Source organism: Girardinichthys multiradiatus, chromosome 24 (genome assembly GCF_021462225.1).
Source record: "Girardinichthys multiradiatus isolate DD_20200921_A chromosome 24, DD_fGirMul_XY1, whole genome shotgun sequence".
In the NCBI taxonomy this organism is placed as follows: Eukaryota; Metazoa; Chordata; class Actinopteri; order Cyprinodontiformes; family Goodeidae; genus Girardinichthys; species Girardinichthys multiradiatus.
The window spans coordinates 25,718,678-25,862,856 of NC_061816.1; the positions used below are offsets into that span (position 1 = coordinate 25,718,678).

The 144,179-nt window shown below is 41.9% G+C and overlaps 1 protein-coding gene across 1 annotated transcript; it reads right to left on the reverse strand.

Moving 5' to 3' along the window:
- Positions 1-38,101: 38,101 nt before the first annotated feature.
- On the reverse strand, positions 38,102-110,340 carry LOC124861270 (pseudouridine 5'-phosphatase). Its single transcript, XM_047354844.1, has 4 exons — positions 110,183-110,340; positions 106,817-107,035; positions 100,895-101,124; positions 38,102-39,030 (listed from the first exon to the last, which is right to left on the reverse strand). The coding sequence occupies exons 1-4, from the start codon at positions 110,277-110,279 to the stop codon at positions 38,854-38,856; spliced, it is 723 nt and encodes a 240-aa protein (XP_047210800.1). The 5' UTR covers positions 110,280-110,340; the 3' UTR covers positions 38,102-38,853.
- Between the last annotated feature and the right edge of the window lie 33,839 nt (positions 110,341-144,179).

The following is a 144,179-nucleotide window of genomic DNA, read 5'->3' on the forward strand; positions in this document are numbered from 1 at the left end:
CCCCTTGTTCAGAGACAACCTGTAATAAAGAGGACTGTGAGAAAATGGTCACAGGAAGCTGAAGAAGCTCTGCATGGTTGCTTTGAGGCTACAGACTGGAACGCACTGTGCCAGCCACATGGAGAGGACATCAATGCCATGATTGAGTGTGTAACCGACTATATAAACTTCTGTGTGGATAACATCATCCCCACCAGAACCGTGAGATGCTTCCCCAATAACAAACCTTAGATCACCAGTGACCTGAAGGACCTGCTTAGCAAGAAAAAAAGAGTCTTCAGAGAGGGAGACAGATAATTATTGAGGAGTATACAGAAGCAACTTAAAGTCAAGATAAGAGACAAATGTCTAAAATACAAGAAGTGTATGCAAAGTCATTGCACCAACAATGTGCTACGTTTACTAATGCATGAGAACAGCACTAAAACTAATATTGTAGCTGTAAGCTATCAAATCCAACAAGCAACAGCAACGACAGATTGCAAAACTGTTTGTTTAATATTGTTATTCAAAACACACAATAAGGTGATGTCCTTAAGGAGCTAGAGGCAAGCAAACAGCGCTAACATTAGCATGAGGCACGAGGGTGTGCTACCAAAACAACAGCCAGTAAGTTATATCAACACCTCAACAATCAAGCTTGCTGTCATTTTACCGTTATCTGCAACTTATCTCTTTGTACTGTCTGTCGCTTCCATAGACAGAAGGAACTGACCCCTCAGACAGATGGAGTCTTTCAGCTAAACCTCCTTCATACTGGCTGAGGTTGTTGAAAAACTCCTCCCTATAGTGCTTCGCACCAACGAAGATGACTTTCCCTACTGATGTCTGCATGTTTCCATGAAAAATAAAATTTAACCAAATTTTCAATTGTATTTTATGGACTTCTTGATAGTAAATAATTACAATAGTCCAGGCTTGAAGTAAAAATGCATGAAACACATTTTGAGCATCACTTCTGGACAGGATATTTCTAATTTTGGCAATGCGTTGAAAGAAGGAAATCCTAGAAACCCGTTAATTGGATTTTAATGAAATGTTGTGGTAAAAAACTAAAGAAGGTAACTTTTGTTGAATTTAAATCAACAACATTTCCCCCCTTCCTTTCCGTTACCCCCATTCTTCAGGTGTTTCTGTTCAGAAAAAATATATTTAAAACTAATTAACTGATTGATTAAGGAAATGGATTAATTATAAACAAAGTAACAATTTAAGAAAAGTGCAGTGCATTTTAAGTATAAACAGAATTATCAGTGTTTATAACCTTCTTTCTCTGTCCCTCCCCCTTAAGCTCTGAATTTCCACCCTCTCTCTGGATCTTGCTGCATTGGCTGTTCCCCTGTCCTTCCAGGCCGGTTTTTCCCATCAGCTGTCCAGCACCCTTTTGTCAATGTTTTTTGACAGGTTACCAGAAGTCAGGACCAGGTGTGCAATATGCTGACGGAATATTAGGACAGGATGTCAGGATGTGGGGAGACACCATAGCTGTTAGAACAACAGAAGCAAGGAACAGTCGGTCATGTGATATGACGGCATGCGACCGAATGTTAGGACAGTGTGTTATGAAATGTCAGGATTCCGGTCAGCGGCATTTGTTAAAAACCAGTGGCACCGGATTCATTTTAGAGGTGGGGGGCCATAGGGGTGTAGCATTGCCTTGGACTTGAACCCATGTTTACATACTTTAAAGGCGAAGTCTATGCCTCACTCGGTCCGTCCGGACCACAAACATAAAGCATCTTCTCACAGAACAGCTTCAAACTTGGCCTTCAGCATACGCATTTATGGTCTGACAGGTGCCCGGCGCAAATAAACTGAAAAGAGAAATGGGCGGAGTCTGAGATTACAGACGTGCTGCTGTGAATAGTGACGACAAATATAAGTGAATTATAACAGTTTTATAACCGCTTTGCATCCTCTGTCGCAAAATTGAGGCTGCCTTTGGGATGCGCAAAACAATTACATTTCTTTCCTGTAGGATGTGCTTGCTTTTATGTGTATCCTATCCCCCAAAATGTGCAACTTAAACTTTAAAGAAGGTTTTGTAGATAAGGGAACTTTTTCAAAATAAATTTTCATATTTTTAATTTTTTAATAACCTTTGAGTTTAATTTAACTGAGTCCTCCACACCTGAAAGGACATTTCATTATAGTAGATCATTATCAGACAATGCTGTAACAACCTTTAAAGAATCTGTTCCACTTTTAATTTCCTCATTATCACAGAAAAACACAGTGGAGGGCAATAATTTTGTTTCTTCCCCTTCACAAATTGATTATCTTGTTCATAGTGTTCATCATTGCGTGGTGCATCAGACAATGCAGTCCCCCTTGAAAAAAAAGGTAATTATTTATAGGAGGCTGGCTCCTTGGTTTAATTCAGAGCTGCATACTTCAAAGCACAATGTTAGAAAATTGGAGAGAAAATGGCGCTCTACACACCTAGAGGATTCCTACTTAATCTGGAAAAATAGCCTATTGTATAAAAAGACACTTCGCCAAGCTAGAACAGCTTATTTCTCATCATTAATAGAAGAGAACAAGAATAATCCTAGGTTTCTCTTTAGTACAGTTGCTAAACTTACACAGAGTCATAGCTCTGTTGAGCCATCCATTCCCTTAGCTCTTAGCAGTCATGACTTTATGGGATTCTTCTTAAATAAAATTGATTCTATTAAAAAGAAAATCTTCGACATACTCCTGAAGATGATTACTTCATCCTCAGCAAGTGAGACAACTTTGGAAATAACTGTAGAACCTGATCTGTGTTTGGACTGTTTTGATCCTGTGGAGCTTCCTGATTAATCAGAAATATTAGCTTTATCTAAACCTTCAACTTGTACGTTAGATCCAATCCCAACCAAATTATTTAAGGAAGTGTTCCCTCTGATTACCAGCCCCATTTTAGGTATGATTAATCTATCCTTAGTAAATGGATATGTACCACAAGCTTTTAAGGTAGTTGTAATTAAACCTTTACTTAAGAAACCTTCACTTGATCGAGATGACATGAAAAAGTACAGACTTATATCCAATCTTCCATTCTTAGCTAAAATTCTTGAGAAAATAGTTGCTAATCAAATGTGTGAGCATTTACACAGCAAATACCTGTTTGAAGAGTTTCAGTCAGGCTTCAGAGCTCATCATAGCACTGAAACAGCTCTGCTGAAAGTCACTAATGATATTCTTATGGCCTCAGATAATGGACTTGTGTCTGTTCTGGTTCTGTTAGATCTCAGTGCTGCATTTGATACAGTCGATCATAATATTCTCTTAGAAAGGCTGGAATATGCTGTAGGGATCAGGGGAACAGCGCTAGGCTGGTTTGAATCTTATTTGTCTGTGAGATTCCAGTTTGTTCAAGTAAATGATAAATCATCTTCAAACTCCAAGGTTAATTGTGGAGTACCACAGGGTTCAGTACTTGGGCCAATTCTCTTCACTATATATATGCTTCAATAGGTACAATTATCAGGCAGCATAGGATAAATTTTCACTTTTACGCTGATGATACTCAGCTTTACTTATCCATGAATCCTGATGAGCCCAATCAGTTAGATAGACTACAAGCATGTCTTGAAGGCATAAAAACTTGGATGACTATCATTTTTCTGCTTCTAAATTCAGACAAGACAGAAGTTGTTGTCTTTGGACCGGAGTCTTTGAAACAGAAACTGCTTAGTCAGTCACTTAACCTGGATGGCATTAAATTGACCTCCGGTAATAAAGTAAAAAACCTGGGTGTCATTTTTGACCAGGACATTTAAATCTCATATTAAACAGGTTTCTAGGATTTCCTTTTTTCATCTCCAGAACATTGCCAAAATTAGAAATATCCTATCCAGGAGTGATGCTGAAAAACTACTCCATGCATTTGTTACTTCAAGGAATGGGCTATTGTAATTCTTTACTATCAGGATGTCCACAAAATGCAGTTAAAAGCCTTCAGCTGATTCAAAATGATGCAGCAAGAGTTCTGATGAAAATTAAAAAGAGAGATCATATTTCTCCTACTTTAGCTTCCCTTCATTGGATCCCTGTTAAATCCAGAATAGAATTTAAAATTCTCCTCCTCACATATAAAGCCTTTAATGATCTAGCTCCATCATACATCTGAGATCTGATTGTTCCATACGTTCCTAACAGGGCACTTTGTTCTCAGACTGCAGGTTTACTGGTGGTTCCTAGAGTCTCTAGAAGTAGAATGGTAGGCAGATCGTTTAGTTATCAGGTTCCTCTCCTGTGGAACCAGCTCCCAGTAGACACCCAGTCTACTTTTAAGGCTAGGCTTAAAACTTTCCTTTTTGATAAAGCTTATAATTAGAGGGGCCTAGGTTATCCTGAGCTATCTCTGTAGTTATGCTGCTATAGGCTTTGGCTGCTGGAGGACATAATGACCACTTTCACTCTCTTTGCTGTTATTTCAGCTATTAACTTTATGTTCTCTCTCTTTACTCTTCCTAGAAGCTACACCTGGCCTGACTCTGTGTCTACCTGTGACACCTTCCTTGAGGGGGGCATCGTCCAAGCTTCTGCTGGCAACAAGTTAATGCTCACCTTCTACCGATGATACACGTTGCCCTGTCTTTCAGTGTGTAACCCTATTTTTCTCCTTGACATAGCTACTGACTGAGCTTTTACTTTGACTAACTGTATGTGCTCTCTTTCAGACTCTAACCTTGAAAACTGACTCAGAGTTTATCTGTTCTTTCTAAATAGATGAAACAACTAAATGAGCTACATCCATTAACATTTACTTTTACATCCGAAGGAAAGTACTCCTGGATCAGTGCTTCTATTTTCTGTTTCTGTGTTCTTTTTCCTTCTCTGCTCTGTTCCCTCAAACCCCCAGTCGGTTGTGGCAGATGGCTGCTCACACTGAGCCTGGTTCTGCTGGAGGTTTCTTCCTGTTAAAAGGGAGTTTTTCCTTTCCACTGTTGCTACATGCATGCTCAGTATGAGGGATTGCTGCAAAGTCAACGCCAGCGACCTTCCACTGTCTCTACATGCTCATCCAGAAGGAGTGAATGCTGCAAGTCACTGACTCGATGCTGCTGGGTTTCCTTAGATAGAAAAACTTTTAATCTAATTTGAATTAGCAACTGAATCTGACTGCACTGTTCAATGGTTAGGATTAATTGGAATGTATGTACCTGACTTGAAATCTATATGATTCTATTGAATTGACTTAACCCATTTTAAAGTTACCCACCTTCACCCAATGCAACAGGACACAACACTCTCCAATTATTTTTACCTCTGCCTTCCTCCCTCCCTGTTGGATGGAGTATGGGAGAGTCAGGTTTAGCCTAAACCGGCTCAGTCATGGTTGAGGTGCAAACACATCCTCCATTTCTGCTACCTGTGCGACCCCTTCTCTTTTCCAATGGTTATAATCAGTCTGACAGAGAGAGGTACCCACAATCCTTGTGGTTTTTGGTATAACAATTGCCACCAGTGGGCTCTACATGGACAAACTTGATCAGTTTACTATTTTACTTAGTACCCCTACACATAGACAATTCTAAAATGGCCAAACTCTAACACTCAGTAGTTTAATCTAACCACCCCAACAACCCCACACCATTCCAAACCCTTTGTGAAGTGCCTTGAGACAACGTGTTATGAATTGGCGCTAAATAAATAAAACTGAATTACGCGCTTAGATTTAATGCTTCTTGTTTTCTTCTCCCAATTGCCTCTTTCTGCTTGCGTGCAAACTTGCTCTTTGCACAGATCAAAAATGCGCTCTCAAACCCCTCTTCCATACTTGTGGATTTCTTTTGACCTCTCTTGGATTGGAGCGAGTCCATCACCTAGCAACTGTTCCAGCCAATAGAATGACAGTGTGCAACTGTGAAGTCAAAGCCTTAGTTGGTGTTGGGACCCCAGCCATGGGTACAACATGATGGGCCAGTAAGAACGTTTCTGGAACTTTCAAAATAAATCGCATTAACCTACTTCCAGCACAGCCAGGAACAGGGAATAACAGCGGACTTCCCGTGACGTCACTGTCCGAATACAATCCCCGCTTTTGCAACAAACTGACCTCCTCCATGCAAGTCCCCAGCAGAACTGGACGGAGGGACACAGAGCGCTAATGAACCTACTTCCAGCACAGCCAAGAACAGGGAATAACAGCAGACTTCCCATGACGTCACTGTCCGAATAAAATCCCCGCTTTTGCAACAAACTGACCTCTTCCATGCAAGTCCCCAGCGGAACTGGACGGAGGGACACAGCGCGCTAATGTCTCTTTGCTGGCAAACAGACATAACTCTTCAAACTGGATCCAAAAGTGTCATATGATCACGCGATCATATGCACTAAGTTAAGTTGGAATGAATTGCTGTTGTTGTATCCGGTATTCATTCATGAACGGGGTAATTAAGGTACAAGCATGTCTTGACTTTGCTCTCTGAGGTCTACAGAAGCAAACTGTGTTCCAGAGAGTTCTCAGCAGAGACCCTGTCTCTACAACACCGAGTGGAGCAGTTTTCATGGTCTGAAGGAACGACAACGGGACTGCATCATGGTGGCTACAGCAGTAACGTGCAGTTTGGCCAGCCCAGCAGAGCGAGCTATCTAAGTGCTAGCAGATTATCTGCTCAGCACGTGCTCAGTTTGTGTGTTCTGTGTTTTTTTTTTTTTTTTAAAGTTAAGACAAACTTTATTTAAAGGGTGATTTTAAACACAGAAGATCGACCATAATGTGCCGTCCACGCTTATGCATTTTAACCCTTTTATTAATGGTATTTTAAAGGTATGTGTTTGATTCTGATGATAAGCTATAAGCCTCTTTTGTTAGCTCCAACCGCTAACAGCTAAGAACACGTGCTTGCCTGCTAAGATCATTTACCCAAAAAAGTTGGTAGTTTTCAATCTAGAAAATAATATTTCCCTAAATATTATTTTACTAAACTTGAAAACTAAGTAAACACCATTAAGCCCCATTTCTCCAGAAAGATTTGGTTCTTATAATATTTCCTTAAACATTATTTTACTATTTCCTTAATTGTTCTGCCCTTTGATTTGTTGTAAGATAGGTGTTAGATAGGTGTTTTATTTTAAAGGTGAGCTTGGGCATGAAACAGGAAGTGAGAAACCTTCTTTGGTTAACAGTCAGCCACATATGAGGAAGTTCATCCACTGCAATCTGCTTTCTGTTTAGGCCATCGACACCACCGTCTGTAAGTTTTGACTTAATATCCAGGAGTAGAATTTATTTAAGTCTTTTTTGTTGAGAATGTTTACAGTACATGTGAGGTTTGATTACTATATGATGCCTCTGGGTTCATGTTAGTTTATTTTAAAGCAAACATAGTATTCTGATTTTCTGTTTAACTTTTTCTAATGATGCTAAACTAAAAGTTAGTGATGTCAAAATGAGGCTTTTTGAAGCATAGAATCATTTTGAACCATTGTGTCATAAAGTGGTTCACTACTCGAAGGTTCATTCAATTCCCTTGGGTGACATCTACTGGCAGTAGTAATTGTTGCACCAAATGAAGCCCTGCGAATGTGATGCCCCTCTTGTGTAAATAATGGCACTTATGTATGTATAGACGTGTGTTGTACATATGTGTATTAGTAACTTTTTAAAGATTCTGAGTAATTAACTCATGAAAAAATAATAATTTAAAAACAATATGAACTGTAGGGTATTACAGATGAAAAATAGCCATTAGGTTAATTCTGGCTTCTTTAACTTGAATTGTCATTTGTTTTATGAAATTCCACTGTCCCATTTCAAATAAATAACAATAAATAAATAAATAAATGAAGTGAACATTTTTGATTTGTCACTCATATTTTCTTTGGGAGTGTGCTTGGTTTACTGAGTGTTTTTGGACATTGTGCTTGGTGTAATAAAGAGGGAGCTTGTGTTACTTCAGGTGTTTTTATTCAAGAAAAGTAATTTCTGCACAGTAGAAGGGCTCAGACAGTTTCTTTTCTTGAGACAATTCTCCAGCTTTGGAAAATACTCTTTCACAGGGAACAGAGGAGGCTGGTGTGACAAGGAACTGTTTGGCTGGGTGGTTTAGGTATGGATACAGAGAAAGGCTGGGAGTCCTTCACTATGATGTCCACAAGAGCCTGTAAAACCAAGATAACAACCCGTTACTGCACCTCTTGCATAACATGATACCATGACTATAACACTACTGCATAGTATAGGCTATAGGCTTTATAATAAACACTTTGAATGTACATTACCTTATTAGATGGCACCAAATAGAAATATTCCACACTAGGGAACGCTTCCTAGATGGTTGCTCCATGACAGAACAATCCACCAAAACTCTGAAAATCCAAAAACAAGACCTGTTCGTAACGTATAATACGTGTAGAACGGGGATGTGAACCGGGGTTTGAGCCATCTTAAATACACTGAATCGCGCCAGATGTTTGAAACTCCGCCAGTCAACTCGAAGCAGTCACTTGACTCAGTCTGAATGAAGCAGTGAAGTGGTTCACATGTCATCGGGGACGTCACATGAAGCAAGCTCCGGCCCACTGCTTCACCATAACTACCCTGTCGAGTTTGAAGCGTGCTTTGAAGCCTCGGTGTTAGAGGTAACATCACTACTAAAAGTAGCTATTTTATTTCTGTCTTACAGTTTTACTCCATGTTAAAACGTGTACGTGGTTCATCAGAATAAAGTGGAGTTAAGGAATCCTGACACGTATTCATTCGACTGGAGTTAGGCTTACTGCTAGATGAAACAAAAGCAAAGGCAGACGATAACAATCAGTCTCCAGAATTTTCTGTAGGAGGAGATTTAGGTTTTCTTTCTCCCAAGACATCCTCCTTCATGGAAGATTATAGTGACAATGACAGTGTGCAGTGTTTTCACCCAAAAAAAATGGAAGGGCAACACTAAGGAGGACTCATTTGGGAATCTGGAAAGCACAAAAATCCAGTATAAGGGAAGAAATTCTGAACTCAATCAATCTAAATTGTGTTAGACACACAAGGAGAGCAGAATAGTAAAAAGGTGGTTTGCAGCTGGCTGAACAGCATTAAAGCAGCTAAGAGAATTTAAGTACACCCTTTCATCAAACATTTTGACAGGTGGGCGGGACTTTCGGTGAGGGCGGGACTTCCGGTGGGGGCCATGTGTGCGCCATGTGGTTGCCATGTGGGCAGGAGGTCACATGGTCAAGCAGGGGGGTGTGTCCAAGGGGCGTAACAGTGGATGCTGATTGGTTGTCGTCATTAGGGCGATACCTTAAATGAGTCAATTAAAACACAGGGGTGTGTTTAAGGGTGTTACGGGGAAGGCCTTAAATGAGCCAATTAAAACACACAGGGGTGTGTTTAAGGGTGTTATTAATAATCTGTATGTTTTTTCAGGCGTTAATACATCTAAAAAACAAAAAAAAGACATGCATCCTTTTATATTTTAAAGGTATAATCAACTTAATGTTGACCTATCACATGAAATCCTAATAAATGAACTATGTAACCTGACAGAATTGTAAGTTCCTTTTGCTTTACAGCAGGACCTATTTGTTGAATATATGAGCCAGTCTAAATCAGTTCAAAATAGAAAAGACCTAAAAATTAAATTAAAAGATTGTGCTTCACTACATCGATGGAATGAGAAAAACCTTCAGCTTCTGCGTCAACATACTGGAAAAGCAGCTGAAAGAGGTAAGACGAATATGAGATTAACAGAAAAAAAAAGAACTTCAGTATACTGTTTCCAAATTACAAATTGACTCTAGCAATGATGTGTTTGTTTTTGAATCATGAGAGACTCCATTTTAGGAAAAAGGAATGATAATTTTAGTTACCTGTAGCTTTTCTAAAACATTTACTTTTTCATCTTAGAGTAAAAGGTTATTCAGGGGAGTTACAGTTATTCTATATCCAACTGTTAGGGGCGATGTCAGGAAGGGCAGTTAGGTCTGTTCCTTAGATAACCATATCACCTTTGAACTCAAGAAGGGTTTTGGTCTTAAAAACATAGTCTTTGCAGTTGAGATAACACTGTCATGTTCTGGTATAAATACTGTGAGTAAAATGTTGTTCGGGGGCTGTTTCATTGGTTAACCTCAGTGTCAGGGTCTTCAAATGCTGAATGTCTTTGAACCATAACACTTGTTACATTAAAAATACCAGTACTGACAAGAAAAAATGTCGGTAAATATTTCAGGAAACCCGGAAATTGTGGCTTCTACTTCTGATAATTCACAAAAGTACAATGACATCTTTAAACGTAAGTAAGTAAGTATTCATTTTTAAGAAATCATTAAATGCATGTGAATGTTCTCTAATTTTGTTTATATATATTGTTTATATATATATATATATATTTGTTTCTTTGTCATAGAACCCACCGCTGATGACCTTGATGATTTCATCTTGACACAATCAGATTATGGTAAGTAAATGTTAAATGCAATAAAATATATATATATATATATATATATTATAGTTAACCCTTGACAATGTTTCAATTTATAGATTTGATGAGAGAGGTAAACCCGAATGATCAAGTTGGAGGGTTCAGTGGCTGGAATCGACAGTCAAAATTGAGAAGGCGAATTATTTCCAAACAAGAGAAACCCGCAACAACAACTGAACTTTCCTTTAACACAGAAATTAAAACTGATTCTTTGAATACTCCCCCGTCAATTATCATCATTTCCCCTGAAGACACACCGGATAAGTTACCAGCACCACCAGAAAGTAAGTAAGTCCTAAGAACTATCTATTTTTCTTTGAGAGTGAATGTATTTTAAACCTCAGATAAAAACTGTTTACAGATTCGACTGAGAGCTCTGTGGAAGACACAGCTGTCGAGCAGCAAGGTAAGGAAATAAAAATTAAATAAAAACAATATATATATATATATATGTATTTTAAGCATAGTTCAATAAAATGTCATATAAACCTGTTTATAGATACATCCAAAGATGCCACATTGAATCCGCCCACCAGAAGGTCGCTTTTCAAAGATCAAGACAGCTTTCAGCAGAGAGGCACCGTTTCAGTCCAACAAGAAGCGAAATCTGGAGGTTTTACCGCAAAGAATCGGAGTAAGATTTAAAAAAAAACTTGTGTATTTTAAAAACTATTTTTCGTTTTATTTATTAACGCTGTGCTGGGCAGCGTAAGATAACTTTTATTGTCTTCTGTTTTTACAGAATATTTAACCCCGGCCAAAAGACAGTGACTCTCTGCGCTACAAAGCAGAGCAACGCTAGTGAGTGGATTAATGAACGGTACGTTTTAATTCATACATACTGAATTAATTTGAATTCCCTTTTTTTTTCAGCTTTAATGTGATTATTTCAATATATATATATATATATATATATATATATATATATATATATATATATATATACATATTTTTATTTATTTATTTTTTTGTTCATTCTCCTTACAGAGGTAACGTTGATGGTAGGACAGATTGGATACAGAAACGGACAGCGCAGGAAGACAGTCTCTACAGCCTCACGGAATCTTCGTAATAAGGCCTCATCGTTAACGCTTCTGGCAGCATGTCAGATTCTGTTAAAGAAGCATTTTGGTGACATCAAGGTGATTTTAAACTCAACTGATCACTGTGTTTTGTTTTTGTTTTTTGTTTTTTTCTGTAGGTTAGTTTTATTTGATTTTGTTTCTTATGTTCATAGAAATGGATAACCGAATCAGACTTGCCCTGGATGAAATAAGAAATTTAGTTAATGAACTTAACGAAATTCCCGTTAATGCAGAAGTAGCAGATAACATCGTTTTAAATGCATCTCCTGCTAACAGTGAAAATGTAATAAATGAACATCAGCACGGTGACGTTTTAAACGTAATCAATCAGGCTCTTTACGATTTAAATAGCGCATTTTGTCCACTCAGTATTGAGCAAAATGATCCACCTGACACTCATCAGAATCCTTCTACGTCACCTGCCGCAGATCATCACGGGGGTCATTTCAATACGGACGTAGCAGTTAGTTCTGATCAAATAGAGCGAGATCCTCCAGCGGTGATTGAACGTGAACATTTTAATAACCATGAAATAAGGAGACCTTTTACCATACCGCCGCCCTGTCCAAGTAACGTTCCAGATTTAGCCGCATTCTATACAGACATCATGCGTATTATCATTGAATTAGCCGACGCTGCGAGATCGTTAACCAGACGTAACGACGTTGTGCAGCTGGAATTAGTGGGTGAAAATCTCAATCGTCACATCACATTTACTGTTACAGATGATGGAAATATGATCCTGCCTGCTTTCGAAAACTTCCTCGACGATTTAGTACAATCGAATGCAAATATACCTGTAGATAATAACATGGAATTTGTTCTTCAGGTTGTTAATGACCCAGCAGGAGGTTCTAAGCGTAAAGCTGCAGGAACGTTAGACTGTGAACTGTTTAATAAGAAAATGCATCATTTGTATATTATAAACAATACCGGTAATCAGTTATGTTTTGCAATCAGCCTCGCACAGGTCTCTGATCCTGAGCTCACAGATCACCGTGCTGTAGAACTGGGGAGGAGATGGCAGCATCAGGCAGGTCTCGACGAGCAAACAGCAGTTACTTTTAGTGATATTGGTAAATTTGAAACCATTCTGAAGAGAAAAATTGTAGTGTTTCACAGAACCACGGGCTCTACTGCTCTGTGTAAATTTGAGACCAGTTTCCCTGATCGTTCAAACCCTCTGTTTTTGCTGTTATTTCAAGGTCATTACTATGGGATAAAAAATCTCAAAGGTTTTATGGGGTGCAGATATATTTGTAATTACTGTTACACCAGCTATGATAATGCAAACACACACCATTGTGAAGGTTATTGTCCAGTGTGTCGAACATATAAATGTATGCAAGAGATTAGCAATCCTGTAAGCTGTGCAGGCTGTCAAAGAATCTGTCGTAATTCCTCATGTTTCAGTAGACACAGGGAACCGCGCATCAGAAATAGTGCTGAAAGGCCTATGAGTGACTGTGAGTTGGTAAAACTGTGTAAAGTATGCAAACGGATATACGTTATTCCAATCAGTAAACCGAATAAACCACACGTGTGTAATGTAAAATGCAGTATTTGCGGTGAAAATGTACCTCCCGGCCTAGACATTACATGCGATGATCATAAGTGTTACATTCAGCCTTGCAGTGCAATTAATCAGCTTGATGATAAACTGATTTTTTATGATTTCGAATGCCTCGTCAATGAGAGCGGCATGCATACCCCCTTTCTGGTCTGTGCTAAAATGTTGAAACGTGATGAATGGTACGCTTATGGACTGAATTGCACCCAAAAATTTCTCTTGCATTTCAGGAGGCCAAAGTACAGAGGCTACACCTTAATAGCGCACAATGCGCGGGGGTATGATGGTTACCTGATTCTCACAGCAATGCTGCAGTTAGGGATTAAACCTCATATCGTCATGGTAGGGAGTAAACCTCTCTGTTTAACCGACCCTGATTACAGGTTAAAATACATTGATAGCCTGTCCTTCATGTGTATGAAGCTTAGTGCCATGCCGAAAGCGTTAGGCTTTACCGATCAAAGCAAGGTTTTTTTTCCCCACCTATTTTCCTCTGAACAACATCTCCAGTATGTGGGGGCTTTTCCTCCTCCATCCTGCTACGCTGTAGAACGCATGAGTGTTCAAGAACAACAGGTGTTTAGCAGCTGGTACAGAGAAGCGAGCAAAGAGGTCTTTGACTTTAAGAAAGAAGCTATTCGTTATTGTAAAAATGACGTTGAAATTCTTTTTCAAGGATGCTTAAAATTCAGAGACGAGTTCTTTAAGGAGACAAGTGTGGATCCGTTTAAAAGTATCACAATAGCATCAGCCTGCATGAAGGTTTTTGTAACCAATTTCCTTCCTCCTCAAACCTTAGCCATTCCATCCCCTCTGGACTACAGACGTAGCAGTAAAACGTTCTCCAGCGCGTCCATTCAATGGCTCGGCTGGATTGCAGACAGCAGAGCCATATTTATCGAGCATGCATTAAATAGGGGTGAAAAGAAAATTATTCAGTGGATGGGTATGCAGAGATTAACGGTGTCAAAGTTGCGTTTGAATTTTACGGCTGTTTTTTCCACGGTTGTAAAAAGTGTTACATGCCTCATGACAAGTGTCCGTTGAGAGGGGTCGCTTTTGAACAGTTTTACGCAGCCATTGTTGAGAGAAGCAAGGTGTTACAAACTGTGTACGGCCTTCGTCTCGAAGTCATATGAGAGCATGAGTGGATTGAAATGAAAAAATCAGACCCAGGGGTGATCAGCTTTCTTGAGAAAGTTAATGCACCCGAACCGCTAACCCCCCGGGATGCGCTGTATGGTGGACGCACCTGTCCTATGAAGTTGAGGTACACAGCGGAACCGGATGAAACTGTACACTATGTGGATTACACATCTCTGTACCCTTATGTAAACGCCAACTGCGTTTTTCCCCTCGGACACCCCACCATCATTTACAAAGATTTATACCCCAGCAGCTACTATAGCTGCTGGGGTATAATCAAAGCTGTGGTCTACCCACCACGTAACCTGTTGTTCCCTGTTTTACCTTACAGAACATCCCAAGGTAAACTTGTGTTCACTCTCTGCCGCACATGCGCTGAATTAAATTACCAGTCAGGTCCCTGCATGCATAATGATCAGGACAGAGCTCTGACGGGAGTTTGGGCGAGTGTAGAACTCTGTAAAGCGTTGGAGTGTAGTTATCGTCTTGCTAAAATCACAGAGGTGTGGCATTTTGAAAAGAGAAGTGATACAATTTTTAAAGGTTACATTCATTGCTTTTTAAAGGGTAAGCAGGAGGCTTCAGGCTATCCGTCTGAAGCAGTGGATCAGGAGAGTAAGTCAAAGTATATAAGCGACTACAAACAGCATCAGGGCATCCAATTAGACCCTGAGAAAATCGAGATGAATCCTGCCAAAAGGCAGGTTGCAAAATTGTGTTTAAACAGTTTTTGGGGGAAATTTGCGCAAATAAGTGATCTGTCTCAGACCACAGTCATCACTAACCCTGAAGACTTTTTCGGCTTCATGTTCTCGAGTAAATACAGGGTTAACTATTTTCATTTTTTCAACCCTGAAATGTGTGTAGTGCAGTGGAACTACAGCAAACGTGTCATATATCCACCAAGTAAGACAAATAATGTGTTTATAGCAGCATTCACCACCGCTTATGCACGTTTAAAACTTCTCAGCAGCATGGAGAAGTTACAGGACAGATTGATTTATATTGACACGGACAGTTTGATTTATGTGACAAAAAGTGGTGAAACTCCTCTGGACTTGGGGAATTATCTGGGTGATCTTACTGACGAGTTAGATGGTGACAGCATTTCGGAGTTTGCATCGACAGGACCCAAGAGTTATGCATACCAAACTAAAAACCGTAAAAAAGTAGTGATACGTGCTAAATGCATCACTCAGACGCATGAATGCAGCGAGAGGGTCAATTTTGACAGCATCAAAGGGCTGGTCGAGGGCTACTTACAGAGGTCAAGTGAGGGTGTCATTGAAATCCCTCAACACACGATCAGGAGGGATAAAAAGAGATTCCGTTTGACAAACGCGACATTTCTTAAAACGTTTCGACTGGTGTATGATAAGAGACGTCTTTTTTCTGACGGGACAACTCTGCCTTTCGGTTATTAGAGTTGAAGAAGAAATAAAATAAAAAGTCACATGGATTTACAGGAGATTGATTTTGATCCTAGATTTAGAGCACCTTTCTCATGTATGATAGTTGGACCCAGCGGCTGCGGGAAAACTTTCTTTGTAAAAAGTATTTTACAAAACTGTAATCATGTCATGGATATTGTTCCAGAAAATATTGTATGGATTTACACATCTTTTCAACCCATGTATGCTGAATTGCAGAAGATGAATAAAAATATTACCTTTGTGGAAGGATTGCCTCCTTCTTTTGAAGATGAAAACCTGTTTCCTCCTGATCAGAATCATCTGATTATTCTAGACGATGTTATTGCTCAAGCCTCAGATGATGAAAACGTGATGAAGGTCTTTACCCAGTTTCGTCACCATCGTAATATGAGTGTTATGATGTTGACTCAGAATGTATTTCATCAGGGAAAGTTCAGTCGCACTATTAGTTTGAACTGTAATTATATGGTGTTGTTTAAGAACCCGAGAGATAAACTCCAGCTGAATATACTGGCCCGCCAAATGTTTCCATCTCAAAAGGGTCTCTTCTTGGAGAGTTTTGAAGACGCAACGAGAGAAGCTCATGGATATTTAATCATCGATTTTACGCCTACCTGCCCAGAACATTTCAGACTGAGAACGGGGATACTTCCTCAGCAGTGGCCTGCTGTGTACGTACCCAGAACAAAGTAAGTCATCATGTCTGCGCGTATAAAAAGGAATTTACCATTATTCAGAGCTTTGTACCAGGCCTGTCCACAGAAATGTAAAGATATTCTCGCACACTGCTCTCCTGACTTTATTCAGGCTCTGTGCGAGATTGCACTGAATATCCTAAAAGGTAACATTAAACTATCACCCTCTCAACACCGACAATTGAAGAAACAAAGAAATATCATCAGATTGTTGGGTGATAAAAGAACCGGGATAAAAACTAAACAGTTGGCTCTCAAAAAGCAACGAGGTGGTTTTATTCTCCCCATCTTAACGGCTCTTGCACCCTTGATCGGTGATCTAGTGGGTGGAATCATCAGGAGATAATGTCTCTCAGAACATCGCAGAAGATGTTTCTCATTTCACCTCATCAATTCAAGCGTCTGACTGGGTCAGACACGTCCATCAGACAGACGGCGGAGGAGAATTTGGATGCTGAAATGAGAGCGATATTAAACGAGCCGGGTTTGACTTCTTATGAAAAAATCAAGAGATACGATGCTCTTCTCCAGAGGTATCTGACTTTACTTAAGCAAGGTGTCAAAGAAGAAAAACAGCGGGTCTGTTTAACGCTGCAGCGTGACACAGAGGTTCCTGAACATGAGCGGTCCCAAGAAAAACAAGGCCCAGGGCAGGACGAGGCCCCTAAGGATCAGGTTCTTACGGAAGTACTGAAAAGCCTTCCTAAACACAATCGTAAAAATGCCGAGTACATTTTGAAGAAATTATCCGAAAGAAGTGAGAGTTGGACTTCGCGAGGTGAATTTGTATTTAACGGAAATGTTATAAAAGGGTCCCACATGATTGATTTGTTGAAAAATCTCATGCTTCCGTTTAAAAAATCTGGAGCATCACAAACCCGAGGATGGTCTGATTTTCTACACTCCATGTCAGAAGTAAACATCCCTATATCTTCAGTCATTAACCCTTATGCTCGTGAAGATTATAGACGTTTCAAAACAGAGGGTACATCGATTGAAAATGGGGGTACACCCCCCAGCGTTAAGCAGAGAAGAAAAAGAAGAAGAAGGCAGATAACTCATTCTCCCTACTGGTCGAGATCTGAGCTGGAAGATCCAAAAAATGCTGATGGGAGATCAAAAAGGTCTCTTCGTAAGACGACACTACCACCCCGATGGATTACATTTTCACCATAAACCGTTATAAGAAAATGAAACATGTAGTCTATTTCTTTTATTCAATAAAATATTTATCGATTATATTTTTCAAGTCTAACTTCGTTCTCTACTTCACACACTAACATATGATATCATTACACAAATATTAAATCATAAGAAGAAAAAAAAAAAAACAAACAATGAAAAAAAAAATAAGACATTTTAAATTCCATAATAATCCAGAAACATCTCCAAAGAGCATGTTCCGTGAGTATAAAATGTACAACTTTGATTAATGACACATTTCTGATATTTTTTCACAAAGTTAGATACCATTAAATCATTCTTAATCACATCTCCGGTGTATTTTGACACTTGCTGCATTGATAATCCACACGCTCTATGACATAGATAAAAAATGCAATGGTGACCGCACACAGTGGACAGAGTGTTTTGAAGCTGATTATTATGATACAATATTTTTGAGGATCTGTCTTCTAAAAATGTTACGATGCTTGACGGGTAGAACTCGAAATCCGGAGAGAATCCATAAGAGTCAAAAAAGCTGGATTGACCATTCTCATCCAATGTCAGAGCTAGCCAGTGTTCTCCCGGCATGTGTGAAGGATGTGTGTTCACAATAAAGTAGGCTGGCCCTGGGAATTTGTCAGCTAGCAGCGGCAGCTGGTCGCACGGCCATACACCACAAAACAAATCTCCCAGCAGATGACGCATCAGGCTCTCAATTTCATGATTATTCATGCCTGATTAGATTAATAATAATCCACCAGCACACGCCTCTTTGAATCAATCTCTAAAATAGAATCATAACAAGCGTAGATGATCAGCGTGGTGGTATGAGGCAACGGGTTTCTGAAGCGCATTTCCAATCTTAAATTCCCACTGGAAACTGGAGATAGAGCATCTGTGTCCTCGCCCGGGTTAAGATTAAATGTGAATAGAGAGTATCCTTGATTAAATTCCTGACGTGTTATACTCAGTGGAAGATCTTTTAGATGTCGTCCTGTAGCCGTAAACAAGTTGTAATACTCTCTCACTGAATGACCTTGGTTAAAATTGGGCTGGAAGGCTTTAGCAGGAATTTGTCTGCCATCCTTACACAAAGCTAAATATTCCATATCAAAATGATTAAAGTCAAACGGATTGAGATTGCGTGTTCCTGTAAAAGCGTCATGATCCAGTAACGCAATCACCACATACTTGGGAAAGACGCCTAAGAAAAGATTATCTTGGTTGCATACCCTTGAATTTTCAGGGATGGAATATGTTTTTACATTCACACGTGAAAGTGGATACAGAGCATTTGCTTTCATTAAAGCTGAAGCGTGCCCCAGTCGTACAGCTGGAGAGACAGTAACTTTTTTGATAAAAAGAGATGCTCCTAATATCCTGAGTTTGTAAGTGGAGTCTCTTGCTGTCATGAGACAAAAGGCATCGTTGGCTCTTGTAAGTTTAATTTTAAGGTCAACAGAGTTTAAAAGAAGTCTCTCGCAGAAAAATATGTCTGCATGCAGGGGGCCTAGGAGATGTACCTCCCTGGAATTTGCCGTAAAGCCTGCTCTGCTGTTAAGACCTTGGTTAGGGCCGTTAGTTGTAACAATAGAGTTCAGAGCACCTGCAGTGTCTTTATAAAAAAGACCAGAGCTAAACTGGGTTTTTAAAGAATCCTCAGAAAAGTTTAACAATGTCTCAATCATGGCTCTATATGGATGTGTGGCGCTGGATTGTGAAATCATTCGATCTCCGAGAGTGACGTCACACTGACTGAAGATGGTGTTTAACGGGTAGTTGATGAGCCCTACAGGTGCATCATCTGGCAGGTTTGTTCCATTCTCGTTAGTAATTTTCACTCTGAGATGCAACAGCGTATCGTTGAGATCCAGATACTTTTCTCCGTCTCCCGGAATGAAAAACTCGATCGGCCCTCCATCAGTGATTGCTGATAAAGGCTGGATCTCGGTGTAAATTTTATCTTCAATCGATAGCTGTGTCATCGGGGCAGAAAATAAGTCCAACTCTGCCAGCGTGCCCTCTGATGATTTGTTATGTAAAAGAGCCATTATTTAAATATATCAAAACTTGCGGATGACTTCCTTCCTCTTCATTTGTCAGCTGCGACTGATCTCCTTTTTCGCGTTTGTCGTTGTTTTTTAACCGTCCTTAAACGATCACCAGGGGGTCTTGTTCTGGGTCTTTTGGATAAAACCATAATTCCTGAACCTTCTTGACCGTCGGTGTGTGTAGAACCACTCATTTTACTCACGGCTCTACCGATGACATCCGAAGCGATATTTGATGCAGCCGTTTTAAGATGGGGTTTTGCAATTGCAAATCCTTTTTTAACCAGAGGGGATACGAAGCGGAATAATTTTGAAAATAATGATCCAATTCCGCGTCCGTACATGACCGGGGCCCCATAAAACCCTGGCAGATTACCGCCTGATTGACTTACATAGTAATTTACAAAGCGATTTGGATCACATCTCAGACTTAGCTGTGCCATGTTCTCTCTTGCCTGCTTGATGCAGTGTTGAATGACCAGCGTAATATGAATGATAACCAATCAATCTTAGAGGTTATATACATATCTCTGGAATAGTTTATACAAATAAAATGTATCTCAGGCTACGTTGTGATATCACCGGTCTGAAGTGTAGTCTTATGACGGTCTTTCCATAGACAAAATTTACAGGAACGTTTTGGTCCGATTTAATTTCTATATTGATAATTTCAATATGTCTTCTGGAGACTGGAAGGTAGTGGGCGGGGTTAAACGTCTGAGTAATCATATCACTGAATGTGCCTTGTACTTTGACGGTTCGCAGTAAAGGTGCAAAAGTGTCGCCTACTATTTGAGGGCTGACCACGTCGCTGTAACAGTATAGGTGATAGAAACCAGCCTTTATATCCGCCGGAAAAGGAGCCAGGTTTGGTTCAGAAACATGAATCCATTCCCCTGGTTTCACGCCCATCATATAAGCTAGAGTGTTGAAGAAGCGTATTTCATACGGACTGTTTGCTTGAAATACAAATCTCTTTTGAACTTTGCTGAATTTAATGCGTAAACCCGATTTCAATTTTTTGAAAAACATTTCCATCTCTGTCTCGAGTTGAATAACGCTGTTATAGTAGCCACTTCTGATCCTTTGCGTATTGATCTCCACATCACCAACCTTCCTCCATTCAAAGTAGGCATCATAATCCGGTAAATCATGCCATGTATGAGGATATGAAATCTCGGCTAATGCAACCATCCATTGGGCTTCTAAATCAATATGTTGAGCTAAATTTACACGGAAACTTGAACTGGTATTATTTTTAAACACTTCCATGCTAGCATTAGATGGAAGAGTAACGTAAAAGCCATCATCCTCTACCTGACGGTTCATGATGCTGTGTCAACTGTGAGGTTTAGTGCAAACCTTTTTTATACGTTTCGAAGTTCATCAAACTTGATCCAACTGTTGAATTTCTCAGGCCAGTTTTTCCAGCTTACAAAAACCTGTTTGACTCCCTTGACCGTACGTCGTTTTAATATTTTTTCCACTTGATACATCTTGTCGTTAAATATTTTTACTTTTTGAAGTTCCTCAGCGTAAAAGGAACCCTCGATAGGTTCTCCATCCAAATCTTTGAGTGTGTATACAGGATGAGAACGGGGTATCCGGTCATACACTGTAAACACTTCATCCATAAAACTCTGTTCGTATTTTTTGTCAAACACTCCACGGACCTTGGATGTTCTGACAAGATCCCGTTGTTTAAACGTTGTCACTGAGTCCTTGCAATATCTGTTGGACTTGACATCATACAGATTCTGAAACACTTGAAAGGCATTTTCTGGGGTCACTTCCATAGGGCTCATTTTAATGCTGGAGTGGTAGGAATGGTTGTAGCTTCTAGCTAGGTTTTGCAGTACATCGACGTACCGCCGGGTATTGTTAGCTGTAAAATATCTCCACATCCTTGTTTTTAATGTGCGGTTAAATCTCTCGACCACTGAAGCTTTTGCTTCACTCGCTGTGGCAAAATGTTCAATACCGTGTTTCTCCATTAAAACCTTAAATTTCTTGTTAAAAAATTATTTACCGGCATCAGTCTGAAGTTTTTTGGGGGTCTGACTTTCTGTAAAAACTGATTCAAATGCCTTTACCACCTCAGCGGCTGTTTTCCTCTTCAAAACTCGTACATACGCCCTTTTTGAAAAGATGTCAATGACTGTTAATAAATAATTATAACCATCATTTTCCATGGCCAGAGCTTGCATGTCACAGAGATCAGCCTGGAACTGCCTCAATGGTCTGGTGACAAAAACTCTGTTTCTCGGGAACTTTATTCTTGCAGGTTTATGTAGAGTATAGGTATCTTCTCCTGATAAAAAATCTTTAACTTTTTCAACCGCAACCTTCTTTCCCGTTTCATCTTGCATAACCCTCCTCAGCCTATCTACACCCCCAAAACGTCCCGGATTTGAAGTGCTATAATATACTTTCTTCATCAGCCGTCTTCCTGCCATCTCTGCCTTATGCTCACTCTGCCGATTACTTGTTAAATAATGAGAAAAAACACACAGGAGGGTAGATTTATCCTTATTTGTTTGTTTTTTTTGTATTTAATATAAACAAAAAACAACCAGAAAACAAAATCAGATAAAAATGCAGATGAATTCAAACACTACTAGCTTTTAAACAACACTTTTGGGAAAGGTTACTATGTTCCTACTTTAATTGTATTTAATAGTAAAAAGAAAAAAGAAGAAAAATCATATAATGCAGATTAACTAAAGTACTGGAATACTAAAAAAAAAAAAATGATACAACAAGTCATCAAACATGTGAGATCAGTTTGTCAGTCCATAGCACTCTGAAACAGAGTTAAGTTGTTTGAGATGTTTCTCATCGACCATGCGATCATAAACGTGCGCTATTGCACTGTGGATGCCTTGTACCAATTTCAGTTCATATAAAACCGTCTTGGCAATCGTCTTCACTCTGAAGTCATCCGCTTGTATGCGTCGAAGTACCAGAAGATTCTGAATAGCAGGAACGAGTTTGGGGGTTACGAGTCGTCGTACGATGCGTTGAAAGTTGACTTGGTAATAATCCTCCCCCAGTACCTCCAGGCAATGGTGTTGACGCTGGCTCGGGTGGTTCGTTATACATCCATAGCAGGTTTCTCTGAGATAGTTCAAAGAGGTTATGTTGAATAAATGAAGTATCGCTGTTTTCACCGTATTGATGAGGGTGGTTAGGAACCAACCGTCAATTTCGTCCTCCTGGTTACTCTCATCCTCTGCTGAAGGCTGAGGGTCCTCCATCGGTCCCAGGGTTTGTGTAGGGGCTTCGGTAGAGGGTGAGTAGCCGGTGGCTACCTCCTCCTCCACGACCACCTTCATGTCTTCAGGCAGGACATTTGCGTCTACAGACTCAGCCATGAATAGCGGTGATGGTGAGCAGAGGTCTGGAGAAAGCGGTAGATATTTCATGTTATATCTTGTAGGTGATGCAGGACTGAAGTGGTTCTCTGAGAATGAGGATGTTGAGGTGGATGGTGAGAAGAGGTCAGGGGAAGGCGGATGATATGGTCCAATGTTGAAGCTTTCATCGTGCTCAGGAGAGAAGTGGATCTCTGCTCGGTGGTTGTAGAGATCCCTGTATGGTGTCGGTCCACTCATTCTCATGATACGATTCTCAGTGTCTGTGAGCTTGTAGTTATCCCCCCCGTATATATATCATAGGAAGGGGCGTGTCCTCAGAAGAGGGTTCGTTCTAAACGTAAAACAGGAAACGTCAGCGTTTTTTTCACTGACATGACATCGATCCAACTTCGTGACTTTTGGAAAAGGTCGGAAAGACGATGTCCAATTTCACTCATCTTCTCTGCCCAAGCTTCAAACGGCAGAGCCAGCATTGTCTTGAATACGCCGCAGTCTTGATTGAAAGCCTCCAACACAAACAGATCAGAGGGACTTGTCCGGTTGTTCCTGCGTCTGCTTGCCCGAAAAGACCAGCGGCCATTTGCTGTGGTTTTTGACCCCCACACTGCGCTAAAGAGAGGTTCTCTCTCAGCTATTTCAACATCGGATGGTATATGAAACATTCTCACCCGTTTTACAGGTCGAGGAGACAGTTCATTTTCTTCTTCTTCTTCCTCCCTCTCCTGCCTTGAGACTGTTTCAGTTGTTTCAGGGCTATCATTAAGGTGCGGGATTGCAAGCTTTAACACAGCCCAGTCGCTGTGGGTGAGTGTACACAGAGCCAGTGATCCATTAAATACCTCATCTTGATCCAATTGATACAGGCAAAGCTCTCCTATTTCATACATGAAAATATAACCCCAGCTGCCAACCAGGCCATATGGCTCCAAAGACCATTCTTCCTGCAGAGTGTCGAACGGGGGTCTTTGTACCCTGCAGATGTAGTATGTTGATTTCTTAGGAGCATTCAATTCACGGGATGAATACTGGTAGACGGTCACTGGGGTTTCGCACAGAACTGACAATACCTCTTGGCCGAACCGAGGTCTGATTTTCAACCATGGTTGTTGAAGTTGATGTTGGATCCTCATCATCGGTAGAGTATGTCATGACGGGAATTCCGATAGGTATCTCCGTTGAGGAAGTATATGATGCAGTTGCTTGTTCATCATCGATAGGTATCTCCGTTGAGGAAGTATATGATGCAGTTGCTTGTTCATCATCATCATCTTGGCACGCGTTGCGTTTCTCCTCCGCTTGACGATAAACTCTCTTAACTCTAGCCATTGTTGAACGGGTGTTCTTTTTTTCCAACGAATGCTGCATGTAAAGTGCAGAGTTTTATCTCTGTATTTAAAGTAAACACTAAAGCACGTCCTATTGTTTTCATTGGGTTATTCAAGGTTTAACGATGCTTACAAACACACCCCTCTATTTTTAATTGGTGCTGATGCCAAACAGTTTCCGATAATACCATATTTGTCTTGTTCTATTTATAACAAACACACCCCTGTGTTTTAATTGACTCATTTAAGGTATTGCCCCTAATGACGACAACCAATCAGCAACCACGGTTACGCCCCCTTGGACACACCACCTGCTTGACCACGTGACCCCCTGCCCACATGGCAACCACATGGCGCCCACATGGCGCCAACCGGAAATCCCACCCTCACCGGAAGTCCCGCCCACCTGTCAAAAAGTTTGATGAAAGGGTGTACTTAAATTCTCTCAGCTACATCAACAGATATGGATGAAGCACAGGCCAAAGGTACAAGACTGAAACACCTGAAGCCTCCTCAAGATGGAGTGTCAGTCATAAGCAGTAAAAGTGCTGGTTCAAGTTCAAAACGCTCAGGTGCATCATCAGTCAGTGCTGCTGCAGCACGTGCTAGGGCCAAAGCAGAAGCGGCTCGTGCACGTGTTTCATTCGCCCAGAGAGACAATAGTATTAAAGTTGACAAAGCAAGACTAGAAGCCAACTTTGAAGCACTGAATTTTGAAAAAGATGCTGCAGCTGCTATCGCCCAAGCTGAGGTTTTGGAAGCAGCAGCAGAATTAGAGACCGAAGAACACTATAGTTGGAAAAGCTTCCCGAATGTGGTGCAGAACACACATGAGCATGTAAGTGACTACATCAAAAACCAAACTATGCAGCTTAATCAATGCACTGAATCCGTCAATATATCCCTGATATCAGAGTATCCCATTGAGAATACTTCGCAACCACCAACCGAGTACATTAATAAAGATGAGTATATTGTGAAAGACTGCTGGCCCTCACCATTCCAGCCACAACCAATTTCAGAAGCACCTAACCCATATTGGACCAGTCATATCTCAACTACACAAGCCCAGCTAGCTAGAGAAGACCACTTCCAAGATCAAAATGAGGTACAGTTACAAGAACCAAAGTGTAATATACTTCGGCCAAATACCAAGTTAACTTTTCCACACTATTCTGACACCTCTCACACAAACCCACCTGAGTCTTCAGTAATGATGAACATGGCAAAGTACTTGGCACGCAAAGAGCCTGTGAGCACTGGTTTATCACACTTTGATGATCACCCAGAGTCCTATAGAGCACGGAAATCTGCCTTTTCAAACACCATCAAGGATTTGGATCTCACTGCCAGTGAACAGTTGGATTTAATCTCAAAGTGGCTTGGTAAGGAGTCTTCTGGATATGTCAAATGCCTAAGAGCAGTTCATATTGACAAGCCAACCATTGCACTTAAAATGACCTGGGACAGGTTGGATGAATATTACAGTGCTCCAGAAGTCATAGAAAGTGCTCTCTTCAAGAAGTTGGACAACTTTCCTAAAATCACAAATAAAGATAATCGCAAGTTAAGAGACCTTGGGGATCTACTTATGGAGCTACTCTCAGCAAAGGAGGATGGCTACTTACCTGGCTTGGCATACTTGGACACTGCTCGTGGCATCGAACCGATTGTGGAAAAGTTGCCAAACAACCTGCAAGAAAAATAAATCACTCAAGGGTCAAAGTATAAAGAGGACTATAAGGTTAGTTACCCCCCTTTTCCTTTTTCACCTCCTTCAACTGCTACCAAGCCAAAACAAGAAACGATCCCAGTTTTGTCTTTTTTGGATGCAGCTCTGTGATAGAAATTCAAACTCACATTACACAAATTTCAGAACCCCAGTCTCAGTGCACAAGACCAGAGTCTCCTCTGGAGTTATACAAAACGAAGCACTGCTTAAAGATGATGTGGCCAAGCATTGCCCCATCCATAACAACCCTCACCCCTTAAATAAGTGCCGTGGCTTCAGGCTAAAAACCATTGAAGAACGCAAGGCTTACTTGAAGGATCAAGGAATCTGTTTTAAATGCTGCTCATCCACTACTCATCTTGGCCGTGACTGCAAAGTTACACTGAAATGTGATGAATGCGACAGTGAGAAGCACATCACAGCTCTTCACCCTGGTCCACCGCAATGGTCCGTCAAGACTTCAAGTCCTGTGACAGATGACGGCGGGGGAGTCTGAAAAGGAGGACACTATGCCAGGACCAGTTGTGCACTGCAGTTTGTGGCGACCGCTTCAAGTCAAAATCCTGTTCAAAGATATGTCTAACCGCCACCTTAACGTGGTGGAGGGGTTTGAGTGCTCAAATGATCCTAGAGGCTATGTTGTCTGGGGCCTAAATGCCCCTGGTAGGGTCTCCCATGGCAAACAGGCTCTAGGTGATGGGTCAGACAAAGAGTGGTTCAAGAATCCCTCATGAAGAAAAAATATTGAGGCACGTGATGTCGCCCGGTACGGCGGAGCCGGGGTCCCACCCTGGAGCCAGGCCTGGGGTCGGGACTCGTCGGAGAGCGCCTGGTGGCCGGGTCGCTCCTCGCGGGACCCGGACGGGCCAAGCCCGAACGAGAGACGCGAGGCCATCCCCCAGTGGGCCCACCACCTGCAGGGGGAACTGTGAGGGACCGGTGCAAAGAGGATTGGGTGGCGGACGAAGATGGAGACCTCAGCGGCCCGATCCCCGGATGCTTAGGCTGGCTCTAGGGACGTGGAATGTCACCTCGCTGGGGGGGAAGGAGCCTGAGGTAGAGAGATATCGACTAGAAATAGTCGGGCTCGCCTCTACGCACAGCGTGGGCTCTGGAACCCATCTCCTTGAGAGGGGTTGGACTCTCTTCTACTCTGGAGTGGCCCACGGGGAAAGGCGGCGGGCTGGTGTGGGTTTGCTTGTTGCCCCCCAGCTCAGCCGTCTCGTGTTGGGGTTTACCCCAGTGGATGAGAGGGTCGTATCCCCACGCCTTCAGGTTGGGGAGAGGTCTCTGACTATCATTTCAGCCTACGGGCCGAGTGGTAGTGCAGAGTACCCGGCCTTCTTGGCATCCCTGTCGGGGGTGCTGGATAGTGCCCCTCCCGGGGACTCCATTATTCTGCTGGGGGACTTCAACACCCACGTGGGGAACGACAGTGACACCAGGAGAGGCGTGATCGGGAGGAATGGCCTCCCCAATCTGAATCCGAGTGGTGTTTTGTTATTGGACTTCTGTGCTAGTCACGGATTGTCCATAACGAACACCATGTTCAAACATAAGGGTGTCCATCAGTGCACTTGGCACCAGGACACCCTAGGCAGGAGGTCGATGATCGACTTTGTTGTCGTATCATCAGACCTTCGGCCGCATGTTTTGGACACTCGGGTGAAGAGAGGGGCTGAGCTGTCCACTGATCACTACCTGGTGGGGAGTTGGATCCGCTGGAGGAGGAGAAAGCCGGACAGACCTGGCAGGCCAAAGCGCATAGTGAGGGTCTGCTGGGAACGCCTGGCGGAGCCCTCGGCCAGGGATGTATTCAACTCCCACCTCCAGGAGAGCTTCGACCAGATCCCGGGGGATGTTGGAGACATAGAGTCCGAGTGGACCATGTTCTCCGCATCTATTGTCGATGCTGCTGCCCGTAGCTGCGGCCATAAGGTCTGCGGTGCCTGTCACGGCGGCAATCCCAGAACCCGGTGGTGGACACCGGCAGTAACGGATGCTGTCAAGCTGAAGAAGGAGTCCTATCGGCTGTGGTTGGCTTGTGGGACTCCTGAGGCGGCTGACGGGTACCAAGCGTGCTGCGGCCCGGGTTGTGGAAGAGGCAAAAACACGGGCCTGGGAGAAGTTCGGTGAGCCCATGGAGAAGGACTACCGGTTGGCCTCAAAGCGATTCTGGCAAACCGTCCGGCGCCTCATGAGGGGGAAGCAGTGCTTCACCAACATTGTTTATAGTGGGGGCGGGAGACTGCTGACCTCGACAGAGGACATTATCGGGCGGTGGAAGGAGTACTTTGAGGATCTCCTCAATCCTGCCATCACGCATTCCGTGGTGGAAACAGAGGCTGGGGACTCGGGGTTGGACTCTTTCATCACCCAGGCTGAAGTCACCGAGGTGGTTAAAAAGCTCCGCGGTGGCAAGGCTTCGGGGGTGGATGAGATCCACCCTGAGTACCTCAAGTCTCTGGATGTTGTAGGGCTGTCATGGTTGACACGCCTCTTCAACATTGCGTGGCAGTCGGGGACAGTGCCTCTGGACTGGCAGACTGGGGTGGTGGTCCCCCTTCATAAGAAGGGTGACCGGAGGGTGTGTTTCAACTACAGGGGGATCACACTCCTCAGCCTCCCTGGTAAGGCCTACGCCAGGGTATTGGAGAGGAGAGTCCGACCGATAGTCGAACCTCGGCTTCAGGAGGAGCAGTGTGGAAGACGACGAGTACGAGGTTTACCCAAAAGAGCACCCACAATGAGCTATCAAAATGTATGCTATGATTGATGACCAGAGCAACAAATCTCTGGCCAGGTCAGAGTTTTTCAACTTATTTAAAATCAAAGCAGGCTCATATCCCAACACCCTGAAGACTTGTGCTGGCTTAGCATCAACCTCTGGCAGGAGAGCAAATGGCTACCAAATTGAGGCAGTGAATGATGGAATCTGTTTTCCACTCCCAACGCTGATCAAATGTGATGATTTACCAGATAATCGTGATGAAATATCAACACCAGAGGCTGCTTTTCATCATCCGCACCTGAAGAGCCTTGTTAGTGAAATTCTGCCACTGGACAATGACGCACAAGTGAGACAGCAGATCAATAGTCCTAGTGACACCCCTTTTGCACAAAAGCTTGACCTTGGATGGGTGTCAGTGGGTGATGTGTGTTTGAGAAAGGTCCATAAGCCCATTGCCCACAACTATTAGACAGACATCCTAGAAGATGGAAGACCCTCGCTGTTCAGACCTTGTGAAAACCACGTCCATCTCAAGCAAACAGTTGACTTTAGCCCAGTCAATAGGCTATCTCACAGTTACCATACTGCTGTGGTGGATAACGACTCACTTGGCCTTACAGTCTTTAAGAGAACAGCAGATGATGATAAGCGTGATTTCTCCATGGAAGACAAACCGTTTCTGCAAATAATGGACAATGAGGTTTTCCAGGACAAGTCCAATAGTTGGGTGGGTCTACTTCCATTCAAGTCCCCCAGGCCGCCTTTGCCCAACAATCATGAATAACCAATGAACCGCCTCTCTTCACTACACTGCATATTAGAGCGTAAGCCAAAAAGGAAAGACCAGTTTATTGCCTTTATGCAAAAGATATTTGACAACAATCACACGGAGCCAAAAGGAAAAGAGTGCTGGTACTTACCGATGTTTGGGGTCTACCATCTGAGGAAACCTGACCAAATTAGGGTTGTCTTCGACTCAAGTGCTCAATACAATGGCATCTCCCTGAACAACGTACTACTCAGCGGACCAGACTTGAATAATAGTCTTTTGGGAGTTTTCATTCATTTCAGAAAAGAGCGAGTAGCAGTCACGGCCAAAATCGAACAGATGTTTTATTGTTTTGTTGTAAGAGGGGATCACCGAGACTACTTACGCTTCCTCTGGCACTGAGATAATGACCTTAGTAAGAACATCATCGAGTACAGGATGAGGGTTCATGTATTTGGCAACAGACCTTCTCCAGCTGTAGCAATGTACTGTCTCAGGAGAGCAGCAATAAAGGGAGAACAGCAGTACGGGTCAGACACCAGGCACTTCGTAGAGCAAGAGTTCTATGTAGACGATGGTCTTGTTTCCACACCAACAGAAGAGGAGGCAATTTCCCTGGTACAGAAAACCCAAGCATCTCTTTTGGAGTCAAACTTGAGACTTCACATGATTACATCCAAAAGTATTGAAGTCTTAAGAGCTTTTCCAGCTGGAGATCATGCTGAGGACATTAAAGATCTCTACTTGGACGGAGAAGCAGTACCCACACAGAGAAGCCTCGGATTGAGTTGGGATGTCAAAAGGGATATATTTACCTTTCAAGTCTCCATCAATGACAAGCCATTTACAAGATGTGGTGTCATTTCCACTATAAACAGTCTTTTCTATCCTATCGGCTTTGTTGCTCCTGTGACCATTCAAGGCAAGTTGTTGCTGTGGGAGCTCACTCTGGCTGGAACTGACCGGGACAGCCCACTCCCTCAAGACAAATCTGAGGTTTGGCAGACCTGGAGAGATTCACTACAGGAATTGCAACATCTTCACATCCCTCGAGCTTATACTATTACTTCTTGCTCCAATGCCAGTCGGAAGGAGTCATGTGTTTTCTCAGACGGCTCAACTAAAGCCATTGGTGCCATAGTATACCTGAACACTACAGATGGCCAGATACATGTGGGGTTTGTCCTTGGAAAAGCTAGACTTGCACCTCCAACTGAACCAACCATACCCAGATTAGAACTCTGTGCGGAAGTGCTAGCTGTAGAAATGGCCGAACTCATTGTTCAAGAGATCAACGTTCGAGTTGATGCTGTTACCTTCTACTGCGACAGTAAAGTGGTGCTGGGATATATACACAACCAGTCCAAACGTTTCTATGTGTATGTCCACAACAGGGTTCAGAGGATCCGGCAGTCTACAGAACCAAACCAATGGAAGTATGTGCCTACGCAGCATAACCCAGCTGACCATGCTTCTAGGTCAGTCCAAGCTTCAAAGCTCACTGGAACCGTCTGGCTCACAGGTCCAGCATTCTTATGCAAATCACAGACAACCATTGAGCAGCAAGAGACCTTTGAGCTCATCAATCCAGATTCTGATGTAGAAATCTGACCACAAGTAACAAGCCGTGTCACAAGTCAAAAGGTCAACCAACTAGATCCTGAGAGGTTTACAAAATTTTCTTCCTGGAAGTCTTTACAAAGAGCAGTCACAACACTCATTCATGTAGTTCATTCCTTCAAGAAAGACAGAAGGACCACAGCATGTGATGGTTGGCACTGGTGTCCACAACCTTTTACCACTGATGAGCTGTTGAAAGCTACAACAACAATTATTCTTGCTGTACAGAGAGCTTCCTTCTCTGAAGAATTAGGTGTTCTCTCGAAAGGAGATGAAATTTCCAAAAGAAGCCCACTGAGTAAGCTAAATCCGACCGTAGATTCCAAAGGCCTACTAAGGATTGGAGGCAGACTTAAACTCGCTGATTTAAGCAACAGAGAAAAGCATCCAATCATTCTTTTAGGAAAACATCATGTGTCCCCGTTGCTTATCAGACACAGGTTGAGCATCAAGGTCAGACATTCACTGAAGGCGCATTCAAGCTGTCGGTATATGGCTAGTTGGTGGCAAGCGCCGCATAAGTGCTGTTCTTCATGCATGTCTCATCTGCTGAAAGCTCCGTAAAAAAAGAGAGAAACAAAAGATATCAGATCTCCCACAAGAAAGACTGAGCACTTCACCACCTTTTACCTACACTGGTCTGGATGCTTTCGGTCCTTGGATTGTGACAGCTAGGCGCACAAGAGGAGGCATGGCTCAGAGTAAGCGCTGGGCTGTACTCTTCACTTGCATGAGCACACGTGCGGTCCACATAGAAGTAAATGATTCCTTAGACACTTCTTCATTCATCAATGCCTTAAGAAGATTCTTTGCAATCCGTGGTCCTTCCAAACACCTACACTCAGAATGTGGGACCAATTTCATTGGTGCTTGCAGAGAGCTGGAGTTCCATAAAGTGGTGACAGAATCTGAAGTTCAGAGGTACACAAACTATCAAGGATGTATGTGGCGTTTCAACCCACCTCACTCTTCGCACATGGGTGGTGTGTGGGAACGCATGGTTGGAATTGCACACACTACAACTTCGCCACAAATGGCAAGAGTCAAGTCCCAACATTAAATAGGATGACGTTGTTTTGCTGAAGGATGATCGTACATGCCGCAATGATTGGACCATGGCACTCATAACAGACACCTTCCCAGGCAGAGATGGAAAGGCTGCCCCCCCCCCCCCCCAAGTCGATTTTCACATTGTGAATGGGATACACTAGACAATGTTGGGACCCACAGCCATGGATTTCAACCTATCTGGAACTTTCAAAATAAAGTGCATTACCTTCTTCCGGCACAGCCAGGAAACGGGATAACTGCGGACTTCCTGTGACGCCACTACCCAAATAAAAGCACAGCTATTGCTACGTCCGCTCTCTTTTCACACGGCCTTCGAGAAGGACTGGTCAGGGGAGGCCCAGCGCGCTGATGTCTTTTGCTGGCAAAAAGACATAAACTCTTCATCGGATCCAAGGAAGCCATACAATCATCGATCATATGCAAAGTTAAGTACGGATGAAATACTGTCTGTGTATCTGGTATTTTCATTCATGAACGGGGGTAATTAAGGTACAAGCATTGCTTGACTGTCTCTCCGAGCCCCCGCAGACGCAAACGGTGTTTGAGAGAAGCCCCTGAAAAGACGCGGTCTCCCAGCCTGGAAGGAAGACAGCAGAGACTGCAGCGGACAGGACGAGCCGCCCAGCTACAGCTCCGGAGCTAACCATTTGTTCACAGAACGAACGCACCTTCTGATCGTGAGAAGCTGAGGAGGTTAGCGGGAAGCTAACCCTTTGTTCACCGTGGATACCTTCTTCAAACTTCATCGCCCCTTGGACAACATTTCCTCACCATGGTCACAAGTTAGGTTTGGGCAGATTAACAGTTAGGATGAAATAATCTGAATGTTTTCATTTCTGAAGTTTAGTTTTGTTTTTGTGAAACTCGGCTACCTTAGTGCTAGCAGGCTATCTGTTTTTTTTTTTTTGTTCATTTCTTTCTTTCTTATTGCGTTGCCTTTTGTGGGGTGATTTGGGGACTTTTCCATGCCCCTAGATGCACACGAGTTTACCCAAAATTGTTCCCCGCGTGAAATCTTTGTTCTTTAATGTCATCATCGTGAGATAGGCCGTACAGTAAGTTGTAGAGTTCTGAAATCTGGCACACTGTTAGAGGTCCTCAAACCTCTGTTTGAGACCTGTACGTCGTGGGGGTATGCCCTAAAACATACAGGAAGTCAGCCATTTTGGATTAAAGGCAAATTTTTGGCCGTCTTTCACTTTTACTCAGCTCGTACTTTAACAAACTCCTCATAGGGATTTTGAGCTATCGGCTTCATATTTGGTCAATATGCATTAAGGCATGGGGGATTAAAAGTGATCAAAATCCTGAATTTTTGGCCATGTTTAGGGGGCATGGCCAGGGCACAAACTTGGCGTTCGCACCGAAAGTGAAAAAATGCAATAACTTTCCCAAAGAAACGCCAAAACACCAAAGTTGGCATTAAGGAGAACCTTTGGGTTACCGATGATCATATGCTGGATCATCAAAGCCACGCCCCATGGGAACAGGGAGTCACTTTCTTTACTGGGAAAGGTCGCTGTCTGTCTACACTAAATCTGCTTCAAAGTATGTCAGATGACTGATATCTAGTGGGTCTAACTTCGTTTGAAGCACTGTGACTTTTCATAAAAGGGCGTGGCCGTGGTGGCGCGGTGAAGTTTGACGTCACGCCATGGCCATACGTTTGGCTCTAATTTCCACATAGATCATCTGATATGCACCGAATTCAATACGATTGATCCTAGTCCAGTCCCCAAAAGAGATCTGATGAGATATTTGGTGGGCTTGGCCTAATTCTTCTACAGCGACCCCTAGAATATTTTAATAAATCAGCCCTAAGCCAAGTTTTGACTGAGGATTGTGAAATTCGGTACACATATGTAACTTCTCAGGACCTACAAAAAAGTATCTTGGAGAGTTGGTCCAAACCCAACAGGAAGTCAGCCATTTTGGATTGAAGTTGCCATTTTGACCCCGGTTTTGCCCTTTGTAGCCCGCATATCTGAGCGAACACCTCCTACAGCTTTTGACTTAGAGACTTGAAAATCACTCAGTATAATCTTAAGGCACTGGGGATCAAAAGTTATCAAAAGGTTTTTGATACATGAAAGCGTGTGGGCAGGGCCAAGCCTCAAATTATGACTTCTCGCCATGAAAGACGAAATTGATATAGCTCCTACAAGGAAAGTCACAGAGACCTGAAACCTTCTGAGATTGATCTGCCTCTGACCCTGAACAATATTCACTTATCAGATGCTGACATAATTAAAGCCCCGCCCCCTAAGAACAGGAAGTGTCATGTTTTCCTTTTGATCCTCCATATTTGGTGTCCTTCATCTAATCAATGTAAAACTGTCCCAAATGAAACATGATGGTCAAAGACAGTTTCCAGTACTGACTGGTTTGGCTGGAGGGTGTGGCTTTGGCGGCGTGGCGGACACTGATGTCACGCCACGGCCATACGTTTGGCTCTAAATTACACATGCATGGTCCGATTCACTCCAAAATGAATATGTTTGATCTTTATCAGCCCTCAAACAGCTCTATTGGATTACTTTGAAATTTGGATCAACAGTGCCCCCTAGGACATTTCAAGTGCTCTATCTCCCTCATACATCATCGGATCCATTTCAAATGCAGTATACACCATCAGGGATCAATGCTGAACATGTTGCCACAGTCAGTTAATGACATAATTTTAGCCCCGCCCAATAATAAACAAGTGAGTGCGGCTTCCATCTGGAAGGTCCGATTTGCTACAAACTGAATATGGTTGATCTTTGTCAACCCCCAAACTGCTCTATTGGATTACATTGAAATTTGGATCAACAGCGCTGCCTAGGAGATTTCAAGTGCTCTATCACCTTCATACATCATCGGATCCATTTCAAAGGTGGTATACATTATCATGGATCAATGCTGAACATGTTGCCACAGTCAACTCATGACATCATTTCAGCCCTGCCCACTAATAAACAAGTGAGTGCAGCTTCCATCTGAAAAGTCAGATGGAATTCTGCATGACCGAAAATCATATGACATGTCGCTCACAGTGCCACCTAGTGGCGACGTGTGGAATCGAATGGTGGCCTCGTCGGTGGCGTGTACGCAGTGATGCCAGGCTCCCACGGTCGCTGCACAGGCCGAGCGGCGCTGAGCTGCGAGGGCCTACAATGCTGTTTGCAGCTTTGATTCTTTTTATTATTTTAGGACTCACTTTGTCATGTGAGTCTCATCTGTGATTCCTCAAAGTAAGATGCAGATATTTTTTTGGTTTTGTTTTGTCTTCATCTTGTCATGATCTGCCAGTGTTAGGTTTTTGAGTTTATGTTTTGTTTATTTCCTTCTCAGCCAGTGTCAGTGTAACTGAAAGAAAGCTGCACACTCATTATTTTCTGATTTAAATGCATTTTTTAAATTTTATATGAATTTTAATATAACAAATTCATAAAAAAATAGACATTTCATTTAAATCTAAAAAAGAGGAGTGTGCCTCCTTCTTCCAGCCCAGTAGGATGATTTGCATATAGTTTTGTGTCAATTGATCACATGACTTTAAAGCTATTGAAGAAAAATTACGAATTTTAATATTAAAAATTCAAAACAAATCTATATCAGAAAATATTGAGTGTGGCTCCTTCTCCCAGTCTTGTAGTATGATTTAAGATTGATTATGTGTCACTTGGTCACAAGACATGAAAGTTATTAATTTTGTTTCTCCTGAGTGTTTGGTTCAAACCACTGTGTGTAGGAGGTGCGAGACATTAGAGGCCAGTTGCCCTAAATCAGCCTGCCCGTATCGGCCCAAATAGGAGGCTGACGCCGCTGAATCCGCAGAGCGCGAATATCCTACCTCCAACCTAAAACTAACTTCACCGTGGTTTCAAGAAGAATTAAATCTGAGCGTGGAAACAAAGAAATTATGGAGAGCAGAATATATTTGATAGAGAGCAGAAATTTTGAGTGCAAGCACTACTAAGTTTGAGTACAAGCAGAATGAAATCCTTCTCTTAAACTGAAAATATGTTCTTGAGTTTTGGCAGTAAATTTCTCTCATAAACGTTCATTCCATCACCTGCCAGCCATGATAGAAAATCAGTATGAGAAAACAACAACACTGAGTACACAACATCGACTACTGTGGGTGATTCGGATATCCAGGGCGGATCTGGACGACTTGAACCTCACTCACGCCCGAGTGTGCAGTGCACATTTTGTGACAGTTAAATACATGTTTGTCTACATTTATTGTAATAATCTTCTGGAAAGTAGTCTGTCAAGACCGCGAGCTGATCAGTTGATTCTGAGCTGGCTAGCGGCGCTGAGTGCTGCCACCCAGGACTCAGCACTGTGACCTACTTCAGTAAGCTGCGCTCTCATCCCTTTTGCAATTTACCTTGACTGTTATACTGTAAATGTATCTAGTAATATAACTATTATGTAATTGTCCTATAAAAGGCAATATTGAACTTACCATGGATTTTTGCTTATTTTGTGGCTATGAAAAAATAGTTCCATACTTGTCTAAAAATTATGTGTGACCAATCATTGCTAAACAAACCAAAATATGGATCAACCTTGTTGGTGACCACAATTTGCGGTACATGGCCTTATCAGGAGACTGTAACAACTCTAGATACTTATTCATAGTGTAAAAAGTATGCAGTGTTGCAATATTGGGAAAAGTGTGAAGTGATACGGAGACACCCAAGATGGCGGAATCGAAGTGAGGCTGCGACTTCAGTGACGTCAGTGAAAACCCCCCATTGAGGAACACAAGGGTGGAAGTGCGAGTATTGGGAAAGGGCCTCTGTCCCTAGTCTGGTTTAATGGCCTTTAACACCACCTTTTTCTCTTTTTGTTTTTACAAAGCTACACAGCGAATTACTTCTGCCTGCCCATCCAATGTGATCATGGCAAAAAGTGTGGAAAATGTAGAAATTTGTCACCAGAAATTGGTATGCTCGACTATGAAGCCGAGGACAGTGCACACAGAGTCCGCTGCTCACAATACGCCCAACTACGTTCTGCCCTTAAGCCAACCTTTCACCTCTTACACATTATTAATTGCATATGTTGAATATAGCCAGTGAATGTTGTGTAATTCAGTTAGTAAAGATTAAACAGAACAATAGCTTATAACTGGACCTTACCTGAATTAACTGTGTTTTTATATATCATATTGATTTGCTGCCTGGCTTTCACCTAGACACACATTTATAGCACACACACATACTTAATGTTTTTTTTAACATCAAATAAGCGTAGTGTCGAGGATGCAACTTTTAACTCTCCGTCATTTTCTAATTCCATCGGCGAGAAACACACACTTCGAGCTTCTTATTTCCTCCCGTTGCCATGGTGAATCATGTTATCTGCCTCCTATTAATGAGCTTCTTTTGCTTCTTATTTACTCGTGCTTAGCTCTGAGCGACTCTACCTCAGGATTTAGTAACCCAAGTGTTAGGCTGTGTTCTGAACCTAAAAACCCTGAGTATGTTAGTGTGGAGTAGCTCTACTCAGGATATGTACTTTCTACTTTGAGCTTGTTAAACCTGCTTCCTGAAACGGGGCTCGGGACACAATTAAACTTTAGGAACATCTTACAGATATAACAAAACATAAAGAATCATAAGAAACTAAGCCTAAGGAAAGACCTAAAGCACCACCTGGAAAACATAATGATCAGAAGTGAGATTCAAAAACACATCTTGGAGAACATAATCAAAATCCGAGAAAAACCAAAAACAAAGACCCAAACAGCCTCAAATCATGCCATATGTAGGATTTTTTACAGTTTATGTAAAAATAAATATCATGTTTCAGTTGCATAATCTAAATGTTTATTTGATAAACAAATCAACATTACTTCCACAGAAACTCGGTTCTTGTTAGCCCTAAACAGTAAATAAGAATAAAAGTAGTAGACAAATATTGTTAAAATTAGAGGTTTAATAAAGAATGAAACTGTGGTGTAGAGTAAAAACAATCGCAACTTGTTGAAATCAACCTTAAACAAGTAGTACTGGTTTACATAAGCTGTTAAAGAACAGCTGCCTTCCAGTGAAACAAGTTAGATTTACTGCTCTGAAGAGTCAAATCATCACTCTGGTGACCTCCCTGTCATTGGGCCACACATTAATAAACTGGCTAAAGGTCATCAACTTCAGAGCTCTCAAAAACGCCAGAACATTTTAGTATTACCTGTATTTTTAGAAATTCTTTTACTGTATTTTTATTTGAATTTGCATGGAACAGTACATAACAATTCCTGATATCAAAGTACAGTGCAACAAACAAGAATGAAAGATATGCTTGACAATGCATAGTTAAATGGGCATTTAGGACATTGTAGAATCCTTCATTTAAAGAAATATCTTGTTATAGGTTGTGGTTTAACCAACCTAACATAGGTAACCATTTCTGCTTGAACTAATCAGATCTTAGTTGTAGTTGAGCCGTTACGGCCTCCATTCCATACACCTCCCTTAGCTTCTGTTTCCATTCTAGGATAACCTGTATTTTAATGGCAAAATAAAACATATAATCCTTTATCGCCCAAAGATTTAGGCTGGCAGAGAAAACTATCGCTAGGACTTTCCATCAACAAATTATCATAATTGTTTTTTCAAGAATGAGAATGAACTGAAACACAAAGGCTGGAACAGTGCTGCCTTGGCTTGTTCAGCTGTACCCAGGCAGGCCAAAGAGCTGCGGGTCAAACTTCTCCATGCTCCTCAGGCGCAGTGTGGCCCCCTGGGTAAGGCTCGGGGCCAGGTTGTCGTCAGGAATCATCACCACCTGCATCCCAGCAGCTAGTGCAGCCTTTACACCGTTGGGGGCATCTTCAAATACCAGGCACTGAGTAATGGCAGGAGAAAGAAAAACAAATGACAAAGCTCATTAAGTCTTTCCATCCTGCAAATGAAATAATGATAGAGTACTATCTCCATCTCAGTTGGTTTAACTTGAAATTCCTCTGAGATCTAATGTTTACCTCAGCTGGGTAAAACATCCATTTATTGACATTTTAAGGAATGCACCCTGTAGACTCACTACATTGTCTTTAGATTACAGAAAATAAATATTTTCATTCTCTAACTGAAATAAGGCAAGTTAAGAAACTGGACACAAATTTGAGAGACTTTTAAAGTGACAAACATGGTTTATATATTATGAAAAACTATACATAGTGGTATTCCGATTTAGATGTATTGGAAATGATAAACTGACAACGATGAATTAGATTAGTCTGTCCTGTTTCCAACACCTTCACTTTAAATCAACTTTTTCATTCATTCATTCATCTTCTATAGCGCTTATTCCATAGCGGGTCATGGGGGAGCCGGTGTCTATCTCCAGCAGTCTATGGGCAAGAGGCAGGGTACACCCTGGACAGGTCACCAATCCATCGCAGGGCAACACAGACACATACAGGACAAACAACCATGCACACACTCATTCACACCAAAGAGCAATTTAGAGAAACCAATTAATCTATTTATGATGTAATAAGTATTTGTTAATGTAGACAAAATCATGATGAGCCAGAAGTTTCTTTTCACCAGTAGAAATCACAACAAAATCAGGGAAAGGAGACATGGGATACAGAAATATATAATTATGCATTAAAGATTTCACAAGGTAAACAAAACATAAATCTCAGCCAATTACAGTGATTTGACATATAACAAGTATGTGACTAGATAAAACATTATGTAGTCAACTGTACAACATAGACAACACAAGCATCTGAAATTCTGCATGCAATGCATTACAAACATGGCTCATAAAACAGTCAACCTACAGCAGGTCAATTAAGTCCTACAAATTGTGCAAAAACTGTTTGTGTCACAAATAACATGAAATCCTTCAAATAATACAAGCAATTGCAAGTCTCAAGTTATGCACTTAAAATAAAACAAAAATGTTAATAAACCAAAGAAAAGTGAGTATCCGGCTAAATAATTATAAACATAAATCTCTCAGTTGACACTGAACACCTGCTATAGTCTACAATATCATGCGCCATTACTTTAATTTGAAAGGAAACAGGTTTCCAGAAGCCTTATAGTTTTCAACCAGTAGTTCTGTCTCTGGATCCTCTTTAATAGCAAATGCACACTGAGCTACAAATACAGAGAGCTTAACCTGACTGTTGTACTTTTTTAAGACTTCCTTTTGTTTGCTAGGTGCAACGATAGATAGCTCTGCAATTGGAGCAGTGATGACAATTGTGTTGTCATCACAAAGATGTTGCATTGATGATGGTAAAGTCTGGCCGCTGCGCAAATCTTTCTCCAGCACATCCCAAAGATTCTCAATGGGGTTAATTCAATTCAATTCAATTCAAAAATACTTTATTAATCCCAAAGGGAAATTAAATGTTTTTGTAGCTCATATTATGAAGGTTTCCTCAAAGAGCCGTTGTAGATGCTGATGGCTGTAGGCAGGAAGGATCTCCTGTAGCGCTTCGTCTTACAGCAGATCTGAATAAGCCTCTGACTGAAGACACTCTGTTGTTGTAGGACCGTCTCATGAAGAGGATGCTCAGGGTTCTCCATAATGTTCTTCATTTTATGAAGAATCCGTCTTTCCACAGGTTCTTTCCACAGGTTCCAGAGGTTCCAGAGGAGTCCCCAGAACAGAGCCAGCCTTTTTTATCAGCTTGTTGAGGTTTTTTAAGTCCCTGGCTCTGATGCTGCTTCCCCAGCAGATGATGGCAGAAGAGATCAGACTCTCCACAACAGACTTATAGAAGATATGCAGCATCTTGCTGCAAACACCAAAGGACCTAAGCTTCCTCAAGAAGTACAGTCTGCTCTGTCCCTTCTTGTAGATGGCTTCACAGTTGCATCTCCACTCTAGTCTGTTGTCCAGGTGAACACCGAGGTATTTATACTCCTCCACCACCTCCACTTCTTCTCCCATGATAGAAATTGTTTTTGACTTATTCCTGTTTCTCTTAAAATCTACAATCATCTCCTTTGTTTTAGTCACGTTCAAAATGAGATGATTGTTTCCACACCATGCCACAAAGCGGTCCACCACCTTCCTGTACTCAGCTTCTTGTCCATCTCTGATCCACCCCACGACTGCAGAATCATCCGAGTATTTCTGCAGATGACAAGAGTCTGTCTTGTACTGGAGGTCTGAGTGGTACAGAGTGAAAAGGAATGGTGAGAGTACCGTCCCATGTGGTGCTCCTGTGCTGCTGACTACCTGATTAGACTCACAACCCTTCAGTCTCACAAACTGTGGTCTGTTTGTCAGGTAGTCTTTGATCCAGGAGATTGTTGAGGCCTCCACCTGAGTCTTCTGGAGTTTCTGACAAAGCAAATCAGGTTGGATTGTATTAAATGCACTGGAGAAATCAAAGAACATGATCCTCACAGTGCTACTGGCTTTGTCCAGATGACAGTGGGTTTGTTGAAGCAGGTGTATGATGGCATCTTCTACTCCAACTCCACAGCGATAAGCAAACTGAAGGGGGTCCTGATGGTTTACTGTTTGCTTATTCAGGTGGGCCAACAGGAGTCTCTCTAGGACCTTCATGATGTGAGATGTCAGGGCAACAGGTCTATAGTCATTGAGGACTGATGTTGAAGTTGTTTCTGTATAATCCTCAATAATTCTCTGTCTCCCTCTCTGAAGGCTCTTTTTTTCTTGTTAAGCAGGTCCTTCAGGTCATTGGTGATCCAAGGTTTTTTATTGGGGAAGCATCTCACGGTTCTGGTGGGGATGATGTTATCCACACAGAAGTTTATATAGTCGGTTACACATTCAGTCATGGCATTAAGGTCTGGACTCTGTAGTGGCCAATCCATGTGTGAGAATGATGTCTCTCAGTGTATATTGCTGAAGAGCAATATGCACTGCCTGGCCAAAAAAAATGTTGCCACCTGGAACTAAGCAACTAAGTACGAGACTCCCATTGGATAATTACTGCAGAATGATGTCTCATGCTCCCTGAACCACTCTTTCACAATTCAAGCCCGATGAATCCTGGCATTGTCATCTTGGAATAAGCCCGTGCCATCAGGGAAGAAAAAATCCATTGATAGAATAACCTGGTCATTCAGTATATTCAGGTAGTCAGCTGACCTCATTCTTTGAACACATAGTTTTGCTGAACTCATACCTGACCAACTGCAGCAACCCCAGATCATAGCACTGCCCCCACAGGCTTGTACAGTATTCACTAGGCATGATGGGTGCATCACTTCAACTGCCTCTCTTCTCACCCTGATGCGCCCATCACTCTGGATCAAGGTAAGTCTGGACTCATCGGACCATATGACCTTCTTCCATTGCTCCAGAGTCCAATCTTTCTGCTCCCTAGCAAACTGAAGCCTTTGTTTCCAGTTAGCCTCACTGATTAGTGGTTTTCTTAAGGCTACACAACTGTTCAGTCCCAATCCCTTGAATTCCCTTCGCATTATGCATGTGGAAATGCTCTTACTTTCACTATTAAACAGAGCCAGGAGTTCTACTGTTGTTTTTCTTCCATTCGATTTCACCAAACGTTTAAGGGATCGCCGATCACAATTATTCAGTATTTTCTTCCAGCCACATTTCTTCCTCGAAGACCATGGGTCCCCACTATCCTTCCAGTTTTTAATAATGCGTTGGACAGATCTTAACCCAATTTTGGTAGTTTCTGCAATCCCCTTAGATGTTTTCTCTGCTTGATGCATGCCAATGATTTGACCCGTCTAAAACAGACTGACGTCTTTTCCATCACCATGGGATATGTCTTTCAACATGGTTGTTTAAGAAATAAGAAGCAACTCATTGCACCATCCATCCATCCACTGTCTTCCGCTTCTCTGGGGTCGGGTCGTGGGGGCAGCAGCCTCTTCCCAGCCACTCCGGTCAGCTTGTCCGGGGGAATCCCAAGGCGTTCCCAGGCCAGCCGAGAAACATGGTCCCTCCAGCATGTCCTGGGTCTTCCTCTGGGCCTCCTACAAGCGGGAAGTGCCTGGAACACCTCACCAGGGAGGCATCCAGAAGGCATCCTAACCAGATGCCCGAGCCACTTCAACTGGCTGCCTGCGGCTTCTAGCCGATTGGATCCGAACTATCTGTTTACAAATATATCTGGGTGAGAAGTTGCTTTGTATGATATAATGTATATTATTTTTTATTACACATTAACCATCATCTCCTAACGAACTAATTAGGTTCCAGAGTTGCGAGAGGGAAGACATCAGCTGAGGGCCAGGTCACCCTGTAAAGGTATACATGGAGGTTCTTATTGGTAACAATAAGATAAAGCAAAACAAAGGGTTTTGCGGGTGGTTTTTTTGCAATTTTCTACACCTCATAAAGGAGAAAAGCCAGACGGCAGACGTGCCGCTGAACGGGTAAAAAAAAAAAAAAAAAAAAAAAAGTTTCCGGAACCTTACAGGCGTCAGGGGTGTCTCCTTCTCCAGACTCTGTGATTTATAAAATAATGAAAGGAAAAGGTGGGGATGATTGTGTTAAATGTGCTTTAATTTGGAAGATAAGTTTGGTTTTTCACAGCGTGGAAGTTTGAGTGTAAATAAGTTAAATAGTAAACAAAACAAAAAAACAGTTTAAATAGTTTAAAGTAAAACAGTTGATGGATGGAGATGAGAAAAATAAAAAACATAAGAAAAAGATTAAAAAGCACAGAGTGCATCAATTAAGGTGCTAAAGAGTTAAAACTTTCCTGCAGGAAGTTTCGTTTGTCTTAAATATCACTGGACACCATGTCTTGATGCGGGTAATGGGGCTAATGGTGCTACCAGTTCCACTGCATAAACTGATATTGAACTGTGGGTTGGTTCAGGAAGAGATTATCATGGGGGTGTGCCCTGCACTTCCTCTTGAGGGGGTGGATAGTATTCTTGCCAATGATCTTGCTGGAAGCCGGGTGTGGGCTGATTGTCCACCACCTTCACCCATAGTAACATTTTCACCTGTTACAGGGAAGCCGGATGAGAGCGCTCAGTGCTTTCCTGGGGTTACAGCCTGTGCGGTGACACAAGCTATGTGCCGTGCTGAGTCGAAGTCTGATCCTGACCTTGAAGGTGGGGGAGCAGGAGAAACTGAGTTTTTCTCTGTAGATATCTCTGATTCTCTTTTGTCTGATTCCCGAAGAGACCTGATAGTGGAGCAGAGAGCGGATCCGTCTCTTCGTCATTTGTTTGACCAGATTCTCACAAGTGGGTATATGCTGAAGGATGTAATGTTGGTGCGGAAATGGTTGGCACATGGAGAAAATGTTATTGGTGATCCACTCTGGCAGATGGTTGTTCCCGCTAAATTTCGCAGTGAAGTGCTACGGGCTTCCCATGATCAGTCAGGGCATCTGGGGGTCCACAAGAGTTATAACTACATTTTGCGTTACTTTTTCTGGCCCCGGTTAAAAAGGGATGTGTCAGAGTATATCAGAACCTGCCATACATTCCAGATGGCAGGCAAGCCAAACCAGAGTATTAAGCCGGTTCCTTTGTATCCAATCCCTGCAATAATGCAACCATTTGAACACCTCATTATTGATTGTGTTGGTCCTTTGCCCCGTTTTAAGGCTGGGAGTAACTATTTGCTGACAATAATGTGTCAGACTGCAAGATATCCAGTTGCGTATCCACTTCGTACTATTACTGCTAGGTCTATGGTGAAGGCTCTGACCCAGTTTATTTCTATCTTTGGTATTCCAAAAGTAATTCAATCTGATCAAGGTTAAAATTTTTCTTCTAACTTGTTTGCTGAGGTTTTGAAAGAGTTACATGTAAAACATAATCAGACTTCTGCATACCATGCTCAGAGTCAAGGTTTTCTGGGGAGATTTCACCAGACCCTAAAATCCTTGATGCATAGCTATTGTGTGGAGCTAAACCAGGACTGGGAGGATGGCTTGCCGTGGCTTCTGTTGGCTGCTCGTGAGGTGGTGCAGGAGAGCACTGGATTCAGTCCAAATGAGCTTGTTTTTGGACACACGGTGCATGGACTGCTCAAATTTGTTGCATGATGGAGTGGGGGAATTGCGTCTCCAAGTAATTTAATTGACTATGTCAATAGTTTTATGTGGGGGGGGGGGGGGGGGTCAAGTGTTTTTGACCGACTGACTGAAACACACTTGACCATAAATTTGGCCAAGTATGAGTTTGCTAAGGCCACTGTTACCTACCTGGGTAAGGAGGTGGGGCAAGGGAACGTGCGGCCGGTGGAAGCCAAAGTGACTGCAGTTGTGCAGTATCCTATACCGGCAATGAAAAAAGAACTCCAGCGGTTCCTTGGTCTTGTGGGGTACTACCGCAGTTTTTGTAAAAGTTTTTCTACTGTGGTTGCTCCTTTGACAGATTTGGTGAAGGAGAGGGTGAAATACATCTGGTCACCTTCCTGTCAAAAAAGCTTTTGATGATGTCAAATCTGTTTTCTGTTCTCCTCCTGTTCTTTCAGCCCCGCGCATGGATCATCCTTTTGCCCTGCATGTGGATGCTACTGATGTAGGTGCAGGTGCCGTGTTTTTTCAGAGTGATGGTGGTGGGGTTGACCGACTTGTGAGTTTTTAATCCAAAAATGGTATCACTTTCAGTTGAATTACTCTGTTATTGAAAAAGAAACACTTGCACTCATCTGGGCTTTACAGCATTTTGAGGTATATTTGGAATCTGGCAGTATTCTCCTGGTGGTCTTTACAGATCATAATCCACTAACATTCTTGCATTCATTGCAGTGCCCAAATCGCAGACTGATGCGATGGATGTAGTTTTTGCAGTCCAATTTTCTGGATATCCACCACATTAAAGGCTCAAATAATATTGTGGCTGATGCTTTATCCAGAGCACCATGTTTCTAGCTTTGTAATGTACTATGTATTGCTTAACTCTTGTTCTTTTTCACCTATGCAGTACGTTAAAGGTTATTTTTTAGGGGTTCGAGTTGTTGAGCTGTAGATTTGGAGAGTGATCGGGGTAAGGCAACAATGCTGTTTAGTATAAATTATCGTACTTGACACTCAAGTTGTTCAGATGAATCGCAGTGTGTGCTTTTGGAGTTTTAGTGAGAACTCCATTTTTAAGGGGGAGAAGGTGTGATGGCCTCTAGGTGTCTCTGTCTTATTTTCTTTCAGGAAGCAGTTGGATGGTTTGGCCGCCTAATTGAATACACCGGGCTAGCATTAAAAGGCTGCCTTCCAGCAAGTTATGCACTGCTTGGTTTGGCTTCAGATTAGACCTGGTTGGAGCACAATGCTGGTGCACTTATTTCTCAGACTGGATGTTGTGATCCTCACACAGTTTTTTTCTCTTAATAAACTATTTTTCTCATAAATCTGCTCGTCTGTCTCCCATTTTTGTCATAACCTTTGAGCCGGGCGTGACAGGACATATCTCCGCTTCGGATAGTACCGTATCTTAATGCTTTCCGTGCAGTGTATCCTAGAAACAAACCAGCTGATTGAAGCTGCATGTGAACATTTTATTTAAAAACAAATGTTTTATAGAATAATTAAAGTTTTACACTGCCTAGCCAAAAAAAAAAAGTCACCAACAAAAAAAAAAAAAAAAGGTCACACACACTGGACTCTGTGGTGGCCAATCCATGTGTGAGAATGAGCATGTGTCTCATGCTCCCTGAACCACTCTTTCACAATTCTAGCCCGATGAATCCTGGCATTGTCATCTTGGAATAAGCCCGTACCATCAGGGAAGAAAAAATCCATTGATAGAATAACCTGGTCATTCAGTGTATTCAGGTAGTAGGCTGACCTCATTCTTTGAACACATACTGTTGCTGAACCCAGACCTGACCACCTGCAGCAACCCCAGATCATAGCACTGCCCCCACAGGCTTGTACAGTATTCACTAGGCATGATGGGTGCATCACTTCACCTGCCTCTCTTCTCACCCTGATGCGCCCATCACTCTGGAACAGGGTAAATCTGGACTCATCAGACCATATGACCTTCCATTGCTCCAGAGTCCAATCTTTAGGCTCCCTAGCAAATTTAAACCTTTTTTTCCGGTTAGCCTCACTGAGTAGTGGTTTTCTTAAGGCTACACAACTGTTCAGTCCCAATCCCTTGAGTTCCCCTCGCATTGTGAGTGTGGAAATGCTCTTACTTTCACTATTAAACAGAGCCCGGAGTTCTACTGTTGTTTTTCATCCATTTGATTTGACCCAAACGTTTAAGTGATCGCTCATCACGATCATTCAGGATTTTTTTTCAGCCACATTTCTTCCTCAAAGAAGATGGGTTCCCACTATCCTTACAGTTTTTAATAATGCAATGGACAGTTTTTAACCCAATTTTGGTAGTTCCTGCAATCTCCTTAGATGTTTCCTCTGCTTGATGCATGCCAATGATTTGACCCATTTGAAACAGACTGACATCTTTTCCACAACCACTGGATGTGTAAATGGTAAATGGACTGAACTTATATAGCGCTTTTCCAGTCATACAGACCGCTCAAAGCGCTTTACACTAGAGCCACATTCACCCACTCACTAACGCTCACACATTCATACACCGATACGCAGGCAACTTGAGGTTAAGTGCCTTGCCCAGGGGCACATCAACATATGGCAGGAGGAAGCTGGAATCGAACCCACAACCTTCTGATTGCAAGACGACTACTCTTCCTACAGTCGCCCTGTGTCTTTCTACAGGGTTGTTTAAGAAATAAGAAGCAACTCATTGCAGCAGTTGGGGATATATAACTTTTTGCCAGCTGAAACATAATCGCCGTGCAGTAATTATCCAATGGGAGTCTCGTACTTATTTGCTTAGTTAAATCCAGGTGGCGACCTTTTTTTTGGCCAAGCAGTGTATGTTGCTCTTCAGCAATATACAGGTCCTTCTCAAAATATTAGCATATTATGATAAAGTTCATTATTTTCCATAATGTAATGATGAAAATTTAACATTCATATATTTTAGATTCATTGCACACTAACTGAAATATTTCAGGTCTTTTATTGTCTTAATACGGATGATTGTGGCATACAGCTCATGAAAACCCAAAATTCCTATCTCACAAAATTAGCATATCATTAAAAGGGTCTCTAAACGAGCGATGAACCTAATCATCTGAATCAACGAGTTAACTCTAAACACCTGCAAAAGATTCCTGAGGCCTTTAAAACTCCCAGCCTGGTTCATCACTCAAAACCCCAATCATGGGTAAGACTGCCGACCTGACTGCTGTCCAGAAGGCCACTATTGACACCCTCAAGCAAGAGGGTAAGACACAGAAAGAAATTTCTGAACGAATAGGCTGTTCCCAGAGTGCTGTATCAAGGCACCTCAGTGGGAAGTCTGTGGGAAGGAAAAAGTGTGGCAGAAAACGCTGTACAACGAGAAGAGGTGACCGGACCCTGAGGAAGATTGTGGAGAAGGGCCGATTCCAGACCTTGGGGGACCTGCGGAAGCAGAGGACTGAGTCTGGAGTACAAACATCCAGAGCCACCGTGCATAGGCGTGTGCAGAAAATGGGCTACAGGTGCCGCATTCCCCTGGTCAAGCCACTTTTGAACCAGAAACAGCGGCAGAAGCGCCTGACCTGGGCTACAGAGAAGCAGCACTGGACTGTTGCTCAGTGGTCCAAAGTACTTTTTTCGGATGAAAGCAAATTCTGCATGTCATTCGGAAATCAAGGTGCCAGAGTCTGGAGGAAGACTGGGGAGAAGGAAATGCCAAAGTGCCAGAAGTCCAGTGTCAAGTACCCACAGTCAGTGATGGTCTGGGGTGCCGTGTCAGCTGCTGGTGTTGGTCCACTGTGTTTTATCAAGGGCAGGGTCAATGCAGCTAGCTATCAGGAGATTTTGGAGTACTTCATGCTTCCATCTGCTGAAAAGCTTTATGCAGATGAAGATTTCCTTTTTCAGCATGACCTGGCACCTGCTCACAGTGCCAAAACCACTGGTAAATGGTTTACTGACAATGGTATCACTGTGCTCAATTGGCCTGCCAACTCTCCTGACCTGAACCCCATAGAGAATCTGTGGGATATTGTGAAGAGAACGTTGAGAGACTCAAGACCCAACACTCTGGATGAGCTAAAGGCCGCTATCGAAGCATCCTGGGCCTCCATAAGACCTCAGCAGTGCCACAGGCTGATTGCCTCCATGCCACGCCGCATTGAAGCAGTCATTTCTGCAAAAGGATTCCCGACCAAGTATTGAGTGCATAACTGTACATGATTATTTGAAGGTTGACGTTTTTTGTATTAAAAACACTTTTCTTTTATTGGTCGGATGAAATATGCTAATTTTGTGAGATAGGAATTTTGGGTTTTCATGAGCTGTATGCCAAAATCATCCGTATTAAGACAATAAAAGACCTGAAATATTTCAGTTAGTGTGCAATGAATCCAAAATATATGAATGTTAAATTTTCATCATGACATTATGGAAAATAATGAACTTTATCACAATATGCTAATATTTTGAGAAGGACCTGTACACTGTGAGACATCATTCTCACACATGGATTGGCCACCACAGAGTCCAGACCTTAACACCATTGAGAATCTTTGGGATGTGCTGGAGAAGGCTTTGCGCAGCGGTCAGACTCTACCATCATCAATGCAAGAACTTGGTGAAAAATTAATTCAACACTGGGTGGAAATAAATCTTGTGACATTGCAGAAACTTATCAATCAGTAAATTCCCCACACATGGTCATAAATTAATGTCTAGAGTCCACAGACATACTCCTGAAAACCATAAGGTCTTCTTCATTGCTGATTACAGTACTGATTCTTTATTATGAGAAACCTTTTAGACCCCTGATGGTTTAAGGAAGATAAAAGCCAATAAAAGTATGGAGTAAGACAGGCCATGAATCATAGTTGCTGAATTGTTGCAACATCATAATCTGCACATCTTAAGCTCTTATGGCCAGAAGGGAATTCTCAGTCTCATTCCACTCTGTGTGAGAACCTTCTCTTGCTTTAGTATCTCTGAGTGTAAGCAATTCATAAATCACTTCTCCTTTCATTAGGCCATGCCAGAGGAAATGGGCTTAAAATGAAAGTTGTATGACAGTACTTTCATACAGACTTGTAAAATGAAGAATAATTTAAAAATCGTTATGTTGTGAAAAGATAATTATGAATTTTTTCTGTCATTTAAATTCAGAGGTGAACTGTGTTTCCTAGGGAATAAATCTGAAAATGAATAACAATCAGAAGACTCAGAACTCTTCTGATTATTCTTCTGATAACTCTGCAACCTTTAGAACTCTGTATGTTTACTGCAGAAGAAAATGCTAATTGCCGAACACATTCAAGGTTTGCTGCTAAAGCATCTGCACTAGTCAGTGGGATATTGGGAGACTATGGTCGGATCAGATGAGAGCAAGATGTAACGTTTTGAATTTCACTGTACGCTAGGGATGGGCAATCACCACTATGGCGGAAAAATCGTGTTCAGAATTCTAATTTTTTATGACAACAATAAATTCTAATTGATAAAGTCTGCAAATACCCAAAACTCTTTTTCCTAATACTGGTTGTATTTGAGGGTCATTTACATCAATACATTTTAAAATATCATTTGATGCAATTATTTTGCAAATTATTTGCTTTGCAATTGACAATGGTGGTAGTAACAGAATTTTTAAAATCTTTTATCATCATCTCTTTCACAGTAAATACCACAAATTAACCTGATAAAAATTTCAAGTCCATATCACTTGTACTGTACACACCACCAAATATATGCCATAAATTCCACTCAGTCTTTGTGTGCTGAACATCCACAAAAGATAGGATAAAGCATCAAGACAAGTTTGTTGCACTTACGTTCTTCAGCATCATCATCATGTTAATTGTGTTCTAAGCAACAACCTAAGCAACGACATCCTTTCTGTTTTTACATGACTTCCTGCATTGTCCTTGGAATTAGCAGAGATTATCTAGTGCTCAAGGTGTTTCTGAAGTGTTGTAAAGATAAAAATAGTTAAACCAAAAACTGGAAAATCAAAACATTGAACATAACCAACCTGTGGATTAGAGGGTCTGGACTCACAAATTTATTGACTTTAGACTTGACTTGAACTTTTACAACAATAAATTGTGACTTTACTTGGACTTAAATGGTTCAACTTGAAAATACTTGATATCTTACAACAAACAGTGTTTTACAATGGATCTATTCATGGTCGACAAAGATGGAACAGTGTCTGGTGCACAATCCATCCCGCTGCACGCTTCGGGCCATTTGCCAATATTTCCTCTTTCTGTTGCTGCAACATGAAGGAATCTACTGTGATGTTTCACTACTTTCTTTTGCATTCTATTATGGCAGGAAAGAAATCCACGGTGGTGGAGACATGCTGTCATCTAGCACTGTCAAAGAGGTCAGTGCAAAGTTGAATAAAGAAAAATATCACCCAAAAGAAGCGTAGGCTACCATGCAGCATAACTCTGCACAATAGTGTTTAGGCATTTTAGTAACATTTTAAATGCAATCAGAAACAAGTATCTCAGGATTGATCCTTAACTGCAAGAATGGAGACAGTGATGTGAGTGCTGCCACCGGATGTAGCTAGCCAGCCTTTAGTTACTTCTTATAATCCCCAGATCCACACCTTAAATAAATCATTCAATATGTTTGCAGAGAATCCAAGGTGATCAAAAAATGACTTTGAGTCTGTAAAACATCTAACTTTTATTAGATATTTAAGCTGACACTAGCAATGATGTCTCCAAACTATTAAAGCAACTAAACTATAGTTAATGTTAGCTCAACAACTAAGTTGATCTTATTTCGCTCGCTAAAAATTTTAATCATGAAGTCTGGAAAGTCTAATCTTATACTGTAAGAATGAACGGTGAGTATTGTGGGCATTGTGAAAATGATCTTATTCACTACAATGCATTTAACAATCTGACAATTTAAAACAAAGCAATTCATTGAATATCTGTAGCCTGTTGGAGAATAAATACTTGGGAGTTCTCTTAAAATAATAATAGGTGAATTCAGTGCTGAAACACAAAAGCTAATTTCCTAATTGGACCTGATTTGAATATCTGGATCATAAAGACTTCCCCGTGTGTAATGCTTTGTATAATTAATGACAGAAAACAAACTGGTTCCTGTTAACTCTCTTCATCAGTTTGAGCACAAACCAACTCACTTTCATTCTTCATTAATCTTATTCAGGCTTCTGAGCACAGATTTAGAAAGATTTGTGGTCTCACCACAAAATGTGAAAGACAAAAGGAAGAGGTGCTTTTTTTCTTTAACTTCAATCAACCTAGATGGCAGTAGTGACCTAGGTACCTGGATTTCCATCAATAATGCAGACTGTATTACTACATTATAATCTATAACTAGAAAAAATATTCATCACCTTCCCATTCAATTTAAGCTCATAACATACAGGGGTTGGACAATGAAACTGAAACACCTAGTTTTAGACCACAATAATTTATTACTATGGTGTAGGGCCTCCTTTTGCGGCCAATACAGCGTCAATTCGTCTTGGGAATGACATATACAAGTCCTGCACAGTGGTCAGAGGGATTTTAAGCCATTCTTCTTGCAGGATAGTGGCCAGGTCACTACGTGATACTGGTGGAGGGAGGAAAACGTTTCCTGACTTGCTCCTCCAAAACACCCCAAAGTGGCTCAATAATATTTAGATCTGGTGACTGTGCAGGCCATGGGAGATGTTCAACTTCACTTTCATGTTCATCAAACCAATCTTTCACCAGTCTTGCTGTGTGTATTGGTGCCTTGTCATCCTGATACACGGCACCGCCTTCAGGATACAATGTTTGAACCATTGGATGCACATGGTCCTCAAGAATGGTTCGGTAGTCCTTGGCAGTGACGCGCCACTCTAGCACAAGTATTGGGCCAAGGGAATGCCATGATATGGCAGCCCAAACCATCACTGATCCACCCCCATGCTTCACTCTGGGCATGCACCAGTCTGGGTGGTACGCTTCTTTGGGGCTTCTCCACACCGTAACTCTCCCAGATGTGGGGAAAACAGTAAAGGTGGACTCATCAGAGAACAATACAGGTCCTTCTCAAAAAATTAGCATATTGTGATAAAGTTCATTATTTTCCATAATGTCATGATGAAAATTTAACATTCATATATTTTAGATTCATTGCACACTAACTGAAATATTTCAGGTCTTTTATTGTCTTAATACGGATGATTTTGGCATACAGCCCATGAAAACCCAAAATTCCTATCTCACAAAATTAGCATATCATTAAAAGGGTCTCTAAACGAGCTATGAACCTAATCATCTGAATCAACGAGTTAACTCTAAACACCTGCAAAAGATTCCTGAGGCCTTTAAAACTCTCAGCCTGGTTCATCACTCCAAACCCCAATCATGGGTAAGACTACCGACCTGACTGCTGTCCAGAAGGCCACTATTGACACCCTCAAGCAAGAGGGTAAGACACAGAAAGAAATTTCTGAACAAATAGGTTGTTCCCAGAGTGCTGTATCAAGGCACCTCAGTGGGAAGTCTGTGGGAAGGAAAATGTGTGGCAGAAAACGCTGCACAACGAGAAGAGGTGACCGGACCCTGAGGAAGATTGTGGAGAAGGGCCGATTCCAGACCTTGGGGGACCTGCGGAAGCAGTGGACTGAGTCTGGAGTAGAAACACCCAGAGCCACCGTGCACAGGCGTGTGCAGGAAATGGGCTACAGGTGCCGCATTCCCCAGACCTGGGCTACAGAGAAGCAGCACTGGACTGTTGCTCAGTGATCCAAAGTACTTTTTTCAGATGAAAGCAAATTCTGCATGTCATTCGGAAATCAAGGTGCCAGAGTCTGGAGGAAGACTGGAGAGAAGGAAATGCCAAAATGCCAGAAGTCCAGTATCAAGTACCCACAGTCAGTGATGGTCTGGGGTGCCGTGTCAGCTGCTGGTGTTGGTCCACTGTGTTTTATCAAGGGCAGGGTCAATGCAGCTAGCTATCAGGAGATTTTGGAGCACTTCATGCTTCCATCTGCTGAAAAGCTTTATGGAGATGAAGATTTCATTTTTCAGCACGACCTGGCACCTGCTCACAGTGCCAAAACCACTGGTAAATGGTTTACAGACCATGGTATCACTGTGCTCAATTAGCCTGCCAACTCTCCTGACCTGAACCCCATAGAGAATCTGTGCGATATTGTGAAGAGAACGTTGAGAGACTCAAGATCCAACACTCTGGATGAGCTAAAGGCCGCTATCGAAGCATCCTGGGCCTCCATAAGACCTCAGCAGTGCCACAGGCTGATTGCCTCCATGCCACGCCGCATTGAAGCAGTCATTTCTGCAAAAGGATTCCCGACCAAGTATTGAGTGCATAACTGTACATGATTATTTGAAGGTTGACGTTTTTTGTATTAAAAACACTTTTCTTTTATTGGTCGGATGAAATATGCTAATTTTGTGAGATAGGAATTTTGGGTTTTCATGAGCTGTATGCCAAAATCATCCGTATTAAGACAATAAAAGACCTAAAATATTTCAGTTAGTGTGCAATGAATCTAAAATATATGAATGTTAAATTTTCATCATTACATTATAGAAAATAATGAACTTTATCACAATATGCAACTTTTTTGAGAAGGACCTGTACATGTTTCACATTGTCCACACCCCAAGATTTGCGCTCCTTGCACCATTGAAACCGACGTTTGGCATTGGCATGACTGACCAAAGGTTTGGCTATAGCAGCCCGGCCGTGTATATTGACCCTGTGGAGCTCCCGACGGACATTTCTGGTGGAAACAGGAGAGTTGAGGTGCACATTTAATTCTGCCGTGATTTGGGCAGCCGTGGTTTTATGTTTTTTGGATACAATCCGGGTTAGCACCCGAACATCCCTTTCAGACAGCTTCCTCTTGCGTCCACAGTTAATCCTGTTGGATGTGGTTCGTCCTTCTTGGTGGTATGCTGACATTACCCTGGATACCGTGGCTCTTGATACATCACAAAGACTTGCTGTCTTGGTCACAGATGCGCCAGCAAGACGTGCACCAACAATTTGTCCTCTTTTGAACTCTGGTATGTCACCCATAATGTTGTGTGCATTTCAATATTTTGAGCAAAACTGTGCTCTTACCCTGCTAATTGAACCTTCACACTCTGCTCTTACTGGTGCAATGTGCAATCAATGAAGACTGGCTACCAGGCTGGACCAATTTAGCCATGAAACCTCCCACACTAAAATGACAGGTGTTTCAGTTTCATTTTCCAACCCCTGTAAATATACAGAATAGAAAAGCAAATCTCAAATCTTGACTGGGATTGGGAATTGGATTTAGGTCTGTACTTTGAATAGGCCATTCTAACACATGAATGTGCTTTGATCTAAATCAGTCCATTGTCTTTTTTCGTTAAGGTTGTCTTTGACAATTGCCCTGTGTTTACCTCCATCCATCTGCCATGAAGAAGAGAAGCATCCCCACAGCATGATGCTATCACCACTAATTTTCACAGTAAAGATGGTGTTTTCACTGCAATAGGCTGTATTCATTTTCAGCCACTAAACATTTTAGATGAAGAACAAAAAGTTGAATTATTGACAGAAACAACTTTCCCTAATATTTATTTTGTTCCTGACATGACTTGTGGCAAAGTACAAATATATTAAACCCCAATTGACCTTTCTAATAAAGGTGGCACTGGAGGCAAGTGATTTGCACTGGAGTGTTATCCAAGTAAAGTGGACAGCAAACACAGGCATGCTACATTTTTGAAAACAATTTATTATTTTCCTTACACCTTACAATTACACACTGCTTTGAGTAGGTCTTTTACACCACGAGTTTCAAGTCTTATTGACTAAAGTGTTTCCCACATTATATGGATGCAATATTTCAACAGCAACTACACTGTTGTCTTTAGGCTACAGAAGCTTTTAAATTTGACTTTAATGTATATTTATGAAATCCTGTGTTTTTCAAACATATTATGACCTATGAATGTTCATTTAAAAAATACTGTGAAGTTCAAGAAATATAACTTTACAATCACATAAGCCCCTTTTCCATTGCTTGTAAGCCCGGGTCTTTTAGATTTCCCGGGGATTGTTGTGTGCAGCAAACCACTGCACCAACAGCCGCAGTACTGGCGGAGGTTCGTTCGTTCGTCGTCTTCCGCTTATCCAGGACCGGGTCGCGGGGGCAGCAGACTCAGCAGAGACGCCCAGACGTCCCTCTCTCCAGACACCTCCTCCAGCTCCTCCAGGGGAGCCCAAGGCGTTCCCAGGCCAGCCGAGAGACATAGTCCCTCCAGCGTGTCCTGGGCCGTCCCCTGGGCCTCCTCCCGGTGGGACGTGCCTGGAACACCTCCCGAGGAAGGCGTCCAGGAGGCATCCGGTATAGATGCCCGAGCCACCTCAACTGGCTCCTCTCAATGTGGAGGAGCAGCGGCTCTACTCCGAGCTCCTCCCGGATGGCCGAGCTCCTCACCCTATCTCTAAGGGAGTGCCCGGCCACCCTACGGAGGAAGCTCATTTCAGCCGCTTGTATCCGTGATCTCGTTCTTTCGGTCATGACCCAAAGTTCATGGCCATAGGTGAGGGTAGGAACGTAGACCGACCAGTAAATTGAGAGCTTTGCTTTTCGGCTAAGCTTACGGCTAAGCTTACGGCCACAGCTATGGGCAGCAGCATCGACAATAGATGCAGAGAACATGGTCCACTCGGACTCTATGTCTCCAACATCCCCCGGGATCTGGTCGAAGCTCTCCCGGAGGTGGGAGTTGAATACATCCCTGGCCGAGGGCTCCGCCAGGCGTTCCCAGCAGACCCTCACTATGCGCTTGGGCCTGCCGAGTCTGTCCGGCTTTCTCCTCCTCCAGCGGATCCAACTCACCACCAGGTGATGATCAGTGGACAGCTCAGCCCCTCTCTTCACCCGAGTGTCCAAAACATGCGGCCGAAGGTCTGATGATACGACAACAAAGTCAATCATCGACCTCCTGCCTAGGGTGTCCTGGTGCCAAGTGCACTGATGGACACCCTTATGTTTGAACATGGTGTTCGTTATGGACAATCCGTGACTAGCACAGAAGTCCAATAACAAAACACCACTCGGATTCAGATCGGGGAGGCCATTCCTCCCGATCACGCCTCTCCAGGTGTCACTGTCGTTCCCCACGTGGGCGTTGAAGTCCCCCAGCAGAATAATGGAGTCCCCGGGAGGGGCACTATCCAGCACCCCCGACAGGGACGCCAAGAAGGCAGGGTACTCTGCACTACCACTCGGACCGTAGGCTGAAATGATAGTCAGAGACCTCTCCCCAACCCGAAGGCGCAGGGATATAACCCTCTCATCCACTGGGGTAAACCCCAACACGAGACGGCTGAGCTGGGGGGCAACAAGCAAACCCACACCAGCCCGCCGCCTCTCCCCGTGGGCCACTCCAGAGTAGAAGAGAGTCCAACCCCTCTCAAGGAGATGGGTTCCAGAGCCCACGCTGTGCGTGGAGGCGAGCCCGATTATTTCTAGTCGATATCTCTCGACCTCCCGCACAAGCTCAGGCTCCTTCCCCCCCAGCGAGGTGACATTCCACGTCCCTAGAGCCAGCCTAAGCATCCGGGGATCGGGCCGTTGAGGTCACTGGCGGAGGTGAGTATACAAATTTATAATTTTTATGCCAGTAATTGGTCACAAAAAGCAATTTTAAGATGTTTTTATTCGAGAAAGTAGACCACAAAACTTCATCTGTGCAGTCAGTTCATCAAGAATAAGCCTGCTTTGAAATGTTCTCTGGAGTTTTCAAAGCAGCAGAGCTCAACTTACAGGCTTGACCGGCTGCTAAACTAAGATAAGCTAAGCTAACTGGGCTTTTGGACTGGGACTTGGCAGCCTGATCTTGGCCCAGCAATCTGGGATTTCACGCTACCTGTTATCTGTTTGCGGTGGATTAAAGTGAATATAAACCATTTAGTAGGTATGTGGTGAATAACTGCAAGTACCAGAATATAAATTTCAGTCAGTCATTTTCTACTGCTTATTCCATAGTGGGTCACAGGGAAGCTGGTGCCTATCTCCAGCAGTCTATGGGCGAGAGGCGGGGTACACCCTGGACAGTTCGCCAGTCCATCGCAGGGCAACACACAAACAACCATGCACACACTCATTCATACACCTAAGGGCAATTCAGAGTGACTGTGGGAGGAAGCCGGAGTACCCGGTGAAAACCCGTGCATGCACGGGGAGAACATGCAAACTCCATGCACAAAGACCGCTGGCCAGGAATCGAACCCAGGACCTTCTTGCTGCAAGGCAACAGTACTACCAACTGTGCAGCCCGAACATAAATGTAACTTTATAAAATGTTTTTTATATGTAGAAATTTATGAAAAACTGTTTCGCCACAGTTCTGCTAAATTTTTTCATTTTGATTTTTTCATTTTTCATGGTTTTATGCAGACAACTCTGCAGAACGAGAGACCACAGTTCCACGTTTGGATACAGTCAAGGGCGAAAATCCCATTTCATTTTTGGGGGAGATAATAAACAGGAAAATTTCAGAGAGTAATACCTGGGGGGACATGGAAAAAAACTTTATTTTCCTCTCTTTTTTCTGCTCCGTTGCGACTTTCCTTGTAGGTTTGAGCCCTCAGCATATTAAATTTATTTTTTATTTTTATTAATTATTTTTTATTTCATTCATTTACAGTATAAAATGAATATGGCACAAGTTGACATAAACAAAAGTTTTGAATGAAAAGGAGTAGTTTGAAGAAACAAAATCTTATATTGTCTACCCCTTCTCTCAAAAGTCAGTGTACTAAACCATAAGCAACTAAGCATCAATTAACCATACATATAGATACATCTTTGTACACAAAGCTAACTATATATATATATATATATATATATATATATATATATATATATATATATATATATATATATATATATATATATATATGTATATATATATATACAGTACAGACCAAAAGTTTGGACACACCTTCTCATTCAAAGAGTTGTCTTTATTTTCATGACTATGAATATTGTAGCTTCACACTGAAGGCATCAAAACTATGAATTAACACATGTTGAATTATATACTGAACAAAAAAGTGTGAAACAACTGAAAATATGTCTTATATTCTAGGTTCTTCAAAGTAGCCAACTTTTGCTTTGATTACTGCTACGCACACTCTTGGCATTCTGTTGATGAGCTTCAAGAGGTAGTCACCTTAAATGGTTTTCACTTCACAGGTGTGCCCTGTCAGGTTTAATAAGTGGGATTTCAAGCCTTATAAATGGGGTTGGGACCATCAGTTGTGTTGTGCAGGAGGTGAATACAGTACACAGCTGATAGTCCTACTGAATAGACTGGTAGAATTTGTATTGTGGCAAGAAAAAAGCAGCTAAGTAAAGAAAAACGAGTGGCCATCATTACTTTAAGAAATGAAGGTCAGTCAGTCCGAACAATTGGGAAAACTTTGAAAGTGTCCCCAAGTGCAGTCGCAAAAACCATCAAGCGCTAGAAAGAAACTGGCTCACATGAGGACCGCCCCAGGAAAGGAAGACCAAGAATCACCTCTGCTGCGGACGGTAAGTTCATCCGAGTCACCAGCCTCAGAAATCGCAGGTTAACAGCAGCTCAGATTAGAGAACAGGTCAATGCCACACAGAGTTCTAGCAGCAGACACATCTCTAGAGCAAATGTTAAGAGGAGACTGTGTGAATCAGGCCTTCATGGTAAAATAGCTGCTAGGAACCCACTGCGGAGGGCAGGCAACAAGCAGAAGAGACTTGTTTGGGCTAAAGAAGACAAGGAATGGACATTAGACCAGTGGAAATCTGTGCTTTGGTCTGATGCGTCCAAGTTTGAGATCTTTGGTTCCAACCACCGTGTCTTTGTGTGGCGCAGAAGAGGTGACGGATGGACTCTACATGCCTGGTTCCTACCGTGAAGCATGGAGGAGGTGTGATGGTGTGGGGGTGTTTTGCTGGTGACACTGTTGGGGATTTATTCAAAATTGAAGGCATACTGAACCACAGCATCTTGCAGCAGAATGCTATTCCATCCGGTTTGCGTTTAGTTGGACCATAATTTATTTTTCAAGAGGACAATGACCCCAACCACACCTCCAGGCTGTGTAAGGGCTATTTGACCAAGAAGGAGAGTGATGGGGTGCTGCGTCAGATGACCTGGCCTCCACAGTCACCGGACCTGAACCCAATCAAGATGGTTGGGGTGAGCTGGACCGCAGAGTGAAGGCAAAAGGGCCAACAAGTGCTAAGTATCTCTGGAAACTCCTTCAACACTGTTGGAAAACCATTTCAGGTGACTACCTCTTGAAGCTCATCAACAGAATGCCAAGAGTGTGCAGAGCAGTAATCAAAGCAAAAGGTGGCTACTTTGAAAAACCTAGAATATAAGACATATTTTTAGTTGTTTCACACTTTTTTGTTCAGTATATAATTCCACATGTGTTAATTCATAGTTTTGATGCCTTCAGTGTGAAGTTACAATATTCATAGTCATGAAAATAAAGAAAACTCTTTGAATAAGGTGTGTCCAAACTTTTGGTCTGTACTATATATGTATGTATATATATATATATATATATATATATATATATATATATATATATATATATATATATAAAAATAAAGGGAACACTCAAATAACATCCTAGATCTGAATGAAGGAAATATTCTCATTGAATACTTTGTTCTGTACAAAACTGAATGTGCTGACAACAAAATCACACAAAAATCATCAATGGAAATCAAATGTATTAACCAATAGAGGCCTGGATTTCGAGTCACACACAAAATAAAAGTGGAAAAACACACTACAGGCTGATCCAACTTTGATGTAATATCCTTAAAACAAGTCAAAATGAGGCTCAGTATTGTGTGTGACCTCCACGTGCCTGTATGACCTCCCTACAACGCCTGGGCATGCTCCTGATGAGACGGCGGATGGTCTCTTGAGGGATCTCCTCCCAGACCTGGACTAAAGCATCCGTCAACTCCTGGACAGTCTGTAGTGCAACATGACGTTGGTGGATGGAGCGAGACATGATGTCCCAGATGTGCTCAATCGGATTCAGGTCTGCAGTAACTGCTGACACACTCCAGCCACATGAAGTCTAGCAATGTCCTGCATAGGAGGAGCCCAGGGCCAACCGCACCAGCATATGGTCTCACAAGAGGTCTGAGGATCTCATATTGGTACCCAATGGTAGTCATGCTACCTCTGGCGAGTACATGGCCCTCCAAAGAAATGCCAACCCACACCATTACTGACCCACTGCCAAACCGGTCATGCTGAAGGATGTTGCTGGCAGCAGATCGCTCTACACGGTGTCTCCAGACTCTGTCACGTCTGTCACATGTGCTCAGTGTGAACCTGCTTTCATCTGTGAAGAGCACAGGGCGCTAGTGGCGAATTTGCTAATCCTGGTGTTCTCTGGCAAATGCCAAGCGTCCAGCACAGTGTTGGGCTGTGAGCACAACCCCCATTTGTGGACGTCGGGCCCTCATACCATTCTCATAGAGTCGGTTTCTAACCGTTTGTGCAGACACATGCACATTTGTGGCCTGCTGGAGGTCATTTTGCAGGGCTCTGGCAGTGCTCCTCCTGTTCCTCCTTGCACAAAGGCGGAGGTAGAGGTCCTGCTGCTGGGTTGTTGACCTCCTACGGCCTCCTCCACGTCTCCTGGTGTACTGGCCTCTCTCCTGGTAGTGCCTCCACGCTCTGGACACTACGCTGACAGACACAGCAAACCTTCTTGCCACAGCTCGCATTGATGTGCCATCCTGGATGAGCTGCACTACCTGAGCCACTAGTGTGGGTTGTAGAGTCCGTCTCATGCTACCACGAGTGTGAAAGCACCACCAACATTCAAAAGTGACCAAAACATCAGCCAGAAAGCATAGGTACTGAGAAGTGGTCTGTGGTCCCCACCTGCAGAACCACTCCTTTATTGAGTGTCTTGCTAATCACCAAAGATTTCCTCCTGTTGTCTTTTCCATTTGAACAACAACATGTGAAATTAATTGTCAATCAGTGTTGCTTCCTAAGTGGACAGTTTGATTTTACAGAAGTTTGATTCACTATATTGTGTTGTTTAAGTGTTCCCTTTATTTTTTTGAGCAGTGCATGTAAATGAACATATTATCTTTATATTGATACAGCTCTCTATGAATCAATATACTTTGTTACCTTGATAGAATACTACATTATATTATTTTCTTAAAAATAAAAATGGATCTACTTTCTTTGGTCTCTTTAGACAGATTGTTCCACAGATTTATTTCATAAACAGAAATATAATGTTCCATTTGTTCAGTTCTGACTTTAGTTTTTTTTTTAAATCTGATCCTCTCAAATTATAAATGCTATCTCTCTAAATAAATCTTTTTTGCAAACGTGCTGGTAATATATTGCTATGTATTTCAAACATGACTAGCAGAATGTAAAGGTCCACCAAGTTGTGAAATTTCATTAAATTTAAGTTGAAGAACAATGGATTTGTTGGATCTCTGCAGTGTTTTCTGTATTTAGTTCTAACAGCTCTTTTTTGCAAATGAAAAATAGAATTTGTTTTACAAGTTTTACAGGCATTCCCTTAAAACTTCTACACAATAGGTCAGATAAGGAACGATCAGTGAATTGAATATCAACAATGCTTCATCATTTAATGAGTCTTTCACTTTATATAATAATGTAATTTTCTTTGATATGTTTATTTTTAAATTGTTGATGTGTGGTTTCCATTTTACGTTTTCATCAATAGTAACACCCAGGAATTCGATCTCTCTCACATGCTACATCACAAACCCATCAACATCAATCAACACATCTGTAGGAATCACTCTAATGCTAAATATTATGTAATTGGTTTTTTCAACATTCATTGATAATTTATTTATGTTCAACTGTGTTTTTATGCTACTCAAGTCCTTGTTAACTACATCAAACTCATTTCCTAAATGTTCACCAGAATAGAAAAAAGTGGTGTCATCTGCAAAGAGAATACTTTGAAGATGTCTAGGTACGTGAACTAGATAATTGATAGCAAGACCTCTAATACCATATTTACTTAACTTTTCAAGCAGTACATTGTGATCAATGGTATCAAAAGCTTTTTTTAAGTCTACAAATATATTTACATAATAATGTTTCTTGTCTATTCCAGCAGATATTTCTGCAAGCATATCCATCAAAGCCATTGAAGTGGAATGATTAAATACTGTTATTAAAAGTAATAGTTATAGCATTGTTCTTTACTGACCTGGCTGACTGACAATTGGTCACAGGCAAACACATAGACAGGAGATATTGCCATTAGCAAAAACCCACTACAAAAATACTAATATGCATAATTAATAATGAAAATGAACAAAAACAAAAAATGTATTGTTTCTCAAAGAAGCAGAGAAATGTTTTGTCTCAGTTTGTTTAACAATCAAAACAGAACAATCTTTGACTTTAAATTAAATTATATATCCTTCAAACTGAATATCTAAGTCATGAGACATGTAAACTACTAGCCTACAAAAAATAATGAAAACTCTGACCTTAAACTTAAATAAAAATACTTTTCAAAATCTGAATATCTCTCCAGGAACAAATCTTAAATGCCAATAAAATATGATTTAGGCTTATATCCGACATCAACATCCTGATAGTTGTTTTTGAAAAATCTGTCCTCTTTATTTCCTCCCCTTTTCCCTCATCTATGTTTCCTCTCAGTCCTTATCTTATTAATCTGTTTTTTCTCCTGTCTTCCTTCCTTTCCCTCTCCTCCCTACATTGTGTACTCTTCTCTCTTCTGTCCTCCCCTCTCCCATGTCACTGCTGCTATATTACATACTCGTTTGAACTTGTTAACCATCATAAGCTAGGCTATTTGCTTAACCAATGAGCTGATAAAAAAAACAGGCTGATTTTGGACAAAGCAAGTGGTGTGATAAAAGATGTATTGGCTTTTACACATTGCTGCATTGGCGTTTGAGTTGTACTTTTATTTAAAATTACTATATTATTATAAAAACAAAATATTTAAGTTTACAATTATTTTTCTGGGGGGACATCTTTATGGAAGATGAAGACACATCCCTTGTGTTCCCTTTGTAATTTCCACCTATTGATGCAGCTTGCCAAAAGCTCCAAGATATTCTTCACCCTCGTGTCCTTCCATCATCTGCTCCACTATCTACGCATCTTCTACTTTATATAAATATTTGTTTATGATTAGACAGTCAAGGTATCAATTCCCTGTACTTATGGACTAAATGTATTGTTATGATGTGTGAATGAGTATCTGAAATTATTATGTATTTTACAGGATATTATTACCAGTGTGTTTAAGTGAAAAAAAATTGTAAAAAAGAAAATAAACAAATAAATAAATATTTCCAAAAGTGGTTTAGGGGAAACAAGGGACGAGTGGACTTTACAGGAAGTTTGGAGGATCGTGAAAAAGTTATCATGAGAAAAGAGGCTGTGGATGAAGTGTCACTGTGGGGGGATGCTTTGCTCCAGCAGCACCTGGCTAGGTTCACCATCATCCTCTATGAATCCTACCATTTATCAGAGGGTGTTTAAGGAAAATGCGAGAGCACCTCAATGTGGCTAAGGTGGTAGGGGTTCATCATACAATCGGTGGGATGTCTGATCGAACATCCGCTCTTTCCGTCTTAGTTGTTGGATCCTTGGGCAAGACACTTCACCGCCTTGGCTGCTGATGGTAGTCAGAGGGCCCGGTGGCGCCGATTGTATGGCAGCCCCACTTCTGTCAGTATGCCTCAGGACAGCCGTGGCTACAATGTAGCCTACCACTGTCAGTGTGCAAATGTGTGTATGAATGGGTGAATGACTAATTATAGTGTAAAGTGGTTTGGAGTCCTTGGACTTGATAAAAAGCAATACAAGTGGAGTCCGTTTACCATTTAAAAATATTAGAGCTGAAGCAAAACTGGAACCTGCAACATGACAATGATAAAAAAAATACCAGTATATACACCAAGGACTGATGATAATTAAGAAACAGAAAGTTCAAGGCCTTATCGAAGCCCATCTCTAGATCTCAATTAAATGCTATGGAGACTTGAAATGGTCTAAACATGCAAGAACCTCAATCATCCCATATGTGAAGATGAGGAGTGGGACAAACGTTCCTCACACATTGATGTTAAAGACTGGTAGATGGTTGTGTCTCACTGACAATATTTCAGCCAAAAGCAGTAGGGTGTCCTAACTCTTCCCCAGTTTTTATCTTTTTTTTAAATCAGTAAAACAATGTTCATTTTTGGTGATTACCTAAAATTAAGTAACTTTATTTTTCAGAAATAAAAGCAAAACAACACATACATTTGTTAACATTTCTACACAAAGAAGAGAATATTGTTCATAATGTTAACTTGCTAACATGTTTGTAAATTGTTGTTTGGTCTTTAAGCTACAAATATCTATAGATTTGAGATAAAAGTAAACACTTTTCTTTCTTATGCTTTACTGCCTCAACATTTCACTCATGGCATCAAGTGATAATTATCTTTTCATTGAAGTTAAATCAGAGGATCTGAATAATGGATATATGTTACCACTTCATATCTGTTTGTCCTGTTAAAAACCTTCTATCCATCCTTCTGCTTCCAGATTTCTCAATGCTTGCTCTCATTTTCTCTCCCTTCATCACCTTGTCTTTGTTGTAAATGCTTTCTTCTCCCCTCTGCCACAAATTGGAAGTCAGAGGGTGACGCATCATTCATTTGTTATTCCACTAAACACTGTGTCAATCTCCCCTCTGAGCTGCAGTTTCATATCTGATCAAGAAAAATGCCACCTCTTACAGTGGTCTGCTGTGGATTAAAGAAAAAAAACAAGTGCATCATGCCTCAGGCAAGACCAGTTTGCAGCAAAAGCATTTCAAGAGGGCTTAGCATGAAAAGAACTGCCAGATTTAATGTGGAAAATTGGGAAGAAATGTTTTTCTTTTTATCCAGTGTAGGTAAATATCTGCTTCTGACTGTATGTTTGAAAGAATCTCTACATATTCACAGAAACAACGATATGATGTAACAAAGTAAGAAATTAGAGCACAAATCAGTGTGTCAGTAAACATTTGAGATAAACATGGTTAAAAGAATTAATGACAGCTGCAGTCAGTGAAGAAAAAACTAAATGTACCCTATACCTTGTAGCTTTCATTGTTTGGGATAAAGGGATAAAACAATCAAATTTTTTTTTTTACTACACAGTCACATGGCTATAATGTTCAACTAGTTTCTTTAAATCACTCCTGCCTTCCCATGATAACAGCTTTGGTCTGCTTTTCTGAAAAAGAAAAATACCTTAAGTCCCTTAGATTTGCTGTCTGTGTTCAATGATAAATAGCCATCTTCTGCAGTAATGATCAACTTAAACCTTTAGTTTAAGATACATTGCACCTGCATTAGCTCTGGTGAGGCTGGCAATAGCATTGGAGAGGCGGGCGATTGCATTGGATAGGCTGGTAATAGCATTGGAGAAGCTGGCAATACCATTGGAGAGGATGGTTACAGTCTGACAAAAGGAAAACAAAAGGAGGGTACTAGAACCATTTGTTGAGGTTTACATACATAATCTCTAATAAATAAAAAACATCAGATGAAATAACGGTCTCCAATAAACATAAAGTCTACAATAGAGTGGACCTAAAACTATTATTTCCAAAAGTATGATTAACCAAAAAAGGACTGAAATAAAAGGCTTTCCGTCCCTGATCAAAACTCAACAAGCAACTTTCCAAAGTGAGGCTTCTGTGCCTGTCTTCAGAAGCTCACAAATACTTGTAAAGGTACACAAGACAGGTCTCTAAATAAACTCTTAGTGGCCAACTAGACATGGCGATTAAAAAGATAGTGCTAACAAAACCTTTAAACAAAAAAGCCACAGTCAAAGTCAACCATTTTCACTAGACACCCAACAAAGAGTCAAGCTGCTCAGAGTAAATCACAGTCACACTCAATGACAGATGAGCTGAGTTTAAATAAGAGGGTCTATTCTGTGATTGGAGGAGCTGGAGATGAACAGTCCAATCAGGTTCCAGAAGGAATTCCATCAGGAGGAGTTAGAAAAACTCAGCCACTCCCAGACATGTAACTGCACAGCTAGGCCAGCAAATCCTCAACCTGTAATTGCGCAGTCCTATGCAAATCAAATGGCCTCAGGCCCTAAATTCTTAAATTTTGGAGAGAGGTTGTCTGTATACTTATTCCATATGTGGCGGGGCTTGCCGTTACCAAACGCCAGTGCTCAAATTACCTCTTTCATCCATTGCTCCATAATACAACGCCATATTGGGCTGCTATAAACTACAAAATGTGGTTGCTTGTACTTTTCCAATATGGAGCAGTATCAGTGCCAAAATGAAGACTATTGCGCACCCAGTGGTGGCTACTTCCTTGTTGCATGAGGCTATTTCCATTCTGAAGCCAGTTACATATTTGATTAATGATAGATCGGCTACGGTAACTGAGCGGCCAGCGCTGGCAAATGAGAAGGAGTACTCACTTGCGTTAGCTCCGGATAGGCTGGCAATAGCATTGGAGAAGCTGGCGTTAGCATTGGAGGAGCTAATGTTTGAATTGAGCCATGAAGTCAAAGCTCAATAGCTATTAGTGTTAGTGCAGCAGGTAACGTGCTAGTGCTCAAATAGTTTCACTTTTAGAACCATTAATAAAAGCAAACACCGTGGAAAAGTAAAGGTGGCAGTTTGGTCTGGCTGCTTGGTTGCATGGCAGGGCGCTTAGGAGCTCCTCTGGTGTAAGTGGCCACAGAATGGTAACAACGAGAGTGGGCAAAGTCATCCGTGGCACGATCTTAAATGTAAAACCCTATATCTTCAGTTATCTTTAGCTAATGCTACAGACTATAAACATTTGGGTTTGACAGCAGAAAAAGACAAATATGTGAGGAAATATCAGTCTTTCAGTTTTTATTCGTATGTATTTATATCTGGATCTAAAACACAACTCAGAAGAACCTTTAGGTTAGCTAAAGTCTTAGAAAATATAAATCTGTTTTTATGATGCTTTCCAGTGTTTTACAAGTATGGGTGGTTTGTCACTTTTAAATCATCTTTAAAAAAACGCTTGAGATTAATTTTAAAAATGTGATGGATTTCTTGAGGATCATCAATGTGAGACCGGTCTTTGTGTTCTTTTGGGTCAGCAGTGGTTCTGGCCTCGGAACTCTCCCATGGGGTCAGGTTTTGCCCAGTTTCTCATTTCTGTTTTTGAATAATGAGCCCTGATCTTCACTGAGATAAGTGAGGTCTGCAGAGCTTTAGATATTATTCTGTGACCTCCTGAATAACTCAGTGATGAGATGTTGGAAAAATTATGGTAGGTCGGGCTTTTCTTGTGAAGGTTTACAAGTATTTCATGTCTTCTCCATTTGTGGACAATGATTCTCACTGTGGTTATCTGAAATCCCAAAGCCTTATAAATGTCTGTATTCCCCTTTCCAGAATAATAGATGTCACTGACTTTATTTCTCATGTGTTCTTGAATTTATTTAAACTGAGGTGTAATTTTGTTTGTGTTTATGTTTTGCCTACTTCATGTTGTGTGACAGATTCTATTTAAGTTCCCTCTTACTTTACTGGTCTCGCAGTTGGATAGCATTTTTCCCTCAAATAAAAGCATAATTTAAAACCGTGTTTTGTATTTACTCAAGTTAGCTTCGTTTGACTATGAAATTTGTTTGATAATCTGAATATATTTAGGTGTACCAAAAAAATCAAAATCAAAGATATCCATAAGGGGATAAATGATCCACCCAAAGACAGCAATGTTTAAACCTTGACTAGGCTGTTTAAATAGGTCCATGAGAATTTTTTTTAACAAACGCATTATGTTTTCCACTCTAAAAAAATAAAGAACATTACAGAGAACCCTGAGCATCCTCTTCATGAGACTGTTGTACAACAACAGACTGTCTTCAGTCAGAGGCTTGAAATCTGCTGTAAGACAGACCAGTACAGGAGATCCTTCCTGCCCACAGCCATCAGCGTCTACAACGGCTCTTTGAAGAAACCTGCATATTTATGAGCTACAGCAACATTTAGTTGCCCTTTGGAATTAAAAGTATTTTTAATTGAATTTTTAAATTTGAATTGATGAAGTCTATTTGTTCAAATTAACATTACGCCATCATTTCTGCATTCTCATGCTGTCAAAAGCAAACGTTTTTCCTAAAGTAGGTCACCCTCAAAGTTATTTGGTTCTTCTAGGGAAATATTTGGCAGTCATTTTCAACTGACTCAAGAATGTAAAAGGCTCGCCAACAGTCTGAATATATATTTTGAAAAGCAACCCAGAAAGCTTCATAGTTTTGATCAATGTGCTGGATTTTAAAGGGGACATATCATGTAAAATCTACTTTTTTAGCTCTTAAACATTTTTTTATGTATTGGGAGTCTCTGAAAGTCAAATTTAATTTAGTCATTCTGCATTGATATATTTAGATGCCTTTTTGGATCATATTTGGTCAGTCTGTTCAGATTTTTCCATTTTTTATTGCGATTCTCTCTATTATGTCACAGTGTTTTCTGTGGAACTTTTAAAGATGGTCATGGACTTCCGGCTAATTAATCCAGCAAATCCGCCATTTTTTTCTCTCGCAGTATTTATGCAATTCAAGTTGAAGGATGCCGAAGCAGCAAGTGGAAAAATCTAAATGCTCTGTTGTCGGGTGTATTAACCCACACCAGTCATTACACCGTCCCCCAGGATCAGAACCTCTTCGGGGTGCCTGATTAAATTTTATTTTTCATAAAAATGTGTCAACATCAGTGGGGAAAGTCCTCTTCGTTTGTGCAAAGCACTTCAAGGAGGAGGGTTTCAGTAACTTTGGCCAGTATGACGGAGGATTAGCCCAAAGGCTGTCTGAGGGGGGATTAGCCGAAAGTCTGTCTGAGGCGTCAGTTCCTTCTGTCTTGCTAATGTTAGCGCTGTGCGCTCGCTTTTACCTCCTTAAATACATCACCCTATTGTGTGTTTTGAATAACAATATTAAACAAACAGTTTTGCAATCTGTTTGGTTGCCCTTTTTGCCTTGGGAAACACATGATCCAAATGCATTCAGTGATGTTCTTGATGCTAGCGTTAGCTAACTTGTTAACAATGTTGGGGTCTTGTTTAAAAGTTGTGTTCATTCAATTTGTGGTAGCATTAACATTTTAAAAGGTATCTTACAAGTAGTTTGTGTAAAAATATTGTCAGTAACATTAGTAATGGGATTACAGCTTTTGTTGCTTCTGTAAATTCTTTAATTTTTCTCCACTATTGTTCAAAGGTTTTTATGTAGCGTACTAAGGTAGGGGTGTTCAAAGTCAGTCCTTGCGAGGTCCTGACGTGCTTTATCACACCTGATTTGAATGATTGCAGCTCAGCAAAACCTTGTTAATCAACCATCGCTGTTGTTTGTTGGATCCGATAGCTTACAGGTACAATATTAGTTTTAGTGCTGTTGTTATCATGCATTAGTAAACGTTGCACATTGTTGGTGCACATTGTTGGTGATTTTGTATATACATCTTGTTTTTTAGACGTTTGTTGATATTTATCGAGGGCAAGTAAAGTATTGGAATCTTGTTTTACTCAGATGTCTAAAGAAACAAGGCAGGAACCATCATTTACCAGCACAGGCCGAACGGGGAGGAGTGGAAGGCTGCCTGGAGAGGGGAGGGGTGTGAAATGCCTCATTTGCATTTAAAGAGACGACAGCAAAATGAGACGTCAAAAGGGAAGCTTAAAAAATGAGTTAAATGAACACCTGAGTAGCCAAAATAATGACAAATTCAAACCAAAGCATTGCAGTTTCACTTTATAGAGACAAATTAGATGCAAATCTAAAAGGTGCCAAGTGATGCATTGGTTGCTAAATGCAGTTAAAACAGACAACATATGTTTGAAAACTTTTGATTTCCTCATTATCACAGAAAAACACAGTGGAGGGCAATCATTTTGTTTCTTCCCCTTCACAAATTGATTCTCTTGTTCATAGTGTTTCTTCATCATTGCGTGTTGCATGATTAGACAATGCAGCCCCGTTGAAAAAGAAGGTAATTATTCATAGGAGGCTAGCTCCCTGGTTTAATTCAGAGCTGCGTACTTTAAAGCACAATGTTAGAAAATTGGAGAGAAAATGGCGCTCTACACACCTAGAGGATTCCTATTTAATCTGGAAAAATAGCTTACTGTTGTATAAAAAGACACTTCACCAAGCTAGAACAGCTTATTTCTCATCATTAATAGAAGAGAACAATAATAATCCTAGGTTTCTCTTTAGTAAAGTTGCTAAACTTACACAGAGTCATAGCTCTGTTGAGCCATCCATTCCCTTAGCTCTCAGCAGTAATGACTTTATGGGATTCTTCCAAAATAAAATTGATTCTATCAAAAAGAAAATCTTTGACATACTCCCAAAGATGATTACTTCATCCTCAGCAAGTGAGACAACATTGGAAGTAACTGTAGAACCTGATCTGTGTTTGGACTGTTTTGATCCTGTGGAGCTTCCTGAGTTATCAGAAATATTAGCTTCATCTAAACCTTCAACTTGTACGTTAGATCCAATCCCAACCAAATTATTTAAGGAAGTGTTCCCTCTGATTACCAGCCCCATTTTAGGTATGATTAACTGTTGGAAAAATTTATATAAATTATGATTGTTTAGTTTAATCTAGGTTTATGTTTTAAGTTCTACTATAGTTAAAGATGATTCCTGTGATTGTTTTTTAGTGTCTAAAACGGAGTGGAGAGTTAAGGAATGCGGTCTGGAGTGGATCACTCTCTGGACATGACATGCTCATACCATTCATGGGAATCATGAATCATGAATTCATCTTGTGTCTTATTTTGCACTGATCTGTAATTATCAGCTTTTTAACTAACATTAACCTATCCTTAGTAAATGGATATGTACCACAGGCTTTTAAGGTAGCTGTAATTAAACCTTTACTTAAGAAACCTTCGCTTGATCGAGATGACTTGAAAAATTACAGACCTATATCCAATCTTCCGTTCTTATCTAAAATTCTTAAGAAAATAGTTGCTAATAAAAAGTGTGAGAATTTACACAGCAATGACCTGTTTGAAGAGTTTCAGTCAGGCTTCAGAGCTCATCATAGCACTGAAACAGCTCTGCTGAAAGTCATTAATGATATTCTTATGGCCTCAGATAATGGACTTGTGTCTGTACTTGTCCTGTTAGATCTCAGTGCTGCATTTGATACAGTCGATCACAATATTCTCTTAGAAAGGCTGGAATATGCTGTAGGGATGAGGGGAACAGCGCTAGGCTGGTTTAAATCTCATCTGTCTGACAGATTTCAGTTTGCTCATGTAAATGATAAATCATATTTAAACTCCAGGGTTAATTGTGGAGTACCACAGGGTTCAGTACTTGGGCCAATTTTCTTTACTATATATATGCTTCCAACAGGTAAAATTATCAGGCAGCATGGGATAGATTTTCACTGTAATGCTGATGATACTCAGCTTTACTTATCCATAAATCCTGATGAGCCCAACCAGTTAGATAGACTACAAGCATGTCTTTAAGACATAAATCTCGACGCAAAAGGTGCTCATTTTGTGTTCTAAAGACCAAAAACTCATTCTTTCAGGCTTGCGAAACAGCTTTTTCAATATCAACGCAAACGGTGCTCGTTTTGTGTTCGCGGGACCAAAAACTCATTCTTTCAGGCTTGCGAAACAACTTTTTCAATATTGACGCAAACGGTGATCTTTTTGTGTTCTAAGGACCAAAAACTCATTCTTTCAGGCTTGCGAAACAGCTTTTTCAATATCGACGCAAACGGTGCTCGTTTTGTGTTCTAAAGACCAAAAAGTCATTCTTTCGGGCTTGCGAAACAGCTTTTTCAATATCGACGCAAACGGTGCTCGTTTCGTGTTCTAAAGACCAAAAAGTCATTATTTCGGGCTTGCAAACAGCTTTTTCAATATCGACGCAAACGGTTCTCGTTTTGTGTTCGCAGGACCAAAAACTCATTCTTTCAGGCTTGCGAAACAGCTTTTTCAATATCGACACAAACGGTGCTCGTTTTGTGTTCTAAAGACCAAAAACTAATTCTTTCAGGCTTACAAAACAGCTTTTTCAATATCGACGCAAACGGTGCTCGTTTTGTGTTCTAAAGACGAAAAACTCATTCTTTCAGGCTTGCGAAACAGCTTTTTCAATATCGACTCAAACGGTGCTCGTTTTGTGTTCTAAAGACGAAAAACTCATTCTTTCAGGCTTGCGAAACAGCTTTTTCAATATCGACGCAAACGGTGCTCGTTTCGTGTTCTAAAGACCAAAAAGTCATTCTTTCGGGCTTGCAAAACAGCTTTTTCAATATCGACGCAAACGGTTCTCGTTTTGTGTTCGCAGGACCAAAAACTCATTCTTTCAGGCTTGCGAAACAACTTTTTCAATATCGACACAAACGGTGCTCGTTTTGTGTTCTAAAGACCAAAAACTCATTCTTTCAGGCTTACAAAACAGCTTTTTCAATATCGACTCAAACGGTGCTCGTTTTGTGTTGTAAAGACCAAAAAGTCATTCTTTCGGGCTTGCAAAACAGCTTTTTCAATACCGACGCAAACGGTGCTCGTTTTGTGTTCTAAAGACAAAAAAGTAATTATTTCGGGCTTGCTAAACAGCTTTTTCAATATCGACGCAAACGGTTCTCGTTTTGTGTTCGCAGGACCAAAAACTCATTCTTTCAGGCTTGCGAAACAGCTTTTTCAATATCGACACAAACGGTGCTCGTTTTGTGTTCTAAAGACCAAAAACTAATTCTTTCAGGCTTACAAAACAGCTTTTTCAATATCGACGCAAACGGTTCTCGTTTTGTGTTCGCAGGACCAAAAACTCATTCTTTCAGGCTTGCGAAACAGCTTTTTCAATATCGACGCAAACGGTGCTCGTTTCGTGTTCTAAAGACCAAAAACTCATTCTTTCAGGCTTACAAAACAGCTTTTTCAATATCGACTCAAACGGTGCTCGTTTTGTGTTGTAAAGACCAAAAAGTCATTCTTTCGGGCTTGCAAAACAGCTTTTTCAATACCGACGCAAACGGTGCTCGTTTTGTGTTCTAAAGACAAAAAAGTAATTATTTCGGGCTTGCTAAACAGCTTTTTCAATATCGACGCAAACGGTTCTCGTTTTGTGTTCGCAGGACCAAAAACTCATTCTTTCAGGCTTGCGAAACAGCTTTTTCAATATCGACACAAACGGTGCTCGTTTTGTGTTCTAAAGACCAAAAACTAATTCTTTCAGGCTTACAAAACAGCTTTTTCAATATCGACGCAAACGGTTCTCGTTTTGTGTTCGCAGGACCAAAAACTCATTCTTTCAGGCTTGCGAAACAGCTTTTTCAATATCGACGCAAACGGTGCTCGTTTCGTGTTCTAAAGACCAAAAAGTCATTCTTTCGGGCTTGCAAAACAGCTTTTTCAATATCGACGCAAACGGTTCTCGTTTTGTGTTCGCAGGACCAAAAACTCATTCTTTCAGGCTTGCGAAACAGCTTTTTCAATATTGACACAAACGGTGCTCGTTTTGTGTTCTAAAGACCAAAAACTAATTCTTTCAGGCTTACAAAACAGCTTTTTCAATATCGACGCAAACGGTGCTCGTTTTGTGTTCTAAAGACGAAAAACTCATTCTTTCAGGCTTGCGAAACAGCTTTTTCAATATCGACTCAAACGGTGCTCGTTTTGTGTTCTAAAGACGAAAAACTCATTCTTTCAGGCTTGCGAAACAGCTTTTTCAATATCGACGCAAACGGTGCTCGTTTCGTGTTCTAAAGACCAAAAAGTCATTCTTTCGGGCTTGCAAAACAGCTTTTTCAATATCGACGCAAACGGTTCTCGTTTTGTGTTCGCAGGACCAAAAACTCATTCTTTCAGGCTTGCGAAACAGCTTTTTCAATATCGACACAAACGGTGCTCGTTTTGTGTTCTAAAGACCAAAAACTCATTCTTTCAGGCTTACAAAACAGCTTTTTCAATATCGACGCAAACGGTGCTCGTTTTGTGTTCTAAAGACGAAAAAGTCATTCTTTCGGGCTTGCGAAACAGCTTTTTCAATATCAACGCAAACGGTGCTCGTTTTGTGTTCGCGGGACCAAAAACTCATTCTTTCAGGCTTGCGAAACAACTTTTTCAATATTGACGCAAAGGGTGATCTGTTTGTGTTCTAAGGACCAAAAACTCATTCTTTCAGGCTTGCGAAACAGCTTTTTCAATATCAACGAAAACGGTGCTCGTTTTGTGTTCGCGGGACCAAAAACTCATTCTTTCAGGCTTGCGAAACAGCTTTTTCAATATCGACGCAAACGGTGCTCGTTTTGTGTTCTAAAGACCAAAAAGTCATTCTTTCGGGCTTGCGAAACAGCTTTTTCAATATCGACGCAAACGGTGCTCGTTTCGTGTTCTAAAGACCAAAAAGTCATTCTTTCGGGCTTGCAAAACAGCTTTTCAATATCGACGCAAACGGTTCTCGTTTTGCGTTCGCAGGACCAAAAACTCATTCTTTCAGGCTTGCGAAACAGCTTTTTCAATATCGACGCAAACGGTGCTCGTTTTGTGTTCTAAAGACGAAAAACTCATTCTTTCAGGCTTGCGAAACAGCTTTTTCAATATCGACTCAAACGGTGCTCGTTTTGTGTTCTAAAGATGAAAAACTCATTCTTTCAGGCTTGCGAAACAGCTTTTTCAATATTGACCCAAACGGTGTTCGTTTTGTGTTCGCGGGACCAAAACCTCATTCTTTCAGGCTTGCGAAACAGCTTTTTCAATATCGACGCAAACGGTGCTCGTTTTGTGTTCTAAAGACCAAAAAGTCATTCTTTCGGGCTTGCGAAACAGCTTTTTCAATATCGACGCAAACGGTTCTCGTTTTGTGTTCGCGGGACCAAAACCTCATTCTTTCAGGCTTGCGAAACAGCTTTTTCAATATCGACGCAAACGGTGCTCGTTTTGTGTTCTAAAGACCAAAAAGTCATTCTTTCGGGCTTGCGAAACAGCTTTTTCAATATCGACGCAAACGGTGCTCGTTTCGTGTTCTAAAGACCAAAAAGTCATTCTTTCGGGCTTGCAAAACAGCTTTTTCAATATCGACGCAAACGGTTCTCGTTTTGTGTTCGCAGGACCAAAAACTCATTCTTTCAGGCTTGCGAAACAGCTTTTTCAATATCGACGCAAACGGTGCTCGTTTTGTGTTCTAAAGACAAAAAAGTAATTCTTTCAGGCTTACAAAACAGCTTTTTCAATATCGACGCAAACGGTGCTCGTTTTGTGTTCTAAAGACGAAAAACTCATTCTTTCAGGCTTGCGAAACAGCTTTTTCAATATCGACTGAAACGGTGCTCGTTTTGTGTTCTAAAGACGAAAAACTCATTCTTTCAGGCTTGCGAAACAGCTTTTTCAATATTGACTCAAACGGTGCTCGTTTTGTGTTCTAAAGACCAAAAAGTCATTATTTCGGGCTTGCAAAACAGCTTTTTCAATACCGACGCAAACGGTGCTCGTTTTGTGTTCTAAAGACAAAAAAGTAATTCTTTCGGGCTTGCTAAACAGCTTTTTCAATATTGACGCAAACGGTTCTCGTTTTGTGTTCGCGGGACCAAAAACTCATTCTTTCAGGCTTGCGAAACAGCTTTTTCAATATCGACGCAAACGGTGCTCGTTTTGTGTTCTAAAGACCAAAAAGTCATTATTTCGGGCTTGCGAAACAGCTTTTTCAATACCGACGCAAACGGTGCTCGTTTTGTGTTCTAAAGACAGAAAAGTCATTCTTTCGGGCTTGCGAAACAGCTTTTTCAATATCGACGCAAACGGTGCTCGTTTTGTGTTCTAAAGACCAAAAAGTCATTATTTCGGGCTTGCGAAACAGCTTTTTCAATATCGACGCAAACGGTGCTCGTTTTGTGTTCTAAAGACCAAAAACTTATTCTTTCAGGCTTGCGAAACAGCTTTTTCAATATCGACACAAACGGTGCTCGTTTTGTGTTCTAAAGACGAAAAACTCATTCTTTCAGGCTTGCGAAACAGCTTTTTCAATATCGACTCAAACGGTGCTCGTTTTGTGTTCTAAAGACCAAAAAGTCATTCTTTCGGGCTTGCGAAACATCTTTTTCAATACCGACGCAAACGGTGCTCGTTTTGTGTTCTAAAGACAAAAAAGTAATTATTTCGGGCTTGCTAAACAGCTTTTTCAATATTGACGCAAACGGTGCTCGTTTTGTGTTCTAAAGACGAAAAACTCATTCTTTCAGGCTTGCGAAACAGCTTTTTCAATATCGACTCAAACGGTGCTCGTTTTGTGTTCTAAAGACAAAAAACTCATTCTTTCAGGCTTGCGAAACAGCTTTTTCAATATCGACTCAAACGGTGCTCGTTTTGTGTTCTAAAGACCAAAAAGTCATTCTTTCGGGCTTGCGAAACAGCTTTTTCAATACCGACGCAAACGGTGCTCGTTTTGTGTTCTAAAGACAAAAAAGTAATTCTTTCGGGCTTGCTAAACAGCTTTTTCAATATTGACGCAAACGGTTCTCGTTTTGTGTTCGCGGGACCAAAAACTCATTCTTTCTGGCTTGCGAAACAGCTTTTTCAATATCGACTCAAACGGTGCTCGTTTTGTGTTCTAAAGACCAAAAAGTCATTCTTTCGGGCTTGCGAAACAGCTTTTTCAATACCGACGCAAACGGTGCTCGTTTTGTGTTTTAAAGACAAAAAAGTGATTCTTTCGGGCTTGCTAAACAGCTTTTTCAATATTGACGCAAACGGTTCACGTTTTGTGTTCGCGGGACCAAAAACTCATTCTTTCTGGCTTGCGAAACAGCTTTTTCAATATCGACTCAAACGGTGCTCGTTTTGTGTTATAAAGACCAAAAAGTCATTCTTTCGGGCTTGCGAAACAGCTTTTTCAATATCAACGCAAACGGTGCTCGTTTTGTGTTCGCGGGACCAAAAACTCATTATTTCAGGCTTGCGACACAGCTTTTTCAATATCGACGCAAACGGTGCTCGTTTTGTGTTCTAAAGATCAAAAAGTCATTCTTTCGGGCTTGCGAAACAGCTTTTTCAATATCGACGCAAACGGTGCTCGTTTCGTGTTCGCAGGACCAAAAACTCATTCTTTCAGGCTTGCGAAACAGCTTTTTCAATATCGACTCAAACGGTGCTCGTTTTGTGTTCTAAAGACCAAAAACTCATTCTTTCAGGCTTACAAAACAGCTTTTTCAATATCGACGCAAACGGTGCTCGTTTTGTGTTCTAAAGACGAAAAACTCATTCTTTCAGGCTTGCGAAACAGCATTTTTCAATATCGACTCAAACGGTGCTCGTTTTGTGTTCTAAAGACCAAAAAGTCATTCTTTCGGGCTTGCAAAACAGCTTTTTCAATACCGACGCAAACGGTGCTCGTTTTGTGTTCTAAAGACAAAAAAGTAATTCTTTCGGGCTTGCTAAACAGCTTTTTCAATATTGACGCAAACGGTTCTCGTTTTGTGTTCGCGGGACCAAAAACTCATTCTTTCAGGCTTGCGAAACAGCTTTTTCAATATCGACTCAAACGGTGCTCGTTTTGTGTTCTAAAGACCAAAAAGTCATTCTTTCGGGCTTGCGAAACAGCTTTTTCAATACCGACACAAACGGTGCTCGTTTTGTGTTCTAAAGACGAAAAACTCATTCTTTCAGGCTTGCGAAACAGCTTTTTCAATATTGACCCAAACGGTTCTCGTTTTGTGTTCGCGGGACCAAAAACTCATTCTTTCAGGCTTGCGAAACAGCTTTTTCAATATCGACACAAACGGTGCTCGTTTTGTGTTCTAAAGACCAAAAACTCATTCTTTCAGGCTTACAAAACAGCTTTTTCAATATCGAGGCAAACGGTGCTCGTTTTGTGTTCTAAAGACGAAAAACTCATTCTTTCAGGCTTGCGAAACAGCTTTTTCAATATCGACTCAAACGGTGCTCGTTTTGTGTTCTAAAGACCAAAAAGTCCTTCTTTCGGGCTTGCGAAACAGCTTTTTCAATACCGACGCAAACGGTGCTCGTTTTGTGTTCTAAAGACAAAAAAGTCATTCTTTCGGGCTTGCTAAACAGCTTTTTCAATATTGACGCAAACGGTTCTCGTTTTGTGTTCGCGGGACCAAAAACTCATTCTTTCAGGCTTGCGAAACAGCTTTTTCAATATCGACGCAAACGGTTCTCACAGGCGTGTGCAGGAAATGGGCTACAGGTGCCGCATTCCCCTGGTCAAGCCACTTTTGAACCAGAAACAGCGGCAGAAGCGCCTGACCTGGGCTACAGAGAAGCAGCACTGTACTGTTGCTCAGTGGTCCAAAGTACCTTTTTCGGATGAAAGCAAATTCGGCATGTCATTCGGAAATCAAGGTGCCACAGTCTAGAGGAAGACTGGGGAAAAGGAAATGCCAAAATGCCAGAAGTCCAGTGTCAAGTACCCACAGTCAGTGATGGTCTGGGGTACCGTGTCAGCTGCTGGTGTTGGTCCACTGTGTTTTATCAATGGCAGGGTCAATGCAGCTAGCTATCAGGAGATTTTGGAGCACTTCATGCTTCCATCTGCTGAAAAGCTTTATGGAGATGAAGATTTCATTTTTCAGCACGACCTGGCACCTGCTCACAGTGCCAAAACCACTGGTAAATGGTTTACTGACCATGGTATCACTGTGCTCAATTGGCCTGCCAACTCTCCTGACCTGAACCCCATAGAGAATCTGTGGGAAATTGTGAAGAGAACGTTGAGAGACTCAAGACCCAACACTCTGGATGAGCTAAAGGCCGCTATCGAAGCATCCTGGGCCTCCATAAGATCTCAGCAGTGCCACAGGCTGATTGCCTCCATGCCACGCCACATTGAAGCAGTCATTTCTGCCAAAGGATTCCCGACCAAGTATTGAGTGCATAACTGTACATGATTATTTGAAGGTTGACGTTTTTTGTATTAAAAACACTTTTCTTTTTTTGGTCGGATGAAATATGCTAATTTTGTGAGATAGGAATTTTGGGTTTTCATGAGCTGTATGCCAAAATCATCCGTATTAAGACAATAAAAGACCTGAAATATTTCAGTTAGTGTGCAATGAATCTAAAATATATGAATGTTAAATTTTCATCATTACATTATGGAAAATAATGAACTTTATCACAATATGCTAATATTTTGGGAAGGACCTGTAAGTCACTGACTCGATGCAATCTGCTGGGTTTCCTTAGATAGAAATTTTTTTTATCCAATTTAAATAAATAACTGAATCTGACTGCACTATTCAATTGTTAGGATTAATTGGAATGTATGTACCTGACTTTTGTAAAGTGCCGTGAGACAACATGTGTTGTGAATTGGCGCTATATAAATAAATTGAATTGAATTGAAAACATGCTGACAGGTTGTTCGAGATCTATTTCATTCAGTGACGCAGTTTATTTAGGCGAAGGCATCTCACATATTAGCAAAATGTGCCAAAACTGTGCCAAATGTGTTTTTCATCCCATAAAAGGAAATCTGATCAAATAAAAGTGCTGATTTCCATTGTAGTACTCCTTCTGCATATGACATAGCCTTTGGTCATGACATGTACCCTGTGTATCATCAAAATGTACCATTGTGTACAGCGTAAAATCAATTTAATGAAAAGACGTCTAACTTAAATCCTTTTTTACTGCAAGTGAAGGAATTTTATTTAAAAAGTATGTATAAAAATGCGCAAAAAAGATTTGATCCATCGCTAAGCCCCGCCCCCCATAGTTACTGTTGCTATGACTGACAAGCATTGCTAGCCGCCTAGATATTGTGATGGATTTCACAGTGATTTTGGTGAAAGATGTTCATTTCAAATTTCTGGAGTGATGAGCAGAAAGAACTGCAAAATGCATAAGGAAAAACATATTGACGACATGATTTGTGAGCGGAGTAATGTTAATGAAGAGGACATAAAAATCGAACCGAGGGCTCACCGTTCTTTTTGTAAGACTCAGCCACCCCACGTCTTAATAATTCACGTACAGAACAAACATTTAAATGAGCAACAATTTTCTTGCATTGCAGGGAAAGTAAATATATTACTTTCTTATAAGCCAACTTTCTCGTTTCAGCCAGTAAACTAACTATTACAAGCTAGATTTCAGTATCTGTAATGCTATTGGCCGGTTGCTTAATGCTTTTTGTCTGTTTATAGTGCATTTTGTTTAATACATTGGATCTGATCAGAGCACAAGAAGAAAGCCCAGTGAAAGTTCACACTAGTTTGCCACAGTAGTGGCACAAACCAAGAGGAGCCAAAATAAATAGCCCCTCCCTTCTAAAGCTAACCTCCATCATTGTCATCGTCAGCCTACTAGACGCAGCTGTCAGAAGTATATTTCATTTTCATGTCACTGGTCCGCTAAATGTCATCCAAAACTTTCAAACTTGTAACTATCCTCTATGCCATTACAAGTGACTACTTATCCTGATGGTTTACTGTTTGCTTACTCAGGTGGGCCAACAGGAGTCTCTCTAGGACCTTCATGATGTGAGATATCAGGGCAACAGGTCTATAGTCATTGAGGACTGATGGGTGAGTTTTCTTTGGTACCGGAACAAGACAGGAGGTCTTCCACAACACCGGAACCTTCTTCTGGGCCAGGCTAAGGTTGAAGAGGTGCTGCAGAATCCCACAGAGCTGCTCTGCACAGGCCTTCAGGACTCTAGGGCTGACATGATCTGGACCTGCAGCCTTATTCCGATTCAGTCTCTCCAGTTGCATCTTCACTTGACTTCTTGAGACACACAGGTGGAAAGGGGAAGCAAAGGAAGCATCAGCATCTTCTGATATGGTTGAAGGCAAATATGTAGAAGCAGAAGGGTCTAGGGCTGAGGTGGAAGATAAAAAATGTGAGGTGTTATTGGACAGCTGTGGGTCCTGTGGGTGAAAGGAGGGTGGAATGTCTGTTTGGCTGTGAGCAGGAGGAGGATGTGAAGCTTGTTTCTGAACTGAACCTATGGAAGAATGTGTTCAATTCATTGGCTCTGTCCAGACCTCCATCGGTCTGATCATCCTTCTGCTTGAAGCCTGTGATCTTCTTCATCCCTGTCCACACATCTCTGATATTGTTTTGCTGGAGCTTGCTCTCCAGCTTCTTCTTGTACACCTTCTTGCTGTCTCTTATCTTGACTTTAAGTTGCTTCTGTAAACTCCTCAATAATTCTCTGTCTCCCTCTCTGAAGGCTCTTTTTTTCTTGTTAAGCAGGTCCTTCAGGTCACTGGTGATCCAAGGTTTGTTATTGGGGAAGCATCTCATGGTTCTGGTGGGGATGATGTTATCCACACAGAAGTTTATATAGTCAGTTACACACTCAGTCATGGCATTGATGTCCTCTCCATGTGGCTGGCACAGTGCATCCCAGTCTGTAGCCTCAAAGCAACCTTGCAGAGCTTCTTCAGCTTCCTGTGACCATTTTCTCACAGTCCTCTTTATTACAGGTTGCCTCTGAACAAGGGGCTTATATTTCGAGCAGAGAAAAACAAGATTGTGATCTGATTTGCCTAGAGGAGGTCCTGCTGTAGAGATGTATGAGTCCTTGACATTTGCATAAAACAAATCTAATGTTTTGTTTTCTCTGGTAGAGCAGCTGACAAACTGTTGAAATGTTGGAAGTGTAGCAGAGAGTGAAGCATGGTTAAAATCACCAGAAATTGCCACAAAAGCATTAGGGTTTTGTGTCTGTAGCTTAGCAACAACTGAGCTGATGGCATCACATGCAGTGTCGGCAACAACGGAAGGTGGAACATAAATTGTTGCCAAAATAACACTGGTGAACTCTCTGGGTAAATAATATGGACAAAAACGTACTGCCAACAGTTCAATATCTGGACTGCAGAGATGACACTTCACAGTTACATGTCCTGGATTACACCATCTGTTGTTCACAAGTACTGCCAGTCCACCTCCTTTACATTTGCCGCTCCTCTTTAAATCTCTGTCTGCTCGTATGGTTAAAAAGCCCAGCAGAGAGACGCTGGAGTCGGGGATATGATCCTGCAGCCATGTCTCAGTAAAACACATAATACTGCATGCCTGGTACTCTGGCTGGGTCCTTTGTAGGGCTTAGAGTTCATCCAACTTGTTTCCCAACAATCTCACATTGCCCATCATAATCGACAGAAGAGATGGTTTGAACTTCCTCCTTCTCTCTCTTCTCTTAGCTCCTGCTCTGCATCCACGGAGTCTCCTTTTCAACTCATCAGGGATTAGGGGTTGTAGTTGAAGTATTATTTGAGCTTTTGAGATATTAATCAGCTGCTCCCAGAATGCATCATAACAAATGTCCAAAAGTAGAAAAGTAATAGGAAAAATCCTCCAAGCTGCACAGCATCCGACACCAGAAAGGACAGTCGTCCAAAAAAATCAACTGTATCCACCAAAAGAGGAAGAGTTCCCAAAAAAGAATAAATCAGAATCAAAAGTAACAGAGCTACTCCAACCTGCTGCCACCTTGAGCAGAGCATTTCAATTTTGAGATTTAAATTTTAAATTTGAGATTTAGTATACTTGTACCTTTGCCATATGTACCAGGAGTAGGAGAGTTATCCCTGCTGCTATTCGCAGGAGAAGAAGTGCTGCCATCAAAATAAAATCTGGCACTTTTAAAAACCGCAGATATCCTTGTGGGGAACGTGTATTCAACTGCATGCAAGCGCACGCAACTCAGTGTGTCAGCATCAGCATCGTTGACATCGTTGAGTATGAAGAGTGTGATTTTGTCCAGCTTTTGTCAACTTTGGCCATAGAAAGCTGTCGGAAAAATGTATATAAGTTATCATTGTTTAGTTTAAATCATGTTTATGTTTGAAGTTCTACTATAGTTAAGATGATTCCTGTGATAGTTTTTTAGTGTGAAAAAATGTTTGTGGAAGGTTGAGGAATGCGGGCTGGAATGGATCACTCTCTGGACATGACAAGCTTATACCATATATGGGAATGACTACTCTGTTAAGTTGAAATCTCTGTAAGAATTGGCTGAACCAATTCCCGCTTTCTGCTTGTTGGAATGTGAGTTGTAAATAAAGGGCTGGTGCAAGGATTTTTCCTTTGTGAGAAGGAAGTCGCTGTTCTGGCAGAGGACTGTCTCACCCTTGCAAGTCAAACTTACTTGGTTCACTTGTGCCTTATTTTACACTTGTATGTGTTTATCAGCTTTCTAACTCTATCAAAAGTAGAGTAGCGTCGACGCAGGGACAGAAATCACTCATGATGTGATCTAATAAAATGAATGACATCAACTGTGAAAACGTAGTATCACTACACCCCCTTGATACCCCCCAGTATCACCCCCTTGAATAATGGTAGGAGATACACTGCTCAGTCAAACGTGTTAGCAGAATGTACCACAAATGATTATTAAATGAAAATCATTTTATTTAATATTTTTAAGATTAGGCATTTTATTCTTTTCAGCTCAAATTAAACATAGATAACTCTGTTGCAGTGAAAGTGAAAAGTAAATAAATACAAAATCAACATAAATAATAAACCTACTTTTGTTATAACAAAACTTCAGCTCTTTTGAATAAGTCCCCAATAAATAGACATGCGATGGACTGGCGACCTGTCCAGGGTGTACCCCGCCTCTCGCCCATAGATTGCTGGAGATAGGCACCAGCTCCCCCGTGACCCACTATGGAATAAGCGGTAGAAAATGACTGACTGACTAAATAGACATTTAAACCTAAAAATCAGCAATGTTCAGGCTCACTATATCAGTTTTACTTTGCTTTCATCAATTAACTGAGTTTTAATGATACACCGGAGTTTGCTTGTCCTTGGTAAGCTTTGATAGATCTGGAGGCAGAGTGGAAACAGCTGTTACTTTTCTCTCTCTCTCTCTCTCTCCCGGTGCAGAGTGTCATGCAGGTAAACAGCAATGACACCCCTGCTCTAGTTTTTCCCACCTGTAGCTGTTTTTTGCGCTTTTGGCTGATAAAAGCTGGGTGTATTTTGCACCTGTGTCCTAATAGAGCATCACACAAGAATTATCCCTCCAAACTGATGATATTTACCTGGCATCTTGGAAATAAAATATTAAATGTTTCCACGCACCCACTGCAATGTGCTCATGTACAACTAGGGGTACGAGTGCCCCCAGTTGGGAATCACTGTTCTACCTGCCTAACTGCATTAAGTATCTTCACAAAACATATGTAGACAACAAAAACACGTGTTAATCCCACCCTGAAGTGTTTTGTGAAAGAGGGTTAAAAATACCATGACTTAGAAGAACACCTCAAACACACTAAGCCCCTCATGGAGAATGGAGACCAAATACCTGTGGCATGTAGAACAACGGAAGAACAGAGTTTTTATAACCATTAGGGTCGTTACTGCATCCATTTTTAGCCACTTATGAGACAAGAATGTGCCCAGGAAATTAAGGATGAATTCAATTTTTTACTCAACCTTAAGCAAAGTCAAAACATGTGCTTTTAGGAGATGAACCTGTTCAGAGATTAATATGTCTGAGATCCTTCTCAGTTCAGATATCTGTCACCTTTGTTTCCTCCCTATGTCGGCAGTCTGTGTGGGGGTTTTCTTTCTTTCTTTTCTTTCTTCAACTCGAGGTGGGTGTGAAACCTTTGAACTTCTTCCCTAAATATATTCTACAGACCTGGGATCAGTCATGTTAATCAAAGGGACTAAAAATCAGAAAAATGGCATGGGCCCCCCAACCACCCTTTTTCTTTGGTATTGAGCTTTAAATGTTAGTATCATGACAATCCTATTCCTTACATGCCTCGCTTCTAATATATAATTATTCATATCTGATTAAATTAAACATTTTACAAAACCTGATTAGGCATGGTTGTTTGTCCTTTGTGTCTCTGTGTTGCCCTGTGATGGACTGGCGACCTGTCCAGGGTGTACCCCACCTCTCACCTGTAGACCGCTGGAGATATGCACCAGCTCCCCTGCAACCCTGTATGGAATAGTGGATATAGAAAACGGATGGATGGACACAACCTGATTAGTTAACAGTTGAGTCATATTCTATCAGTCACCTAATTTTAAATGCGATCGTTGGGCACATTGTTACAAGCAGCATGTCACAAAGACAAAATTTGTTCCAGTTTCTATATTAGCGTTTTCCGAACTCTCGTTCTTTAACCGGTCTGGTTCGTATGCCTTCAAAATTTGGTATTTTGTTGAGCACCGACGCACGTTTCCACTGGTTTTAGGTACCAATCATAAATCATCAGAGAGCAGAGCTTGCTGAGCTGTGCACAATTGATATTGAAGTGGATATGAAAAAGGGCTGCACGGTGGCGCAGTTGGTAGCACTGTTGCCTTGCAGCAAGAAGGTCCTAGGTTCGAGTTTGCATGTTCTTCCCGTGCATGCGTGGGTTCTCACCAGGTACTCCGGCTTCCTCCCACAGTCCAAAGACATGCCTGTAAGGTTAAATGGTCTCTCTAAATTGCCCTTAGGTGTATGAATGAGTGTGTGCATGGTTGTTTGTGTGTTGCCCTGTGATGGACTGGTGACCTGTCCAGGGTGTACCCTGCCTCTCGCCCATAGACTGCTGGAGATAGGCACCAGTTTCCCCACGATCCACTATGGAATAAGCGGTAGAAAATGACTGACTGAAAAAGGAGATGGCGACACCGTGCAAGAACAATGATATTTACATGTTTTCATTCATATATTTTCAGCATCTGTGAGCATAAAGGAAACTAGTAGTTATACAATGTGTAGTTTTTGCTTATATTGTCTGCAGTTTTGAGCAGCCTCACTTCTGTTAGTGTGCCCCAGGGCAGCTGTGACTACAATGTAGCTCACCACTGTCAGTGTGTGATTGTGTGTATGAATGGATAGATGACTGAATGCAGTATGAAGCACTTTGGGGTCTCTGGGGACTTGATAAAGCAATATACAAGTACAGGCCATTTACCATTTAATGTTGCGGTTCGTGCAGGAAAACAAAGTATTCTGAGGTCGGTACCCGAGTTTGCGCTATGGAACTACTGTTCGTCAGCGGAAACACACGTTACTGGTTCAAAATCACGTTCAGGAACTGGAACGGGCTCCTAATCACGTTGGACCTGCAGCAGATATGAAACATCTGAAATGTAATTGTAGCTCTACTGCAGAGATTTTTAGCCTTGACACTTTGACATTTTGTTCTCCAATTTTCTCATTTGTTTTAAGCAACCACTGACAGGTATTCTTTCATGGTCAAGTGTAAAAAGTGAATCAAAAGAATTTTAAATATCTAAAGAAATTGGGAATGTTTTAAAAGAAACTGCTCAGTACTGGCAGTGAAAATGCATGAGTCATTGAGCTGAGTTGTTGTCTTTAATAACTGAAGGGGAAACAAAAGCCCAACTGCAATTTCAAAGTCTATCACCAACCCAAAAATGTTATTCTCACTCCACAAAAAGCTCATATCAATTTGGTAATCTTGGTTGACAAAAAGGATGAGGTGCTTTTTTTTACCAACAAACTCATGAACAAAGTGAATGCTACAAGTTTTCTAAATCCTGCTTCTTACTGGCAGACACATTCCTCTGTATCACTTTCTGCAGCAATCTCTGTCACAATACAGACATACATCTCTCCCTGACTTTAGAGTTTTCCTCTACCTGTTCAAGACTGCAGGCATTAGGTCATACAGCCTGTACCATGAGCTGAATAATTCAACACATTTTTAGAAGCAAAGTAAAACAGGACAGTAATCAGAATGAGACGATATACAGCTTAATCGGCCGATCAGAAACTCAAAAATCCAATATTTTTCAGTCATTTAATGCACCTTACTAAGTCTTACCAGGTCAAGCGGAAAAATTACATCTAAACCAACCTGACCCAATGTCTACAGGTCCTTCTCAAAATATTAGCATATTGTGATAAAGTTCATTATTTTCCATAATGTAATGATGAAAATTTAACATTCATATATTTTAGATTCATTGCACACTAACTGAAATATTTCAGGTCTTTTATTGTCTTAATACGGATGATTTTGGCATACAGCTCATGAAAACCCAAAATTCCTATCTCACAAAATTAGCATATTTCATCCGACCAATAAAAGAAAAGTGTTTTTAATACAAAAAACGTCAACCTTCAAATAATCATGTACAGTTATGCACTCAATACTTGGTCAGGAATCCTTTTGCAGAAATGACTGCTTCAATGCGGCGTGGCATGGAGGCAATCAGCCTGTGGCACTGCTGAGGTCTTATGGAGCCCCAGGATGCTTCGATAGCGGCCTTTAGCTCATCCAGAGTGTTGGGTCTTGAGTCTCTCAACGTTCTCTTCACAATATCCCACAGATTCTCTATGGGGTTCAGGTCAGGAGAGTTGGCAGGCCAATTGAGCACAGTGATACCATGGTCAGTAAACCATTTACCAGTGGTTTTGGCACTGTGAGCAGGTGCCAGGTCGTGCTGAAAAATGAAATCTTCATCTCCATAAAGCTTTTCAGCAGATGGAAGCATGAAGTGCTCCAAAATCTCCTGATAGCTAGCTGCATTGACCCTGCCCTTGATAAAACACAGTGGACCAACACCAGCAGCTGACACGGCACCCCAGACCATCACTGACTGTGGGTACTTGACACTGGACTTATGGCATTTTGGCATTTCCTTCTCCCCAGTCTTCCTCCAGACTCTGGCACCTTGATTTCCGAATGACATGCAGAATTTGCTTTCATCCGAAAAAAGTACTTTGGACCACTGAGCAACAGTCCAGTGCTGCTTCTCTGTAGCCCAGGTCAGGCGCTTCTGCCGCTGTTTCTGGTTCAAAAGTGGCTTGACCTGGGGAATGCGTCACCTGTAGCCCATTTCCTGCACACGCCTGTGCACGGTGGCTCTAGATGTTTCTACTCCAGACTCAGTCCACTGCTTCCGCAGGTCCCCCAAGGTCTGGAATCGGCCCTTCTCCACAATCTTCCTCAGGGTCCGGTCACCTCTTCTCGTTGTGCAGCGTTTTCTGCCACACTTTTTCCTTCCCACAGACTTCCCACTGAGGTGCCTTGATACAGCACTCTGGGAACAGCCTATTCGTTCAAAAATGTCTTTCTGTGTCTTACCCTCTTGCTTGAGGGTGTCAATAGTGGCCTTCTGGACAGCAGTCAGGTCGGCAGTCTTACCCATGATTGGGGTTTTGAGTGATGAACCAGGCTGGGAGTTTTAAAGGCCTCAGGAATCTTTTGCAGGTGTTTAGAGTTAACTCGTTGATTCAGATGATTAGGTTCATAGCTCGTTTAGAGACCCTTTTAATGATATGCTAATTTTGTGAGATAGGAATTTTGGGTTTTAATGAGCTGTATGCCAAAATCATCCGTATTAAGACAATAAAAGACCTGAAATATTTCAGTTAGTGTGCAATGAATCTAAAATATATGAATGTTAAATTTTCATCATTACATTATGGAAAATAATGAACTTTATCACAATATGCTAATATTTTGAGAAGGACCTGTATCTGACCATACGTTTGTGACAATAAGTTCAAGCACACTTGGATTAATCAGCAGAACGATCCAAAACTCACCAGCAAGTCCACCTCTTTATATCTAAGAAAAACCTTAATAAAGATTTGGGAGTGGCTTAGTCAGAGTCTTGACTTAAATTTAAATAAGAGCCAGTGGCATGACCCTAAACAGACTGTTAATGGTGGAAAACCCTCTAACGTGTCTGAATTAAAATCATTCTGTAAAGATCCTCCACAGTGATGTAAAAGACTCATGACCAGTTTTAACAAACACTTGATGGCAGCTGTTGTTGCCAAGGGTTAAACAAGCAGTATTATATGTTTTAAACAGAGCTTGACTGGCTTGGATGGATTTTTCTCTTTAAAAAATGCTTGTTTTGTACTTACGTAAGGTTATGTTTGTATATCAGTTTGATGATCTAAAACATTTAAATGTGACAAAATAAATCAGAAACAGAAGAAATATTTAAGAAGACATACTTTTTTATAGTAATGTAAGGTTTGATGTTTTTTTCTATATATTGCTGTTATGACAGGTATGAGATGTGACAGACCACCACTGTTCTTCAGGTCCTAACTGTGGGATGTGTGGGTCCTAACAAATGGGATAAATCAGCCTGAATAGATCCTAGAACCTTTAAAACCAGCCTGAACCTTCTTGTCCCTTTGCTCCTGTTAACACTCGGTTTGGTGTAATATCTGCCTTCCTTCCTTCATAGCAAACATCTTCTCACAGCTGATTTCAGATTTCAGTAAGCTCCTCTACACTAAGGTTCCTCAGGGCAGCCATTCATTAAATTTTGAAAAAAATCTTGTCACTAAGCTATGATAATTTAATTTCCTACAAAATAAAGATCTGTGACTTTGCAAACAAAAATCTTCATGAGGGCAAGCAAGGGAACAACTAAACTTCTCCTAATTTCAAATGTTTTCTTACAGCGGCATTTTGGAATATTTTTATATAATTATATTGTTTGTGTTATGCCAATGGATGATTCTTATGTAGCTGGAAAGAAACTCTGAAGAAAAATAAAACAATAAAAGCCAATGGCATTATACAATGCGTAGTTTTTGCTTATATTGTCTGCAGTTTTGAGCAGACTCACTTCTCACATTTTGTTTCTTTCCACTTCCGCCTCTCTGCCTGTTCAGACGCTTTTCTCTTAAGCTCCCGGCTTGCTTGCATTCTTTTACTCCTAACTTTTTATCTCTTAGCCAAAATTACGGAAATATTGAACTAAAACATCTTCTTACCAGCGACTCCCAAGGATTTTTTTTTTTTTTTAAAGGACTTTAATATTTTTATAATCGAACTCGAAAGCAGGACAAGTTGACACCAGCTAATCAGCACAAAAGGCCTCCCTTCACCACAGAGGACTTTGACAAACTTTTACAGAAATTGGCTGTTTTGGAGATGAAAATCCATCGACTAGCAGTGAATGTGGAGGTGAATATGGGGTACAACGATGATTCAACTCTGCCTGTGATCCCAAACAGTGACAGCCAGCTCAACAACTCAGCCGGCAATCAGAACACTGAGAATAAACCTACCGGCAGACAATCCCTGGGCATATTTTAGGCGCATGCCCAAAAAATCAAGGTGGACGACTCACTGGAAGATCTCAGCAATTAAATAAATTAGAATGGCCAGAATTACAGAGAAATGCCCCCATTTCCCCTGGGAAAAGGAGACTTCGACAGCAAGCTGCTGTCACAACAACTGATAGGAGTGAGACAGCTGGAAATAATGGAGTTCCCTCCAAAACAGATTTGCTCCACTACAGAATGAAAACCAGGAAAATGATCCATCTTCTGAGAACAATAAATGGGTTGAGAACAACCTTCATTCTAAACAGAGTTCTCCTAAAAAAACCAGAGAAAAAGTACCCCACCAGACCAAGAACCCTAATAGTGGGCAACACAGCTTCTGCAACAAGAAAACCACAGAAGTTATGATTGGTACCAGTAACGTGGTCTCTGATATCTCAGAGAATATTCTTGCAATCACAGAAAATATGAGCTATAACAACATTTAATTTCCCTTTGGGATTAATAAAGTATTTTTGAATTGAATTGAATTGAAAAGCGCCCGTCTCTAGAAAACCTTATTATACACTGTGGAGCCATGGATGACGTGGCTAAGAAAAAATCAGAAGGACTGAAGGAGGATTTCACTCGTCTTCTGAATATTGTTGGAGGTCTCAATAACAAGGTGTTTCTCAGCGGACCCTTTGCAGTGATTTTACGTGGAGATGAGATTTTTTCGAAACTCCTGATGATTAACTGGTTGAAAAAAACATGTGCCACCACACCTGTGAACTTCATTGACAACTTTAAGATTTTTTGGGAAAAAAGACAACTCTTTAAGCAAGATGGTTTCTGCAAGAACAAGCCAGGAGCCAGACATCTCACATCTAATCTCTTCTATTCAGTAAATAATTAACCAGCAGCTTCGACCTTCAGCAGAAAACATGGAGTATCAACAACAATGATAACACTGCCTCCAACAGCTCCAGCAGAAACAACCGGCCAGTTGGCTGAGAAAGAGAGGTATTCACAAAAGGTCTCCCCGTCGAAATCCACAGGAGAAGTGGACCCCCCCATTATACCCCCATCCCCCCAAACCCAGACCCAGACCGACACCCCCGGTAAACCCCCCTCACCCCAGACCCAGACCGCACAGAACTCTCCCATCTCCCCACTGAGCCTGCTTTTTGCTTTACTGGATTCTGATAACATGAAAGGAGCTCTTAAAATCGGGACCCAAATGGCTCTGACATCTTCTCCATTCAATACCCCCCGTGGCCGAGGCCCTGCTACTAAACAAACATCTTCCAAATGCCGCAGACCTCCACCACCTCCTAATCTATCTCCTCCTAATTAGGACCTTCAAATCACTTCTCTGTGATACAGTCTGGGCCCCAGTGGTAACTCTATCAGAAATGAGCATGTCCAGGAAAAACTTGGGCCCCTAATAGGAGATAGTTGTAAAATCTCTGTGCTTATACGTGACAGAAAGAACAATGCCAAAAGGATAAGAGACAGTAATAAACAATCAACAAAAGCCATAAACTGTCAGGTACAACCAGACACAGAGTTAATATCAGCAACTAAGTCATATAAACTGACTTTATTGAACATTAGATCTCTGTCAGGAAAATCATTTTTAATCAATGACTTCATTACTGACCATGATCTTGGTGTTCTGTTTTTAACAGAAACATGGTTACATGAATTTAATGAAGCTCCCATTCTGATAGAGGTGACGCCTCCAAACTACAATTTTCTTTGTGAGAGCAGACAGCAAAGAAAAGGTGGAGGGGCCACTTTGTTGAAAGATTTATTAGAGTGTAAAAAAGTATTTCTGGGCAAATTTGACTCTCCAGGTAAAGAACCCGGTCCGAACCATGTTCTTGAATATTTACAGGCCTCCTAAGTCCATTTCTAAGCCTCTTAGAAATGTTGGTTTGACTCAACATGTTAAACAGCAAACGCACAAACAGGGACATATTTTGGACTTGATCATCACTAAGGGTCTAAACATTTCCAAGGTGTCTGTAACTGATGTTGCTCTATCTGACCACTTTTCTGTTATTTTTGAAAGCATCATCTGCAATGACTCAGTTTACCAAAGAGACATGATAAGAAAACGCATTTTTAAGGACGGTGCTGCTGAAACCTTTAACCAGATTTACTCTTCTACCTCCACTTTGCCCTGTAACACTGTAGATGAGCTGGTAGATAACTTTCATTCTAAAATCTCGAACATAACCTACAACTGAAAAATGCAAGGGAACCTTTATTTTCTGAGATCATCAGCAAAAACATTAACAATGCTTGTGCATTATTTGACACGGTCGACAGGTTAACAAACCCTCCTGTAACTGTAGCATCTGAACTCCACTCTACCAGGGCCTGCAATGAATTTGCTAAATTCTTAACCCAAAAGATCAGACGAGCAGTCAGCACATCCACATCAACTCCAGCACCAATGTTGTCTCCAACTGGAACCGATTTTGACAAAATTTCCCAATTTCACCAAATAAACTGCAAAAACTTAGAAGAAATCGTACAGCAACTAAGCTCTTCTTCCTGCTGTCTCGATCTTTTACCCACAGCTTTCCTTAAGAAAGCTTTGCCTGTAATAACATCTGATTTAACTAAAATAATAAACACGTCCCTTTTGTCAGCTGTTTTAGAAGAAATCAATGCATGGATGGGCCTAAATTTTCTTCAGATGAATCAAAACAAAACTGAAGTAATAATCTTTGGACCAAAGGAAGAGCGTTTAAAAGTTAGCACACAGCTTCAGTTAATACAGCTAGAAACCACCAGTCAGGCTCGAAACCTCGGTGTAGTGATGGACTCAGACCTGAACCTTCAGAGGCACATAAAGACAGTAACAAGGTCGGCCTTCTATCACCTAAAGAACATCTCCAGGATTAAAGGACTAATGTCTCAGCAGGACCTTGAAAAACTAATTCATGCGTTCATCTTTAGTAGAATAGATTACTGCAACGGTGTCTTCACAGGTCTGCCTAAAAAGTCGCTCAGACAACTGCAGTTGATCCAGAACGCTGTTGCCCGCGTCCTCACTAGAACTAAGAAAGTGGAGCACATCACCCTTTTTCTAAAGTCCTTATACTGGCTCCCTGTAGCTCAGAGAATAGAGTTTAAAATACTTCTGTTAGTCTATAAATCACTGAAAGGCTTAGCACCAAAATACATTACAGACTTGTTGTCAGTGTATCAACCACCCAGACCTCTCGGGTCATCTGGCTCAAATCTACTCTGCAGAACCAGAACCAGAACCAAACATGGAGAAGCAGCTTTTAGTTCTTATGCTCCACTAATTTGGAATAAACTGCCAGAAAACTGTAAAAGCGCCGAAACCCTAAGTTGCTTTAAATCAAGATTAAGAACTTATTTGTTTAGAGTGGCCTTTGACTGTGCCATTTAGGCATGATTAGTTGCGTTTTCAGTCCAATTTTCTTTCATTTTCTTGTCCATCATTCTATTCTCTTCATTTTAATTTTACGTTTTTAAATTACCTCTGTTGTTTGATTTTATCATTTGATTTGTTTTTCTGTGTCTGTATCTGTGTTTATTTGCTTTGTGATTGTATTGTGATTGTATGTACAGCGCTTTGAGTGTCTTGTTGCTGAAAAGCGCTATATAAATAAACTTACATTACCTTAACTTACCTTATCCAAATACAGGAGAAAATTTTAAGATTTGTTTAGGATGTGTATTTTTAACTGTTCTCTGGATTTGTTTCAAGTCAGTATACCATGACAACAACTTTCAGTGATTCTGTTTGTTGTATGAACAGCACTAACTTAAAAATAGGCTCAAGGTGATGTCAACATAAGTTTCCAAAACCCAAAAATTTCAAACAAGTAAAATCTTCAAACGAAACATGTCAGACACACACACACGTGTTCAGCTCTGTACAAATGTTTTCTGGAACTGACTTCAGGGCATTGTGATGGACACTCCAAAACATGTCACTTTGTAACTAGTTTGATGGTATGCTGAGGGACATTGTCCATTTGCCTTTAACGTTTTACTTTTCTTTCACACTCCTGGAAAGTGTGAAAGTACTCCTGGATCAGTGTTTCTGTGTCCTTTTCTGTCTCTACTCTGTTCTCTCAAAACCCCAGTTGGTCGTGGCAGGTGACCGCTCACACTGAGCCTGGTTCTGCTGGAGGTTTTTTCCTTTTAAAGGGGAATTGTCCTTTCCAATGCCGCTACATGCATGCTCAGTATGAGGGATTGCTACGAAATCAACGACAAAATGCAAGCGACTGCCTGCTGTCGCTGCATGCTCATCCAGGTGGAGTGAATTCTGCAAGTCAATGACTCGATGCAATCAGCTGAAATCTTGGTGAAAAACTTTTCCCCAAGTATGAATAATAATAAACTGAATTAGAAAATTTCGGAAGAAATTTAGACGGGGCCTGCCTCTTGGTGCGTGCTTCTCGGACCAGAGCTTGCAATTTAAAAATCATTGTCTATGCTATTATCAGCTTAAAAAAGTACTAGTAACTCTGGAAGCCTGAGGTTTTTATTTTGAAAGTTTCAGTGAGCCTTATTTAAAAAGGCCCAGCATAGTTCCATTTCCAACACTGGGTGAGCTCCAACATTAATGTAATGCCCAGGCCTGCAATTATTTATAATTTAAAATGTAAAGACTTTTATTTTGTAGAGCCTTTTTTGTCTTATTTTGAAAGTCCAGCATGGCTGTCCCTTCAGGTCTGGGTTAGTTCCATTAGTTATATACAATCTGCTTGATATTCTAAAATCATTATGTATGCCGTAATCAGCAGAAAAAAATCACTAATAATTATTAAAGATTGAGGCTTTTATTTTGAATGTTTCAGTAAGTTGTATTTTAAAAGGCCAACATGGTCCTATTTCCAACACTGGGTGAGCTCCAACATTAGTGTGAAGCCCAGTCCTGCAATGATCTATTGTTTAAAGTGTAAAGGCTTTTATTTTGTAGAGCATGTTTTGTCTTATTTTGAAAAGCCAGCATGGTTGTCCTTTCAGCTCTGGGTTACTTCCATTAATTATAAAGAACCTGCTTGCTCTTCTGAAACCATTGTGTATGCTATTATCAGGTTTCAAAAATCATTAGTAACAATGGAGGGTTGATGAAAGAAATTGACCTTTAGGGTTAATCACTGTTGTCTGGGTGTTGGAACAGCAGTACATGCTGTTTAAGTACCCCACACAAAATGGCCGCCATATAGTTGCCTCCTATGAAGATGGTCAAAGGGTTAGGGGTCAGGTCAGGTTTAAGCCGTAGAAATGAATGAAAATCAATGGAAGTCAATGCAAAGTCGTCAAAAAGGTAGTAATCCATGGATGTGTGCGTGTGTGTGTGTGTCTCTGTGTGTGTGTGTGGGTGTGTGTCCCAGTGTGAGACACAGAGAGGCAGAAAGAAAGACAGAATCATATACAGACATATACAGTAGGAGATACACAGAGCTATAAATAGAACAGTGAGGAATGAATCAGCCAATCAGCAAAGAGCGTCAGTGTAACTTGACACCTGCTGTTTCTCACTCACGCAGCACCTCACTCTGTGTCTCGCCTGGTCTAGGCATTATAACATGGAGGCGCATGCTCCCGAACTACTGGCCATAAGTCGGAAACCATAGGGGCTATCGACGTCATTCTTGGACCGTTTTTATCAGAACTGACAGGGGAACGATAATATCAATCCTTTATTTGTGAAAATATAATAATAAAGACACAACACTAGGTGAAAATAGAGGGAAAATGGAGAAAAAGACAAAAATGCCTGAACATGCTCCCGAACAAAGTCTAATATCTTGGAAACCGTACATGGTATTTGAAAACATTTTGAACTGTTGGTGAAAGCCATCCCTCGTCCCCGATCATGGAGATCTTCATAGCTCTATGTCATTCATAGTATAAAATAAGATGATGGAAAGAAATGGTTTCACTCATGGACTACTGGTCAAACTCATTGAAAATACACGGGAGAAGGCCTACAGACTTATGACTCTTGGCGATCGAGGGGGGTTTGACAGAAAACCCTGAGAGCTAGAACAATTTTAAAGATATTGTGTGAAAGCAGAGGCCCGGCCCTACAAACTGACCGAAAATGGTGAATTTAGAGCGGAATTTGTGGCCGTGGCGGTGAGTTAAAAATACTTTTTCCTTAAAAAAACCCTGCTTTCTACACTCTAGTAACTGCCATCTCCACTGTAGGAGTGGGATTTTCTCGCAAACTTTGTGTCGCTTGGAGTCTAATTTTAGAAACACTGTAGCAGTTATCAACAAACCGTTTTTGCTTCTGAAAAGTCGGCGGATTTCTCTACAAACTGAAAGTCAAACTGTGTTTCTAGGTGAAAGTATGGTGATACAGTAGAGCCTCAAAAAACAGAGTTAATTTTGAGGATTCCTTCCGCCCCTGACTCCATTCATTCCTATGGGATTTTGGGGGCGTGGGTTTTCGTTAATTACGTCGCCATGGTAACTTGAAACGCAAATAAAAGTAATAGCACATATCCCGGGACCGAGCCGGACATTTTGATATATATATTGTGGGGGTGCGCGCTACAGTTGGGTCCGCATTAATCTGGACGGAAGAAAAATAAATAAAGAGTCCAGTTTAGAGGTGAACTAGAAAATTTTGGAAGAAATTTAGACGGGGCCTGCCTCTTGGTGCGTGCTTCTCGGACCGGAGCTTGCTATTTTTTATTTTATTTCATTGTCTATGCTATTTTCTATGTTATTATCAGCTTAAAATATTACTACTAACTCTGGAGGACTCAGGCTTTTATTTTGAAATTTTCAGTAAGCCTTATTTTAAATGGGCAACACTGGATGAGCTCCAACATTAGTGTGAAGCCCAGTCCTGAAATGATCTACTGTTTAAAATGTAAAGGCTTTTATTTTGTAGAGCATGTTTTGTCTTATTTTGAAAGTCCAGCATGGTTGTCCCTTTAGGTCTGGGTTAGTTCCATTAGTTAAATAGAACCCGCTTGCTATTTAAAAATCATTTTCTATGCACTTGTCAGCTCACAAAATCCATAGTAACTATGGAAGGTGTGGGCTTTTATTTTGGATGTTTCAGTAAGCCTGTTTCAAAGGACCAGCATAGTCCTATTCCCATCACTGGGGGAGCTCCAACAGTAGTGTGAAGCCCTCTCCTGCAATCATCTATTGTTTAAAGGCTTTTATTTTGTAGAGCATGTTTTGTCTTATTTTGAAAATCAAGCATGGTCGTACTTTCAGGTCTGGGTTATTTCTATTAGTTATATAAAACAAGCTTGCTATTCTAAAACCATTGTGTATGTTATTATAAGCTTTAAATAATCATTAGTAAGCATGGAGGGTTGATGAAAGAAATTGCCCTTTAGGGTTAATCACTGTTGTCTGGGTGTTGAAACAGCAAAACATGCACAAAATGGCCGCCATGTAGTTGCCTCCTATGAAGATGGTCAAAGGGTTAGGGGTCGGGTCATGTTTAAGCCATAGAAATGAATGAAAATCAATGAAAGTCAATGCAAAGTCCTCAGAAAGATAGTAATCCATGTATGTGTATGTGTCTGTGTGTGTGTGTGTGGGTGTGTGTGTCTGTGTGTGAGACACAGAGAGGCAGAAAGAAAGACAGAATCACATCCAGACATATACAGTAGGAGATACACAGAGCTATAAATAGAACAGTGAGGAATGAATCAGCCAATCAGCAAAGAGCGTCAGTGTAACTTGACACCTGCTGTTTCTCACTCAGGCAGCACCTCACTCTGTGTCTCCCCTGGTCTAGGCATTATAACATGAAGGCGCATGCTCCCGAACGACTGGCCATAACTCGAAAACCATAGGGGCGATCGATGTCATTCTTGGACCGTTTTTATCAGAACGGACAGGGGATCGAGAATATTAACACATTGTTTTTGAAAATATAATAATAAAGGCACAACACAAGGTGAAAAGAGTAGGAAAATGGAGAAAAGGACAAAAATGCCTGAACATGCTCCCGAACAAAGTCTAATATCTCAGAAACCGTACATGGTATTTGAATTTTTTTGTGGTCGACAGCCATCCCTCGTCCCCAATCATGGAGATTTTCATAGCTCTATGTCATTCATAGTATAAAATAGGATTATGGAAATAAATGGTGTCACTCATGGATTACTGGTCAAGCTCTCATTGAAAATAGATGGGAGAAGGCCTACAGAAATCTACTGACTCTTGGCGATCGAGGGTGTTTTGACAGAAAACTATGAGACTTGGAACAATTTTGAAGTTACTGTGTGAAAGCAGAGGCCCGGCCCTACAAACTGACGGAAAATTGTGACTTTAGAGCGAAATCTGTGGCCGTGAGTGCCAGTTAAAAATAATTTTTCCTTAAAAAATCCCCTCTTTCTACGCTGTAGTAACTGCCATCTCCACTGTTAGTGTGATTTTCTAGCAAACTTTGTGTCGCTTGGAGTCTAATTTTAGAGAAACCGTAGGAGTTATCAACAAACCGTTTTCACGTCTGATGAGCCGGTGGATTTTTCTACAAACTGAAAGTCAAACTGTGTTTCTAGGTGAAAGTATGGCGATACAGCAGAGCTGAATTTTGAGGATTCCTCCGCCCCTGACTCCATTCATTCCTATGGGGGATTTTGGGGGGTGGTTTTTCGTAAATTACGTCGCCATGGTAAGTCGAAACGCCAATAAAAGTAATAGCACACCTCCCGGGACCGAGCCGGACATTTTGATGTATATATTGTGGGGGTGCACGCTGCGGTTCGGGCCGCATTAAAGTGCTTAGCAATGCAATGCACTGCTCTCCTATGCATTGCTATGGCAGGCCCCAATTAGACTCGATTGTTTAATAACTAGGAATGTATATACATGACTCGGAATCTGTATGACTCTATTGAATTGACTTAAAGTGCCTTGAGACGACGTGTTGTGAAACGGTGTTACATAAATAAACTGAATTGAAACAGAATATTTGCTTTAACTTCCTGGTGATGTCTTGGGATGTTCCTTAACATTAAACACATAATGTTTTTCCCTCAAGATGCCATCTATTTTGTGAAGGGCACCAGTCCCTCTTATAGCAAAACACCCCCACAATATGATGGTGTACACTGCTGTACTTCACAACTGAGATGGTGTTCTGAGGCTTGCAAGCTTCCCCCTTCCTCCTCCAAATGTAAAGATACTCATTATGTTTAAACACTTTCATTATACTTTGATCAAACCATGTCTCGAAACATTTAAGCTCTTTGTCACTTAGTGCATTCAGAAACTGTAATTTGGCTTTTCATGTTGCTTTTCAAGTAATGGCTGTGGATAATGAGCTTTTGTTCTGGGGCTGACTAAAACATTTCAGACCAGAACCCATTTATCCTGGGACACAGAGTCGCATTCCTGAACAGTATGTTGCCTGACGAATCACTTGCTGTTTACAACTGAATATAAAGGTGGAAACTTAAGCTATGCAGTGATTTAATACTGGATTCAAGAGCTCCTCCTGCTATTTGGGGGGATTTTGTTTTGCCCATGAAAACAGAGGAAGCAGAGTGTTTGAGGTGTTGCCTTAAAATATATATCCAGAGGTGAACCTCCATGTAACTTAGATATACTGAATTAACCTATCAGAAGCTTACAAAGCCATAACATCATTACCTGGTCTTTCAATTTTCAATGCATGAAAAGAAAGTCTGACACAGATTTATCTGCAGTCTGTAGTTCTTACCCTCTCTGGGGAGGCTGGGGGGTTGAATCTGCTGGCACACACTAGAAAGGAGTCAGGTTGAGGTTTGCCATTCTTTACATCAGGATCGTCGCCAAGAACAATGTGCTCAAACAGTGCAAAAAAGTCTTTGTGTGCACTGGTTTTTAGTTTGAATGTCACCCCAGCTGAGCTGGTTGCCACGGCTATCGGGATATTGTGCTTCTTCAGATGTTTCACAAGTTTCTCCACACCTGGTGCATAGATAGCAAAATGACAGATCACGTCAGACTTATATGAGACAAAACAGGAAATCATCCACATCAATGACAGTCTTAATGTCAATTTACAGTTCTGGTCAGATTATTTTGTCCACTCATCAGGAGCCAGAGAGGCATATTAATTTGGGGCCTTTATTGATTTACAGTGCCTTGTGAAAGTACTCGGCCCCCTTGAACTTTTCAACCTCTTTCCACATTTCAGGCTTCAAACATAAAGATATAAAATTCTAATTTTTTGTGAAGAATCAACAAGTGGGACACAATCGTGAAGTGGAATGAAATTTATTGGATGTGTCAAACCTTTTTAACAAATAAAAAACTGAAAAGTGGGGCGTGCAATATTATTCGGCAACCTTTGCTTTCAGTGCAGCAAACTCACTCCAGAAGTTCAGTGAAGATCTCTGAATGATCCAATGTTGTCCCAAATGACTGATGATGATAAATAGAATCCACCTGTGTGTAATCAAGTCTCCATATAAATGCACCTGCTCTGTGATAGTCTCAGGGTTCTGTTCAAAGCGCAGAGAGCATCATGAAGACCAAGGAACACACCAGGCAGGTCCGAGGTACTGTTGTGGAGACGTTTAAAGTCGGATTTGGATTAGAGGCTGACATTTTTTTGGGAGTCCCACGGGAATCCCGCGGGACGGGAGACAGCATCAGTAAAGATCACGTGATTGGGACGGTACAGGACAAAAAATGAACGGGAGCAGACGGGAGCGGGAGCTAACCAATAGGAGGAAAAGAAACTAGGATCAATTGTCTTTGGAAATGTAAAACTGAGACTTTGTTATAAACTTTAAGAAAAAAAAACTTGGATCGACGCCGCCATTGTGTAGTTTTTTCCAAGAAGCCTATACTATAATGCGAGTCAAACGAACTACACGACCCACAAGCCAACAGTGCTTCTGAGTGATGTTTTCCACCTGCGTTCAGGATGGAGGGAGCAAACGCAGGTGGAGAACTGGACCTGGTAAAATTGGATTTGCAACGTAAAGTCAGAAATAAGGACTTATTTATTAAACTCATAGAGCTGACAGGAAAGTCACAAATATTACCGAACTTCAGGAGAGTTGAATGTAGCGGTGTTAACACGCAGTCTGCTGCTTGTAAAACGTGTTTAGTCGTAATCAAGGACACCAGTGATTAAGGGACACTTGTAAGACAGATTCTGGATTGAATCAGCCCAGCATCTCTTCATTCATCAAACCAAAAGTACCATCACGTGTCAAGTCTCATCTGACCAACAAAACTCCTGCATGGGCACTAAAGATTTAAGAGGTAAGGTACGGAAGCCCGTGAGGGGACATGGGGAAATTTATTTACTTTGCATCTCCACGCAATACTTTTGCGTTCGGCATTTTGGAGCAACAGCACAGATGACAAACTGCTCATAAAACAAACAGCACTGATATGTGATTGATATGGTTTATTTGTCATATGCAGGTTAACACGCAGTCAACAATGCGATAAAATGCTTAGGATAAGAAGAACCGTTCAAATCACAATAAAAACAAAAACACTAATGGCGTACAAAAAAAAGTACACATCCTGCAGCAGTAATAAGCAAACAAAGTGTCACAGATGTGGTTTTGTGCAGTATTATTGTTCAGAGTTCAGTAGTTTGTTTGACAGCTTGTGGATAAAAACTGTCTTTTAGTCTGATTTGAAGATAATTTTATTTAAGGCTGATTTCAAAATAAAACTCAATAAATCTCAAAACGGGTGTAGTGTTTGTTTCATTTTTGCAGTTATCTGGTTTGGAAACTATCCCACAAAGTATTGCGAAATAACGCAAAGACTATTGCGTGGGGACACAAAAGAGAAAACAAATCCCCCATGTCCCCTCGCGGACTCCGTAGAAATTCTTCATCAAGGGAAGATATTAAATAAATATGTTGTGAAATAGAAAAAAATTGAATGTACCATTAAATGTACAATTTATTTAATACATCATTAAATATTAAGTGTACCACTAATTACGTCATGTCGTCTTTAAAATTATACTTAATTATTCAGTGGCACATTTAATTGCATAATAGTCCATTTCATGATATAATAGTACATTTATTGTTTCTAATGATGTATTAAATAAATAAATGGTACCTTTAATTTAATGGCACATTTAATGTTACATTTCTTTCATGTTACATTTACTTCACTTATGGGACATTCACAACATTTATTTATTTAATGATGATTTTATTGTATTAATTTTGTCCAGTTTGACCCTCCATTCTTGATGCCTGTATAGGAGGTCATGTCAGAATTTGAATCAGGTGTTCTGGATCAGACACACATCTAAAACCTGCAGGGAAGAGGTCCCTGAGGACCAGGGCTGTGAACCATTGAGGTACAGTTTCTAAATTATGAAGGTTTTGCCTTTTTGCCCTTTTGTTCACCAAGTACAGTTCTCTTACTAGGTGCATTTTTCTTTCGTTTCAGCAACTTGAAACATAAAAGTGATGTAATTGTTCAAAGGAAACGATCACTTAATAAATAAGTAAAATACAACTAGGTACATTTTGTTTATTCAACTAAGATAGGCATGGTCAACACCTTGTTTGATATTTTATTATTTCTTCATTATTATTATTATTCTTACTTTAACTGGCCTTTACTACAACTAAAAACAGGGACCTAACTGGTCCTTCAAAGAAAGAAATTGCCAAAAGACTAAATGAAGAAAACAAAAATGGGAGTGGCACAGGAGTGGGAGTTGTTCTGAATGGGAGTGGGATGGGAGTGGGAGTCAATTTACCAGGAGTGGGACGGGACAGGATTTTTTTCGTTATGCTGGCCTGGGATTGAGATGGGACAAGACATTTTTCTGTGGGAGCGGGATGGGACAGGAGAGAAAATCCACTCCTGTGTCACCCTCTAATTTGGATACAAAAAGATTTCCCAAGCTTTAAACATCCCAAGGAGCTCTGTACAACCAATCATATTGAAATGGAAGGAGTATCAGACCACTGCAAATCTACCAAGACCCGGCCGTCCCTCTAAACTTTCATCTCGAACAAGGAGAAGACTGATCAGAGATGCAGCCAAGAGGCCCATGATCACTCTGGATGAACTGCAGAGATCTACAGCTGAGGTGGGAGAGTCTGTCCATAGGACAACAATCAGTCGTACACTGCACAAATCTGGCCTTTATGGAAGACTGGCAAGAAGAAAGCCATTTCTCAAAGATATCCATAAAAAGTCTCGTTTAAAGTTTACCACAAGCCACCTGGAAGACACACCAAACATGTGGAAGAAGGTGCTCTGGTCAGATAAAACCAAAATCAAACTGTTTGGCCACAATGCAAAACGATATGTTTGGAGTAAAAGCAACACAGCTCATCACCCTGAACACACCATTCCCACTGTCAAACATGGTGGTGGCAGCATCATGGTTTGGGCCTGCTTTTCATCAGCAGGGACAGGGAAGATGGTCAAAATTGATGGGAAGATGGATGGGTCCAAATACAGGACCATTCTGGAAGAAAACCTGTTGGAGTCTGCAAGAGACCTGAGACTGGGACAGAGATTTATCTTCCAACAAGACAATGATCCAAAACATAAAGCCACATCTACAATGGAATGGTTCACAAATAAACGTATCCAGGTGTTGGAATGGCGAAGTCAAAGTCCAGACCTGAACCCAATCGAGAATCTGTGGAAAGAGCTGAAGACTGATGTTCACGAACGCTCTCCATCCAACCTCACTGAGCTCGAGCTGTTTTGCAAGGAATAATGGGCAAGAATTTCAGTCTCTCGATGTGCAAAACTGATAGAGACATACCCCAAGCGACTTGCAGCTGTAATTGGAGCAAAGGGTGGCGCTACAAAGTATTAACGCAAAGGGGCTGAATAATTTTGCACGCCCCACTTCAGTTTTTTATTTGTTAAAAAAGTTTGACACATCCAATAAATTTCATTCCACTTCATGATTGTGTCCCACTTGTTGTTGATTCTTCACAAAAAATTAGAATTTTATATCTTTATGTTTGAAGCCTGAAATGTGGCAAGAGGTTGACCAGTTCAAGGGGGCCGAATACATTCACAAGGCACTGTACTACCAATGTGGAATGAATCCAAAACATACAGCTTCAGGGATTGTTTTTTCTAATTCACAGAAGCTCAAACTTTTGAAAGATTAAATATATTTAGTGCCAGCCACATTTATTTGCAAGCCTTGGTAGACGTGTTTAAAAAGCCAAACAATAAATTAATCTATTGAAATGGCCATATCTTACATTGAAAAGTTTAGAAAAATGAGCTTCAGGATATTTAAGTAGGGGATGAGAAACCTACGTGCGGAAATCATTTTTTAAACAAAATCCACTGATGGCTGCATGTTGGTGGCAGCAACATGTTTTTATAAACCAATCTCTCAAGTTGTGTGTTATTTATTGCTCCACCCAGGAAAAAGTAATCACTAAAAATGAAAACTAATGTTTTTCAAAAGCAAACATCCTCCCACTTCCACCAATTCTTTCAGGAAGAATGGGCCAAAAACTCAACACATTTCAGACAGTCAGACAATTTAAAAGGAAATTTGATTAAATGCTGATATCCCTTCACACTACTGCATATCGGCCTTTTGTTTTAATGGTGTAGGAAGACATATGATGCTTGGAGAATCATGCTCCCACATACTCCGTTCAATATTCTGTTATTTAATAAGTAGTAATAAATGTGTTAATCCTGCCTGACCTAAAACACGGAATATATAGTCCAATTTAAAAAAAAAGATTTTGTCTCTTTTTATACAGCGTACAAAAATAGTTGGTTTCAGCTGCATATCTATATTTCTGCTCCACACCCATTTCTGTTGTTACCAGGGGTAACCGAGTCCAGCTTTGGTCATGCTGGTAAAGCTGAGACTAGATTACCAGCACAGACCTTGTCTTTAATCTAAACCATCATATTGTATCTCCGGCATAAAACCGTCAGATTGCATGTAGAGCATCTTTTATTAGTTGTTTTTCTCTTTTTATTGACTGTAGCACTTTGAGATTTTGTTGGAAATGTAAAGTGCTTTACAAATTAAATCTATTGTCATTATTATTATTATTATATCTGTGAAAACCCGTGTTGCAATCTTGCTGCAGAATCTCAGATTTAGGTCCGGACATTGACAAGGCCATTCTAACTCAATAATATGCTTTGATCTAAACCCTTCCATTGTATCCCTGGCTGTATGATTAGGGTCATTGTCCTGCTGGAAAGTGAACCCCCACCCCATTGTCAAGTCTTCTGCAGGCTCTAACAGGTTCCCGGGATGTTCTGGATTTAGCTCCATCCATCTTCCCATCAACTCTGACCCAACAGCATGTAGCTGCCACCATCATGTTCCACTGTAAAGATGGTGTGTCTAGCGTAATGTACGGTGTTGGTTTCTTTCACGTGCAAAGGTTTATGAAGATCTGTAGTTTGTGTTGCGTCTATCACATAAAATCCAATAAAGGACATTGAAGTTGTGATTACATGACAATAAAATGTGAAAAACCAGGGGTTTGAATAGTTTTGCAAGGAAATGTACCAACATGTAAGCACGTGCTGTTATCCTGTTCAGTAACCCATGTGGAGATCTGCTGGTGGAAACGTGTGTTGCTGTTACTATTCTTTATTGGAAGGTTTAAAACATGAAGCAATGGGAGAGGTAAATAAGGCATACCTGGCATGAGTTTGGCCGACAGAAAGATCCTTTCCTGTATTTGCCTGCTTTCCTTCAGAAGTTCCTCAGCTGTCATGGGAAGTTCCAAAGAATCACAAATAATCTGGGCAGCATCCAGGGCCTTTTTTCCCATCACAGATGACTTCACATCCCATGTATACTGCTTTCCAAAGCGGTCGCATATTTCCTGGAAAGACACTGTGTAAAGCCGCTCTGTGTCTGCAATAAGACAAAATAGGACAAAAGATGGTATTTAAAGTGCTGCTTAGGATTAAACATAAAATAGACATTTGGTTTGCTGCCACAACCTAGTTTCAGGGGAGTCAATGTGTAAATTTACATAAATTAAAAAATCAGCAACCCATATACCAAGATTTTTAAAGTACCATTTATTTATTTGATTTAAAAATGCAGACTTTGCCAAAAAAAATTATTTAGTTGCAGTTTATTAAATGATTATTATAAAGAATAATATAACTGTTCTGCTCTTGGTAGAGAAACTCAAGTAAAGCAGGCTGGTTACTGGGTTGGACTGTCTGCTTCATCTGAAGACAGTGGCTTTGAAGACATGATGCAGCTTTTCAAAAGCATTAGCTTAAAGAGTGATATGTGGAGCTCTCTTAGTTTCCATACAATAACTGCCCAACACTAAAGTTTTAAACAGTCCAATTTGTCTTTTTTGTAAGCCAGCTGAGTAGCCAGCAGTGTGCGGCAAGAGTTTGAGGGTGGGGGAACTTTACCGGAGTTATCAGTCAGAAAACACCAAGAACGCCCTCTGAAGTCAGAAATAAGACTGAGTTTTGCATCCAACATGGCTGCCGAGCATATAGAACATAAGAAAAATTGGCAGCACTTACATTATCTTCACTCTTTTGAATGTTTGTATCTCTTTAACCTAGAAGCACATAATAGTGTAAAATAAATTATATTTGTGAACATTTTCCTTTTGTGTTTGAATGTATAATATGGAGAGAAATATTTATTAGCTTGTATTACTAATAGCAGTTAGCACAAACACAAACTCCCAAAGTTTTCTAACTTGGAACAGCAGGGGACTGATTTCTTTCCCAGCTCCAAACTATGGCTTCAGAGAGATCTAACTCAGTATCAGCTTCAGACGGCCAGACTAAATTCAGAGTACTCCAGATCTTCTCTGGCATCTGATTAAAAGTCCAGACTAAGCCTTAAATTATATTTGACTCCCACTTATTCGTGCCATTCCTTCTTCTAAATTTTCTTTGGGGGAGATACATGCTGGCTGCATTAATTTGTTCCCTGTTTTGTAATTCTCTGTGAAGAATCTGTGTTATGCTGATAAAACTACAAGGCCAATGATGCAAAGTATCCCCCTTTCCATTGAAAAATTATCTATTGCTGTTAAATTTGGCTTATTATTGCTTGATTGTGGCAGACATGTCAAGCTCAAGGCCAGCAGCCAGGATGCAGTCTTATCTGTCCCAGGAGACCATATTTTTTTTAAAGAATTATGACTAGTCTGGTGGTATTTGTGTTACACAAAAAACTAAAACTACAAAATCCAATGACTTACTGGAAGATGGGAATATGTTACCATTTTTTTTAATCATATAGGTTTTAATTTCAACTATACCAAAACAATTCGTAAATTTAATCAGAATCTATGTTAGAGACTCATTTTCTGAAGAATGAAAAGACGGGGTTTTATGACTTGGCAAAATATGTTGGCGAAAGTCTTCTAATGAGGACAGTCTATCTGGCCAGCTAAGTTGCATTAGCACTAAAGAAGGCTGCATCCCTTTTAAAACCTTTATCTGGCAGTGTTTTGGGTAATCAATAGAAAAAAGAAAGTGGTAGTGTGAAAAGATACAAAATTATTTGGAAGCACCAAAAATAGGACAACTAGCTACATGTTAGCCCCAAACAACAGTGTTCATCTGCTTCATAACTTCTGTGTAGTAATAAACTAAAGGGCTTTTTCACAGTTTTATTATTCTAGACTGAATTCCATCACCCTTATGATGTTTTATGGCATTGTACTGCCTTAGAATTAGGTTAGAGCTGCACCTCCTTAAAGTAGGATTACATGTAAAAGCTCATTTATTTTTGTAATTTCAAAAGTGAAACTCATATTACATATATACACATTACAAGCACAGTGATTTATTTGAACTAATGAAAGCCCAAAACACATTTATCCAGAAATAATAAAAGGTTTTTGATTTCCACAACCCTCTACAGATGAGCAATGTTCTGCTATGGTCATCACAATCATGAAGAAGACTGCTGACTTGAAAGATGTCCAGCAGACGACCACTGCCACCTTCCACAACTAGGGTAAGCCACAAAAGATCACTGATAAAAAAGCTGGCTGTTCAGAGTGCTGTATCCAAGTAAGTTAATGTAAATTTGAGTGGAATAAAAAATGTGGCAAAAGGAAAAAAGGTGCACATAATTCCCTCACAGATGAAAGTACATTCTGCTTCGCATTTGGAAGTCAAAGTTCAACAGTATGGAAGAAGAGCGGACAGACAAAGTCCAAGCTCCAAGGTCTAGTGTGAAGTTTCCTCGGTCATTATTTTGGGAGACCTGTCATCTGCTGGTGTTGGTCAACTGGGTTTTATCAAGTCCAAAGTCAGTGCAGCAATATACTAGGACATTTTAAAGCACTTAATGCTTCCGTCTGCTGACAACCTTTATGGAAATGACTTGATTTTCCAGTGGTATCGGGCAGCAGTATTGATACCTGATCACCATGGAAACACCAGCAAACTGGCCTGACCTATTGTCAAGAAGATGTGAGTAGCCAGAACCAAAAGTGCAAAGACCTGAAAACCGGTATCAAAGCAACTAGGGCTTCCTGATCACCATGCAGAAGGAGCTCAGACCTAGTACTGAATGCAGATACTGTACAGCCCATGGACAAGCACTCACTGGCAGCCTTGTAACCCTGCTGGTAAGCTATAATTATTAATCTTTAACTATTATAAGAGTTTCACTTACCGAATTATATAACTGAAAGGGCAGCCCTATCTTATTATAATTCATGAAGATATAACTCTAGATCAGAAATGAAACTTCAGCAAGTTATCCAGCTTCCTTACCTAAACATAGATATTTGTACTTTCTAGCGCTGATTGCTTCATAAAATGTCAGCCGAATTCCTTGTTACTTTTAAACACAGAATATATTCTGGCCATCATATTTGATACGATGTGTTACGTTGATTATGTGCAAAAACGTCATAAAAACCCATTTTTTCCAACGAGGTTCGTTAGATGAACTCTTCACGGCTGTAGACACAGTGAGAACGAACTGCAGATCAACAGGAGGATCGGTTCAAGAGAAGCCGCATATAGAAACAAAACAGAGGATCAACAAGTTGAATACCGAGCAATAATCCATCCATGTCGAAGATAACATGGGTCGCAGGTTTGTAGATGCAGACTGAAGTCGACATGTTTCGTTCCGCGTCAGCTCCGCGCATGCGCACCAATGACGTGACGTTCACAAACGAATCGATGCCTCAGAACGGCTCCTGTACCTTGAACGATAGCACTCGAGTCTTAGAGCGGTTCTTTGTTTTTTATTAATCATTGAACCTACCAATGACATCTGAAATGAAATGAAATTTCTCTCCTTCTTCCACAATAAGATCCAGACAATTCGATCATCCCTCACCACTCTCACCTCGCACTTACCCCTTTCTACTTCCGGCTCTCTGCCTGCTCAGACGCTTTTCTCCTAAGCTCCCTGCTTGCTTGCACTCTTTTACTCCTAACTTGTTATCTCTTTGTCAAAATTACGGAAATATTGGACTAAAACTACTTCTTACCAGGGACTCCCAAAAATTATTATTATTTTTATTTAATTTTTTCTAAAGGATTTTGATGTTTTTATAATCTAACTCGAAAAAATGACAAGTTGATGCCAGCTAATCAGCACAACATGCCTCCTTTCACCACAGAGGACACAGTTTTACAGAAATTGGCTGTTTTGGAGATGAAAATCCACCAACTAGCAGTGAATGTGGAGGTGAATATGGGGTAAAGCGATGATTCAACTCTGCCTGTGATCCCAAACAGTGACAGCCAGCTCAACAACTCTGCCGGCAATCAGAACACTGAGAATAAACCTACCGGGAGACCCCCCCTGGCATGTTTTAGGGGCATGCCCAAAAAATCAAGGTGGACGACTCACTGGAAGATCTCAGCAATTAAATAAATTAGAATGGCCAGAATTACAGAGAAATGCCCCCATTTCCCCTGGGAAAAGGAGACTTCGACAGCGAGCTGCTGTCACAACAACTGATAGGAGTGAGACAGCTGGAAATAATGGAGTTCCCTCCAAAACAGATTTGCTCCACTACAGAATGAAATCCAGGACAATGATCCATCTTCTGAGAACAATAAATGGGTTGAGAACAACATTCATTCTAAAACAGTCTTCTCTTAAATTGCCAGAGAAAAAGCACCCCACCAGACCAAGACCCCTAATAGTGGGCAACACAGCTGTGGATGGGATTAAAAACTTCTGCAACAAGAAAAACACAGAAGTTATGATTGGCACCGTCTTCTGAATATTGTTGGAGGTCTCGATATCAAGGTTCTCAGCTTTTCTGTGGAGATGAGATTTTTTTGAGACTTCTGATGATTAATAAGTGGTTGAAAAAAACATGTGCTACCACACCTGTGAACTTCATCGACAACTTTAATATTTTTTGGGAAAAAAGATAACTCTTCAAGCAAGATGGTTTCTGCTTGAACAAGCCAGGAGCCAGACGTCTCACATCTAATTTCTTCTATGCAATAAATAATCCGCCAGCAGCTTCGACCTTCAGCAGAGAACATGGAGTATCAACAACAATGATAACGCTGCCTCCAACAGCTCCAGCAGAAACAACCGGCCAGTTGGCTGAGAAAGAGAGGTCATCACAAAAGGTCTCCCCATCAAAATCCACAGGAGAAGTGGACTCCCCCCGGTTCAAAATCTCTCTGCTTACCTTTCAGTGCCTGCATGGTGATGCGCCATCTTATTTAAAAGACCTTCTAACCCTTCACTGTCTTTCATGTGCGCTCTGTTCTTCCAACACTGACCTTCTTCACATTGCCAGGACTTGATCCCGCACTTTTACTTGTGTATTTTATCTGCATTTTCATTTCTATTTTTATTTTATGTTGTAAATATGAATCTGAGAATATTATTTAATATTTAATATTAATATTTTAATATTTTACCGTAAACACGGTTGCGGGCCGTAGTCTTTCCTCCAGACTCGGCTTGTCGAAACAGCTTCTCCACCGGCTTCTCTCGAACCCGTTTGCTTCAGTGGGGCCTCGAAGAAAAAATGTAAGCAACTCTTACACCTTAATTTCCCCGTTCATGAATGAAAATACCGGATACACAGACAGTATTTCATTCTACTTAACTTTTGCATATGATCGGTGATCGGTCCTTGGATCCAGTTGAATTGATGTCTTTTTGCCAGCAAAAGACATTCAGCGCGCTGTGTTCCCTCCTGACCAATCCCTCTGGAAGGCCGTATGGAAGAGAAAGACTTGTGGAAAGGTGGGGCTTTTATTTGGGTATTGGCACCACAAGAAGTCCGCAGTTACCCCTTTTCCTGGCTGTGCTGGAAGAAGGTTAATGCACTTTATTTTGAAAGGTTCCAGGAAAGTATGTACCGGAGTTTTAGTGTTGAAAACCCATGGCTGTGTGGTTCCAACATTTATTAGTTGTTTTTCTCTGTCTATCAACTGGAGCACTTTGAGATTTTTTTAGGAATGTAAAGTGCATTACAAATAAAATGTATTATTATAACCAGGTACATTACTTTAGAATCAGAATCAGATCAGAATCAGCTTTATTGCCAAGTTGTTTATCATGACATTACACCTTTATTTATTTATAATTTATTTATTTTTATCTGGGAATAAAATTTTAACAATCCCTGAATGCCACCAAGCGGTCAAAATTATTAGCCGAATTAAAAGGAAAGCACAATACGCAGTTTCAGCCATCGCACATGTTTGGGTTAGTAAAGTGTCAGCATGGCATGGTGTGAGATTAAGTGATGTTATTATTCTATTCAAAAATACTTTATTAATCCTGAAGGTAAATTAAATATTGTTGTAGTTCATATTATGAAGGTTTCTTCAAAGAGCCATAGATGACTGATGGCTTTGGACATGAGGGATCTCCAGTAGTAGTCTGTCTTACAGCAGGTCTGAAGATGCCTCTGACTGAGGGTACTCTGTTGTTGTACAACAGTCACATGAAGAGGATGCTTAGGGTTCTCTGTAATGTTCTTAATTTTATGAAGAATCCTTCTTTGCAAAATGATCTCCAGATGAGTCCCAAGAAGAGATCCAGCCTTCTTTCTTTCCTTAGCTTGTTGAGCTTTTTAAAGTCCCTGGTTCTGATGCTGCTTCCCCAGCAGATGATGGCAGAAGAGATCAAACTCTCCACAACACACTTATGGAAGATATGCAGCATATTTCTGCAAACACTGAAGTTTCCACACCGTATCACAAAGCGATCCACCAGCTCCCTGTACTCAGCTTCTTGTCCATCTCTGATCCACCCCACGACTGCAGAATCATCCGCGTATTTCTGCAGATGACAGGATTCTGTCTGGTCCTGGAAGTCTGAGGTGTACAGACTGAAAAGGAATGGTGAGAGTACAGTCCCCTGTGTTGCTCCTGTGCTGCTGACTACTTAGTTAGACACCCAATACTTCAGTCTCACAAACTGTTGTCTGTCTGGCAGGTAGTCTTGGATCCAGGAGATTGTTGAGGACTCTACCTGAGTCTTCTAGATTCTGACAAAGCAAATCAGGTTGAATTGTATTAAATTCATTGGAGAAATCACTGGCTTTGTCAAGATGACAGTGAGTTTGTTGAAGCAGGTGTATGATAGCATTTTCAACTCCAACTTCACAGTGATAAGCAAACTGAAGAGAGTCTTGATAGTTTATTATTTGCTTATTCAGGTTGGCCAACATGAGTCTCTCTAGGACCTTCGTGGAGTGGGATGTCAGGGTAACAGGTCTATGGTCATTGAGGACTGATGGGTGAGTTTTCTTTGGTACCGGAACAAGACAGGAGGTCTTCCACAACACCGGAACCTTCTTCTGGGCCAGGCTAAGGTTGAAGAGGTGCTGCAGAATCCCACAGAGTTGCTCTGCACAGGCCTTAAGGACTCTAGGGCTGACACCATCTGGACATGTAGCCTTATTCTGGTTCAGTCTTTGCAGTTGCCGCTTGACCTGACTTCATGAGACACACAAGTGGAAGGTGGAGGCAAAGGGAGCATCATCATCTTCTGATTTGGTTGAAGGCAAACATGTAGGAGCAGAAGGGTCCATGGTTGAGGTGGAAGATAAAACATTTGAGGTGTGACATGAAAGCTGGATATCATAAGACGGTGGGGTGTCTGGCTGTGAGCAGGAGAGGAAGATCCTGAGCTTGTTTCTGAACTGAACCTTATAAGAAATATGATTAGTGATTAATTACTATTTATCAATAATTATAATTTAAAATCATAATTTGAAAAAATAATTTTCTTAACCAAAAATAATTACTTAAGAATCAAAATCAGAGATGTCCTCTGGTGTTGTAATTATGGATCAAGGCCCTTGATAATTACAATTAGTAAATTCTTAGTAATAATTGATAACTATTAGTGGATGTCACTGTTTAATAAACCACTTCACTGAAGGTGGGGGAACTTTGACCTTATTTTGACAGACAAATCACTCTTGCTCAAAATAAACACAAACGCTTTCTCTTTATCTATGTGAATATTTATTAAATAAACAGCCCCGATACACCTCACTATTTCGATTCAATAATCTTCACCTAATCAAGCTTGCAAAAAGTCTACACAAAAGGGGTAAAATAACAAACTAAACAAGATAAAACAACATTGAGTGTGTATGAAAGTCAAACCAGCAGTTATGGCAAAAACAAGAGAAAATATGGTACTGGGCGAAGCTTTGGGTGCGGCCTCCACCAGGCTGCAGTCATAAAACCCCCAAGGTTGGAGCTCAGTGAAACACAAAGACTCATAAAACTTTTAGCCGGCAACCAGTGGAAAAACACTAAGAGTGAAGACAATGAAATAGCGAGTATTCCACCATGAGATTCTAGCAGTTCAACTTTAAGTTCAGCTGAATCTACGCTCAGGTGTTCAAACACAGTGAGACACGCACAGCTTCAAAGCGCGGCGGCTTTCAGAGTCCAACAACAATCAACGTTTCAATAAGACATTTCATGTACATACAACTTAAAACACATTGAAACATTAGTGCCGATTCTAAATCGCCCAAAAATCGTACTCTATCCTGCCCAAGTTATTTCTAATAGAAATAAAAACGGGATTACTTGGTGTTGTCTTCACTGGAGCAGGGGAGAAGGGGGAGTTTGTTACGCGTCTGTAACAAACTCAAAGACAGCCAGCCTTCCTCCTTTGGCAAAAGGGGAAAATATGACGGACCATCAGCAGTCAACTGGAAAAAAAAAAACAAAGAGGAAAACTTCGTCTCCTTGGAAAACCTCCGTCGGTTTTTGTTGGGTCACGTGTTAAATCCACGCTTCAAAGTAAAGACTACTGGTCTTCTTATCCCAGAAATCCTAGCTCGTTGAGCTTCTCATGAATTTGGCCAGTGAGGAGAATTAATGAAAACCCACGTATGGTTTATTCTCCAGAATGATGCGCCTCCGTTGTGTGGTAACTACATCTTGGTTTCCAGCGGGAGAAAAGCAAAGGTGGGGCATCTTCCGTGTCCTTATTTAGCCCACTGTGACATCAGAGCTGCGACGCATCTTCCTATTAGCTGCAATTCCTGCTGGGAGTTGTGGTACCAGACCATACTGTGGTATATAGTAGATGACACTGGGAAGTATAGTAACGAGCAACCCGTTCTGGTGGGGATGTTGGTATCCACAAAGAAGTTGTTGGGGTTTTTTTTTTAACTGTGTCCTGTCCGGCAGAGTAGCACTCAGAATTGTTGTCTGAGTGCTAAGAAAAAGCCCTACATATTTACTTTCACAAGTGGAGCATTACAGCTAACTCTTTAAAGCTCTGCTTGATATCCATGAGAATCTTTATCAGAAACTGCTTTTGGATATTTTCAATTGTTACGGACACAGAGACGGAAATAAAAAGGAAAAAATAGAAGAGAGAAAGGGGGTCAAAAAGGAAAAGGGGAGAGAAGGGGAATAGAATGGAGAAAAGAAAGAAGGATAAATAGAATACAAGATAACACCCTGCTTGCTTCTACAACTGCAGAAAAGTTCATGTTACCAGCTTTTTTACCAAAAAGTGCATGGTATTTATGAATGCAAGATGTACTTAGTGTTAAATACGGCTCAATATCAAACATTTGTGTATCTGTTAACACCTGAATCTAAGCACCTGTGGGTCTGAGTGTGAGCGAGCCTGTAAGAGTTTTCCATAAAAATATGCAATAGTGAGTGTAAGGAGCCACAAACCTGCCCCCCTGGACGTGGGACAGATACGGAGGAGATCCGAGCTACAGACATCCAAAGGCCCCCCAGAGCACAGGAACCCCATGAGAACCATTGCTGGGACTACCACAATCCCCTACAGAGAAGAGCAGGGGAGAGTCCCAGAGGAACCACCTAGCAGACATAGTGCAGAAGCCCCAAAGAGCTGCAGCGACAAGCCCGAGCAGATCCAGGCATGGACCCAGAGACACAAGATCCTGGAACATATCACTCCTAAAGCAGTGGCCCAACAGACCCCAGGGTTCAAGCCCCAGCAAGCAGCCACTGGAAGTGAGCCAGCACACACCAAAGCACCCAGCCCACGGACGCAGAGGACCACAAGCACACCAGCAGGTGGAGACACCGACCACCGGCAGGTAATGTGGCAGGGAGGAAATAGGCCCCACATTTGATGGGGGGCCTAAACTGATCCAGAAGAGGGAGCAGTCCAAGTTCCAACCTGACACAAAAAACAGGTACACACAGTCACAATGACACATTTCCACCCTCATGCGTACACATAAAAACACACAACCACACACCCAACATAAAGATAAACAACAATTGACGTCGTACATTTACTCACACTCCCCATACATACTCTATACTCCCAGGTCCAGGTGCTGATACCCCATAGGGGCAACCAGCCCTTGAAGCCAGGATGTGGTCCCCTTCCCTCTGGGGGTGGAGACAGGCAGACATTTTTTGATGTCCTCTCCATGTGGCTGGCACTGTGCATCCCAGTCTGTAGCCTCAAAGCAACCTCGCAGGGCTTCTTCAGCTTCCTGTGAAACATCTTCTCACAGTTCTTTTTATTGCAGGTTGCCTCTGAACAGGGGGCTTACATTTCAAACAACATTTGGTTTTCTCTGATAGAGCACCAGACAAACTGCTGAAACGTTGGAAGTGTAGCAGAGAGTGAAGCATGGTTAAAATCCCCAGATATTGCCACAAACACGTTGGGGTGTTGTGTCTGTAGCTTCGCAACAACTGAGCTGATGGCATCACATGCAGTGTTGGCAACAGCTAAAGGTGGAACTCATACTGTTGTCAAAATAAAACTGGTTAACTCTCTGGGTAAATAATATGGATGAAAACTTACTACCAACAGTTTGATATCTAGAATGCAGAGTCGACACTTCACAGTAAAATGTCCAGGATTACAACATCTGTTGTTCAAAAGTACTGCCAGTCCACCTCCTTTACGTTTGCCGCCCCTCTTGAAATCTTCCTGCTCGTATGGTCAGAAAGCCTGGCAGAGAGACGCTAGGGTCAGGGATATGATCCTGAAGCCAAGTCTCAGTAAAACACATAATACTGCATTCTCGAAACTCTGGTTGGGTCCTTTGTAGGGCTTGGAATTCATCCAACTTGTTTACCAACGATCTCACATTGTCCATCATGATTGATGAAAGAGATGGTTTGAACTTCCTCCTTCTCTCTCCTCTCTTTGCTCCTGCTCTGCATCCATAGCGCCTCCTTTTCAACTCATCAGGCAATTGGGTTGGTTTGAGTTATTATCGGGTCATTACTACTGTATTTGAGTTGTAGTTGATTTGAATTTGTAGCAGTGGTGCTCATATTGGGTTGCTACATGCACCTCATCGCCCACTTTGGACCTCTTGCCCTCCTGTTCTTTAGAATGGTTTATGTTAGAGGTGGTGTCTGGGAAGAGAAAATTGGTTTATTTAATTGTGTTTTGCTTGTCTGTGGTGCTTAACTATTTGAGTGTGTTATATACAGGGGTTGGACAATGAAACTGAAACACCTGTCATTTTAGTGTGGGAGGTTTCATGGCTAAATCGGACCAGCCTGGTAGCCAGTCTTCATTGATTGCACATTGCACCAGTAAGAGCAGAGTGTGAAGGTTCAATTAGCAGGGTAAGAGCACAGTTTTGATCAAAATATTGAAATGCACACAACATTATGGGTGACATACCAGAGTTCAAAAGAGGACAAATTGTTGGTGCACATCTTGCTGGCGCATCTGTGACCAAGACAGCAAGTCTTTGTTATGTATCAAGAACCACAGTATCCAGGGTAATGTCAGCATATCACCAAGAAGGACGAACCACATCTAACAGGATTAACTGTGGACGCAAGAGGAAGCTGTCTGAAAGGGATGTTTGGGTGCTAACCCGGATGGTATCCAAAAAAACATAAAACCACAGCTGTCCAAATCACGGCAGAAGTAAATGTGCACCTCAACTCTCCTGTTTCCACCAGAACTGTCAATATACATGGCCGGGCTGCTATAGCCAAACCTTCGGTCACTCATGCCAATGCCAAACGTCGGTTTCAATGGTGCAAGGAGCGCAAATCTTGGGCTGTGGACAATGTGAAACATGTATTGTTCTCTGATGAATCCACCTTTACTGTTTTCCCCACATCTGGGAGAGTTACGGTGTGGAGAAGCCCCAAAGAAGCGTACCACCCAGACTGTTGCATGCCCAGAGTGAAGCATGGGGGTGGATCAGTGATGGTTTGGGCTGCCATATCATGGCATTCCCTTGGCCCAATACTTGTGCTAGATGGGCGCGTCACTGCCAAGGACTACCGAACCATTGTTGAGGACCATGTGCATCCAATGGTTCAAACATTGTATCCTGAAGGCGGTGCCGTGTATCAGGATGACAATGCACCAATACACACAGCAAGACTGGTGAAAGATTGGTTTGATGAACATGAAAGTGAAGTTGAACATCTCCCATGGCCTGGACAGTCACCAGATGTAAATATTATTGAGCCTCTTTGGGGTGTTTCGGAGGAGCGGGTCAGGAAACGTTTTCCTCCACCAGTATCACGTAGTGACCTGGCCAGTATCCTGCAAGAAGAATGGCTTAAAATCCCTCTGACCACTGTGCAGGACTTGTATATGTCATTCCCAAGACGAATTGACGCTGTATTGGCTGCAAAAAGAGGCCCTACACCATACTAATAAATTATTGTGGTCTAAAACTAGGTGTTTCAGTTTCATTGTCCAACCCCTGTATAACAAAGTGTAATGTGTTCTTATGTTCATAACAGTGTGGAATTAGTCTGAACCTGTAGCGCTTAGAAAGTTAACTGTGCAGAACAATATGTATTATTTGTGAACTTGAAAAAACAGGCACTAAAGGGTGTGAGTGCATGTGTCAGTTTCATCAATAGAAGATGCCTCAGAACTGACCTTCAGCAAAAGAATGTATGAGAAACTGACTGCAGCCAAAGAATGTGTGAGAAACTGATAAGGTGCTGCACAACAAATGTAAAATGTATATTCCCTGGTATATGTGTGTTCAATAAAAGAACGGTGCAGGGGAGAGAAGAGCAGAAGTGTTCCTGACTACACAGAGACAGCACCTCTCTTCCCCGGCCGGGTGAATCAGCTTCAACCTCTAGTCCGTGTTTTGCTTTCTTAGACATTTAAGTTTAGTTTTTTCTCGAGCAGAATTAAGATGCTTTGACCAAATAAACGAACACGCAGGAGTTTAGAAGGACAACTCCGACAACTTGGTGACTCCCGACGTGATTTGGGAAAAGCGAGGGCTTTCGGCTAAATGAGAACTTCACCAAAAGACGTCTTGACACCAGGGTACCCTCCTCACTTCTAACAAAGGTAAGGCAGAACCTGTTTAAACGAACTCTGCTCTTTTGGCATTGTCGATAGGCCTAAATTCTTGGTGTCAGATGTCTGAGTAAGTGAAATGTTCTGCTAAATTTAAAATGTGTAGACCAGTGTGTTAAGGTAATATAAAAGAGGTCATGTAAAGTAAAGTGAGAAATAGGGTTTGAGGCCCGTGTGTTTCCTGAGTTGGCAACTCTACATGGTTTCTGACGAGAATTCATGATTTTGCTGGGTTGAAGTCCCGGAGGGTGGGAACCTCCGAAGTGTAAACAGTTTTCTTAAGGTTTAAGTCCTTCAAAAACGGGGTTCGAGTCCCCTGGAATTAAGGGTTAGAGTCCCTCAAAAAAACGGGGTTCAAGTCCTCTGGAATTAACGGTTAGAGTCTGTCAAAAAAACGGGGTTCAAGTCCTCTGGAATTAAGGGTTAGAGTCCCTCAAAAAACGGGGTTCGAGTCCCCTAGAATTTGAGGGTTAGAGTCCCTCTGGATAAGGGTTAAAGTCCCTAGGTTGTTCATTGTATTCTGGAGTCAGAAAGCTAAGACCGGGCAAAAACACAAAGGTTTGAATGCTGTATTTTATTCGAGTTCTGTCTCAATAAAACCAGATTACAGATGTGGTAATTCATAAAACACATAGTCTGAAGTCCCGTGAAGCTATAAGTTACTGTGAACAGTTTGTATGAATCTGTAAGACCAGTAACAGTGAGTGCATGACTGTGAGTTATAAATGACATTTGTAACAAGACCAGCATGAGAAAACTATGAGCTGGAATAGGATAATTCAGCAAGAATAGTTAGACTTGGAGGACATCTAGTGGACTCCAGAGAAAAGTACATAATACACAAACGCATAAAATCGATGAGCTGTTCACATTAGGGATAATCTGTGAGACAGACTTGTTAGGAGGAGTGTGTGAAAAATACGGTGTGACTGGAGAGAGGCGCAGCGGTTCGCCAGACTCTCATTGCAGGTGAATGAATGCAGCATTCCTGTATGGAAACCTAACTGGTGTCAACAATGACGGTGCTGATAAGCTGCTTGGTTTGGGGGAAAATTGAGGTGTCTTGAGACGTGTGTATGTCACTCTCAAAATAGTCCAGATACCAGGGACATAGCGTGCCATATTTTCTGGACGGCCTCAGTTGACCAGTGAATGAACAGAGTGGAGTGAAGAAAGGTGGGAATACTTTTCAGGGTGTGAATACTTTTCTAGGGTGCGAAAACGTTTTACAGAAGGGTGCGAAAACCTTTCTTCTAAACATGGACGGAGAATTTGATAGGGAAACGGATGACTCAGAGTCGAGTGCAGAGGCACCGGTGTGGAAAACATTTAAGGAACAAGTGTATGTTGTGAGACAACTGGCACAGCAGACTCAAGATGGAAAACAGGCTGAAAAGTTGATTTTAAAAATGGATCAGAAAATACAGGATGAAGTTGAAAAGGATGGAACTGATGAAAAGAGCAGAAAAAGTGTTGGAAGATGGTTTTGGCCAAATATGAAGAAGGCTAAGAAAGAAAGAGAGTTGGCTGAGGAAAAATGCAAAGACAGTGCAAAGGCGCTGCACAACAAATGTGAAATGTATATTCCCTGGTACGTGTGTGTTCAATAAAAGAACGGTGCAGGGGAGAGAAGAGCAGAAGTGTTCCTGACTACACAGAGACAGCACCTCTCTTCCCCGGCTGGGTGAATCAGCTTCAACCTCTAGTCCGTGTTTTGCTTTCTTAGACATTTAAGTTTAGTTTTTATCGAGCAGAATTAAGATGCTTTGACCAAATAAACGAACACGCCGGAGTTTAGAAGGACAACTCCAACAAGTGTTAGCAGGCTACCTTTTAAGTTAATGCTAATGGCCATTGAGTACTAACAGGGTCTATAAGCCTAATGGCTAGTTTATCTTTTTCGGTTAAGTTTTAAAGTTACCACAAACCTTACGTTAATGTGTGATTTAAACACAGATCGGATATAGTAGAGCAATTAGCCCGGACCCATAAAACGGATCTTCTTTTTCAACAGCCCATAACTGGTGTCAAAATAAGGTGAGATCTTTCCATATAATCCATGCAACATTTAGTAACTGCTCACAGTTAACTCCATAAAAGTTACAATAAATATCCTTATATCCTTATGTGTAATCCATGCAATAATTATTAAAACACACAGTTGAAGCAGTGGGGAGTGAAACAAGCATGTTCTCATATTCTGGAGCTGAGAGACTGGAGAGGCCTGTGTGGAGCCACATATTATCTGCCACATGTTATCTGTCTTATCTTTTGCAAAAAATATAAACAAGTATATCCAAAGAAATGATGTATGATCATTTTATATTCTTTCACATGTATTGAATAAAATTAGTAGTCTTAGTAGTCTGATTAACAAGTTAAAAGATGTATGATTGAAATGTTGTTAAGAACTGAGAATTAGAGGAAAAACCTTAAGGTTTGACATTCTCAATCAGCTATATATGAAATAGATAATGTTGTGTGGTGTATGAATAAAAAGGATGAAGTTTAAGTAATGGTTTTAAACTGTAAATGAAGTAAACGCTGTAACTAAACGTTTGAGCAGCACCAATGTAAGAATTAAAGCCTCTGTTTAAGAGGAAGTGTAATGTTAAGTGAGACAGGAATAGAGCAGATGTTCGGGAATTGGGGAAGTGAGAGTTGCAGCTTACAGCACAAGACTGATGACTGGGGCAAAGAAGAGGCTAGCAGACAGCTCATGACTGAGGTGATGATGGCATGTCTGATATGGACACGACTCGGGAAATTCCAGAGAATCACCTTATGTCATGGGTGACCAATGGGACAGCCATGGCAACAACCACTGGCCAATGAGCACAAAGGGTTTGGTGGAAACGCTCTATAAAATGGGCAAGAATAGAGGAACTAGTTGGTTGTTTCCTCACAGAAGACCAGCAAACAAGATCGGACAGACGCTACAGATGAATCAGAGGACCAGAGACACAGCCCAGCTGATCGACTGCATTAAAAAGAGGATCAACCCGTTTGCCTTAGAAGGACTGTGCCTCAAGATTAAGAATCTTATTTAATCTAAATCCATTTTATCCAGACAACAGAAGTGAACTTGAACTTGAACTTGAAGTTTCAGGCTTCTGGAAGTCCTGAATCAACCTCGTTTATGTCTCCAGGTTTCCTTCATCTCTTCAGCCTCTGGAAACTACTGTCTTCGGAGACAAATAACAACAAAGATCCTGTTTAACTGGAGCATCAGTGCCTGCCACTTAAAGGAAGAAAACTGAAGATTAAGTCGTATTCCCTTCAAGAAATCACTCGTTGTTACCAGAAGAACCATCTGCATGGATGAGCCTCCATCTTCAAAGCCTCTCCAAACTCATTAGTTTCAGCATCAGGGTAAGACAGGTTGAATTGATTTATTTATTTCTATTATTGAAATTATTACGTGTTGCCGAATTGAAGTTGTTACTGACCCCTGCATAAGCGTTGCTAATTAAAGAAAGCATATAAAATTCTAGTTAAATCTTGGACATTCAATTAATTGAGTCACCTTATTTTTGTTTTTTCATTGGTGGTAAAAAGTCTTGTTGCCTGGTTCTAAGATATTTTAGGAGGTTTTTATAGGTTGCCTTAGTCAAGTTTGTTAAAACAGCGCCCTTGGGGCTCATGCTGAGCCACTAAAATTAACCTAGCCCATATACCAAGAGCCAGTTGTAAAAATAGGGAATGAGCAGCCGTGAACAAAAATGACTGTCGAAGGTGTGGATGACTGCAATAGGCTACTCGGTTGCCCGGACCTCCAGCTGAAGAAGGGCGAGACTTTTGTATGAAGGCTGTCAGAGGCTAGGCGAGTCATTTCCCGACACCAGCTTAAACAGAACTTTCAGTAAAGCGGCTTAGTAAGACTTTTCAGGTTTAGGGAAGTCCGGACCCGTTGGATGGAGAACTGGACTGAGCAATCCCTTTAGACATGGGGAAGTAGCTCATCGGACAACGAAACTGGCACAGACCTGGATTTGCAGATCTGGAACAAATCTGGGCCAGAAGTGCTACAAAACTAATGCAGAAATGGAATTGTTATTTAATCTTTAGGTTGATTTAGCCATGACACCAGCCATGTACAGTAACTAGATTCACAAAATACGGCCCAGATTTGGATTTAAAGTGCAATGATGATTTGTACAACAGGTCTTCATATAGCACAATATGTGGAAATAAAAGGGTTGCTAAGTTAGCTATCTCCTTTGTGTTTAGCTAAACCACTAACCCCAGATGCAAAGTCATTGCGTCTGTCTGTTCTAATTCCAAATTCCTCAATACAAACCTTTGTTCCTAAACAAACATATGCTCACTGAACTGTAATATCACTTCGTTATTTTATTGGTTTTTGTGTATTTCTTTGTACCCTTCTTGTAGTTATTAGTTTTCCTCATTCTTCTCATTTTCACTTAGTAATGTGGTAATGAGTGTCTAGGAGGATAGTTTTTTAATTAAAGTATTTAATCTAAAATTGAATTATTATTATTTTTTGTTAATAAATTCTTATTCTGTAAAGTAATTTGTTTATTCTATATATGTTTGCAGAGCTTGCTGTTTTGATCACCAGGCCTTGTATTTCCTCTTTCTTCTATTGTTCTGTTGTAAACATACAGGGCTATTCACAGGACAAAACCTGACAAACAGTCTCAAAAAGTACAATGGGAGGCAGATCGTTTAGTCATCAGGCTCCTCTTCTGTAGAACCAGCTCCCAGTTTTAGTCTGTGAGGCAGACACCCTGTCTACTTTTAAGGCTAGGCTTAAAACTTTCCTTTTTGATAAAGCTTATAGTTAGAGTGGCTTAGGTTATCTTGAACTATCTTTGTAGTTATGCTGCTATAGGCTTAGGCTGCTGGAGGACATAATGACCACTTTCACTCTCTTCATTACATTCTCATACTACTCTCCAATTTTACATTATTTGCTTTTATTTCAGCTTTTACCTTTATGTTCTCTCTCTTTTCTCTTCCTAGAAGCTACACATGGCCTGACTCAGTGTCTACCTGTGAAACCTTGATGGAGGGGGGGCATTGTCCAAGCTTCTGCTGGCAAAAACTTAATGCTCACCTTCTACTGATGATACACTTGCCCTGTCTTTCAGTGTTTAACCCTGTCTCTCTCCTACTGACTGAGCTTTTACTCTGACGTACTCTATGTGCTCTCTTTCAGACTCTAACCCTGAAAACTGGCACAGTTTATCTGTTCTTTCTTCCTAGATGAATTGACTAAAGGAGCTACATCCATTAACATTGACTTTTCCATCCAATAGAAAGTACTCCTAGATCAGTGCTTCTTTGTTCTCTTTGTGTCTCTGCTCTGTTCTCTCAAACCTCCAGTTGGTCGTGGCAGATGGCCGCTCACACTGAGCCTGGTTCTGGTACTGCTGGAGGTTTTTTCCTGTTAAAAGGGAGTTTTTCCTCTCCACTGTCGCTACATGCATGCTCAGTATGAGGGATTGCTGCAAAGTCAACGCCAGTGACTGTCCACTGTCTCTACATGCTCATCCGGGAGGAGGGAATGCTGCAAGTCACTGACTGGATGCAATCTGCTGGGTTTCCTTAGATAGAAAAACTTTTCATCAAATTTGAATAAATAACTGAATCTGACTGCACTGTTCAATGGTTACGATTAATTGGAATGTATGTACCTGACTTTGTCAAGTGCCTTGAGACGACATGTTTTGTGAATTGGCGCTATATAAATAAACTGAATTGAATTATAATTGTTATTAGTTGCTAATGGTTAAACCAATCACTGCTGTGGTGCTCTGATTTGTTAGTCTGAAACTTTATTAATCTAACTTTAATATTTTAAAAATATTTTTAACAAATAATAATTGTGCCGCAGGTGGTAGCAATGTTGCCTTGTGGCAAGAAGGTCCTGGGTTTGACTCCTGGCCGGGGATCTTTCTGTATGGAGTTTGCATGTTCTCCCCATGCATTCATGGGTTCTCTACAGGCACTACGGCTTCCTCCCACAGTCCAAAAAGATGACTGTTAGGTTGATTGTTTTCTCCAAATTGCCCTTAGGCGTGACTGAGTGTGTGTCTGTGTTAACCTGAGATGGACTGGCGACATGTGTAGGGTGTGCCTCACTTCCCGCCCATAGACTGCTGGAGATAGGCACCAGCTTCCCCGCAACCCACTATGGAGGAAGTGGTAGAAAATTACTGACTGTCTGACTAATTATAATTATTAATAGCTGCCAAAAGCCAAGCTGAACATATTGTTGCCCAGTAATTATGCAGCACTCATTTGCTGGAATTTTTCAACAAGTCCAAAAAGTCTTTGGCAAGCTGGTTTATATGATGATCAAACTGCAAATGCTACAGTGACAAATGCACACGAAAGCAACGTCGGAACGTCTTTCGGGCTCTGGGAGTTCCTGTTTGTATTTTTGTGCCTGCTATTTACTTTGCTTCACCTCTAGGTGTTGCTTGTGTGCTGTTGGGTTTGGACAGGTGTTCTCCATCTCCTTGATCAAGCTGGGAGGTTTATAAGGAGCATGCTGCCAGCATGCCTTTGTGGTACATTCAACTGGCCAAGTTTATGATACCCATGTTTATTCTAAGCTTTGACTTATCAGTCTTGTCCTCGCTTATTTTCCACGTTCAGTTTTGGACCCAGTTCAAGCTCCTTGAAGAACCTACCTAACCTCATCTCCGAAGCCAAGATTTCCAGTCAGGCTTTGCTGGCAGCTGTTGGACTCCATAACCTCAGATTCTCCGAGTGAAACCTGTCCACCCTCCAGCGAGCGGCACCACTGGACCAAATCAGTAAGGAAACAACGAATCAAAGTACTGATCCATGGAAAGGATCAGTTATCAAAGTGACCAGGCTTACCAAACTTACCAGACCCAGAATAACTCCCCTCCGGCGAACCAGCACCTTGAGATACCTCACACCGCAAAATCCCCATTGTCATCATCCTCTATTTACCTGTTACCCTTCCATGCAGCAGAGAGGTTCTAGTCCCAGATCCCACCTCCATCGGACCTGTGAACAAATAAACACGTTTGCATGTGGGTCAGATTGGCAAGCAAATGACAGAACACTCAGGCCAAGCCAACCCAGCAGAAACACTGAAAAGAACCCTAACTGAACATAGTCACCAAATTCAGGCTCAAGGTTCATCTCTCCGATCTCTTCATGAACAACAAAGATAAACAAATGAACAACTTGAACAGATTTCCTCTCTCTTACGGCATGTTCTCAGTACAAAGGACTCCCCTTTGCCTGGTGGCGCTCCACCAACTCAACAACTACCTTCCGGACATGACATAACTTCCTCAAACCCGGAGAAATTGTCTGGGGAGATCAGAGACTGTGGCAGTTCCTTACAACAGTGTAAGCTGGTTTTCAACCGATCACCTCAATCATTCCCTCATGATGACGTCAAGATGTCTTACATATTAGGATTATTAAGAGGAAGAGCTCTTCGATGGGCTGAATCCAGGTTTACAGAGAGTAATCAGTTCGGATGCACCTATGAAGAATTTATTCAAGAGTTCAAACAAACATTCGCTCAGGAGACAGATCAGACACATATTGCCCGCCGTTTGTGGGCGCTACAACAACAAAACAAACCTCTAACTGAGTTTTCAGTAGATTTCCGCACATTAGCAGCGGCTTCAGGGTGGGATCAGCAGGCACTTAAAGCCGCATTTTTTCAATCACTGGATGAGGCTGTTTAAGGCGGGTTATCTCTGAAAGACGTACCTAAGAAATTAAATGACTTTATTGCCTTAGCTATACGTATCGATTCATGCATGAGAGAAAGGAGAAGGGCCCACTCTGGGCAAGTAGTGAATAAGTTACCATTACTCTCTGGATCTAGATCCACTTCCGCAGCGCCCCAGCCGTTCAGTTTGCCTGAACCAGAACCCATGCAATTAGGTAGGACCAGACTTACACCTGATGAGCGACAGCATCGAAAAGAAGCAAATCAATGTTTTTATTGTGGATCACCAGATCATTTTGTCTTTTCCTGCCCACTTCGGCCAAAAGGGAGGGGTCCGTTGACTGTAAAGGGGGAGCCGGCGGACCAGCATTGTAGCTCTAAGACCCCTAGACTCACCTTGCCTGCTACTTTGTTGTATAACAACAAACGTTTTTCGGCCCTGATTGATTCTGGTAGCGATCAGAATTTAATTGATCAAGCCCTTGTCAGCAAATACCAGATTGAGACCGTACCGCTTCCTGTGTCACGTCCAGGCTTTGGATGATAGTTCCCTTCACTCCATAACTCACCAGACCAAGCCACTCGAACTAATCATATCAGGTAATCACAGAGAATTTATCACGCTCCTTGTGTTTCCCATATCTCAGAGCTCTGTGGTTCTAGGCCTTCCCTGGTTACAGATTCATAATCCGAATCTTAACTGGGCCAAAGTCCGTATTGAATCCTTGTCATCTAAATGCTTATCTTTTTGTTTACAGTCGGCTGTCTCACCTAACGTCTCTGTTTCAGAACGCAAGGAGGAGGAACTTTCAGATCTCACTCAAGTCCCCACTGAGTATTATGATCTGAGGATGGTGTTCAGTAAGTCTAGGGCCTTGACTCTGCCTCCTCACCGGCCCTATGACTGCGCAATAGATCTTCTTCCTGGAGTACCATTACCTTCAAGTCGCCAATACAACATTTCAAATCCTGAACGAGCCACCATGGAAAAATATATTTCTGAATCTCTGGCAGCTGGTATAATCCGTCCATCATCCTCTCCACTAGGAGCTGTTTTTTTCTTTGTTGGGATGAATCATTACCTCCTTGTATAGATTACCGCGGACTTAATCAAATAACTGTTTTGGGAGCAAGCAGTCTGATCTCTGAGCCAAAATAATTAAAACAGTACTCAGAAATATTCTCCCTTGAAACAGCCTCCACGAGAGGGGACTTTATTCAAAGTGCACAAACAACATCTTCACAACAATTCCAGAAGTCTCCCTGCCTCCAGTCTTTACGGGGCGGTTTTTATACAGATACAAAGCATTGGTGTGTATTTGGATTCTCTTGACCAATTGAAATAGATCATATTCATTTACGTAATACATCTGGCATCCACAACATTGCTTTCTCTATTTTTCCGAGAATGCACATTCAGCCAACATCTGGAAGACATCAGATTGGCGTACGTGGCATTTTATAATAACACTCTCATGACTTTATCTGGATGCAAACTCTCAGGTCAAATTGACCTGGCAGGACTTTAGGGATATCAAAACATTCCCAACTGAAACACATGTTGGGACCTACAGCCATGGATTTCAACACTAAAACTCTGGTATGGACATTCCTGGAACTTTTCAAAATAAAGTGCATTAACCTACTTCCGGCACAGCCAGAAAAGGGGATAACTGCGGACTTCCAGTGGCGCCATTACCCAAATAAAAGCACAACTCCGAAGGGGGAAGGGGGGTAACAGAGGACTTCCCACGATGACACTGCCGCATATAAGCCCCCACCTTTCCACAAGTCTTTCTCTTCCACGCGGCCTTGCAGAGGGACCGGATAGGAGAGGAAAGCGCGCTGATGTCTTTTGCTGGCAAAAAGACATAAATTCAACTGGATCCAAAGCCATACGATCATCGATCATATGCAAAGTTAAGTAGAATGAAATACTGTCTGTGTATCCGGTATTGTCATTCATGAACGGGGAAATTAAGGTGTAAGAGTTGCTTACCTTTCTCTCCGAAGCCCCGCAGAAGCAAACCTGTGTCGCAGAGAGAGATCCTCGGCAGAGAAGCTGTTTCTACAAGCCGAGTCTGAAGGAAGTTACTACGGCCTGCACAACCGTGTTACGGTAACGAACAGCTGGGCAGCGGACAGGCCGAGCCGCCAGCTCTCCGGAGCTAACTTTTGTTCACAGAGCGAACGCAGAGGTTAGCTACCGAGCCAACAGCTTGTTGACTGGATACCTTCTTCAAACTTCGCCCTTGGACAACATTCCCTCAGCATGGTCAGAGGTTAGGTTTGGACAGATTAACAGATAGGTTTAGGATGAAATGATCTAAACGTTTTCATGTTATGAAGTTTTGTTTTGTGGAACCTGGCTATCTTTAGAGCTAGTAGGCTAGCTACGGCACGTGCCGGTTCTGTGTTCTTTGTATGTTTTAAAGTTAAGATAAACTTTATTTAAAGCGTGGTTTTAACCAGAACATTGCTCATAACGCGCCGTCCGCGCTTATGCATTTTAACCCTTTTATTAACCCTGGTATTTTAAAGGTATGTGTTGATTCTGGTGCTAAGCTATCTTCTAGCTTAGCACTTTAGCTAGCTTCTTTGTTAGCTTAACGGCTAACCGGTAGAGAACATGAGCTACTAAAAACTATTCAAAAGAAAGGTTGTTGGTTTTCAAGCTAGTGAATAATAGTCCCTGAACATCATTTACTAGATTTGATACCTAGGTAAACACCATTAAGCCCCATTTCTCCAGAAAGATTTGGCTCTTTTCCAAAATACTCAATAATATTTCTTCAAATATTATTTCAATAAATAAAGGCAGTTAATTAGACACCGTTGACAATTAGTCATCCATGAGGGTGGTTTATTCAGCAGATCATTATTTAAAACATTATTTTATTAAAATAATGTTATCTGATCTTGCATTGTGAAGGGTTGTCTAGATGTTGCTGATTATTGCCTAAATTAGTTCCAAGACTAACTTAACTTCATTTCCGGATTCTTCAAGATAATCCTTGGTTCTCAAACATAAATATTGCATGGTAATGTTGCATCACTCTTTTTGGTCATGATTTCTAATCATCTTTAATCAACTTGTTTATATTGTACATAGTCCATTAGTCTTCATTATTCTTTAATTCTGCTTGGTAGTTTAGTTGGATTGTTTTAGCATAGTAAAGAATTTGTTGATTGAAATATGTTTGACTTTAAGTTGAATTATTTTTGTTAATAAATTCTTGTATTTTAAGAAATTGTGTGAATTAATTCCATATGTGTGCAGAGTTTATGCTGTTCAATAATGTCAGAGCTCGTCTCACACCTTTCTATTTTGTCCTAATACCATCGCCTTAATGGGGCTGGTATTCACAGGACAATCCTTAAAAGACCGAAATATTATTTGATAAAATATTAAAATATTAATATTAAATATTAAATAATATTCTCAGATTCATATTTACAACACACAATGCAAGCTCTTATTATTCCATGTCACACTGGCCTGGCAGAGTCAGAATATCACAAGATTTCCTGCAATAACAAACTCATCAGTCTTTACCTCTCGCCAATAACTTTTCCCTAATGTAATCTGTTTCCAGACAGGCCTGTTTCCTTATGCACAGAAGAAAGAATTCACAGAATTTATCTTATAATGGTAAACACAATAATAACACTTTTAATCTATTCAAACACAGCTTTATGCCTCTACACTGTTAAAAATAAATATCCATTACCTTTACTGTCTTCTACCTTTGAACCAGTACATGGTTCCGCTGTTTTCACCAAATTGGATTTACGCAATGCTTATCACCTCCTCCGTATTTGCACTTTGAGTACCTTGTTATGCCTTTGGACTCAGCAATGCACCAGCAGTATTCCAGGCACTAGTCAATGACGTTTTGAGAGATTTTTTTGAACATTTTTGTGTTTGTGTATTTAGATGACATCGTTATTTACTCTAAGGACATTACCGAACATCGCCATCATGTCCGCTTAGTTCTACGTCTTTTGGAGAACCGACTATTCATTAAAGTGGAGAAATGTGAGTTTCATAAGGATTCAGTCACCTTCCTGGGATTTATTCTAGAGGGTGGACAGGTTCGCTCCGACCCGGACAAGATGAAAGCCGTCTTGGATTGGCCACTTCCTGATTCTTGCAAACAGCTCCAGAGATTTCTAGGTTTTTGCAAATTTCTATCGGAGGTTTATCTGCAACTACAGCCAAACAGCTGCTCCCCTGACTGCACTAGCTTCTTCTAAGGTCCAGTTTAAGTGGAATCCGGAAGCTGATCGAGCCTTTCATCAGTTGAAATGAAAATTCTCTCAAGCACCCATCCTGGTCCACCCTAACCCAGACAAACAGTTTACGTTGGAGGTTGATGCCTCAGATGTGGGGGTTGGAGCTGTACTCTCACAAAACTCTGACCTTGATGACCGGCTTCATCCTTGTGCTTTTTTTTTTCCCGCAGACTAACTAATGTGGAGCGAAACTATGATGTGGGGGACAGAGAGCTGCTAGCCATCAAACTAGCACTGGAGGAGTGGCGACATTGGCTGGAGGGTGCTGGGCATCCTATTCTGCTTTGGACTGATCACAAAAATGTATCTTACCTGCAGTCAGCTAAACGGCTCAATTCTCGCCAGTCCCGTTGGTCCCTTTTCTTTTCCCGGTTTAACCTCTGCATCTCTTACAGACCAGGCTCTAAGAACCAGAAACCAGATGCCCTTTCCCGTCAGTTTTGTCCCGACGACACTGAAGAGAAACCGGCTCCCATCTTACCCCCCAGCTGCATAGTTGACTCGTTAACATGGGAGGTTGAGAATGTAGTGCAGCAAGCCCTACATCATGAACCTGATCCTAAGACTGGTCCTCCTAATCATACTTATGTTCCCTCCTCCATCAGGGCACGACTAATTCATTGGTTTTGTTCGACCAAACTATCTGCTCATCCTGGTGCCAGTCGGACGGTGGATTTAATCTCCAGGAGATTCTGGTGGCCATTGTTGTATAAGGATGTTACCGAGTATGTCAAAGCTTGTGCAACATGTGCCCAAAACCAGTCCTCTAATCAGCCTCCGTCAGGCTTGCTCCAGCCACTTAGTATCTTGGTCTCACATCGCCCTTGATTTGGTTACCGGACTGCGGGTGTGGGATTTAACTGTCCAAGCCCTTCAAAGAATTGCACTTCAAAATAAAAGATTCAATTCAATTTCAATTCAGTTTATTTATATAGCGCCAATTCACAACACATGTCATCTCAAGGCACTTCACAAAAGTCAGGTACATACATTCCAATTAATCCTAACAATTGAACAGTGCAGTCGGAGTTAGCTTTTTATTCAAATTGGATAAAAAGTTTTTCTATCTAAGGAAACCCAGCAGATTGCATCCAGTCAGTGACTTGCAGCATTCACTCCTCTTGGATGAGCATGTAGAGACAGTGGACAGTCACTGGCGTTGACTTTGCAGCAATCCCTCATACTGAGCATGCATGTAGCGACAGTGGAGAGGAAAAACTCCCTTTTAACAGGAAGAAACCTCCAGCAGAACCAGAACCAGGCTCAGTGTGAGCGGCCATCAGCCACCACCGACTGGGGGATTGAGAGAACAGAGCAGAGACACAAAGAGAACAAAGAAGCCCTGATCCAGGAGTACTTTCTATGGGAAGGAAAGGTAAATGTTACTGGATGTAGCTCCTTTAGTTGTTTCACCTAGAAAGAAAGAACATATAAACTTTGAGCCAATTTTCAAGGTTAGAGTCTGAAAGAGAGAACATAGAGTTAGTTACAGTAAAAGCTCAGTCAATTGCCATGTCTAGCAAAGAGAAAGGGTTAGACACTGAAAGACAGTGTCATGTGGATCATCGGTAGAGGGTGAGCATTAAGTTGTTGCCAGCAGATGCTTGGACGATGCCCCTCTCCAGAAAGGTGTCACAGGTAGATACAGAGCCAGGCCTGGTGTAGCTTCTAGGAAGAGAAAAGAGGGAGAACATAAAATTAAAAACTGAAATAACAGCAAATAATGCAGAATTAGAGAGTAGTGTGAGAATGTAGGAAAAAGGGTGAAAGTGGTTTTTATGTCCTCCAGCAGCTTAATTCTATAGCAGCATAACTACAGAGATAGCTCAGGATAACCTACTCTAACTATAAGTTTTATCAAAAAGGAACGTTTTAAGCCTAGCCTTAAAAGTATCCAGTTTGTCCATCTAGAGCCCACTGATGGCCATTGTTATACTAAAAACCACAACCTCTCTCTGTCATATTGACCATAACCATTGGAAAAGAGAGGGGGTCATACAGGTAGCAGAAATGGAGGGTGTGTTTGCACCTCAACCATAACTGAGCAGGTTTAGGCTAAAACCTGACTGCCCCTTACTCTATCTAACAGGGACGGAAGAAGATGGACGTGAAAAATAAGGAAGATAGCTCAGGATAGCCTAAGCCACTCTAACTATAAGCTTTATCAAAAAAGAAAGTTTTAAGCCTAGCCTTAAAAGTACACAGGGTGTCTGCCTCACGGACTAAAACTGGGAGCTGGTTCCTGTCGAAGCCGTCTCTGCTTCCCCAGGTCCGTTGATTTGGGCGCAGGTTTCAAAAGAGTGAAATAAACACAAAGTACAATCAGCTTAAGTTCGCCTCTGCGCGGAGGGAGAGAGATGCCCCCGCCAACGCCTGCGAGCACAACTTTGCTCTCTCTCCGCTTCCAGCTCGTTTTATTAAGTCTCTTATTAAGTCTGTTCAACATTTCGTTTTTTACATATATAATATCACTTAGTTGTACAGCATAACAGTTCCTTATGTCCAAATAAGGAGTGCTTCCTGTTATTACTTCCAACAGGCTCATCTTATCCTGTCTCCTTCACTCCCTATCCCGCTGCTACCCTGTCCTTCACCAATTTATGATCTTTATCAGCACATTCCAGTTACACACATAGATAGTTTATATTCTACAACCCCCACTTTTGAACTCTCATAAGAGTTCACACCCTAAAATGTCCGTCAACCAAGTACTCGTACTCGTACCCGTCGTCTTCCGCTTTATCCGGGACCGGGTTGCGGGGGCAGCAGACTCAACAGAGACACCCAGACGTCCCTCTCTCCAGACACCTCCTCCAGTTCCTCCAGGGGGAGCCCAAGGCGTTCCCAGGCCAGCCGAGAGACATAGTCCCTCCAGCGTGTCCTGGGCCGTCCCCTGGGCCTCCTCCCGGTGGGACGTGCCTGGAACACCTCCCAAGGAAGGCGTCCAGGAGGCATCCGGTATAGATGCCCGAGCCATCTCAACTGGCTCCTCTCGATGTGGAGGAGCAGCGGCTCTACTCCGAGCCCCTCCCGGATGGCCGAGCTCCTCACCCTATCTCTAAGGGAGTGCCCGGCCACCCTACGGAGGAAGCTCATTTCAGCCGCTTGTATCCGAGATCTCGTTCTGGTGATGGGTCAGACAAAGAGTGGTTCAAGAATCCCTCATGAAGAAAAAAATATCGAGGCACGTGACGTCGCCCGGTACGGCGGAGCTGAGGTCCCACCCTGGAGCCAGGCCTGGGGTCGGGACTCGTCGGAGAGCGCCTGGTGGCCGCGTTGCTCCTCGCGGGAACCGGCCGGGCCAAGCCCGAACGAGAGACGCGAGGCCATCCCCCAGTGGGCCCACCACCTGCAGGGGGAACCGTGAGGGACCGGTGCAAAGAGGATTGGGTGGCGGACGAAGGTGGAGACCTCAGCGGCCCGATCCCCGGATGCTCAGGCTGGCTCTAGGGACGTGGAATGTCACCTCGCTGGGGGGGAAGGAGCCTGAGCTTGTGCGGGAGGTCGAGAGATATCGACTAGAAATAGTCGGGCTTGCCTCCACGCACAGCGTGGGCTCTGGAACCCATCTCCTTGAGAGGGGTTGGACTCTGTTCTTCTCTGGAGTGGCCCACGGGGAGAGGCGGCGGGCTGGTGTGGGTTTGCTTGTTGCCCCCCAGCTCAGCCGTCTCGTGTTGGGGTTTACCCCAGTGGATGAGAGGGTCGTATCCCTGCGCCTTCGGGTTGGGGAGAGGTCTCTGACTATCATTTCAGCCTACGGGCCAAGTGGCAGTGCGGAGTACCCGGCCTTCTTGGCGTCCCTGTCGGGGGTGCTGGATAGTGCCCCTCCTGGGGACTCCATTATTCTGCTGGGGGACTTCAACGCCCACGTGGGGAACGACAGTGACACCTGGAGAGGCGTGATCGGGAGGAATGGCCTCCCCAATCTGAATCCGAGTGGTGTTTTGTTATTGGACTTCTGTGCTAGTCACGGATTGTCCATAACGAACACCATGTTCAAACATAAGGGTGTCCATCAGTGGACTTGGCACCAGGACACCCTAGGCAGGAGGTCGATGATCGACTTTGTTGTCGTATCATCAGATCTTCGGCCGCATGTTTTGGACACCCGGGTGAAGAGAGGGGCTGAGCTGTCCACTGATCATCACCTGGTGGTGAGTTGGATCCGCTGGAGGAGGAGAAAGCCAGTCAGACTTGGCAGGCCCAAGCGCATAGTGAGGGTCTGCTGGGAACGTCTGGTGGAGCCCTCGGCCAGGGATGTATTCAACTCCCACCTCCGGGAGAGCTTCGACCAGATCCCGGGGGATGTTGGAGACATAGAGTCCGAGTGGACCATGTTCTCCGCATCTATTGTCGATGCTGCTGCCCGTAGCTGTGGCCGTAAGGTCTGCGGTGCCTGTCGCGGCGGAAATCCCAGAACCCGGTGGTGGACACCGGCAGTAAGGAATGCTGTTAAGCTGAAGAAGAAGTCCTATTGGCTGTGGTTGGCTTGTGGGACTCCTGAGGCGTCTGACGGGTACCGTGAGGCCAAGCGTGCTGCGGCCCGGGCTGTGCCAGAGGCAAAAACACGGGCCTGGGAGGAGTTCGGTGAGGCCATGGAGAAGGACTACCGGTTGGCCTCGAAGCGATTCTGGCAAACCGTCCGTCGCCTCAGGAGGGGAAGCAGTGCTTCGCCAACACTGTTTATAGTGGGGGCGGGGGACTGCTGACCTCGACTGAGGACATTATCGGGCGGTGGAAGGAGTACTTCGAGGATCTCCTCAATCCTGCCATCACGCATTCCGTGGTGGAAACAGAGGCTGGGGACTCGGGGTCGGACTCTTTCATCACCCAGGCTGAAGTCACCGAGGTGGTTAAAAAGCTCCGCGGTGGCAAGGCTTCGGGGGTGGATGAGATCCGCCCTGAGTACCTCAAGTCTCTGGATGTTCTAGGGCTGTCATGGTTGACACGTCTCTTCAACATTGCGTGGCGGTCGGGGACAGTGCCTCTGGACTGGCAGACTGGGGTTGTGGTTCCCCTTCATAAGAAGGGGGACCGGAGGGTGTGTTCCAACTACAGGGGGATCACACTCCTCAGCCTCCCTGGTAAGGCCTACGCCAGGGTATTGGAGAGGAGAGTCCGACCGATAGTCGAACCTCGGCTTCAGGAGGAGCAGTGTGGTTTTCGTCCCGACCGTGGAACACTGGACCAGCTCTATACCCTCTACAGGGTGCTCGAGGGTTCATGGGAGTTTGCCCAACCGGTTCACATGTGTTTTGTGGAGCTGGAGAAGGCATTCGACTGTGTCCCTCGTGATGCCCTGTGGGGGGTGCTCCAGGGGTATGGAATCGGGGGCCCTTTACTAGGGGCCATCCGGTCCCTGTACGAGCGGAGCAGGAGTTTGGTCCGCATTGCCGGCACTAAGTCGGACCTGTTCCCGGTGCATGTTGGACTCCGGCAGGGCTGCCCTTTGTCACCGGTCCTGTTCATAACTTTTATGGACAGGATTTCTAGACGCAGCCAAGGGCCGGAGCGGGTCGGGTTTGGGGACCAGTGGATTTCGTCTCTTCTTTTTGCAGATGACGTGGTCCTGCTGGCCCCCTCTAGCCAAGACCTACAGCATGCGCTGTGGCGGTTCGCAGCCGAGCGTGAAGCAGCTGGGATGAGGATCAGCTCCTCCAAGTCCGAGGTCATGGTACTCGACCGGAAAACGGTGGCTTGTCCTCTTCAGGTTGGAGGGGAGTTCCTGCCTCAAGTGGAGGAGTTTAAGTATCTCGGGGTCTTGTTCACGAGTGAGGGAAGAATGGAGCGGGAGATCGACAGACGGATCGGTGCGGCTGCCACAGTAATGGGGGCGCTGTGCCGGTCCGTTGTGGTGAAGAGAGAGCTGAGCCGAAAAGCAAAGCTCTCAATTTACTGGTCGGTGTACGTTCCTACCCTCACTTATGGCCATGAACTTTGGGTCATGACCGAAAGAACGAGAACGAGATCAGCCAAGTACTTCTAAGAATAAGTAGAAATAAGTAAAAATATTACTGTACCACCTGTAAAACGAGAAAATCATTAAGAAAACTTGCATCCATCTTGTTATGCATCCATGAATTCACACTCAGTCCTCATCCTGGTTATGGTCAATTTGCAACAGGGGCATCGTTGTCTTTGGATCCCTCCCCTCAATTGTGGAGATGATGAGGCGCACCATCAGAGAACGAATGCATGGTACACAACAACATCCACAGGTCACCATTATCGCTACAAATACTGCAATAGAAATCATCAAAGACATTATCAAACCCTTCCAGTGTCCTCATTTTTTTTTAAACTTATGAAACTTAAAACATAAACATATAAAGTTAAATCATAACTTGAAAAAGATACAGAAAAATCAAAATGTAGTGTAAAATATAAAATGTTCGCCGAACAGTGTCTTCTGGGGTGGGAGGGAAGCTCTACCACTCCTAGTGAGAGGGAAACTCAATCACTTCCGCCTCTTCTTCTGCTGTTCTTCTTCTGTCTTCAGCTCTCAGGGCAGACTGACCCTGGGCTAATTTCTCTCACCCGGGGATTATTCTGCCCCTTCTTGGGTGGGAGAAGTGAGATTGTCTTTTCCTGTGATTTCGCTCAGATCTTCCTGGACCTGAGAAAGGGATCGTTGAGGTGGTTCTGCTCCTGCACACTGGCTCCAGTGATACCAAGTGTCACCTTTGCCCTTCAGCCTGACTGCATGGGTTGTCCTCTCTGTGACCTGAAATGGACCGGTCCACCTTGGCTCTGACCACTTTCTTTTGATGATTTTCAGGAGGACCCACTCGGCTTCCGAGGTGGTGGTTCCGACCCTGGTCTCTGGTTCTGCTGGGATCTGTTTGGAGAAAGCTGTAACAAGACTGTGGAGAGATCTGTAATAATCACGATGAGACATAGATTGTTCACACTCAGTGAGAAACGGTAACCTTGTTTGGGGGCCTGGAAATGGCCTCCCTGTTTGCAGCTCATGTGGAGTCAAACCATGTTTCTGATTTATAGAACTCCGTACAGACATCAGAGCTAATGGTAAGGCAGTAACCCAATTCATTTTGGTCTGTGCACAGATTTTAGCCAATTTGGTTTTAAGGGTTTGATTCATTCTTTCAACCTTCCCCTGTGACTGTGGATGGTACACAGTACCAAATGAGTGTTTCAGTCCCAGAAATTTTTCCACTTCCTTGAGTTCCTCATTTTTGAAATGTGTTCTGTTGTCAGACCTTATTTTAGCTGGAAAACTGTGTCTAGGGATATAATGATTTATCAAACACTTCACCACAGATTTGCTGTCTTCCTTTTTTGTTGGCCATGCCTCCGGACATCCAGTAAATGCATCCACACACACCAACAGATATCTGAACCCATTTACTCACTCAGTCATGTCTGTATAATCAATGATAACCTCTTTTCCTGCTATTGGGTCTACTGGGAACTTTCCAGGTGCTGGCTTCAAGGTTCGTCTAACATTGAACTGCCTGCATATCTCACATGAATTAATCCAATGCACTGCCATTGGTTTCAAACAAGGGTGCCACCAGTGTTTGAGATTTTTCAACATTTGCGTTGTTCCCACATATCCTACTCCGTGTGCTTCTTCTAGGGCTACTTTGGTAAGACCTGGTGGCAAGACGGGACGTCCGTCTGGGCTTCTCCAGAGACCACTCTGATCCTCTGAGCCCCCTCGGGCCTTCCAAACTGATTTTTCCTCAGGAGAGGCCCCCTTTTGTAATTTCATTACTTCTTCCAGGGTGGGTTCTGGTGTCCACCCTGCTTCTGAACACAGCATTATGTGCCTGGGCTGATATCCTGCACACTGTTTAGCTGCCTGGTCAGCTGCCTGGTTCCCTTGTGCTACTCTGGTGTTCCTGCTGTCATGTCCTCTGCATTTAATGACGGCTACTTCTTGAGGGAGCAACAAAGCCTCAGCCAACTTTCTCATTTCCTGTTCATGTTTAATGGGTTTCTGTCCTGCAGTTCTGAATCCTGTCCTCAGCCACTGTTTGAGTTCTACAGGTACTGCTCCTGTAGCGTATGCGGAGTCTGTGTAAATGTTAACCTTCTGTCCTGCTCCTAGTTCCAGGGCAGCTTTCACTGCCAAAACGTCTGCTCTCTGCGCTGATTGTGCGTCTGTCAGTTCCTCTGCCTGTACTGTGACAAAATCTGTCCTTGTGTCTTCCACCACCGCGTATGCTGCCTTAAGTCCTTCCGTGTCATGTCTGAATCAGCACCCGTCTGTGTACAGGTTTCGGGCGTCTGTTAGGGATGTACTTTGTAGATCTGGTCTGACTTTTTCATTAAACTCCACTTTTCTGCGCAGACATGTGGTGTACCGGTAATTATTCTATCTGCTATGTTTATTCCTTCATGTGTGTATGTGATGTTTGGGGCCTCCAGCACCTTACTCAGCCTCTGTTGTCTCAATGGTGAGAGCGTGAAAGCCTGAGAGTTCACAAAGGCCACCACATCATGTGATGTCAATATGTTAAGAGGATGTCCCATCACTAAATGAGCTGTTTTTTGGATTATTTTAGCCATTCCTGCTGCGTGTCGGGTGCACTCATGATGTCTTTGTTCCATATTGTCCAACATTACACTTATGTACATTAGCACTGTTCATATTCACCCTTTTTTCTGGAACAGCACACCATTTGCCGTGTGTGCTGTGACAGAAACATCCAACTGGAAGGGCAACGTGTAATCTGGGTGTGCCAAATGTGCAGCTGCGAGAGGCTGGTTTTTAAGTTAATGAACGCTTCTTCGGCTTCTCTGGTCCATTCAAGCGGGGCAGTGAGGTTTCTCATGCCCTGTTTATTGACAAGATCTCTAAGGGGTGCAGTGAGGTCGGTGTAGCCGGGCACAAAAGATCTGCTATACCCTGTGAGTACTAGGAAAGACAACATGTCCTTAACCAGGAGTGGTTTTGGGTGGGACAAAACTGCAGATTGGTGAGCTGGGGACATCCCCGTGCCAGGTTGGGAAACAACTCTGCCCAGAAAGTCAACCTGGCGTCTGCAGATTTGGAGTTTGGCTTTGCTAACCTTGTAGCCTTTTTTGGCCAAATGCGACAGGACAATTGCTGTTGCCTCAAGGCATTCAGCCATAGTGGGTGTTGCGAGGTGAATGTCATCCACGTACTGAATCAGAGTGGTGTTTGGTTGTAATGGGCAATCTTGGAGAGAGTCTTTCAGAACCTGATTGAAGATTCCTGGAGAAAGCGCGAATCCCTGCGGCAAACGAGTGTATCTATACCTATGGGATTTATAGGTAAATGCGAAAATGTCCCTGCATTCCTCAGTTAAAGGAAGGCAGAAGAATGCATTGGCCAGGTCAATGCAGGTAAACCAGCAATGGTCAGGGTTAAGATTTGTCAGAGCAACATATGGATTGGGCACGGGAATGGTAGGGGTGGCCAAAGCAGCATTTATGGCCCGTAAATCATGTCATGCCATCATGCCATGCGCCATTTACCCGTCCCTTTCTTCTCCACTGGCAGAATGGGTGTGTTCCATGAAGAGGAATGTGTGGACTCTAAAACACCTGAGTTCCAGAGGCCGTCCACTGTATCTTTAATGCCTAGTTCTGCTGCTGGTTTGTGAGGGTATTGGAGCTTCCATATTGGTTGGTCAGTGGTCAACTGAAAGGTAATGGGGGAACATTGAATCAGGCCTACATCTGTGGGTCCCTCTGCCCAGAGGGTGGAAGGCATTTTTTCCACAATAGCAGGTGCCAGCGGATGGTCTGTTTTTTCCCCACCATGGTGTCTGTCTAACTGAACATGCTCCAGTGTGCCAACATCCGTGGAGTGGTTGAATATGCGATAAGTGTTCCCTGAGGTCGAGTAAAAAAGGTTGGGGGTTGCCAAAGGCTGCCAATCCTGTAGGTTCAGGGAGCGTTTTAACACACCTCCAAGTTCACGTGCTTCATGACCTGGGTGCAGAGCCAAAGAGATATGAGGCACTCCATCAGACCACATCCTAAACCACACTTCCTGCTCTTCAGTCAAGTGAACCTCGGCCACCACTCCTTCTGGTGCTACATAAATGTCTGTGGTGACAATGTCCCAGTGCGTACCCTCTAACTTGTCAGCAAAGCTTTCCTGGTAGCATTCACAATTGTTTCTATCATAAAACAAGGTGACATGCGGGGGGTCAGGAGGAGGTACATAGGGCGCCAGAGTGGAGACCCAGGATTTCCACCGATGGAAAGCCGAGAGAATGCCTCTGTGCTCGGTGGTTTCAGGTTGCAGCAAAACCCAGTATATGTCAGCCATTGAGTCCTGCTGTGGCTGGAGGAGGTACTGTCCATGTGAAAAAGAAGTGTTATTGCCACAAAATAACTGGGTGCCATTGGGCAGGTGAACCTGCAGTCCATCACTCCCGCATAAAATGGTTGCTCCCATTTTTATCAACATGTCTCTACCCAGTAAATTTACTGGTGTGTCAGTGGAGACTAGATAACTGTGATTCAGTGTGTGTCCACCAATTTCAGTCTTTAAGGGCTTGGTATATGGCAGGACCTGTTTTGCCCCCGAGAACCCCATGACAGTTGTAGTCCTGGTGGGCAGTGTGTTTGGAGGAGCCTGTTTGATGGTTGAACATGTGGCCCCAGTGTCCACTAGAAAAGGAAGGCTATTTCCGGTCAGAGTCACAGGCAGCAGGGGGTCCGCAGTCCCGCTGTCTTCGGGGGTCGATGGGGACCTTCAGTGGTGCTCAGGCCAGAGACTAGGCTCGTCCCAGGCCGGTAATTGGAGTTGTGGTCTGTGTGCGCCACGTGCTGGGCCACCTCTGCCTCTGTATGGACGGGCCGGAGGAGCCATGGCGGGACCATAACACCCATACACTCCGGGTGGACCATTCTTATGGGGGCAATCTCGGGCCCAATGTCCAGGCTCATTGCAGTAGTAACACACATCAGCACTACCCAGTCTCCTCTGCGGTCTCTGGAATCCCCTTCCCCTCGGCCCTCCCCGTCCCTCAAAATGACCAGCATGTCCCTGATATGAGACCGGGGCCTGATGCCACTGTCCTGCTTTTTCTCAATTTCTAGGAAATGGAGGAGCCTGAGGGGGCTGAGACACTGCACCTTCATACATAATTTTAGGTGTTTTACCCTCCTTTTTCTTTTCCCCAACCTACTGTTTAGCTTTTGCTAATTGCATTTCAGGAGCTGAGTTTGTAACGTTTTTAATTCACTCTCCTCATTTTGTTTTGCCTCTTTGACTTTAGATAAATGATGCATCAGATGGCGTTCCCATACTCCAGTCTCTGCCCCAGGTAGGTTGGGATTATCTTCCATATTAGTTTTAACCTGCGATGGTAACCCTCTTAAGACAGCATCCCGGAACCAGTCCCTTTGGGGACCAGCTCTGTCTGGATTAGTTCCTGTCTGTGTTTGCCACATGGATTTGCACTGATCTAAGTATTCTCTAGGATTTGTGTTTGCGTTCCACTCAGATTTTGGAATGGTACGTCCTCTGGTTACTGGATACATTTGTCTAAGAGCTATGCCTATGAGAGTGGAATAGAAAGTAAATGTCTCCCCATCTGGTGCTGTTGTTGTACCCGCAATAAGCTCTATGTCCCTACAGCTGTGTGGCTTCATGCATCGTCCAGCAATGGTACAGGGCCATTGCTGGACCATAACCTCCACTTTAGCACCACTTTAGCTCACCTAGAGCTAAAGTGTTGCCTGCTGTCATGGAGTCCAGTGTCTGTAGCCATATAGAGGCACCTTCTGTGATAGGGGGAAGTTTCTCACACAAAGTGGTGAGATCTCCCAGTGTGAATGGTTTGTATCTGTTTCCTCCAAATTGTTGTTGGAACAGTGGACCCATATAAGAAGGTTTGGGCTGGGTTCGGGATCTCATGTTATAGCCATGTCCGGCAGGGGGAGGAGTAGCCTCAGGTACTGGTGGCATTGGGGTTGAGGGAGATGACATAACTTCCTCATTTTCAATTGGTAACTGATTCTGTACTGTAATAGGTGGTGCCTGCATAGCAGCGTCATAATAAGTTATCGCAGTCAGTGGTTCTTGTTTTACCCATTTCCCTGACACTGACATATTAACTGAGCCCTCAGTTACATCTGGTTTCAGAGGTGTGACCAACTCCATATCACTAGGTGAATGGGAAATATACGGGGTAGAACATGTTATTGGGCCAGAGGCTGCCTGCAATTTGTCCCGTAGTACCCGGTCAGCAAATGGGTCAGTTAGTGGAACCTGTGAAATGAATGAACCTCCAGAGGACAGTTCAGACTCAGCAGTGGAATGTGAGTAGAGAA

Excerpts from the sequence above, each read along its gene's own strand:
- LOC124861270 (XM_047354844.1), bottom strand. The coding sequence starts at position 110,279 with ATGCGCGGAGCTGACGCGGAACGAAACATGTCGACTTCAGTCTGCATC. Across the intron at positions 107,036-110,182 it reads CATGGATGGATTATTGCTCG|ACACAGAGCGGCTTTACACA; the intron begins GTATTCAACTTG and ends GTCTTATTGCAG. Across the intron at positions 39,031-100,894 it reads CCCCAGCCTCCCCAGAGAGG|TGCCTGGTATTTGAAGATGC; the intron begins GTAAGAACTACA and ends GCCATTACTCAG.